This window comes from Hemiscyllium ocellatum, chromosome 23 (assembly GCF_020745735.1).
Source record: "Hemiscyllium ocellatum isolate sHemOce1 chromosome 23, sHemOce1.pat.X.cur, whole genome shotgun sequence".
Lineage (NCBI taxonomy): Eukaryota > Metazoa > Chordata > Chondrichthyes > Orectolobiformes > Hemiscylliidae > Hemiscyllium > Hemiscyllium ocellatum.
Window position 1 is genome coordinate 17,790,889 of NC_083423.1, and position 144,179 is coordinate 17,935,067.

At 42.3% G+C, this 144,179-nt stretch overlaps 6 protein-coding genes across 15 annotated transcripts in view; 1 reads left to right on the forward strand and 5 right to left on the reverse strand.

Moving 5' to 3' along the window:
• Positions 1-11,631, reverse strand: part of cax1 (cation/H+ exchanger protein 1) — a 58,495-nt gene extending 46,864 nt beyond the window's left edge. For all 3 annotated transcript variants that reach the window (XM_060843117.1, XM_060843115.1, XM_060843114.1), the window contains exon 1: positions 11,527-11,631. In XM_060843117.1, the coding sequence (XP_060699100.1) occupies positions 11,527-11,590 (64 nt within the window). In that variant the 5' untranslated portion in view covers positions 11,591-11,631. The remainder of the gene's footprint in view (positions 1-11,526) is intronic.
• Positions 11,632-16,933: 5,302 nt separating this feature from the next.
• tmem209 (transmembrane protein 209) lies at positions 16,934-47,386 on the reverse strand. Its single transcript, XM_060842733.1, has 14 exons — positions 47,114-47,386; positions 46,465-46,523; positions 43,462-43,593; positions 41,714-41,955; positions 38,470-38,674; positions 37,102-37,280; positions 35,824-35,895; positions 34,852-34,948; positions 34,041-34,166; positions 32,445-32,542; positions 26,320-26,434; positions 25,693-25,790; positions 21,535-21,608; positions 16,934-19,651 (listed from the first exon to the last, which is right to left on the reverse strand). Exons 1-14 carry the CDS (start codon positions 47,302-47,304, stop codon positions 19,597-19,599), a joined length of 1,743 nt encoding a protein of 580 aa, XP_060698716.1. The 5' UTR covers positions 47,305-47,386; the 3' UTR covers positions 16,934-19,596.
• A 3,924-nt stretch (positions 47,387-51,310) lies between these two features.
• On the forward strand, positions 51,311-63,292 carry LOC132826860 (carboxypeptidase A1-like). Its single transcript, XM_060843118.1, has 11 exons — positions 51,311-51,375; positions 52,186-52,267; positions 52,977-53,111; positions 54,065-54,163; positions 54,941-55,042; positions 55,683-55,784; positions 57,322-57,432; positions 58,399-58,489; positions 60,362-60,561; positions 62,253-62,337; positions 63,108-63,292. Exons 1-11 carry the CDS (start codon positions 51,311-51,313, stop codon positions 63,290-63,292), a joined length of 1,257 nt encoding a protein of 418 aa, XP_060699101.1.
• A 3,162-nt stretch (positions 63,293-66,454) lies between these two features.
• LOC132826861 (small lysine-rich protein 1) lies at positions 66,455-73,594 on the reverse strand. The gene is made up of 5 exons (XM_060843119.1): positions 73,525-73,594; positions 68,934-69,011; positions 67,136-67,200; positions 66,637-66,697; positions 66,455-66,576 (listed from the first exon to the last, which is right to left on the reverse strand). The coding sequence occupies exons 3-5, from the start codon at positions 67,136-67,138 to the stop codon at positions 66,455-66,457; spliced, it is 186 nt and encodes a 61-aa protein (XP_060699102.1). The 5' UTR covers positions 67,139-67,200; positions 68,934-69,011; positions 73,525-73,594.
• Positions 73,595-77,103: 3,509 nt separating this feature from the next.
• LOC132826576 (striatin-interacting protein 2-like) lies at positions 77,104-118,007 on the reverse strand. Its single transcript, XM_060842533.1, has 21 exons — positions 117,936-118,007; positions 114,450-114,519; positions 111,749-111,823; positions 110,285-110,419; positions 109,374-109,494; positions 108,703-108,771; positions 107,984-108,090; positions 103,333-103,460; positions 99,195-99,377; positions 98,736-98,944; positions 98,171-98,236; positions 97,167-97,230; positions 94,985-95,056; positions 94,169-94,243; positions 93,027-93,124; positions 92,378-92,504; positions 90,121-90,221; positions 88,443-88,509; positions 78,798-78,902; positions 77,901-78,105; positions 77,104-77,437 (listed from the first exon to the last, which is right to left on the reverse strand). Exons 1-21 carry the CDS (start codon positions 118,005-118,007, stop codon positions 77,181-77,183), a joined length of 2,406 nt encoding a protein of 801 aa, XP_060698516.1. The 3' UTR covers positions 77,104-77,180.
• Positions 118,008-127,497: 9,490 nt separating this feature from the next.
• The window catches only part of ahcyl2b (adenosylhomocysteinase like 2b), a 95,388-nt gene continuing 78,706 nt past the window's right edge, over positions 127,498-144,179 (reverse strand). For 4 of the 8 annotated variants that reach the window (XM_060842736.1, XM_060842741.1, XM_060842738.1 and 1 more), the window contains 8 exons: positions 144,091-144,179; positions 142,131-142,201; positions 141,623-141,717; positions 139,910-140,008; positions 138,574-138,642; positions 135,217-135,295; positions 134,397-134,517; positions 127,498-129,354 (listed from right to left, as the gene is read on the reverse strand). In XM_060842736.1, coding sequence (XP_060698719.1) covers positions 129,348-129,354; positions 134,397-134,517; positions 135,217-135,295; positions 138,574-138,642; positions 139,910-140,008; positions 141,623-141,717; positions 142,131-142,201; positions 144,091-144,179 — 630 coding nt within the window. In that variant the 3' untranslated portion in view covers positions 127,498-129,347. Of the gene's footprint in view, positions 129,355-134,392; positions 134,518-135,216; positions 135,296-138,573; positions 138,643-139,909; positions 140,009-141,622; positions 141,718-142,130; positions 142,202-144,090 lie in introns of those variants that run through there. The other 4 variants (XM_060842740.1, XM_060842742.1, XM_060842739.1 and 1 more) reach the window with 1 other exon arrangement.

Sequence of the window (144,179 nt, forward strand, 5' to 3'; positions counted from 1 at the left end):
AAAACTAGACTGCATAGGTGTAGGGCAAGGGGAAGATACAGAGACCTAAGGGACAACTTTTTCATGCAGAGGGTGGTGTGTGAGGGGAATGGGCTGCCAGAAGTGGTGGAGGCTAGTACAATTGCAAGATTTAAAACACATCTGGATGGGCATACAAATAGGAAGGGTTGAGGGATATGGGCCAGGTGCTGGCAGGTGGGACTAGCTTAGGTTGGGATATCTGGTCAGCATCGATGAGTTGTTCCAAAGTATCTGTTTCCATGTTGTACATCTGACCATGAACAGAAACACCATTCAGAACTCAAATGCTCAATTGAGGTCAATGCCAAAAAAAGGACAGGGAATGGAAACACTGGATCCGATTAATTATAACAGGGCTGGAAAGACTAGGTGCAGGGAGTCCTCGATTAAGAAGGTCAGTCTCAGAGTGTGGGGTAAGTCAGATCAGGGGTGGAGATGAGAAAAACATTTTTCTTCACTCCGTGTCAACCTGTGGAATTCACATCCACAGAGAGCAGTGGAGGCTGGTCTCAGTACATTCAGGATAGGTTGATAAATAAACATAAACAAGACATCAAGTCAAGTGGAGAGAAAGCAGGAATATGGTGTTGAGATAGCAGATTAACCATGATCATAAAAATGGTGGAGAAGGCTCAAAGGGCTGAATAGCCTACTGTTCACTTTGAGAATGTCAGTGGGGATAAGGAACTGTTCATGCAATTCATAAATTTTGTATTACCTATACATCACAGAAGTCTGCAATAGCATTCTGCTTAAAATCAACTCACACAAATACTCTGAAGGGCAGACAAACATCTTAAAATAGAGTTTTAGGTTTTGCTCAGTATTTTCAATTTGACTTGTCTGGAAGCTATTTGAGTTCGGCTGTCAAAGTTTAGTTGTACATTTAGGTGATTTTCAACATTGTTGAATGATTCCTGGCATCCTGTTAGATCTAACCTCAAAATACTACTTTCATTTGATATCAGGAAAGAATAATAAACAGCTGAACATAAAATTGCAGTGGGCCTCAACAACATCCCTGGTGTAAAATTGAAAGTGTCCCAAGTCAGATTGTTCTAACACAGCTATAACATTGTATCTACATTAATATGGAAGGTCGTCTGGTTATATCCTCTCCTCCAAAATAAAACAGGAGAAATCCAATCCAATCGTAATGCCTCAGTCTCTCACTTTCTTTCAAGTGACAGATGACTGTTGGCAACAGTGCTATCAAGCAACACTTAATCATTTTGAATTCTGCCAGGACCACTAATTCCAGACTTCAAAAACAGACAATGGAGGGTTTATACCATCAACAGCGCAGCATCAATGAGCTGAGAAGCACTGCAGACATTGAGGATCATAGGGAAAGTGCTCCACTGGTTGGAATCATGCAAGAGGAAAAAAAAGTCATGGTCATTGGAAGTCAATTATCTCATTCCCAGGATACCACTCGCTGTAGTGTCCTTGGCTTAACCATCTTCAGCTGCTTTGAAGCCTTTCCATCAGGAAGTCAGCAGTGGGAATGTTTGTAGTGTACAGTTTTATCTGCAACTCCTCAGGTAATAATGCATTTTTTTTGGCCAAATGTACCAAGACCAGAACATCTGAGCTTAGGAATTACAATTAACCACAAATTCAACTGGACCAACCACAGAAGTACTTTGGCTCTAAGAGAAGGTCAGAGTGAAAATTCTACAGCAGTTTACCTCAAGTTCCCAAAGCCAGATCAGACTGTGCTGGAAAACTCTCTACTTGCACAGCCAAATGCTGCTTCAAAAGTCAGTCAACCTGCTTGATCAGCATCCACCTAATTACCTTAAGACTTCCTCAACCATTAAACACAAACTGCATTGTAGCAGCTCAGTAATTTCCAAGGCTCTTTCTGGGTGGTAGAAGGTGTTGAAAACAAGTGTAGCAAACACATGGGAACACACTAGTACTGAGTGGTTGTGTGCCAGATTGGATTTAATATTATTCCTTCATCATAGCTGAGTCAATATTCTAGAATTCTCTCCCCTAAAGCACAACAGAGCACAGATAGCACTCAAATTTCATTAGTTCAAGAGGTGGTACACTACCAGCTTTGAAACAAGCAGCAAGAATGAGTGATACAAGGATGGAGTTTTGCCAATTATTTCTACATCTTCCAAACAAAGTGATAAATAAAATCAAGTAATGATGCTTCAAACTGATGGTTGTAACCTTCCACAAAGTACCTGAAAGTTGCTAAACTGTTCCTGTACTTGGTACCAAGCAGTACCCAAAGGCACAACACACTTGCTGTCATCAGAAACCTCTATACTTGTAAAATCAGCATCAAGCCATTCTTCCACATCCAAAGTGTTTTGTTCCTGAACTCCTGTGAATTATGCTCTGGCAAGTTTCGTGTGATTTTTAACCTAGCTTTAAAAGGCATCTGCAAGTTTTGCCCAGAGATGTTGAACTTTGTTGTTACTTATGGCATAGTTGCCAAATTTCACATATTCAGATGACTTACTGTCATTTCAACAATATCAAAGTTCAAATTACTCTTCAAAGAACTTGACTTTGGGAGAACCAGTTTTATAGGTATACTGATTTCCAAATGTACAGCCAGCCAATTTGGTGTACAACATATCAGTCTACTGCATTACAAAAACAAATGCCATCTGTGTCCGCTAACTTCAAACATCTATGTCACCCAACTCAGCAAAACCATAATACTGATCATTTCAGGCTCTTCACTTCAAGGGAAGGAAAGAAAGAAAACAAGAGAGAAAGACTTAAGTTGAGTTTCCAAAGTTTCAACAGTAATTTGTATAACATTAGTGTTCCAGCACTAGAGAAATCTGCAATGGGAGGAAGGGATGTGAAAACATCTTTCAACAGTTTAACTTTGATCTAAGAGTTTGATACATGTTCACTTATTAAACAATTCTCGTTCATTTATACAGTCAACTGCACAACATGTCCTAATGGGGGTCTTCCAGTGTAATGGTAGCGTCCCTATCTCTGGACCAGAAACGCCTCCATGTTCAATTCCCATCTTTCACTGAGGAGAGTCAAAACAGGTACACAGTGATTAAAAATTGCAGCCTCTCTGTTGGTGACTACCAACAATTCACTACAGGGTCTCAATCTTCCACCAGCTAATTGCAGTCTAATGGTTACAAAATGGGATAAATAGGGAAACTATGAACAGTACCATTTTTGAATTTATTTTTATGCTGGTTACTGAAACCCAGGGTTTTGAAAGCAAAAACAAAAGTTTTTTTTTAAAAACCAAACATGTTTAAAAAACACATTTAACTGAAGGATCAACTTAAAAAAAGGTGTACTTCCCTTTGTTCAGGATTTCAAAACTGTTGGAATGTCATGGGATAGTGACTAATATCTTAAGCCATCTTATACTTGCCTTCCTAGCTCAGTGTCTGCTGCTGCAGAAACACCAAATCTCATTCCTTTCTCAAGCACTATTCCAATTGATAATAGTAGCCCTGCAGGCTGCCAGCAGCCAATAAAAACCCAATTGGAGGTCTTAACAGCAGTTGTGACAAAACTGCAAACAGGCAGAGACAGTTGACAAAAAAATCCTAGCCCACATGGCAAAACACGCATTCTCAAAACATCTTGCTATTCTTAGTAGTTTAATGAAGGGAGTTGCTCAACCACTTCAGATGGAGTTAAAATGCAAATTTAAAAGGATTAGAGAATTGCACATTCAACAGACTGAAGGTAGCAATTTTCTTTGCCAAATAAAAAGACAGTGAATCAAGTAGGTCAGTACAACAATCAGCTTCCAAAACATCTTTATTGATGTTCTTCACTCTCCAGTCCTCAAACTTAATCTGTATTCACAGTTCCAGTCTCAACTGGTAACCCTGGAGGTCAGTTCAGTTTTCTCAATTGCGAAACAGTTACAAAGGTCAGCTCTTCGTCCATAGCCCAGACACCAACCATAGGCCAATTAGTTCATTATTCACTCCTTCAATCGAATCAGCCAAAAAGGAGCTAGCAGGTTATTATGTTCAGAAGGGACTGCAGCAACCTTTGATTAGGCCAAAAGATCAATGTCCTCTCCAGAGGACAGCATAAAAGACATTCCCGCTTCAGCATTTCTTTTTAACAAAAAGATAAGGACCCAAGGGGAAGGATGCAAGAATAGAATTCAAGACAATGGACTGTGAAGCTTTTGATCAGAACGATAAGCAGTGAGGTGGTATTGGAAGTTTTAGTGGATTAAAAAATGAAATCTCCTGTCCAGGTGAATTACATCTCAAGTTGCTGTGTAAGAGGAGGGAGGAAATTGCAGGGGCTCGGATTCAAATTTTTAATTTTCTGTAGTCATGGGGCTGGGGGTGGGGGTGGGGGGGGGGGGGGGGGGGGGTAACAGGACAGCTTATGTAGTTCCACTTTCCGAGTAGAGTGGTAGAGATAGATTGGGGAATCAAGTTTTCCTATAACTCTGATCTATTACATAAAATTAATCTCCGTTTTGAGGGGCAAGGTTTGATCAGGGATCATCAGCATGCTTTAACATAGGGAGCACATGCCTAATAAGTCTGATGGAATTTAAGGGAGGTGACCAGATGTGTTGGTCAGGGTAGCATGGTCGATGTAAAAGCCTTTTACAAGGTCCCAAATTGGAAACAGATGAAAGCATCATGGGATGCAGGGTAATTTGGCAAGATGAATCCAAGATTAGCTCAGCCACAGGAGACGGAGGGTGGCAGTAGAAGGCTGTGTGTTACTGGAACTCAGTGTGCAATGTTGTATTACAGGGATCAGAGCTGGAGTCATAATTATAACTCCTAGCACGTGAATGAGAATGTGGGATGGATAAGTGCATGCAGCAACCACCATGTTTAAATGTTAGTGGCAGTTATTGCTACTGGGTTAGTCAAGACTTCAATGAATTTATGAAAGAATAAAATGGGTGACATAGTGGCTCAGCTGTTAGCACTGCTGCCTCAGTGTCAGGGAGCCAGGTTCAATCCCAGCGTCCAGTGACTGTCTGTGCAAATTCCACCATTCTCCCCATGTCAGTGTTTCTTCTCATGGTCCAAAGATGTGCAGGTGTACTGGACATGTCATAATACTTAACAGATTGATTGTAAAACATTAAAGTACAAATTTAAAGAAAAGGATGGCATGGTGGCTCAGTGGTTAGCACTACTACCTCAGTGCCAGGGACCAGAGTTTGATTCCAGCCTCGAGAGAATGGTCTGTGTGGAGTTTACACATCCTCCCAGCATTTACATGAGTTTCTGCCAGGTGCTCTGCCTTGCTCCCACAGTCTAAAGATGTGCAGGTTGGGTGGACTGGCCATGCTAAATTGCCCATAATGTCCAAGGACATGCAGGCCAAGTGGAGTAGCCATAGGAAATGCAGGGTTACAGGCAGGGTAGGGAGATGCATCATAGTGGGATATTCTTCGCAAGATCATGTAGATCGGGGGGGGGGGGGCGCTAAATGGCCTGCTTCTACACTAGGGATTCTATGAAATTTGTGGGTGACACAAAGATTGGCCAGGTTGATGACAGAAAGAAGGTATTAGTTACAGGAGGATATAAATCGATTGGACAGATCAATAGCATGGAATTTGAGGTGGTGATGGCCTAGTGTTATTGCCACTGAACTGTTAATCTAAACACCCAGTTAATATTCTGAGGACCAGGGTTCAAATCCCATCAAAATAGTTGGTAGAATTTAAATTTAATAAAAATCTGGCATTAAAAAAGTCTTAGCGAGTTGAGAAAATTTGTAGCTCAGGTTGAGGTTTTGGATGTAGGTTTGCTCGCTGAGCTGAAAGGTTCATTTCCAGACATTTCATAATCTTTCTAGGTAAGATCTTCAGTGGGCTTCATGCAAAGCAATGCTGAAAATTCCAGCTTTCTATTTATATGTTTGGGTTATTTTCGGTTGGTGATGTCATCTCCCGTGGTGAAGTCACTTCCTGTTCCTTTTCTCAGGTGGCGGTGGATGGGGTCTAACTTGATGTGTTTGTTGAGTGTCTTCCAGTTGGAATGCCAAGCTTCGAGGAGTTCTTGTGCATGTCTTTGTTTGGCTTGTCCTAGGATGGATGTATTGTCCCAGTCGAAATGGTGTCCTTCCTCATCCATATGTGAGGATACTAGTGAGAAAGGGTCATTAAGAGTCTCATGTTGACCATGAATACATTGCCAATTGCTGGAAAAACCCATCTGGTTTACTCAGGTCCTTCAGGGAGAGAAATCGCCATCCCTACCTAGTGTGGCCTACATGTGACTCTGGACCCACAGCAATATGGTTGACTTTTAACCGTCCTGAGCAATTAGGGATAGGCAATAGCCATCAACATCCTCATGCTGCGGATGAATTTAAAAATTTAACTCTGACAAAATACAGTAAAGCACTTTGGAAGGAGCAAAACAAGGAAGTACTCAATGAATGGCAAGATACTAAGATGCACAGAGGGCTCTGGGTATTTGCTTGGTGGCTGGACAGGTTAAGAGGGTAGTTAAGGAGGCATGCTGGATGCTTGCCTGTAATCAGTTGTGGCATAGATCACAAGAGCAAGTGGTCATGTTGGAGCTGTACAGAATTTGGGTTCGGCCGCAACTGGAGTACTGTGTACAGTTCCGGAGACCACACTATAGGCAATCTGTGATTGCACGGAGGGGGTGCAAAGGAGATTCATCAGGATATCGTCTGGGATGTCACATTTCACTAAGAGGCTGGTGCTTTTTGGAGCAGAGAAGGTTGAGGGAGGGACCTGATGGAGATGTACAAGAGGGGCATGAAGAGGTGAACAGAAAGCAGCCGTTTCCCTATATGCAGTGGTCTATGATACCACTCCCTGGAAGGATAGTTGAGGTGGGAAGCCTCACAGCCTTTAAAATTTCCCACACTATTCTCCCAATGCAGAAAAGTGGGACTTGTGCAGTTTGTATATTTTTGGCAATGTAGACTTAATGGGCCAAAAGGCCTCTGTACTATAGGATTCTGTAACTCAGACATGAATAACTCAAGCCAGGAACAGGCTTAAATATAGACATATTGCTGTTACTCTGTTACCAAGTATCATGAGAGACATTTGTCCTCGTGACAATGCTGCTGGAATCCTTGGAAATCTATTTTCTCCTTTAATTACCAATTCCTGTCCCATGAGATCTGCAAAAATAGTTTCTCTTGACTCTACATAAACTCAGCCCTCTTGTTATTCTTAACAGAATCCTAAAAATTATATGTCCCACAGTATTAAAAAAACCCGTCAGTTAAGCCTCAGTCCACAGCATTGCGAAATATGGAGGAGGTGACTGTGGCTCATTAGTTCGTGAACCTAAAAAGGTATTTTACAAAATATCCAGTTGCTGACTCAAAGTCCTCTCTAATGCAAGCCCATGTGAAATATTGATCATTACCTGCTATAGCTCAGTGTTCTTGCCTCAGTCAGAATTCTGGAGAACTCAAAACCCTCTCCATGCACTTGAGCACAAAATTCAGTTTGACATTCTCCAGGAATACACTGCCAGGAGGTACCAGTTTTCTGGCTGCCAACAATGGAACAAATGGAATTAACCCTCATATCTCCTGACCAATATTTATCTTCAATAATCCATGTAAATTCTGGTCATTATAACACTGTAGGTTGTTGAAGCATGCTATGTGCAAATGGTTGCCATATTTCCTACTGTGTAGGTGTGACAACATTCCAAAAGTACTGTAAGAGGTGCCAAAAGCAAGGTTTTTTAAGATTAGATTAGATTCCTATTAGATGGAACGTTTTTAAATTGCAAATTATCTACACCTCATGAACTCCTGAACAAGTAAGAAAATGTAAACTATTCTGCCAGAATTATAGTTCTCCACTTAAATATTTATTTTTCTTCCAATCACTGAAGAGGTTATTCCACTTTCAGGACCCCCCTCCTTCCCTATTCCAGGCCTCTGAAAAAACTGCGTGCAACTCATTTGTCTGCTAGACTTCAAAATCTCCCTCTATTTTTCATTTAATATAATGGTTTCTCAAAACATCTACCATTAAAATTACTTGGAATTTCTGAAACCCCTTCACTGTACCATGGACTTGTTCTTTGATTAATTTTTTTTAATCTTAAATATATAGTCAAAGCTACTTCACATAATAAATTTCAGTTTAAAAACACATACTTGTGGCAGTTCATTATAATCTTTATAGTTACAGAGAGGCTGAATTGTTTCCTGTGCTGTTTAGTTCTCATTCTAAATTTCTGTATCTTATGAAGATCAAAAAAGATCATATTTAAAAGCAAATATCTCTGCTCAACTACAAACATCTCACTGCTTCCTGTTCCCATTCACAAAAACAATTTGTAAGCAAAACAAATGTTATCCCCAAGTTCCACAAACAAATCACAAAATTTATTCAGAGGCAGCAATGATACCGACTTCCAAAATAAACACTACCAACTGAGCCCTTCCTTTCACAAAACGTGCTTATAGCATCTTTAATAAAACATTGCACAAAATCTAAAAAAAGGTTCACGTGACTGAAACCCCAAAAGAAGAAGTCAGCTTTGAGGAACAAAGGAACTGAGAAAATGGTGGGCACAGGGGTTTGAGGGAGTGGTTCCAGCACTCCAGACCTAGGCAGCTGAAGATTTGGTCATGAAGAAAGGTGAAGGCAGTCAGAGACATGCAAGAGGCCAATTATCACTAGATTTAGAGGCCACAGATCCAAGACCATGTATCACATTTGAATACATAGGTGAGTACTTCAAATTTGAAGAGTTGATGGACCAAGAATTGGCATAAGGAGAGGGGCAACTTTCTGCCCACAAAATACGTAGCCCACAAAATCAGCAAGTAGTAATATGGAAGGAAGGATCAAAGTCTAACATCACTGCAGGAACAATGGTAAGATTTCAGTGGAATGAAAAACAAAGTGTTCTTGGTTCATTTGTCTTTGTCAGGTCTCTTCACAATGCAAGATTGGGAATTCTGCATGCATGGCTGTAACATGATACAATTTATACAGCACAAAGCAAAATACTGGCAGTAGGAGAATCAGTCAAGAACAAGCATTTAAAAACATTTTGCATAATACAGATTGAATCAAGCAGCACAGGACTGTACTGAAAACAGCTGAAAGTTACCCTGAAATTGCCACACCTTAAAAAAAGGTTGTTTGTAAATATGTAAAAGTGAAAATTAGTACAGCTCAAATAAAAGCAAAACACAGAAGATGGAGATCTGAAATAAAAACCAAGTGCTAGGTAGTGACAATTAGGTCATGCTTGACACGCCTCATTGAATTTTTTTTTGAAAATGTGACACAGGAATGTTTATGATATTGTTTATCACATCTTCTGGAAATCAATAAAGTCCAGCATATGAGACTCTAGGTAGAAACCAACAGAACTGAGGCAAATTACTGAAGAGGCCTTGAAATTGGTTGAGTGGCAGGTAACAGAAAGTAGCGTTAAGGGTAGCTACTCAAACAGGCAGGACGTAACCAGTGAATCCCACAAGAATCTGTGTTACAGCTTCAATTATTCACATTAACAACTTGGATGAAAGTCATCTATCCAAACTTGCTAATGGTAAAAATTAGGCAGCAGTGTAGACAGTGCAGAAGACAGCATAAAATTAAAAAGGGATATTGATAGACTAAGTGAATTGACAACAAAAAAGTGTGGCAGATTGAGTTCAATGTAAGAAAATATGAGATTACCTATTTGGGACTAAAAAATGATTAATCAGCGAATTTTCTAAATATTATGAAGTTAAACAGCAGATGTTCAAAGAGATTAAGGTTCAAGTGCACAGATCTTTAAAACGTCACAAATAGGTGGAGAAAGTGATCAAGAAAACTAACAATGCTGCCTTTATATCTAGAAGACTAGAGTACAAGGATGCAAAAGTTATCCTGCAGTTATACAAAACCCTGATTAGTCCCCACTTGGAGTATGACGAGCAGATCCGGAACCACACTGGAGGGGAGAAATGGCGGGGTTGATAGTGTAGACTTACACCAATGATATCTGGATTTCAGGGGTTAAATTTGAGGAGTGACTATTCAAAAAGCAATCCTGTTTTATCTAAAATTTAGGAGGTTAAGGATGATCTGATCAAAAAGTCTTCAAGACATGAACAGAAAAAAAACAGGGTTGATAAAGATGCACTAGTTCCACTTGGTGGGGATATTAGAACCAGAAGCATAATCTTAGAGCCAGACCATTTAGGATAAATGTCAGGAAGTACTTCTATAGACAAAAGGGTGGTAGATGTTTGGAACTCTTCCACAAACAGTGGATACTGGATCAGCCTTTTTTTAAAAAAAAAAGTGGAGATAGATTAATTTAGTTAGGCAAAAATCATGAGATATAGACCAAATGCAGATACATGGAATCAGGCCACAGATCAGCCATAACTTATTAAAAGTCAGAACAGGTTCAAGGGGCTGAATGGTTTACTCTTGCTCCTGTAGAAATTTCAGGTCTGGTAGTAGGTGAAGAAAGACAATCGAACTTTCAAGTCTAACCTGACAAGCTGTTTAGAAATTCAGAGCAGAAAAATGTGTTGCTGGAAAAGCACAGGTCAGGCAGCATCCAAGGAGGAGAATCAATGTTTCGGGCAGAAGGGCTTACACCAGCAACACATTTTTCAGCTCTGATCTCCAGTCCTCACTTTCTCTTTAGAAATTCAGAAGTGTCAGATCACCCATGCTTTACCAGAGAGTAGGACCAAAATAAAAACAAAATCTATCCAAGTTTCAGAATGACTTTTGAATAAAAGATTCAAACTAGCTTCAAAACCAAAGTAATACAGATTAACACTGAATATTAACTAACATTGTATAATTCCATAATATTGCAAATTACAAGAAAAGAAACAGTTCAGCTCATGATAGCTACTTGAAAGAAGCATCCAATTAATTCTACATATTTGCTTTTCCCCCCTAATAGCCCCAAAACAGTTAGTTATCCAGTTCCTTTTTGAAAACCATTATTTAATCTGTTTCAGCCATGCTTTCAGACAAGTTTACCCCACATCACAACAGCTTTGGATCATCCCTACCCAATTCCTTTTATTTTTTACAAATAACATTGTACCCTCTCTGGTTACAGTTCATGAAATTGAGAATCTCATTCATAGAATCATAGAAACTTCCAGCACTGAAGATAAACATCTCAGCCCATTGGCTTGTGCTGACTCTTTGAAAAGACTACACAGGTTTTGCACGCCTTGCCCACTTTGAGCAGATTTTGCAGGTTTATGGGCACAAACACCTTCACAAAAAAAATCACAGCTTTTTTTCCAGGCAAAATTAAAACCTCAAGACCTCGAAGGACTGAGTTAAATGTCTCCATAGCAATTTTTTAAAAAAGAAATACGAGAAAACGAGCTGATAGATGCACAGACAAGTTGTTCAGACAGCAGCCTGGGAAGCCGGCTGGTCTGCATGGGGAGGGTGAGCAGCAGCTGTCAGCGCCCACACAACCGTGACCAACCGCCACCGCCACCGCCTGAAGGCAGCGAGTTAAGCTGGTGACACTATAATTAAATGCGGCTCCTTACTCAATGCGTCCTGGGTGCTTCGTCTCCGAAAGCCCAGCTCCGGCTCTTGCTCAATCTCCGACATGACTGGACGGAAACTGCCGCAAGTCCCAGAGAAAAGAAACCGACCCCCACCACCTGCTGGTCACGCCCCCCTCCCCCTACATTTATAAGAACGGCGCATGTGCCTCCACGGCCGCCTCTGCGCAATACCTTCTGGGAGCTGTAGTTCCATGCCGGCCGCCACGAGGCTTTCTGGGAGTTGTAGTCTCTCCGAATCCTTCCTCCTGTTCCGGAGGGAGCATGAAAGACTACAACCATAGAAATGATGCAGGGCAGAAGGGGGCCATTCGGCCTATCTCGTTCATGCCGACCCAAAGAAACCCCGATGCCCCTTCTCATCCCATTTTCCTTCAAAAGGCCCATTGCCTTCAGTTTACAGCACTTAAGGTGCAGACAGATCTGACCCAGTTGCTGATTCTTTGATTTCAATCTGGAAGTATTTTTTGTTGTGCTTCAACTTTATTGAAACGCCCAATTAAAAAAAACAAAAGAAAAGACTAGTTGGGCAAGCTTTTTTGTTACAATCAATGAAAAAAGACATTTGGAAAACTCCAAATCTGAAATTAAAATAGAAGAGTGATGGAAATTCACAACAGGTGGATTAGGTTTGGAAGAGTAAAGGAGATGATTCCAACTGCATGCATTATTTTAACGCATGCATGCGGAAAAGAATGACTACACAGAGGGTTCTGAAAAATCCTAAATATCCAGATTCTTCCTGCTGACTTATTGACTGTAAATTTTAGTTAAGCAATGTCTGCAATCATAACGGGAAAGGCTTCATCTAGTTTAAAAGGATACCATTCAATCCATCGTGCTGTTTGAAAGTCTATTCAATTAGTTCTAATTCTCTGATCATTGACCATAGTCTTGCACAATGTTTCCTCTCCAGCTATGTATCCAATTTCCTTTTTGTAAATTCCTGTTGGTCCAGGTTTTGCCATCAGCGAACTCATGCCAGTGTCTAAACTCGCAGAAAGCTGTCAGCATAATCTGGTAATTTATGTGGCACATATTTCTTCCATTCCCTTTGTCAAAAAATCTAGCACTAAGAGATTCTCCCACCGTATTCCCGTAGTAGTCAGTGAGCAAGCTACACAGCCAATTAGATTTGAGTATTGGGTAGCACTTATTTTTAGTTTTTTAGATAAAATCAATTAGATCAGAAACATTTTATTGACATTAAATACGTTATTTGATATTATGCAAATTAATATTATGGTTGGCCATTAATCAGAACGAACAAGAGCGATTAGCAGTCATTTGTGGATACCCAATTAGTTAAGTCTTCATCCAACTGACTGTAACCTTCCAGGTTTTGCAGTGAGACTGTCAATTAAATTAATTTTGCATTGATTGCAGTTTCAGCATACTTCAACTGCACACAATTACTGAAATGAGCCTGTGCTTTGATCTTTTTTCCATGCCTCTGCATATTTCAGGAGTTGGCTATCAGTTTCATTGGAGCAAATGTTCACGTTATCACTGTAAAATCTGTCCCATTGTATCTTTTCAGGTTGCTCATTCTGAATTATAGCAATTCTCTACCAGAAGCAGCAACATTGATACCAAACACTTTTCAAACTGGCAGGCAGTAACTAGTACGTTGCCACAGGGACCAGTGCTAGGACCCCAGGTATTCACAATACTGTATATATTAATGATTTGGATGAGGGAACAAAATGTAACATCTCAAAAGTTTGCAGATGATACCAGGTTGGGTGGGAGAGTGAACTGTGACAAGGATGCAGAGGACCTTCAGCATGATTTGGACAGGTTGAGTAAGTGGACAAATCAATGGCAGATGCAGTATGATTTTGATAAGTGCAAGGTTATCCACTTTGGAAGCAAAAGCAAGAAGACAGATTACTACTGCAATGGCTGTAAATTGGGAGAGGGGAGTGTGCAACCTGGGTTTCCTTGTGCACCAGTCTGTTGAAGGTAAGCATGCAGCTGCAGCAAGTGGTAAGGAAGACAAATGGTATGTTGGCCTTCATTGAGAGAAAGTATAGGAGCAGGGATGTGTTGTTGCAGGTATACAGGGCCTTGGTGAGGCCACACCTACAATATTGTGTGCAGTTTTAATCTCCTTTTCTGAGAAAGGATGCTCTCAAGAGAGAGAGTGAGTGCAGCGAAGGTTTACCAGGCTGATTCCAGGGATGGCAGGACTGACGTATGAAGAGAGATTGACTAGGTTATGAAAATGGAGTTCAGACAAGTGGGAAAGGGATCTCATTATAAAATTCGAACTGTAGACAGGGTAGATGCAGACAGGATGTTCCTGATGGTGGGTGCATTCAAAACCAGGGGTCACAGTCTGAGGATTTGGGGTGGACTATAGGATGGAAATGAGAGACATTTCTTCACCCAAGAGTGGTAAGCCTGTGGAATTCATTACCACAGGTAGTTGATGCCAAAACATTGAATGTATTCAAGAGGCTGCTAGATATAGCACTTGGGGCGAATGGGGTCAAAGGTTAAGGGGAGAAAGTAAGGTTAGGCTATTGAGTTGGACAATCAACCACAATCATGATGAATGGCAGAGCAGGCTCAAAGGGCCAAATCACCTCCTCCTGCTCCTATCTTCTATGTAAATACTTTAATTGTATTGAATTATAATCCTCAGAATATCAATGTCAAGATTCTTGTCTTTAATTCCATACTCTTGCAGAGCCATCTCATTTCCTGATCCCACAACTTCCTACAATCATAGACTGTAGTAGACTCACCAACTTTAAGGACATTTAAATGGTTATTGGATAGGCAAATGGATGAGAATGGATTAGTGTATGTTAAATGGGCAGATTAGTTCCAAAGGTTGATGCAACATCGAGGGCCAAAGGGCTTGTACTGCACTGTAATGTTCTATATTCATGTCTCACCCCCCTCATTCCACTATTAACCAGCATTACCTGCCCTGACTGCCAAATTCTCACCAGCATCTCTACCTTCCCAGATTTTACCTTCAGAAATATCCTAAAGATTTTCCTTATCAACTATATTTTGTTGCCACCTAACACTTTTTCTTCTCCACACAATTTAGTCATTCAGTGAAAACTATGCCACAAACTGGTTAGTTCAGTTGGTTAAATGGCTGGTTTGCAATGCAGTGATGCCAATAGCCTGGGTTCAATTCTTGCACTGATTTAAATTACCATGAAGGAATCTCCTTCTCACCCTTTGCCTTAGGTGTGGTGAACCTCAGATTAAATCACCACCAGTTGTCTCTCTAGTGACAGAGCAACCCTATGGTCTGTTAAGACAATGACAACTTCAACTTTTAGTTGCACCCTGATTTCCCTATAGCCATTTGGTATTGCTTGCGTACTTTAATGAGTGGTCATAGAACAGTACAGCACAGACACAGGCCCTTTGGCCCATGCTGTTATGCAAACATGACACCAAATTAAACTAATCCCCTCTACCTGCCAAATTCCTTCATTCCTTGCATGTTCATGTGCTTTTCTAAAATGGTCCTAATGTATCTGCCTCCACTACCACCTCACTCCAGATTCCTACCACTCACTTTCCCCTCACATCTCCTTTGAACTTGCCCCCTTCACCTCATTTCAACTCTGGGAAAAAAAAATTCTGACTGTCAATCCTATCTGTGCATCACATAATTTTAGAAACTTTTGTCAAATCTCCCCTCAACCTCTGCTACTCCAGAGAAAATAATCCAAGTTCTACTAGCCTCTTCTTGTAGTTCATATCCTCCAATGCAGACAGCATTCTGGTAAACCTATTCTGCACCCTCTCCAAAGCCTCCACATCCTTCCTGTATCATCATGACCAGAACTAAACACAATACTCTAAGTGCAGCCTAACCAGTCTTATAAATCTACATGACATCCTGACTCTTAGGCTCAATTCCCCTACTAATAAAAGCAAGCATGCCAAACACCTTCTTTATTACCCTATCCAACTGTCAGAGAGCTATGGATTTAAACATAAAGATCCCTCTGTGCATCAATGCTGTTCAGGGTCCTGCTATTAACTGTATACTTTTCCATAACATTTGATCTCCTAAAGTGCAGTACCTCACATTTACCCAGATTAAACTCCATCTGCCATTTCCCAGCCAATACGCGGTATCCTTTGATAAGCTTCTACTTTCAACAACTTCACTGATCTTTGTATCCTCTGCATACTAACTCACCCATCTACATTTTCATCCAAGTAATTTATATATTTTCCAAACAGCAGATGTCAAAGTACCCATCCCTGGGGAATGCCACTGGTCATGGACCTCCACCTAGAAAAACACACTTGCATCACTGCCCTCTGCTTCTAAGGGGGCAAGCCAATTCTGAATCCAAACAGCCAAGTCACTCTATATCCAATACATCTTAATATTCTAGATGAGCCTCCACCGAGGTACCTTGTCAAAAGCCTTACTAAAATCCATGTAGACCACATTCGTTATTCTACCCTCTTTAATCACCTTCATCACCTCCTCAAAAAAAAATTCGGTCAAGTACGACATGACCTGCCCCGCTCAAAGCTATGCTGAGTGGGTCTAATTAGTCTATGCTTTTCCAAGTGTGCATAAATCCTATCCATAAGAATTCTCTCCAATATCATCCCAAACATCAGACTCACCAGTCTAGTTTACTTGATTATCCCCATTTCCCTTTTTGAACAGGACATTAGCTGCTATTCATCAGGGTGCAGTCTTTTAGTGGCTTCTCCCAGCCCAGATCTTTTCCAACTCCCATACTAGTAATTTTGTTGGTTTAAGGTTAAGCCTTCTGAGCCTATTTTCTCTCTCTGGGGAAAAAGTGTCACTTTCGTTCTGTTGCTGGCACTTCCACTTCCCAGTCTGTGGCTTGTAGGTTGAAGACCTACTACAGCTGGAATGTGTCACATAAGTTGATAATTAGTATAATATTTAGAGTGCGAAAGAATAAGGTGTTGTTTTCTGCTTGCTCAGATGCACAAGATACCCCGAAAACAACAAGTCCACATTATGCCTTGCCCAATGTTTCTCATCACAACCAATAGTGATTCTCAGCAATGGACAACATAACTGCCGCTGATGTTTCACACTACTAGTGTTGGGTTTCAGTAAATCAAACATATTAACATTTTACTCTTAAATACTGGAACTATCAATGCCTAAACATTACAGAATGATATGTCAATGATGTCATAACATTGCAGAAAAATAATATTTTTAAATTTGTGCACTATCCAGTTATTGGATCTTTCCCTTGCCCCTACTGGAGCTGAAGAACAAAGTGAAACTGCATTTTGTGAGTACTGATTGGTTGTAACTGCAATGACAAGATTGTTTCAAGATCTGTTATTACATGGTAAATAGCAGAGCTGAATTTCCGTTTATTTGTCAATGATTGGCCAGAGTCCAATGAGAATGTTGGCTGTAGAATGTCGTGTTGTAAATCCAGCACTCCATAGTGAACAAGGTGAGCTGTTGCCATTCTTAATTTCCAACAGTCCTCCAATAGTTTCATCCACGCCAGTTTAATGATGCAACCTTTAGTACTGGCAAATCATTAGTTACTGCTGTTTGATCTTCTGTTTATATTTTAACTCTTCTGTCTCATGCTGCTGTCTGCTATATGAAGACAGTCCTTTGCCATGTACAGTTCAGGGCCGGCTTCAATGAAACACATAAGTAGAAGAAACTGATGAGACCAGAACACATGAATATCTGTAAATTATTGCAATTCTTTGGGATAGTTACAAGAATAAGTAGAAATCATGACAATGCCATTACATTACAAATTTCCAAAATTAGTATCTGCAGTGTCCCAAGATCAATAGATCCCACATTTCAATACCACTTTCACATCCCTTCAGAAAAATAGAGACAGCAATCTCCAAGACAAATGCCCATCAGTATCAAATCTAACATTGTTACATTATTCAGCCAAGCTTAGCAACTTCATTAGATGCAGTTACATTCCTGGTAGTGCCCCTCAGAATCTCCTTGATCAGATATGACTAGGATAAATGTAAAGTTCCACTTCACTGCTCAGTCACAACATCAGCAGAGTGCCCGCTATCACACCAGAGATATTTTTCCCATATTCCACACCAGCCACTTCCATTGCCACTCTGAATGAGTGACAATTGCTCTTTAATATCCCTCCCAGAGGGCACCAACTGAATTTCACAGACATCAGTCAGTATTTCATTCAAATAGCTATTCACCCAAAGGACTGCAGAACACTCAATAGTGGGCACTGAGAAGCAGTTACAGGAGGACCAATCCCATTCATGCTTAATCACTTGCAACAGAGGGTCCTGGCTGTTTAGAAAGGAAATCAGGATATGAGTCTAGCCAGAGTTTCAGGAGTGAATGAAGACTTTTTCTTTTTTTTTTGGGGGGGGGGGGGGGGGGGGATGTTGTCGTTGACCAAACCAGATAGTTCGAAAGGCCTCAGCTTTGCCCATAACAGCCAAAGGACTACAATTAGCAATCTCTGTCATTTAGTGTGGGGAACCTCACTATCTGTTCCACTCGCTTCTCCTCTTCCTTCCTTGCCTTTTGTCAACAGTATGAAAAAATTTTATTCCACTCTCCTTCCATTCCAAAAAGATACACTGGACTCATAACTTTAACACTTTCTCTCCTCACAGATACTGCCAGACCTGCTGTGTTTCTTCAGCAATTTGTTTTTATTTTATATCTCCAATATGCACACTACTTTGCTTTCACAAGCCAACCCAGTGCTTCAGTTAGTGCTGCTCAAAATGGAGAGGAGCATAGAGTACAAGTTTTCTTTAAATAGAGCAACTCACTTTCATGCAAACCTTGAACTGAATGTCAAGGCAGACCTGGTTTTGGTATTTATCATGGAAAAGATATCTAACATCTATTAGGATCTCTGACGTATGACAGTCAGTTGAACTTGCTCAATAATATTACAAAATTGTAGTCACCACTGAAGGAGAGCAAGCGGCTTGAGGGGAAGAGCACAATTCCGATATGCAGGTCCAGTACTTTCTAGATTTGTTTCAGAGTAAAGTGCCTTTCCATTGTGGGGATTGATAGAGGTCTTCAGCAACATCAGATGAACCACTCCTTGAACTGGGAAGGACAAATTATGTGCTGGCAACTTAGATCTACTGGGAGGTAGACTGAAGCAGCCCACATTAAATACATAGGACCTTTAGAGTAGCTTACATTTATCACAACGATTTGAACTGATGACAGAGCTGAGACTGCATCCAGTATTTGCCTTTACCCATCAGCTCCCAGTAAAACTGGTGAGTCTCTTGCTTTCACTAACATTTATGCAGGCATTTATAAAGTGAAACAGAATATGTTTTGACAACCTACCCCACCAACTCAAGCAATTTGCACAATACTTGCATCCAGGCTGTTCAGTATATAAAAATATGAATAAAAGTTTCAGCATGGAGGAGTTAACTTCATTAATATAAAAACAGAGCAAGATCAGACACATGACCTAGGACAGTGGTGCCATTATTCCAGTAGGTTGAGGCATTATTCTGTGCACTTACAGACAAGCAAAGAAAAAACAAGTTCTGTCTCTCCCATCCTCAGATGCTCTGTACAACAATTCCTTTGGCCAAACAGAAATACTACGATGCTGACAGGAGTTGATACTCTTCTTTCATAACAAATACAGCAGTAAAACTACTTCACATAATGCTTTGAAGAGCATGAAAATTACATACATCCACTGGTCATTATAAAAGAGGCCTTTTCCTTTAAACATTAGGAGCGATAAAAGCTTTCGTTTTGAAAAAAAAAAGTCCCTCGGTACTGAAGCAGCTGCACAGCAGCCAGACAAACATTTAGTGAGCACACAACCTCAGGGAGGTTCACAGAAAAATTCTAATGTTGTCTTCAGACTTTCTGGTCCAGCGCCCCACATTTCTGTCAGTTGTCAGTATAAGAAAGGTCAAGAAGAAAGATGATGGGATGCCAGAAGGGGATTGTAGAAGTGAAGTGAGGTGCCAAAATGCTGAATCTGTTCAACTTCTGCACAAATCAAATACATATGTTCAGTTACATCTCCTGGCAATTGTTCCTTACTCTCCAAAAATCCAAAGAACGTTCACTCCAGACAAACCCAGATTCACTCTCCTGTTAATACAAAAACAAAATAAATAACTTACGTATATATTGATCATGCAAATTGCATTATAATATTTGTTCAAAAGGACAATTAATAACCAATTAATTTTTTGATGCAAAGTCCTTTTTAAAAAAAAGGTTTTCTTAGTATTTGGGCAAGTAACTAACGCCAGGATACATTCCCCCATTAATCAACTCCAGAACATGCAGCCCTTATAAAGGAATGCATATAATATTAGCTAGGCTGATAGCTCAATACAGAATTGAGAAAGCAATGCACTAGGAGATAGCATCTAATAAGTGGTTCTGCTTGTGTCCTAACTGACACTCTGCCCACAGCCACAGTTACCAATTTCAAAACGATCTGATCATATCTCATTTACAGATGGTGAGAGCTTGTTGTGCACATATTGACTGCTGCATCTGAAAAGATTGTGAAGTATTTTGTGACAGAGGACGTGAAGGTCACAGTGCATGCCAAACTATTACAGTTCTACTTAGCTGCCAAATCATACTATGAGAAAAACTTGATTCATTTAAAGAGAGAGCAGACTTTGGTTTGAAGAATAAACAATGATTGACTGAACAGAAGTATTTTATCCAAAGAGACTCCAAACCAATTAACCACCCCTGAACACCACCTGGTGGCTAACTAGATAAATGCTCCTCTGTATCTTGTATCAAATACCACACAAACTAAGAAATCCCAGTTTATCTTGGGTTTACGTTAGCTGATCTGGCTGAGTGTCTATGCACAGAATGCTGCAAACAGTTTGGCAGGAAAGGGGACACAATCCTGACTGATCATCAATGATTACCAAGATTGGCAAGTGCCAGTGTATTATTGTCAGCACAGAGCCTCCTAGTTACAATGCCTCCTTCCATTCATCCATACTCACCTGCAAAGTTTAAGGTAACTGCCCTGAATTTAACTGTTTTACTGATAATATTATTCCAAACTCTGAACAAAGTCAGACGGCCTACTGAACGAGGAGAAAAACAGGAGGGAGAAATGAAAAAAATTGAGGAGAAAGTCTCAGTTGAAAAGTGTGGTGCTGGAAAAGCACAGCTGGTCAGACAGTATCCAAGGTGCAGGAGAATCGACGTTTAGAGCATAAGCACCATCAGGAATGAGCATCTGCAGTCCACACTTTCTCCTAGAAGGAAGACTCAGGCAAATAGCTCACATGCATTGAGGTATTGAGAAAAATAAACATCTTTGTGAAGTTTAAAAATAGGTGGATTCAGTAACATTCACCGGGCTATCTCGAAATGTAGGACTGTGGCCTTGCTTGCCAGACTGTCAATATGCTGCATGCAAAGATCTCACAAAACTGGAGAGGCTGACAGGAACTGGAAAGTAAATTTTGCACGGATCTCAGGATCTTTAACACGTACATCTTCCCTGATTTTGTTCACAGAATTGCTGGAAGCTTGGATCAGTCTGAGGAGAATCACTGGATACAATCAAGAGATAGATGAATTTTTAGATTTTAAAGGCATCAGGGAGTACGGGGAGAAAGTGTGAAGGGCATTTTGGTACAGAATCAGCCATGATCATACTGAATGCCGGAGCAGAGGGCTGAATGGCCTACTCCTGCTCCTAGTTTCTAAGCCAATGCTTCTATGAGACAGCTTGATACAGGCAGAGGTAGAAACTACTTGCCTTCATTTCCCTCTTTCAGTGGGTAGTCAGAAATTTTCATTGAGCAATTTGGAAAATCAAGAAAATTAGAATGGAGATTTTAGAGTGGGCTTAAGTCCTGTTACAGCAGAGTTTTTGATAGATTGAAAGTGGCCATCTTTATGAATGCAATATGATAAAGCAGAATTTATCTTAATTACTAAGTGATTTAAGGAGAATTCAAACAAAATCTGAAATAACCACATACCCCAACATTCCTGACTCCTTTGTTTTAATTATGTATAAAAACATCAGAATGGTGTGGAACATGTTGCTCCTGTCCTGCAAAATAAAAGATCATTCCAAGCTTGAACATAAAACTTAATTCTGTTTTTAAATCTGTACATTAACTTTATACTTCAACTGTCCCTCAGGTGGATGCAAAAGATCTCGGGACATTATTTCCGAGAGAAGCAGCAAATTCTACCCCATGTTCCAACCAATACTCATCCCCAAAACATCAAATTAATTGCGTGGTAATTATCACATTGCTATTTGTGGAACCTTATGACACTTATTTTCTATTTTACAAAAATATTATTTCACAGGATGTAGGTGTTACTGTCAAGTTGTTGTTTAACAGAGTATTTCACTCGGTCATTTCAGAGAGCAATTAAGACTTAACTACATTGCTAGGGATCTACTGTCACATATAGTCCAGATGAGGTAAGGATGCCAGATTTCCTTCCCAAAAAGACACGGTGGCCCACTTGCACATCCTTGGTGAAGTGGGAGGGGGAGTTGAAGTGTTCAGCCACAAGGTGGTGGGGTGGTTTAGTACATGTGTCCCAGAGACGTTCTCTGAAATGTTCCTCAAGTTGGTATCCTGTCTCCCCAATTTACAGGAGTCCACATCGAACACAACGGACACAGTAGATGACATATGTGGAGGTACAGATAAACCTCTGTCAGATGTGGAAGGATCCTTTAGGGCCTTAGATGGAGGCGACGGGGGAGGTGTGGGCGTAGGTTTTGCACCTCTTGCGGTAGCAAGGGAAGGTGCCGGGAGTGGAGGGTGGGTTGGTGTGGACCTAACAAGGGAGTCGCAGAGGGAATGGTCTCTGCAGAACACATAGTCCAGTGAGATTGTTAATATATCACCACCTCCACTGTTATAACACTTTAAAATGACTTTTAGGTGCCCAGTGGTTATGAAAAGTGCTGTATAAATACAAAGGATACAAATGCTACAGGAAGGATAGAAAGGGAGGCAAGAGAGGAAGAGGAGTGGCATTTTTGATAAGGGATAGCATTACAGCTGTGCTGAGGGAGGATATTCCCGGAAATACATCCAGGGAAGTTATTTGGGTGGAACTGAGAAATAAGAAAGGGATGATCACCTTATTGGGATTGTATTTATAGACCCCCTAATAGTCAGAGGGAAATTGAGAAAGAAACTTGTAAGATCTCAGCTATCTGTAAGAATAATAGGGTAATTATGGTAAGGGATTTTAACTTTCCAAACATAGACTGGGACTGCCATAGTGTTAAAGGTTTAGATGGAGAGGAATTTGTTAAGTGCGTACAAGAACATTTTCTGAGTCAGTATGTGGATGTACTGACTAGAGAAGGTGCAAAACTTGACCTACTCTTGGGAAATAAGGCAGGGCAGGTGACGGAGGTGTCAGTGGGGGAGCACTTTGGGGCCAGTGACCATAATTCTATTCGTTTTAAAATAGTGATGGAAAGGATAGACCAGATCTAAAAGTTGAAGTTCTAAATTAGAGAAAGGCCAATTTTGACAGTATTAAGCAAGAACTTTCAAAAGCTGATTGGAGGCAGACATTCGCAGGTAAAGGGCTAGAAAATGGGAATCCTTCAGAAATGAGATAACAAGAATCCAGAGAAAGTATATTCCGGTCAGGGTGAAAAGGGAAGGCCGACAGGTATAGGGAATGCTGGATGACTAAAGAAATTGAGGGTTTGGTTAAGAATAAGGAAGCATATGTCAGATATAGACAGGAGAAATTTAGTGAATCTTTAGAAGAGTATAAAGGCAGGAAGAGTATAATTAAGTGGGAAATCAGGAGGGCAAAATGGGGACATGAGTTAGCTTTGGCAAATAGAATTAAGGAGAATCCAAAGGGTTCTTACAAATATATTAAGGACAAAGAGGTAACTAGGGAATGAATAGGGCCGCTCAAACATCAGCAAGGCGGCCTTTGTGTGGAGCCACAGAAAATGTGGGAGATACTAAATGAGTATTTTGCATCAGTATTTACTGTGGAAAAGGATATGGAAGATTTAGACTGTAGGGACATAGATGGTGACATCTTGTAAAATGTCCAGATTACAGAGGAGGAAGTGCTGGATATCTTGAAACGGTTAAAAGTGGATAAATCCTTAGGACCTGATCAGGTGTACCCGAGAACTCTGTAGGAAGGTAGAGAAGTGATTGCTGGGCCTTTTGTTGAGGTATTTGTATTATCGATAGTCACAGGTGAGTGGCCAGAAGACTGGAGGTTGGCAAACATGGTGCCACTGTTTAAGGGGGGGCGGTAAAGACAAGCCAGGGAACAATAGACCACTCTGACCTCAGTGATGGGCAAGTTGTTGGAGGGAATCCTGAGGGACAGGGTGTACATGTATTTGGAAAGGCAAGGACTGATTCGAGATAGTCAGCATGGCTTTGTGTGGGAAATCATGTCTCTCAAACTTGAGTTATTTGAAATAACAAAGAAGATTGATGAGGGCAGAGTAGTAGATGTGATCTATATGGACTTCAGTAAGGTGTTCGACAAGGTTCCCCATAGGAGACTGACTAGCAAGGTTAGATCTCATGGAATACAGGGAGAACTAGCCATTTGGATACATAACTGGCTCAAAAAGGTAGAAGACAGAGGGTGATGGTGGAAGATTGTTTTTCAGACCGAGGCTTGTGACCAGTGGAGTGCCACAAGGATCGGTGTGGGCCCTCTACTTCTTGTCATTTACATAAATGATTTTGATGCGAGCATAAGAGGTACAGTCAGTAAGTTTGCAGATGACACCAAAATTGGAGATGTAGTGGACAGCAAAGAGGGTTACCTCAGATTACAACAGGATCTGGACCAGATGGGCCAATGGGTTGAGAAATGGCAGATGGAGATTAATTCAGATAAGTGAGAGGTACTGCATTTTGGGAAAGCAAATCTTAGCAGGACTTATACACTTTATGGTAAAGTCCTAGGGAGTGTTGCTGAACAAAGAGACCTTGGAGTGCAGGTTCATAGCTCCTTGAAAGTGGAGTCACAGGTAGATAGGATACTGAAGGCATTTAGTATGCTTTCCTTTATTGGTCAGAGTACTGAGTACAGGAGTTGGGAGGTCATGCTGCAGCTGTACAGGACATTTGGTTAGGTCACGCTTGGAATATTGCGTGCAATTCTGGTCTTCTTCCTATCGGAAAGATGTTGTTAAACTTGAAGGGGTTCAGAAAAGATTTACAAGGATGTTGCCAGGGTTGAAGAATTTGAGCTGCAGGGAGAGGCTGAACAGGCTGGGGCTGTTTTCCCTGGAGTGTCGGAGGCTGAGGGGTGACCTTAGAGAGGTTTACAAAATCATGAGGGGCATGGATAGGATGAATAGACAAAGTCTTTACCCTGGGGTCAGGGAGTCCAGAACTAGAGGGCATAGGTTTAGGGTGAGAGGGGAAAGATATAAAAGGGACCTAAGGGGCAGCATTTTCACGCAGAGGGTGATAGATGTATGGAATGAGCTGCCAGAGGATGTGGAGGAGGCTGGTACAATTGCAACATTTAAAAGGCATTTGGATGGGTATATGAATAGGAAGGGTTTGGAGGGATATGGGTTGGGTGCTGGCAGGTGGGACTAGATTGGGATATCTGGTCGGCATGGAAGGTTGGACGGAAGGGTTTGTTTCCATGCTGTACATCTCTGTGACTCTAAGTCTCCCTTTCTAACCTTGAACAACAGCATTTCCACTCTTCCAACAATGCTGAACCAAACTAAGGATCAACTTCGGAGGCTTGAGGTTCAGGAGTGACATGACACCCAAGTAAATGAAGGTTGTTGGGGTTCAAGTCCAGTTACAGCAGGCGAGTTTATAATACATGCCAACACTGCTGAAGTTTCCTCTGGGAACTCTGTGTGGCACTAAGAGGAGCAGAACGTTCCCCTGGTGGTTGCATCAGCATTCAACAGTCACTCATCCGACTGCTGTGTTATCCTTCTTTGCAAACAGAGCTACAGCTCTCTAAAATAATTTTTAAAATCCACGATTGGCAAATGGTGATGACAAAAGGATGATGGGATAAATCACAATTAAATGTCAACTTTTGTTCTTTTCATTGCATCCCCTAGACAGGGTTCAAGAGAAGGAAAGTTTTTTTTCCCAATTCAGGAGGAGACTCAATCTTTTGGGTACCTTTGGCAAATTATACACCTGTCCATGGTAGATGAGCTGGTAGTGAGGAGGATTGATGTTGCTTTGATGTATACAGAACAAATGCTCATTCGTGATATCTGCAAAGAGAATTAGCAACCAGAGAAAATAATTAACCACAAGTGAATAACTGTTTCTTATTACAACATAAAGGTACAAGAAGAAATTATTAATAATTAACTACACATTGCTTAAGGTGGGCTCAAACACAACTGAAGCGAAGATCCATTGTACGGTCTGAGCACTTAATTCAGGCTAGCATCTCCTGCAGTACTGAGGGAGCAGTGCATGGATTGTTGGGGGTGTCATCTTTAAATCTGACTTGGAATAAAAATATTTCCTACACATGCAAATTCTTTTGTGTTGGTCATAGTAAGTTTTCCTGATGCCCTTATCTATATTCCTCCCTCAAAAACAAATCAACTCACCATTCCACCTGATGTCACACTATATGGAAAAACTCTCACATTTGTTAACTGAACAATAGACAGCTTTGCATTATAATAGCATGCTGTTGTCAAGTGGCTTATTTCTGCGCTGTTCTATGCAATTCCATGGAAACAATTCAACTAGCAGCGTTACCAGCATACAGGAATCAGCTACAAGTACCTGGTTTATCTGGAGTTTGAATGAAATGTTGGGAGGTGAATGTTTTCCCATCAGGATACTTGGGATGTGGAGGCAGCCTGGAGTCAAGATAAGTGCAGAACATATGCATTATAATCTGAAAGAAGAAATCAACAAATGTTTGAGAAAGGGCTGCACCATTGTCCCAACGCAGCACAGAGAGCAAGTGCAAGTTAGGTTGAAGCATACTATATGCTGAAACAGTAAAGCTGACGCTCAGCACAAGATTGGATAAACTCGATTCACTAGAGGCAATGAACAGGAGAGCCAAAGACACCAGGAAGATCTTGGGTTTTCAACGTCAGTTCAGTTAGAGTCAACCCTGAATGAAGGCGGAGAGGTCAGTCAGGGTTGCAGCCAATTAGTTCCCAGAGAACCCAGCTAGCCGTGCTTGTGACAGTAAGAATTATAAAGTCCAGGGATTCATTCCTTCTTCAGAACAACTTCCTGTGTTGTCACATTGCCCCCCTCTATTCCCCCAGTCCTGTAAATTATTCCACCAAGTATTTATCCAAATAATTTTGAAAGGGACTACTGAATCAGCTTTAAATTTCCATTCAGGCAGTGCATTCTTGATTAATAGGGGGACAATTTCAACCTAATGTGTTGGATGATCAAATGTAACACCAACTTTACATCCTACCCACTGACAACATGACTGTAGGAGAGTTGAGCTCTGTTGAAGTGCAGGAATAGAGCTACGAGTAATTCCAGTCCCTGTTTCTTGACAAGCCAGTAAGTTTAACATATCCTGCCAAGGTTCAAGCACATTGTTCATCTTCCACTATTAAAATAAAAAGCGCAAGTTTGTGCCTTGGAGACAGCTTGAATAAAATTTAATGAACCCAGTGTTTACTATTTATAATAAGATGACCAGTATATATGATGTGGTCATTGTCTACAGGAATAGTGCCAGAAGACTGGAGGATAGCAAATGTTCCCTTGTTTAAGAAGGGAAGTAGAGACAACCCAGGAAATTATAGATCGGTGAGCCTTACTTTGGTTGTGGGTAAAGTGTTGGAAAGGGTTAGAAGAGGTAGGATTTATAATCATTTAGCAAGGAATAAGTTGATTAGGGATAATCAAGTTTTGTGAAGAGTAGGTCGTGCCTCACAAACTTTATTGAGTTCTTTGGGAAGGTGACCAAACAAGTGGACGAAGGTAAAGCAGTTGATGTGGTGTATGTGGATTTCAGTAAGGCATTTGATAAGGTTCCTCATGGTAGGCAATTGCATAAAAGAAGGCAGCATAGGATTGAGGGGGATTTAGCAGTTTGGAGCAGAAATTGACTAGCTGAAAGAAAATAGAGGGCGGTGGCTGATGGGAAATATTCATTTTGGAGTTCAGTTACTAGTGGGTACCACAAGGATCTGTTTTGGGTCCACTTCTGTTTGTCATTTTTATAAATGCCTTGGATGAGGGTATAGAAGGATGGGTTAGTAAATTTGCAGATGACACCAAGGTCAGTGGAGTTGTACACAGTGATGTAGGCTACAAAGTGACATAGATAAGATGCAGAGTTGGGCCAAGAGGTAGTAAATGGACTTTAATACAGCCAAGTGTGAGGTAATTCACTTTGGAAGGAATAACAGGAATGCAGAGTACAGGGTTAATGGTAAGATTCCTGGTAGTGTAGATGAGCAGAGAGATCTGTGTCCGGGTACATAGATCCTTGAAAGTTGCCACCCAGGTTGAAAAGGGTTGTTAAGGTGGCATATGGTGTATTAGCTTTTATTGGTAGAGAGATTGAGTTTCGGAACTATGAGATCATGCTGTAGCTGTACAAAACACTGGTGTGGCCACATTTGGAGTATTGCGTATAGTTCTGGTCACCAGATTATAGGAAGGATGTGGAAGTTTTGGAATGGGTTCAGAGGAGATTTACTATGATGTTGCCTGGTATGGAAGGAAGTTGAAAAGTGTGGTGCTGGAAAAACACAGCAGGCCAGGGAGCATCTGAGGAGCAAGAGAATCAACATTTCGGGTATAACCCCTTCTTCAGGAATGAGGCTGGTGTGCCAAGCGGGCTGATATAAAAGGTAGGGGCGGGGCGGGGGGGGGGGGGGGTGCTGGGAATACGATAGGTGGAAGGAGGTGAGGGTGACAGGTCGGAGAGGGATTGGGGGCGGAGAGGTTGGGAAGATGATTGCAGGTCAAGAGGGCGGTGCTGAATCCGGGGGCTGGGACTGAAATAACGTTTTTTTTTGGGGGGGGGGGGGGTGCGGAATGAGGAAGCTGCAGAAATCTACATTCATCCCGTGTGGTTGGAGGGTTCCTAGGCAGAAGATGAGGCGCTCTTCCTCCAGCCATCGTGTGGTCAGGGTCTGGTGATGGAGGCAGCCACGGACCTGCATGTCCTTGACAGAGTGGGAGGGGGAGTTGAAGTGTTCAGCCACGGGGCGGTTGGGTTGGTTGGTGCGGGTGTCCCAGAGGTGTTTCCCGAAAGGTTCCACAAGTAGGCGGCCTGTCTCCCCAATGTAGAGGAGACCACATCGGGTGCAGCGGATACAGTAAATGATGTGTGGAGGTGCAGGTGAATTTGCGACGGATATGGAAGGATCCACTGGGGCCTTGGAAAGAGGTGAGGACGTAGGTGTGGGTGCAAGTTTTGCACTTCTTGTAGGTGCAGGGGGAAGGTGCTGGGAGTGGAGGTTGGGTTGGTGGGGGGGGTGTGGACCTGACGAGTCGCGGAGGGAGTGGTCTCTTTGGAACACTGATAGGGGTGGGGAGGGAAATATATCCCTGGTGGTGGGGTCTGTTTGGAGGTGGCGGAAATGACGGAGGATGATACAATGTATCCGGAGGTTACTGGGGTGTTGGGTGAGGACCAGTGGGGTTCTGTCCTGGTGGTGATTGGAAGGGCGGGGTTCAAAGGCAGAGGTACGGCGGACAGCATCATCGACCACGTCGGAGGGGAAATTGCCGTCTTTGAAGGAGAAGGCTATCTCGGTTGTTCGGTAGTGGAATTGGTCCTCCTGGGAGCAGATGCGTTGAAGGCAAAGGAATTGGGAATATGGGATGGCGATTTTACAGGGGGCAGGGTGGGAAGAGGTGTAATCTAGGTAGCTGTGTGAGTCAGTCGATTTGTAGTAAATGTCTGTTTTACAGACACATTTACTGTATCCGCTGCACCCGATGTGGTCTCCTCTACATTGGAGAGGAGCCGCCTACTTGCGGAACGTTTCAGGGAACACCTCTGGGACACCTGCACCAATCAACCCAACCGCCCCGTGGCTGAACACTTTAGCTTCCCCTCCCACTCCCAAGGACATGCAGGTCCTTGGCCTCCTCCATCACCAGACCCTGACCACACGATTCCTGGAGGAAGAGCGCCTCATCTTCTGCCTAGGAACCCCCTCCAACCACACGGGATGAACATAGATTTCTCCAGCTTCCTCATTTCCCCTCCCCCCACCTTATCTCAGTCCCAACCCTCCGATTTAGCACCGCCCTCTTGACGTGCAATCTTCTTCCCGACCTCTCCGCCCCTACCCCCTCTCTGGCCTCTCGCCCTCATCTCCTTCCAGCTATCGTATTCCCAGCGCCCCTCCCCTCTACCTTTTACCTCAGCCCGCTTGGCACACCAGCCTCATTCCTGAAGAAGGGCTTACGCCCGAAACGTCGATTCTTCTGCTCCTCGGATGCTGCCTAGCCTGCTGTGTTTTTCCAGCACCACATTTTTCAACTCTGGTCTCCAGCATCTGCAGTCCTCACTTTCTCCTGGTATGGAGGGAAGGTCTTACAAGGAAAGGCTGAGGAACTTGAGGCTATTTTTGTTAGAGAGAAGGTGGTTGAGAGGTGACTTATTTGAGACATCAAAGATAATCAGAGGGTTAGATAGGATGGATATTGAGAGCCTTTTCCTGGGAGGGCAATGGCTAGAATGAGGGGACATAGTTTTAAATTGAGGGGTGATAGATATAGGACAGAGGTCAGAAGTAGTTTCATTACTCAGACTGGTAGGGGCCTGCAACAGTATTGGACTCACCAACTTTAAGGACATTTAAATGGTCATTGGATAGGCATACAGACGAGAATAGAATAGTGTAGATTAGAGAGGCTTCAGATTGGTTCCACAGGTTGGCACGACATTGATGGCCAAAGGGCCTGGACTGCACTGTAATGTTCTATGTTCTATAAAGTAACTCATTAATTCCCATCACCCACCCCTTCACCGTTGCCCTCTGATTTCTGCCATCAACCTTTTTTTTTTAAAAAAGAAAAACAGCTATTGAAATCTCTGAAGATTCCAAAAGCCTCCAAATCTGTCATTTAATCATCTCAGCTTCAAGGGGTCAAGCCTGGCTTCAACTACACTGGTGATTAGCTAAAATTGCTAGCAAAACTTAGCAGATCTGACAGCATCTGTAGGAAGAAAAAGCACAGCAGGTCAGGCAGCATCTGAGCATCAGGAATGAAGGGCTTTTGCCCAAAACGTCGATTTTCCTGCTCCTCGGATGCTGCCTGACCTGCTGTGCTTTTCCAGCATCACTCTGATCTAAACTCTGGCTTCCAGCATCTGCAGTCCTCACTTTTGCTCTCTGCGGGAAGAAAACTGAGTTAATGTTTTGAGTCCAGCTAGTTCTGAAGAGTCACCAGATTTGTTGAACTGTTAACTCTGCTTTCTTCCCACAAATACTGCCAGACCCGCTGAGTTTTTCCAGTAATTCATATTTTTGTTTCAGATCTCCAGTATTGCAGTTGCGTTATCTTTTAATGATTCTGGGAAATATCAGTGCTAAACTCCCATACGTTATCCATTCCATCCTGGCAGGATTCAAACGAACAGGAAACAAGAGTGGAAATACTGACTGATATTCTCATCCCCACCATTCTTGGACCTGGTCTTAAATGCCAACTACAGACCGGCAACTATTTACCTTGGTTCAGCTATTATATCATTGATATTATATAATTGATCCTTATCTAAGGAAATAGAGAGAGATAAACTGAGAACTAGGGAGAATTAATTAACTCAGATTGAATTGGAAAATCTGTTCTTCAGGGTGCAAAAAGTTTGCTCTGGACACAACTGGGCTTGAACTGGTGACTTTGTTTATTCATTTGGGTCAGGTCAGCAACATTAAACCTTCACATGGATTTGCAACACTGTCGCATAGACTTGGGTTAGAGTTAGCTCTCTCTACAAGCCAGAAGGTGGAGTACTCAAGATTGAGTGCAAAGACCCAAATACAAAAATGCCAGTCAGCACTTCAGTACCACTAATAAAGGAATGCTGCAGTGTCAAAAGTTCCTTTGGATCAGACTTAGAAATTCTCCACCTTCTCATGTGACATTCCCTCAAAGCGCAGCACAAGTGTTTTCCGGGGGTTACTTCACCAACATTAACAGAATTAAACCAGTCATTATTTCTTAGGTATTTTTGATAGCTTGTATGTAATAGGCTGCTGCACCTCACCAGTGACTACATTTCACTGGTTCAAAGTCATGCCTGACTGTTGAGATCACAAAGGATACTACAAAAATGCAAGCTATTTATTAACAAATCCACTAGAGGAAAAAACATGCAGTGAACTCCATTGTAAAAAGCATCAAGAGTTTAGTTTGCAAATTCCTCCAGTTTATACCTAGTACCACACCATTTGTTCTTCTACCTCTTGTCCCTTCCTTCATTCAAGCATTGGCAACTTGGCCTAATTCACTGAAATTCCTGTTGTAAATTTCTTCACTTCATTTTCTCTTGCCTTCTTTTTAAACGCTATGAAAATCCATCCTTCATGATCCTTCTTCTAATCTCAAGACAGTGAAGATTCCTTAGAATGCAAGATGTTACTATTTTGCTATCTTATTGTACACATATTCAGTGGACGGCTCAATGAGTATAGTATAATGTACATTAAAAGATGTCACCAATTCAATCACAAGCCCTAAACCCTCCCAATCCAAATAAATCAGCCACCAGGGGAGCAGGCCTTTGTTAAGAAGCAGAGAGGAGGAAACTAATCAAAAAAGGTATCAATTCTTGCTCACGTACCCACGGGTGGCTCTGTTACACTAATTAACAAACCCACATAGGGAAATTCTGTGATGAAAGATGATAAATATGCACAAGAAAAGCATTGCCCTCTTCTTGCTTTGGTACTCACCGCACAGTCAGTGGGAAGGTCTGTGTCCCATTTCCGAGACTTGTACTCTCCTCCTCCATTCCAACGGAAGGAGCTCATACAACCACCATGGGCAAGCTCTGCAACAAACCAAGCCATTTAAATGGGACTCTAAGATTCAATAGAGATGACTAATGACCAAAGTAGCATGGCTAGAGACATTTCAGACATTTTAAACTCCCTGCCCTCTACAACATTTCCCCAAACATCTGCACTGGGGATAGCAGTGTTAGACCCAAGGAATAGGTTCCCAGATGTCAATATTGGGCCCCTTACCTTTCTTGACATTCATTAATGATTCAGATTTGCCTCTGGAGCATCGGAGGCTGAGGGGTGACCTTAAAGAGGTTTATAAAATTATGAGGGGCATGGGTAGGGTAAATAGGCAAAGTCTTTTCCCTAGGGTCGGGGAGCCCAGAGCTAGAGGGCATTGGTTTAGGGTGAGAGGGGAAAGATATAAAAGAGACCTAAGGGGCAACTCTTTCACACAGAGTGGTACGGGCATGGAATGAGCTGCCAGAGGAAGTGGTGGAGGCTGGTACAATTGCAATATTTAAGAGGCATCTGGATGGGTATATGAATAGGAAGTGTTTGGAGGGATATGGCCGGGTGCTGGCGGGTGGGACTAGATTGGGTTGGGATATCTGGTCGGCATGGATGGGTTGGACTGCGAGGTCTGTTTCCATGCTGTACATCTCTATGACTATGACTCTATGTGCAGAGGTCAATTTCAAAAGTTTGTAGATGATACAAAAGCATCTTAAATAGCAAGGATGACAGTGTAGAACTCCAAAATGTGGGTACATGGGTAACAAATGAAGCTCAATACAAAGAAGTGTGAGGTGATGCATTTGGATAAATATGAAATAGGGTTTATAATACTCAATGGGTGTAGAGCAGAGGAACTTGGTTGTATGTTTGCAAAGATAACAAGGTGATAGGACTGGTGGAGAGCAGTTAAAATACATAGTATCCTGTGCTTAATTGACAGGGGCAGAGAGTTCAAGAACAAAGAAATTATATTGAAGCTACAAGAGACTGGTAAGACCAAAGGTGAAACATTGTAGTTAGCCTCCTAGAGCTGGACAATGTATAGAGTGTATTTTAGTGTGCAGAAGGGAATTACAAAAATGCTTTCAAGAGTGACAAAGTCCAGTTGAGAATAGATTGGAGGTGTCAGGACTGTTCTGCTTGGTCAGAAGGCAACAAAGACATTGATAGCTGTTTTCTTGATCATGGAGTTTTGGATCAAATAGATAGAAACAGTTCCTACTCATAAAACAAGACAGCACAGATTTGCAAACATCACAAACATGCTCAGAGGAAATGTTTTTTTCACACAATGAATGGTTCAGGATTACACTGCCTAGGTGGTGGTGGGGAACAGAGGAAATTGAGACATTCCTTAAAGCATAGAATGATTACTTACATCAAAACAACAGCAAGGAGGAAAGGCTGGCAAATGACATCAAATCATAATGCTCACTGGAGACACATTGCAGACATAATTGACCTCCTTTTGCAATATAACAATTCTGTAACTGAACTATGAAGAACAGTTCAAATAGAAATGCTCACCTTTGATCCTCTCCACCAGGTACTCTTGATTTGAAGTGATGTCCAAGTACTGGACAACTATATTTAGTGTTGGAATCTGGGGAGCTCTGACCAAAGCTGCTTGCCTTAGGCTGCTGATACTGGTCTCTGAGGAAAGGTAAAATGATAATCTAGTCAACCATTAGGGTTTATTTCAGATACAACTCAAAATTCTCAAAGCCAGAGGCTCCTGTAATACTGTTTTTGATTGTTCTATAGGGAATTCAATGGGCAGGTGCTGAACAAAGACCAAAACAACACCCCCCACATTTTATCCCATTCCATCACAACCAAAAAAAGCGATGCTACATGGAGGCATTTATGTAGTTACACACTGTAACAATCTGGCAAATGCATGGAGTAATCTAATCAGAATTTTCACGTTTCCTCAAACCCCACAGGTCACTGAATTTTTGCAGTCTTCAAGTAAAACGTGAGGTCTGCAGATGCTGGAGATCAGAGCTGAAAATGTGTTGCTGGTTAAAGCACAGCAGGTCAGGCAGCATCCAAGGAACAGGAAATTCAACGTTTCGGGCCAGAGCCCTTCATCAGGAATCAGGCTCTGGCCCGAAACGTCGAATTTCCTGTTCCTTGGATGCTGCCTGACCTGCTGTGCTTTAACCAGCAACACATTTTCAGTTTTGCAGTCTTCAGTCCATCTGGGCCGACATCAGCAAACTTATCTAGACCAGGAAAGTTTCATGGGATCTCTTTGATTGGTGTGGTTCAATTAATTGCCACTTAAAGATGGCAAGCTTTGGGGGGCACTTACATCCTTATAGAACATGCATACCTCCTACTTGCAGCTCGGGACACCCCAATCTCCTCAGTTGTGTGTTCACACCGTCAATCTCACTGACCAAACGATTCAAAATTGTCTCATTGATCCACTACATATGGACAAAACATAAGAGGGCACAATAAGTCCAAGTCATATCAAATAAAAGGAAGCCATGCAAACATCTCTGCAGTGTTAATCAAATGTGGAGCAATTTGCCCCATGTTACCATCAAAACAAAGTTTACACGAGACACATGTTTGGGAAACAGAATATACAGAGATATGGAGCAAAAGCAGCAAACTAGGATGAAGAGGTTCAAATGACCAATGGCAACAAAATGGACGTGTAAATGTTCCCTTATCTTGTACAGGTGACCCTTTCCTGTTCTCATACAGAGTTACACAAAAAGCCAACTTTCATCACCTGGGACTACTTCTGATAATTTGCTGAGTGCAGGAATCAGCTAAGAAAAATTCCATGTGAATACACCAAATATATCCAGACCTGTAACTCGAGCTGGAACCCATGCACTCCTGAAAGTTTTTAAGGAAGTAGCCCTGCCAACATTTAATATTTATTAACATAGAAATGTTATGAAGGTAATAAGGAAAGTCTTGGTTAAATACACAATTTTTTTGGGTGTATTAATTGAGAAGTGTTCTAGAAAAACAGAAATCAGTACATTGAAATAAACATGGTTCAGACAACAGCTTCCTCAACCCTATATTCATCTCCACATCAAAATTATATCCTCCTCCGCAGACATTGTCAAAGTACTCAACTTGGGATATTCCAATTTCTCAATCTTGACAGCCAGAGAAATCGGAAGAGGTACCTTTAAACTGGAGTGAAAAGGGTTCGGACTAGACCCCACAACTAGAAGATTGGGCCAAACTAGGTCCTTTCACTTGAATCTGATGGCTGTTGATGCTGAAAGAGGGCCATAAGTTCCAAATAAGCAAACAGCCCTGAACAGTTACTTACATTCCTCAGGTTGGCTGTCCAAGAATCGAGGAGGTCCAACTGCTGTCGACTCATATTCAGCCTAATCCACACCTATAAAGTAGAGGAATAGCATTCAAATCATGGTCAATCCCACAACTCAACAAATTTCCACTCCCTTCTTGTCTCCATGATTGATCCTAGTTGGGTGCCAGCAGCTTCCAAGAGTGCCTTTTCTAAAATGCAGTCTTGTCCAGAGGTAGACATAGATTTTCAGGCACTTGGAGAAAAGTAGCGCCATTACAACCAAGCCCCATCCCTATGAGGCACCCAAACAACCAGACCCTCCTACTGGGGCTGCTGTTGTGGCATTCCCTCACACAGACTGGGATTGATTGTGGGGCATCTCTTCCACCAGTCCAGCCATCCATTGGGTGGTGGGCTGTAAACCCCACTTTTGGCAGATTATTCTGTTCAGCACCTTTCACTCTCCTGCCTACCTTCTTTCCCACTCAGAACAAGGCTGAGAAGAACAGCTTTTCTTTTAAACTGGACAAGGATATCAAGGGAAATGGAGCCAAGGCAAGTCAAAGATGTTGAGGCACATGTCTACTCCATAGATAGCTTGCCATCTCTACCCATTCAGTCACAGAGTTATGGACTCCTTTTACATATATGGAAATTAAAGAGCACGACAAGACATAATGATCTTTAAATGAACCTTCACGTCGTGAAATATTGGCCAGAGGAAGGCAAAGTAGATTTACTATTTCATTATTGCCAGAAGAGAAAATTGTCCCTCTTCTTAAATTGTAATTGTTGGCTGAAATTTAAGTTGAATTGGAACATCTGGAGAAAAACACTTCTAAGCAATCTTCCTAATATCTCCACAAGGATTGCTCGGACCCAGTGGCCTGTTTGCTCACTGTAGTTTCAATGTAACATGAAAGCAGAAAAAACTACTGCCAAAAAGCCTGAGAATACAGTACAGAGTGTCAGCTTTCAAAGCACACCACATACCTAACCGAACAGTAGACTGAGTACATCATACTTGTAGCATGCTGAATGAGTGTGACTGAACAGATTTAATGTCCAAGTTACACATTTTACGTGGACACTGCTGCACAGGGATACTGACCACATGCTGCAATTGCAGAACAACTGGCCTGAATGCCAACATGTTCAGCTGCAGCCAAAAAAAAGTAAAGTCCAATATTAAGAAAGGATCACACGCTCCTCAGTAAGAGCAAGATCATTGTTAAGGACATGCCATCGGGCGAGACTGAAGTTAAGCACAAACATCTAGAAATTATGACACACCTCTTCTGCAAGTAGTTTGGAACCCAGATCAGTGTCATCCTTGTGGGCAGATGGGGCCTGGGAACGGCTGGCGAGTTGGTATTGGAACTTGCGTAGTGACTGTGCATAGTCACCTGTGGTTCGGCTGTAGTTCCAAAAGGAGGTAGGACTGCTGCTACTGGATGTACATTCTGGTGTTCCTGTGCATGTATGAAATAAGTGCAAATAGATTTGAAAGAGAGCTAGAAACTTAATCATCCAATTTACCAAAATAATCGCTCTGAACTTTGAATTCAAAGAACTGTACAATCTTATAATTTAAGGTTAACATTTTTAGAAATTAGGGTGTGTCTAGACTGTGAAAGTGGAATGGACCTCAGCTCAAATTGGTTGAGGTCAAATAATGCCTCATCTTGTGTCTTGAGCCCCTGCAACCACACAGGATTAATGTGGATTTCACCAGTTTCCTTATTTCCTCTCTCCCCACTTTATCCCAGTCTCAATCCACCAACCAGGTACCACCCTCTTGACCTGTCCATCGTCTTTCACATCTAGCTCCACCCTCCTCTCTGACCCATCACCTTCTCCCACACCTTCATCTACCTATCACATTCCCAGCTACCTTCCCCCCCAGCCACACACTCCTCCCATTTATCTCTCAGCCCCTCGGCCAACCTGCCTCATGTCTGATGAAGAGCTTATGCCCGAAACATCGATTTTCCTCCTCCTCAGATGCTGCCTGACATGTTGTGCTTTCCAGCACCACGCTAGACTCTGATCTCCAGCATTTGCAGTCCTCACTTTCTCTCAGTAATTATGCATGCGAGTGTCTGAATTAGTGCACTAAAGCAATTACATGTGTCAGCTATGTGTCTTCTGTGGAAGTACTGTACTCCCATTCCTGAAGGCCTTTCCCCTTGGTTTTCCTAATTCCCTCAACGTTTTCTTGCTCATCTAATGCCCACACAGCTGAAAAAATTAAATAATACACTTTGCATTGCAAAATTCGTATATTCAGTAATGAGGCCACTTTAAAAAACAAAACAACGTCAAAAAAGATACAAAAAATTTGAGAGTCTTTCCACTTACCTCCAGCTCACCAAACCTCCCTCTCAACAGTGACTTGAGGGTGAGGCAATACAACAGGCCACTCCAAACTAACATTAAAGTATATCATTAGACTCCACTGCAGACCCAATGTGAAAAAAACAATTACTTTGACAAAACAAACTAAACATCAACACAGGCCCTATGAAATTACCAACATGAAACTTTTAAGGGGGACTTAACTGTACACATCAGGCTGTGGCCTCTGGATTCCTCCCTACTTGGTATAATTAAAATTCTGTGCTGTAAAGTAATTTAAGAACAGATTAAGCCTCAACTAACCCAACTGACTGCGACCATGTTTCTCCTCTTCAGAGCGAAGGAATTTCTCCAGAGACTTCATATCAGTCAGACATTCATCTCGAGTGAGGGGTGCACTGTACACAGAAGGAGCAGATCGATATCGAGCTCTCAGGCTGGAGCTGTCTGCATTCCCAATGTTGTTACTGTACAAAGACGTATTCTGGACAGGACTGAAGGGAGATCCCTGTGGGAAACAAGAAAGGTTAACGTTTCCAGGAGGTCAGCTAACAAAATCCCATTGTCACCATGCCCTCTCTAACTTAGCTTTAAACACACCATCCTATACACTTTTCTTCCAATTGATGACGATCACTGACCCACGTGCATCCTCAACCTGTCAAACAAAGGATCAGCACTAGACTATTCTTTCCTTGGGCTTCAAAGCTGAGAAACACAACAATCGTGAAGAATTCAGTTTCTGAAAGCTGATCGTTGCATCTTCTGAATATATCCTGATCTACAACCACAGAAGTTTGTTTTGTCTCATTCCAGTCTTGACTATACTTTGGTGAAGGTTTACAATATCATGATTTGGAAATCTGAATTTTAAAGCGGGGTAAAATAGATTTTTGTTTTCAGTTTTGTGAACGTGATTAGTTTCTTTTAACAAAGATTTGGATATCATTTCGAAAGGCAAGTTCAAATAATTCCCAAGTGAACATATATGACCTAAGCTAAAACGCTAAATAAACTGCCTGAGGAGTTAGTCGATGAAATGTTCACAAAAAAAAAGGACCAACCAGGGACCAAAATTAGGGGCAAATATCTGTCCCTTAATTGATACATTATCAGATTGCTGTATTTGGCAGCAAATATTAAAAGGTTTCCAACTTCCTTCAAACTACTTACTTATTTGAACAGCGATTACTCTTCAAAGTTTTTGATTGTCTGTAAATCACAGATTCCCCATGATCAAGTGTTACATAAATGCGAGGCCATCCTGCTTATCTCGTCATATTTTTCTCAACTTTAGTGGCCGAGCTGAGGTCCTTTGTCCCTCACTTGGACTCCTCAAACCAATTTCTATTTATTAACATCCCTGCTTGGCAGAGAACCGTAGAAATAAAACTAAAGAAAGCAATTGTTGCCTTAAGTCAAAAGGGTCAATAAGAAGAGGCCATAATGTTAAGGCGAAGGTCAGGTGGTTTACAGGGGATTTGAGGTGAAGTTTTTAGCCCAGAAGGTGATGGTGGCAGTAGGACTTGGAATGCCCAGCGGGGGGTGGCATTCAGGTGGGTATTCTTAACCTCAAAACTACTTGGATAAGCACTTATCATACCATTCAAGGCTATGGGCCTAGTGCTGGAAAGTAGGATTAGTGTAGATTTAGTGCAGTTTTGACAGTACAGACCTCATGGGCCAATGGGCCTCTTCTCTATTGTGTAACTCTATATGGAACTAAAGACAACACTACAATCTAAGCTGTCACATTCTTCTTGGTAATTTCAAACAGAAAACACACTATTCCAGTTTTACTTTTGCATTAAAAAATTGTCAGGGGTTCATATCAGCACAATGTTTGAAAGCAAAACAAAAACCCCTCCAATATATTCACTGTCCTGTGATAAGTTAATTCAATTATGATGGATATATAGGCAGTTCTCCTATAACACTGTAGTTGCATTCCAGTGAAACCTCGCTTAATAGAAATAATGAAGTCGATGGGAAAAGTTGGGTTAGGGGCAGACCACCAAAAAAAAAATCACTATCGTTAAAACAAAAAAAAATCACCCAAAAGTCTCATGCAAAATATACTACAGCCTGAGTGAAGGCTGAAATCATGTTTATGAACAAAAGTAAATTTAGCACAATATGTTTGGAAAATGTAAGAAAGCTGTTCTCTGTACAGCACCTCTATAGGTAGATGACATCAGCACGTGTGCAGAACAGCACGAAGTCTGACACTGATGTCGCGCATGCATGGCTACTGGCATGTGCGCAGGACTGTAAGAACACAGACATAAGCAATGCACTGGAAAGCTCATGAACTGATCCCTGCTGGAATCGTGCTATTGCCAAAGGTAAGCATTCTCCAAATTACAGTTGCCTAATTCTTCAGCGACATTATAGCCAAGCATGCGTTTCAACAGGATTATCATCCCAGAACTACCTGTACAGGATTAGCTTGCATCTGATGCTAGATTTCCTGGTTCTTGATACTACTCAATTTGAATCAGATCTGCAGTATAAAAAGGGGCTTGTTCTGAGAGTGACTGAAAAAAAGAGAGCTGGCTGTTTCACAGTTATAACCAGGTTATGTTTTAACGTCCATCTGTCTTTCAAATGGGAACATTATCTGCAAATGGATTTGCAGGTTTAAAACAAGGGCCAATCAACAGGAGACAGAGACCCAGCCACATGCTTCTCCATTAACGCGGACTCGGTGAAGGCCACAGAGAAGATCAGCCAATTCCAAAACCTGTGACCCTCTTAGTTTTTGAGAATATAAACTCACCAAGTCAATACAAGCTATTCTAGCCAGGACTCCCTTTGAAAATGCTGGGAACCTGGAAACTAAGCAGCAGATGGTAGTGTTATTAATAGAATTAGAATACCAGGAAAAACAGAAAGAGTGGGCAAATTACTAAGGAGAACATCTGTCAGCGAAGGTCAGGGTAGAAGAACATCATGTTCACCTGCTGTGAGAATAAAGCCAGCATGACCGAAGAATGGAAACACTCAATCATTGTGGTTACTGTACCTCATGCATTCACTGTCAAACATCAGAGATATAAAACAGCACATTCATTTTCATGTCTCTTTTGGGTGGGATGTGCTACTCACTGGTCAGTAAATGTGAAATGAAGTTGGATTGAGCAGGGTAGTTCAGTTGCAAAGAGAACAAAATTTCCTCAATGTCGACTTCAGCTCATAGGGCAGCATGCGTACCCCCAATGCTGAAGACTGGGTGTTCAAGTTACCGCTCAAGGACTTTCAAATGAGACGTTATTCGAAGACCCACTTTGATCAACATGCGGGTATAAAAGATGCTAAGGCACTGGAGGAGGAAGAGCTGAGAGCTCTCCCAGAGACCTGGTCAATATTTGTATTTTGTGACAAAAGATCTGATTATCACCACAATAATGAATACCGGAGCTTGCTGTGTGTTATTTGGCATCTGTTTCCCCCAACAGTTATAATCTAATCAAAGCAATTTAGAAGAGAGCAATTAAAGTTTAATACTGCGGATCATGGTTAGATTCCAAACTCCTTTCAAGTATACCGTATTGAAGCTGCTACTAGATGAGTACATCACTGAGGATGGAAAGGATCCACTGCCTGGCGGGGAAGGCGTTGGCCCACTCTGACTAAACCCTGTTACACAGCCAGGGCTGTACTTTGGGCAGGAGCCAAGTGGGCGTTGAGGGCTATAAGATAGTACGCTTTGTCCCTGCCCAGTGCCTGGTGAGGAGCTCTTGGGAGTGGATGGGGTGGCTGGTTTCTGCTGCGGAGTTGTCAGTATTGCTGAGGAGAGAAAGAGACAGGTTAATTACTCGAGCATCAAGCCTAGCTTGCCTCCCATTTTCAACTGTCCAGAAATTTGGAAGTAATCCAAAACACTACCTGTCTGTATGCATACCTTCCCCCATCCACCCATTATTCTGTTCACTATTGTTGCTCTTAGCTCAGCAATGCCGCAATTTAAAAATTCTTGCCCTGTTTACAGAACCTCTGTAGCCTGGTGCCTATCCATGACTTTCTGCATCCCACCAAGATATCTGCAGCAAAGCAGGAATGCACATTGACAATTATACCTTTAATATCTGGCCCTGAATCCTGCAATTTCCTACCTACATCACTTTTAAATCATCCTTAAAGAGCTACCTAATATCACCTTATATGGCTTGGTGTCAAATATAGTTTATTAAGAATTCCTGGAGGCACTGTGGATTATTTAACCACTATGAAAGTGCTATACAAATGCAAGCAGCTGTTGTTGCCTCCCTGTTGAGACTTTTCTCATCTCCAACCTATGGATTGTATCTCAGAAGCTTCCTCATTTATTTCAATGCTCACGAGAGACAACCTTCATGATCTTCTTCACTCTTATAGCCTCAGTGTTTTGAACTCGTTCCCCTTTTTTCAGACATGGATTCTTCAGCCCCTCCAAACCTTCCTCTCAGCCTCATTAATATTCCTTTACTCCTTGACCTCAATATGTAGAACGGAGAATTTAAAAGCAAGGAGCCAACTGTTAATTTGGTGCGAAGTTGCACCGTAAGTGTTGTGTATAATTTTGTCCAGCTGACAGCAGGCTGAAAATAAAAGCAGAAAAGGGACATGACAGACCGTAGGTTCATTTGGATGTGACAAGATTTCAGGACTAAGGGGCATTATTTTTAAAGTGCGAGCAGAAATATTTAAAAAAGACATGGGGGGTAATTTTGATTTTAGTTTTCCAGAGACTGGCTCATGTGTGGAATGAGTTTCCAGAGGAAGTGGTGGGTGCGGATGCAGCTACAAAGTTTAAAAGACATGAATAAATGTTTGAAGGGAAATGAGCCAAGCACAGACAGGCGGCACTAGTTTAAGTTTGGGATTACGGTCGGCACGCACTGGTTGGACCAAACAATCCGTTTCCGTGCTATATGATTCTGATTCCAAGATTAGAAGTGTCCACCAGCTCATATCTCAAACCACTGGCACTCCTTTGGAACAAAGTCGTCACACCTCAAATCTCTTCTGATCTCCTTCCACTGGGTTAAATAATGAGTTTAAAAAGATCAAAATATGAGGACAGAGGTTTTTGAGGGGTGTGTTGAAGTTGAAGAGGAGTCCCACATCCCGTAAGCCCTAAATCAGCATTGCAGGTCTCCACCCACCAAAACGTAAGATGTTTACTACAGAATTGTGCACAGAGCCCATTTTCGCCAGTTGCCTTGCTCAAACAGCAAAAGTGCTGTGAAACATCGAGCTGTCATTGCAGGTTCTCTCTTCCCCTACAATTCACTGAAACGGTGCCCAACCTACCTGGGTTCATCATTCCAAGCAGGGTTTGCTGCTGTGGGGTCATCACAAGGTTAGCTGGCACCACAGCACTCCTGAAGTAACACCAGAAATCAAATAAAGCATTCAGGCAAAATAAGGTGACCAGCACAAGCTCTAAATTGAGAAAGAAAAATTGGAAAGTCACAAGACATGCAATGAAGAGGCTAAACTACATTCAGGCTACACGATGCCACATTGGCTCCCAAGATAATAAAACGCCTTTTTTTAGCTGAAATACAAAATGGAGGCAATGATCTATCAGTAGGCTATGAATCTAGATTCACTGCTAATGTTTTGGGCACCCAGTTTTGAATCATAGAGTCATAGAGATGTACAGCATGGAAACAGACCCTTCGGTCCAACCTGTCTATGCTGATCAGATATCCCAACCCAATCTAGTCCCACCTGCCAGCACCGAGCCCATATCCCTCCAAACCCTTCCTATTCATATACCCATCCAAATGCCTCTTAAATGTTGTAATTGTATCAGCCTCCACCACATCCTCTGGCAACTCATTCCATACATGTACCACCCTCTGCTTGAAAACGTTGCCCCTTAGGTATCTTTTATATCTTTCCCTCTCACCCTAAACCAACGCCCTCTAGTTCTGGACTCCCCGACCCCAGGGAAAAGACTTTGTCTATTTATCCTATCCATGCCTCTCAATTTTGTAAACCTCTATAAGGTCACCCCTCAGCCTCAGACGCTCCAGGGAAAACAGCCCCAGCCTGTTCAGCCTCTCCCTGTAGCTCAGATCCTCCAAGCCTGGCAACATCCTTGTAAATCTTTTCTGAACCCTTTCAAGTTTCACAACATCTTTTCGATAGGAAGGAGACCAGAATTGCATGCAACATCCCAACAGTGGCTTAACCAATGTCCTGTACAGCTGCAACATGACCTCCCAACTCCTGTACTCAATACTCTGGCCAATAAAGGAACGCATACCAAACGCCTTCTTCACGATCCTATCTACCTGCGACTCCACTTTCAAGGAGCTATGAACCTGCACTCCAAGGTCTCTTTGTTCTGCAACACTCCCCATGACCATACCATTAAGTGTATAAGTCCTGCTAAGATTTGCTTTCCCAAAATGCAGTACCTCACATTTATCTGAATTAAACTCCATCTGCCACTTCTCAGCCATTGGCCCATCTGATCCAGATCCTGTTGTAAGCTGTCCACTATACCTCCATTTTTGGCGTCATCTGCAAACTTACTAACTGTACCTCTTATGCTCACATCCAAATCATTTATGTGAATGACAAAAAGGAGAGGACCCAGCACCGATCCTTGTGGCACTCCACTGGTCTCAGGGCTCCAGTGTGAAAAACAACCCTCCACCACCACCCTCTGTCTTCTACCTTTGAGCCAGTTCTGTATCCAAATGGATAGTTCTCCATGCATTCCACAAGATCTAACCTTGCTAACCAGTCTCCCATGGGGAACCTTATCGAACACCTTACTGAAGTCCATATAGATCACATCTACTGCTCTGCCTTCATCAATCTTGTTACTTCTTCAAAAAACAAAATCAAGTTTGTGAGACATGATTTCCCACGCACAAAGCCATGTTGACTATCTCGAATCAGTCCTTGCCTTTCCAAATACACGTGCATCCTGTCTTTCAGGATTCCCTCCAACAATTTGCCCACCACCGAGGTCAGGCTCACCGGTCTATAGTTCCCTGGCTTGTCTTTACTGCCCTTCTTCAACAATGGCACCATGTTTGCCAACCTCCAGTCTTCCGGCACCTCACCTGTGACTATCGATGATACAAATATCTCAGCAAGAGGCCCAGCAATCACTTCTCTAGCTTCCCACAGAGTTCTCGGATATACCTGATCAGGTCCTGGGGATTTATCCACCTTTAACCGTTTCAAGACATCCAGCACTTCCTCCTCTGTAATCCTGACATTTTACAAGGTGTCACCATCTATTCCCCTACAGTCTATATTTTCCATATCTTTTTCCACAGTAAATACTGATACAAAATATTCATTTAGTATTTCCCCCATTTTCTGTGGCTCCACACAAAGGCCACCTTGCTGATCTTTGAGGGGCCCTATTCTCTCCCTAGTTCCCCTTTTGTCATTAATATATTTGTAAAAACCCTAAAATTCTGCCATAGCAGATGATGGAATTTAAATTCAATTAAAACAACAGGAATTAAGAATCTGTTAATCATGAAATTGCCAACTGTTGGCTCACTAATGTTCTTCAGGAAGGGAAATCTGCCATTCTCACCTGGTCTGGCCTTCACATGACTCCAAACCTACAGCAATGCAACCCACTCAACTGCCCTGTGAAATGGCCTAGTAAGCCACTCAGTGCAAGGGCAGCTAGGGGCAGGCTGGCCAGCCAACGATACCCCGCAAGTAAATATTAAAAATTCAAAAACGGAATTCAGATTGAGTGCAGAATAGGGTACTTTCAGTGAAAATACAGCTCAGAACAGAAAAAAAGCAGCATGTCTACTCAGAGCCACTAACCAGAGGCTAGTGGTCTATATGAACAGAGCAGTAAGGACATGGAACATCAATGCAGAAATAGTTGGGGAACCACAACCCAAAATACCTTTCAAAAAGAAATAAACAATTACCTGAAAATTAAGTATTTGGTGTGGAATGAAAATGCATGCACAGCTTTATCAAAAGGTACCATTCCATGTGCCAAAAGTCTTTTCGGTGCAATAAATGCTAAAATATTCAGAGCCAGTGCTGAGATGAAGGGCCACATGGCCTCCTTCTGCAATTTATTTTTTTAAAAATATCTATTTATCTCATCAACCTATTTATAGAAGTTATTACAGACCTCTGGAGCAGGTGAGACTTGAACCTGAGCCTCCTTGCTAAGAGGTAGGGACACTATCTCTTCACCACTAGAGCCCTGCTAACCAACCAATGAATTTGAACAGTGCCAACTCAGAGCAGCTATACTGACAATTTGTTGGAGATAACATATCATCAAATAGGGTAGTTACTCACCAATGTACCATAGGGGCCAGTAGCTGATGTTGTAGAATTTGCACAGCAACTTGCCGGTCCTGCAGAATTAGATATTTTTTAAACAATGATAAACATTCACACCTCACTTTAAAGTAACACGTACAAGTAGCTGCAAGTCAAACAAAACAACTCAGACTGAAGTCCTCTGACAGAGTAAAGAATCCAGGGTCACTTAGCAGGATTACAAATTAAAGTCAACACACAGCCACAGAAGGGAATGTTAGGGCAAGTGACCAAAATCTGGGTTTAAAAGAGTGCCTGAAAGGGGTTGGGCAAGGTAACAAAGCAGAAAAGTATAATTCCAGAGTTTTGACACTCAACAGGAGGTATGCCCCAAATGGAGGAGCAATGAAAATCAAAAGTGTACAAGTCAGGGTTACAAATGTAAAGCTACATCACTTAAAACAGATCTGGTTACTGCTTTTTTCTGAGAGGTTGCCGTCCATAAATAGACTAGTGTTTCCCACATTAAGACGGTTCAAAACTAGATCAAAATGCCTGTGAAGCACATTTGGCTGTTCCCTGGTTATGAAAGGCGCCATAGTTTAAGCAGAGTGAGAGTTCTAAGTTATTAAATGTTCCCGACAGGAGAGAAAAATAAAACAGAAATCGAGGAAAACCCACTGACATTTCCATGTAGACCATTCCAGCGAGTCCTACGTTGAGCAAGCCCCAGAGCAGCATCACCTTCCGGGCTTGTGCCTCCTTCCTCATCTGGATAGTGCGGTCTATGAGGGCAGTGCCAGAGACCCCGTTCCCCACTGCGTTCATTCCTGTCGGCAGTTTAACCGGAATAAACCGTGCTTTCCAATCCCACATCAACACCACAAAGGCGCACGGTGAGCAACTAAAAACACTCCACCATTACTCACTCACTCACTCCACGTTCCCTCCACCGGCTCGACCGCCACCGGAAACTAAATTACACACTTCCGTTCACCAACACCGAGACCTGACGTCAGGCAAAACGTGTTGAACAAACGCGGGAAGTTTACCACGTGCTTCCCTGACCCTTGACCATCCCCTGGACACACCCACTGCCCCATGACCCATCCATGGACCCATCTTCTGACCCTTGCACACACCCACTGTCCCATGGCCCACCTATGGACACATCCTCTGACCCTTGCACACACCCACTGCCCCATGACACACCCATGGACCCATCCTCTGACCCTTGCACACACCTACTGCCCCATGACCCATCCATGGACCCATCTTCTGATCCTTGCACACACCCACTGCCCCATGACACACCCATGGACCCATCCTCTGACCCTTGCACACACCCACTGCCCCATGGCCCACCTATGGACCCCCCCCCCGACCCTTGCACACACCCACCGTCCCATGACCCACCCATGGACCCATCTTCTGACCCTTGCACACACCCACTGCTCCATGACCCACCCATGGACCCATCCTCTGACCCTTGCACACACCTACTGCCCCAGGACCCATCCATGGACCCATCTTCTGACCCTTGCACACACCCACTGCCCCATGACACACCCATGGACCCACCCTCTGGCCCTTGCACACACTCACTGCCCCATGACACACCCATGGACCCATCTTCTGACCCTTGGACACACCCATGGACCCATCTTCTGACCCTTGCACACACCCACTGCCCCATGGCCCAACCATGGACCCACCCTCTGGCCCTTGCACACACCCACTGTCCCATGACCCACCCATGGACCCATCTTCTGACCCTTGCACACACCCACTGCCCCATGACCCACCCATGGACCCATCCTCTGACCCTTGCACACACCCATTGCCCCATGACCCACCCATGGACCCATCTTCTGACCCTTGCACACACCCACTGCCCCATGGCCCACCTATGGACCCTACCCCCCTGCCCCATGACCCACCCATGGACCCATCCTCTGACCCTTGCACACACCCACTGCCCCATGACCCACCCACGGACCCATCTTCTGACCCTTGCACACACCCACTGCCCCATGGCCCACCTATGGACCCTACCCCCCTGCCCCATGACCCACCCATGGACCCATCCTCTGACCCTTGCACACACCCACTGCCCCATGACCCACCCACAGACCCATCTTCTGACCCTTGCACACACCCACTGCCCCATGGCCCACCTATGGACCCTACCCCCCTGCCCCATGACCCACCCATGGACCCATCCTCTGACCCTTGCACACACCCACTGCCCCATGACCCACCCACGGACCCATCTTCTGACCCTTGCACACACCTACTGCCCCATGACCCACCAATGATCCACCCTCTGACTCTTGAACCACCCCCCACAGCACCTTAGACCCACTTCCTGTCACTTGAACAACATCCCCTCAGACTCACCACAGCATCATGGACCCACCTACTTTCTATTGAACCACCACCACCACTGTTCCCTGGATGCCCCCCAGAGCACAGTGGACCCACCCCCTGACCCTTGAACCACTCCCCTTTCCCATGCCCTTTCAACCACCCCCATAGGACCTTTGACCCACCCCCTGCCCCTTGAACCAACTCCCACAGCCCCTTTAACAGCTCCCCACCCCCCCTCCAAAGCACCTTGGACCCATCCCTTGTCCCTTGATCCACCCCACTGCAACAGTTCAGAATTACAACCCAGCAAACAACTCCTATTGCTTAACAAACAGGTCTGGAACTCAGATGATTTGAGACCAGGAATTGTGTTCTGAATGGGTTATCTGCATCTGTAGTGTTCAGCAACTGTCGTCCACTGTAAGGAATTTGTTTCTTTAGAATTAGCTTTTCCATGAGCATACTAATACAGTTGGTGTCTGTGGAATAAAGTATGACTGATCTGGAAACTTAATGCATCCCAAGTGCTTTTCTTGCATTACATTTGGAAAATCATAGTCAATATGCCCACCATCTAACACATAGGCCATTAGGTCCTGCCAATCTATCAGATTTTAGTTTGTTGAGCTTTTTTAACACTTTTTCTTAGTTCAAATCTTATCATGGCCTTGATTCAATAACAAGAGCCCAATAAAAGAGAAATTGGCCAGGTACCTCAACAAGTAGTCCTGAGAAAAATTAGGTCAATGGGGTTTAAGAGAGAAACCGTGGATCAAACATGAAACCGAGGAAGGTGACCTTGGTTGTCTAGGATTAATCGTAGGAACATTGTGAACAGGAGGAGCCATTCAGAGTGATGCCATCACTGACTGAGGTTACCATGAAAGAAAAACCAAAGAACTGCAGATGCTGGAAAGCAGAAACAAAATCAGAAACTGCTGGAAAAACTTAGGTATGGCAGCACTTGTGGAGAGAAAGCAGAGTGAACATTTTGAGTTCAGTGAATCTTTTTCCTATCCACAGAAGCGAAACAATGTGGCGCTGGAAAAGCACAGCCAGTCAGGCAGCATCTGAGGAGCAGGAGAGTTGTCGGAACGTCAACTCCCCTGCTCCTCGGATGCTGCCTGACCGGCTGTGCTTTTCCAGCACCACACATTTTGACTCTTATATCCAGTATTTGCAGTCCTCACTTTGTCCTATTCACAGATGCTGCCAGACTGGCTGAGTTTTTATTTTCAGCAATTTCTGATTTTGTTATCATAAAGAACTAGCCTTCTCAACTCCACCCCTCACAGGAGGCATGGTGATTTTCAAGTTAAATCACCCACAAGTCATATCTCTCTCAACAGAGGGTAACACTATGGTCTGATAGGACTATGGTGACTTTGCCCTATACCATTTAGCTGATCAGTACCTCAATTCTAGTTACCTACCTTTGCTCCACAACCTCTAACAATAAAAACCTATCAATTTCTGTTTTAAGCACTTCAACTTACCTGGAACACACAACTTTTTAAGGGATAGAGTTCAAGGTTATTAGCTTTTTGATTACTCTTTGCACCAGTGCACTAGACCTTAGTGATTAATGTACATGGAGACCTGAATACATTTGTTGTTAAATTGCACATTGATCCCAGTCTCTCTAATGAAGAAGATCTTATAATTTGCCTTTCTTGGATCTAAAATAACGAGTGCAAAATGTCCCATCTTGAACCCCACCTGTTGTAGTTTTGTACACCTGCTTTGTTTGTTGATGTTGCTTTGTAACCCACCTGCCATCTACACTATTTTTACAATGGGACATAACCGTGAGGAAGTGATGCTTCACTTACACAGAACCTTGGTCAGACCTTATCTGGATTAATTGCATTCAATTTTGGACACTGCATATCAAGAAGGATAAATTGGCCTTGGAGGGAGTGCAATGGAAATTCAGCAAACTAACTCTGTAGCTGAAGGGATTACAAGGACAAGATGTTTTAACTTGATTTGTTTTTGTTGAGCATATGAGTTTGAGGAGTCTTATTGCAAGTCAGCTGAAGCAAATCAAGGTAAAATGCTAAAGGAATTCTGTGCAGGAGCTATTGAGAAACTATATCCTCTCCTCTCCAACTATTGTTGCAAAAGTTTCAATAACACATCAGCTTACTCAACTACCTGTTCGTTTCCTCTCAGTGTCACTATCCCTAACCCCAAAGCTAAACATCAGAAAGAACATGGTGTGGAATGATTTGGTTGATTTTGGAAATCACCAATATGCAGCTTTTTCATTCTTCAATTTATTTGTACATTGCCAAGTTATGAAGAAGTATGTGTTTTTATCCACAACCATCAGGAGTTTTCTGGAAAAACAAACAAGGTTTTGATATAAACAGTTGCAATTTGCGTGGGAAATATTCCACTATTCTACAGATTAATCGTGGTCATCAATCTTTGGTCCAAGTCATCCACTTGGCACCTCTCACTCTTTAAATAGGTCCCAGCATGTTTTAGCTTTCCACAAGGCTTCACCATGAGAACACTTTTGATTTTCTCAGCTCTGCTGGTGGCCATTTGCGCTCAGAGCAGGTTTGAAGGGTGAGTTACTGCCTTGTGACCAGATTCCTCAAGTTAATTTGATCGATTACACAGAAAGATTGAGCCTCACCCTTTATTGAGTTTGCAGATTGTGAGCGGAGAGGCATGCAACTGGTTATTTATGTGTCCTCAAGCTTGGGATTGGGTTGAGAAGGGTCCGGGGACCCCCAATAGATCTGCGTGTGGGCAAAGATTTGATTTGCTTGTGATTCCTCCCTTACCTAAATAAGTGAGATTCGCATATGGATTGTTTGCATGGAGTATTTTGATGGCTAATCACAGTCTGAAATGGGTTAACGTACTCCCGGTTAATACAAAAGTGGTTGCAGAATTGGTTCTAATGGTAATGATACTTATAGCAGTCAAGTGTTCTGTTCAATTCCAATTGTGTTACCTGTAGATATTGTTGCTAATATTAAAAGGGCAGCACTGTTAGTGAATAAACTAACAGAAGTCTCACTAATACATAGTAAATGAAAGCTTGATCTGGAGCTATTCCTAGATTGACTATACACCTTATGGTATGAAACCCAAAAATTGCCCAAATTGACATGGTGAAAATCACTTCTCTCTCTCTTCAAGGGACTGTCTATGACATGAATTTGTGAATATCTGTACTCCTATTCCTCACACGTGAGGTTCAACAAGGCAAAATGGTTTGTAATTTGCTTTGTGACATTTTGAGGTTATGCTATGCAAGTTCATAGTAATTAACACAATGCCCATTAAGGAAACACTGATACTGACCAAAATAAAATGAAAAGAACTGTGGTTGCTGAATCTGATACTGACCACGTGCTCTGTTTACAGGGATCAGGTCCTCCGAATTACACCCAGAGATGAAAAACAGGTGAGCCTTGTGATGTCCTTGGAGGATCAGGAGCATCTTCAGGTGAGTTAAGACCAAAACTGAATCTCTCCAGAGCAAACTACAAACACAAATGAACACCATCAATAGACAGTTGATAGTGCACTGGTCTACAGTTGGCACCATCAGTGTGATATTTCAGTGGTAATCTTTTCTTTTAACTGCCTTTCAAACCAGGCAGATCGGTTCTGTAACTAGTTATGAGCTGCCAAAACATAGGGAAATTCTAATAGGTTGTAAACTTCGGGCTGGAAATAAAAATAAGGCTCTTACCCCATGACTTTCCATTATAACAACAATAATTTATATTTATATAGTTCCTTTAAAGTGAAGGAACAACTGAAGGTTTCACAGATGCATTATCAAGAGAAGTATGACATCAGACTGAATTTTCTCAGCCTTTGAACAATGTAAGCATCGGCAAGAACTTTGAGAAAAATGGTGTGAGAACATTATTGAGAAGATTCCTGATGCTGAGAGCAAAAAGTCTCAGTTTTTAGCCACATTTTGAACAGGGTGATGAGATTCTATTAGTGAATGACAAGGACCTAGCCAACGTATCATACACAGGACTAGTGGCATTGTGTCAAAGCATACATCATTTTATCAAAATCCTGTTTTTAACGACAACCCCAGACACAGCATTTGTTAACTGGTTGTTTCAAGGAAATTCTGTCATGTACTACAAATAAATATTCTATATAATTGTTATCCTCTCCCTCTACAACTCCAGCTTGATATCTGGCATCGTCCTGTCAAGTCTGACCTCTTTATAGATGTCCATGTTCCAGAGAACAGTCTTCAGTCCTTCAAAGTGTTTCTGGAATACAATGGTATTCAGTACTCAGTGATGATTGAAGACCTGCAGGTATGTCACTAAAGCAAAACTAAACCAGGTTAAGGAATTATATTTTAGCCTAGAGAAATTTAGCCAAATTTTCGATACATTATTTTTTTCTGATGGTCCTGCTGGACTTGTCTGTGCAAATGGTTGTGTGTGAGACCAATGTTTGGAGAGCTATGTGTGTTTCAGAATATATGTAAGTGTATGCAACATTCTGTTGGTGTGACTGCATGCACTTGTGTGTGAACATAGAGTTTTTGTGGGTGATGTAAGTGGGGCAGTGCATGTGCGTGTATTTGGAATTAGTGTGTGTGTGTGTGTGTGTGTGTGTGTGTGTGTGTGTGTGTGTGTGTGTGTGTGTGTGTGTGTGATGTGTTTGACTGAGGGGGCATATCAGGCTGTGTGAGTTTGTAGTAGTGTGTATTTGAGGGTTTCGGAGGGAAAGTGAGGACTGCAGTTGCTGGAGATCAGAGCTGAAAAATGTGTTGCTGGAAAAGCTTAGCAGGTCAGGCAGCATCCAAGGAGCAGGAGAATTGACGTTTCGGGCATAAGCCCTTCTTCAGGAATTGTTTTGAGGGTTTCGGCCTATAATGTTTATTAGAATTTAGAAGAATGAGAAGAGACCTAATTGTGGTATGGAGGATACTAATGGGGATTGTTAAAGTAGACATAGAGAGAATGTTTTCTCTTGTTCTAGATTTAAAACAGAGGTCTGGGGAAATTATTTCTCTCAAGGGTCATGGATCTGTGGAATTCACTACCCCTGAGAGTGATGGATACTGGAACATTGAATAAATTTAAGGAGGAGGGAAACAGATTTGTAATTAGTAACTTGTATCGGGAGTGGGATTGAGACTGAAATGAAATCACCCTGTGGAACGGTGGATCAGGTTCGAGGGCTGAATTGCCTACTCCTGCTCCAAGTTCTTATGTGCTGAGTGTTAAAGGTTTTGTATAAAGCTGCATCTTACCTTCAGGTGATGATTGACAATGAGAAAGCTGAACTGGAGCAGATGACCACGATGGAACGCTCCACCCACTCCTTCAACTATGGCAAATACCACACTCTGGATGAGGTATGCACTCAGGGGCTGTAATGGGAAGAAGTTACATTATATTTGTGTGCTGTGCTCTGACAGCACAGTCACAGAGGAGTCGGGGATGGTCAGTAAAACTATAATTAGTAGTTATCATCCTGGCATCAGCTGGGTTCTGTCCCTCTCAGTGAATAAGCCCGTATATCTGCTTTGCAGAAACTGTTGGTAAGAGCATCAGATAGGTCAGGAATAATGAGAAGGAAAGAACTGTCTCTCCGTCACCTCTGTCTACTGACCTTTCACAGCATTACTTCCAGCAAAATACCATACAACCCACCTAATCATCACCTCAGCCATTTATCTTAATTGGTATGACAGATCTGAAATAAGGGCTTTCGTGACATCTGGTAGTGTCCCTACCTCTGAGCCAAGAGGGCTAAGTTCACATTCCACCTGGCTCCAGCAGTGTGTAATAACATCTCTGAACAGATTGATTGGGAAATATCTGGCAGATTGGAACTACTTAGATTGGTTAATGAGAATGTTCAGAACTAGTTACATTGGGTAGTGATTATAACCATGACTTGGAGGGTCTTATGGCACAGTGGTAGTGTCTCTACCTCTGAGCTAGGAAGTCTAGGTTCCAGTCCCATTTACTCTAAAGGTATGTCATTAACATCCCAGGTCAGGTTTGATTAAAAAAAAATCATGCCTGGAGTTTTTATTGAACACTTGTCCGATTATACAAGCTCTCTTCTCCTGTTCTTCTACACATTAGTCTGCATTATTTTTATTGACCTGTAATTTTTAACCCAGATCTATAGTTGGATGGACAGTCTTGCTAATGAATATCCAGGACTGGTACAGAAGCAGCAAATTGGGACTTCATTCGAAGGTCGCCCACTCTACGTGTTAAAGGTATGGCAATGACTGAGGGCCAATTGCACATTGTCCTCTCGCTGCTTCAAAGCATTGGGGTGAATTGTGACCATCACTTCAGGCCAAACTCTGGGTCAATGTCCCACAATCCGGGTTAACCAGCAGCATCTCAAAGGCCTGAATGTCTGAGTTTGAACAGTTCTCACAGAGAGAAGAAGGGACTTCTCCCTCTGGCACAATTTAATCCCAGTTCCTTGATCCTCAATGTATGATGTCAGCAGACAAAAACATTTTGAACAAGTCAGATAAGGGCTGTAAGACTGCCAACTCCTGGATAAATTCCTGGTGATTTTATCTCTCCATCCAGTTAAACTATCATTTGTTAACCCTTCACCAATATTGTGTGTGGCACATTGAGAATCTGCTGGTAAATCCACCATGATTAAAGGATGTGTTTCCTTGGGAACAATGTTTTCTCATTGCTGGGGAAATTTGACCAGGGAGGATCATGTGCCTGTACAGAAGTTGTCCCTTTTGGTGCATTTGAGTGAATGAGTGGGAAAACAGGTAGTGCTCTCAGCTTCCTCTCTGCTTCCCCCCAGATGATGCTACAGACCTCCCAATTCCTAAGAGACGGGGTTGCATTCTCTGTGTAACCATCTCCCATTCATTTTGACAGTTCAGCACTGGTGGGACTGGACGCCCAGCGATATGGATTGACAGTGGGATCCATGCCCGTGAGTGGGTCTCACCCGCCAGTGCAATCTGGATGGCGAAGAAGGTAAACTGATAGACTTACACTGGATAGGGATGGAATAAATCTGAGTCACACAGACTAGGAATGTTCTAGGATCCATCACCGCTTTGTGCTCAATTAGCTGACCTTGAATGTGAATGATGGTAGGGGGGAGGATTCAGAAAGGGATGAACGTCAGAGTTGGCGTCAAGACCCTGAGTCTGGGAGATTGTTTGAGAGAGTGGGGTGGGGGGGAGGTGTCAGGATTTGGTCTTAGGACCCTAGCAAATGGATTCTGAAACTTGTGTGACATTTAAATGAGCACTTGAAAAGCCATAGCATATAAGGATACAGGCCAAGTGCTGAAAAGACAGGACTAGCCTCGATAGATAATTGATGACCTGCACAGACACAATGGGCCAAAGGGCCTCTTTCCATGCTGTAAAAACGCTGTGACTTCATGACTCTGCGACTGACTGATCCTGATGACAAGGTAGTTGATTCCCTACTCTTTTTCTGCTTCTTGTTCCATCTCTCACTATTTCCCATTATTAATGATTTTCCATCTCACATCTTTCTCTTAGTTTTATTCTCTCACTATTTTACCTCTTTGTATCTTATTCTGTTTCATTCTCTTTCGCTTTACTCTCTGTTTCACTTATCAGCTTTGTCTTGTTCTCTCTCATTTTCCAACTCCAAATTATCCGCCCCGATCAAACTTCAATTTCTCTGCTCTTTCTTTCCATTACCTTTACCTCTCTTTATTATCAGTTTCGCACACTTTATATGCTTCTCCCTTCTACATGTGCTCTTACTCTCCTTGCATCACTCGAACACTAGGTAAAAACAATGACTGCAGATGTTGGAAACCAGATTCTGGATTAGTGGTGCTGGAAAAGCACAGCAGTTCAGGCAGCATCCGAGGAGCAGTAAAATCGATGTTTTGGACAATATTCCTGATGAAGGGCTTTTGCCCGAAATGTCGATTTTACTGTTCCTCGGATGCTGTCTGAACTGCTGTGCTTTTCCAGCACCACTAATCCAGAATCACTCAAAAGGCAGCATCCTTGTGCTGGATGGCAGTGGGTTTCGTCAGGGTGGGAGGTGTTCCTGCAGCCTTAGAGTTTTACACACAGGGAAGAAGATGGCCTGGGGGTAATATTGCTACACTGTAAATCCAGAGAGCCAGGTGGTATTCTAGGACATGGGTTCAAATCCAACCATGGTAGATAATCTGGAATTAAGACTCTAATGATGACCAAGAATACCCTAATTTCCTTTGGGGAAGGAAATCTGCCATCCTGACTTGGTCTGGCCTACATGTGACTCCAGGCCCACAACAATATGGTTGACTCTTAACTGTCCTCTGGGCAATTAGGGAGGGGCAATAAATACTGACCTAGCCAGCAACTCCCTCATCCCATGAATGAATAAAAGAAAGTCAACACACCATGTTAGATATTTGGATAAAATGGAGCTACTGACACTTATTGAAATTTAACCTAGTCCCAGGCGACCCTGAGGAAAACAGTAGATATCAAACATTATCTGTTACATGACAAAGTCTCTCTTTCACTGACAGATCAGTGGTGACTATGGCCAGGAGCCCTTTATCACATCCTTGCTAAGGAAAATGGACATCTATATGGAGATTGTGGTGAATCCAGATGGTTATGCTTACACCCACACCATGGTTAGTTCCTCAGATTTTTCCTGCTTGACTGAGCCACTCAGTGATATCTCTAACCTCTTGGATTAGGCTGTGTGAATATTCACCTTCCTTTTAGCCCTGTAAGTAAGCAGCCCTTTAAGAGATGGCCTGCTCATGGCTAAGTAACATGTTATGTTGTCAGTGATGTACACAAACTGAATGCTCCACAAATACAGGTGATCTGGTCACATATCACACTACAGTTGTGGGAACTTGCTGTGGGTGAATTGACTGCTGTGTCTCCCTCACGTCAAAACCACGTTTTAAAAAGTACTAAATTGGTTGTAAAATGCTTTGAGACATCCTGAGGAATTGAAGGGTGCTTTAAAATGCAAGTTCCTCCTTTTTCTCCAGATCTTACAAGAACATTGTAATGCTCTGATCTCATGAGGACACTACAACAACTGATATTTATATTGCATCCTCAATCCCAAAGTGTTTCATAGGAGCGTTATTAAACAATATATGACACCAGTGCTTCAGGACTTATTGGTCAGATGACCTAAATCTTGATCAAAGACATGGGATTTAAGGAGTATTTGACAGGAGGGAAGACTTAGGGGAGAGGTTTAGGGAGGCAATTTCAGAGTTTGTTGCCTGAGTTGCTGAAGTTGCAGCCACCAATCAGCAGTAACTAAAATCAGGGATGCTTAAGTGGCCAGAAGCAAAGCAGGACAGATATCTAGAGAGTTGGGAGGGTTGGAGAAATTTAAAGAGTTAGGAACATAATTGGATGGAGTTGAAATCAAGGATGACAATGTGAAAATCAAGACACTAGGACAGCGAGCGTGGGTGAATTGGATTTAATATGAATTGAGACAATGGCAGCAGAAGTTTGGATCATCACAAGATTACAAAGAGTAGAATGTCCGTGATGAGCCAAGAAGCCATTGGAATAGCCAAATCTGAAAAAAACGCTAGCATTCTGACAACATGACCTTTCTCCAGAACAGATTGTGGCGTAAGACCAGATCCACAGGCCCTGGAAGAAAATGTTTTGGGGTTGATGCCAACAGGAACTTTGATGCTGGGTTTGGAGGTATGTGATATACGCTTTCTTCCTCCATTAGCTCCATAAATCTCTTTCTCCAACATCTCTAGATGGCACTGTGGCTCACTGGTTAGCACTGCTGCCTCAAAGCGTCAGGGACTTGGGTTTGATTCCACTTTTGCAAAGTTGGGTAGAGTACTTGTAAACTGGGAGGCAGAAAGTTAGAATTTGGTGTTTGTAAAGTGCTGGGGGCAAAGGATCGCATGTTCCCTTTAAAAGATCAAATGCTTTCTCTGTGATTAGAGATTTAAAATGGATGTCTGTGAGCAGCAGCTTGAAAGTTTGCAATAACACAGAGAACATTCGAATTGAAACATTTGTATTGAAAAGCTGTACAGTTAGCAGGCCAAGCAACAATTTTAATAAGACAACAGGCTTTTGAAGTTGGCCAAACAATTTGAATCAGGTAATTAGATACCAAGAACCTATCAAATTTAAGTCAAATGGTTTTGACATAATAGGACCTTTGTAAGAAGTATTGATATGTCATCACGGGTATAAAAGAATGGGCAGATGCCATCCACCAGAGCTAACGGCCCTCAGCACTCAAGACAGAATAGCTGGCACTCACAGCCTCCTCTCTGTCTTCAAGAAAGCAGCATCTAAGTAACAACAGGACCAACGCACAACTAGTTCATATTCCTGACAGAAGAATAGATGGAGAAGGCACAGAACATTCTGGAAGGCATGTAACCTACCTGTACTTTCGAGAGACCTAATTTTTTTTATATATGAGTGGGAACTATATTTATTGGAACAGCATACCATTAGAATCTGGTATTATTTGGGAATACTTAGCAGTCAGAAGAGATTTATTCATTTTGTTAATAGTTTAGTTAATTTGTTCATTGTTAGAGTTAGATAAGTAAATTGTCACTTGTTGATTTTAAAGTGAATGTCAAGGATTTATTTTATTTAACCACCGGAAGTTGCTGAAAAGCAGGTTATACCATTTTTCATACTCCTTTTACAAATTATGGGGCAAGGTGCCCCTCTTTGAGTGCTTCAGTTTTAATTCTCAAAAAGGGGCTCAGCCCCAGCTTTATAACGCCACCCTCAGAGCGCTGTCTGTGTGGAGTTTGCTTGGGTATTCCAGTTTCCTTCCATGGTCCAAAGATGTGCAGATTAGGTGGTTTGGCCATGGTAAATTGCCCATAGAGTCCAGAGATGTCCGTAGGAAATGTAGGGTTAGAGAGATAAGGTAAGGGGTCCATCTCTGGAGGGTTGGTGTGCATTTGATGGACTGAATGGCTTGCTTCCACACTGTAGGGATTCCATGACATGTCTCCCCATTTGATAAGCAGTATGCTATCTTGAAGATATGCTTAAAGAAAAAAAAAACCTCTGAGAAAAATTTGTAATATGGTAATATTCCACTCAAGGCTGGGTCTGAGGTTATCAGATCGTGAGTGCCAGAGAGCTATTTGACCACCAGAGGTGTCACTGTTCAGTCTGATCTTGCCCTCACCTGACAGCCACACATAATGATTATGCATTGGCTGGAGAAAGGACGGACTGAGAGAGATGTAACGTTCAAGGGATAAGGCCCCAGGAATCAGAGTTTGGGTGAAGCCTCCTGTTCCTGAAAGTACAGAGGCTGAGATCAGGTTAACTGGAGGAAGGTCACGTGGGTTTCAAAATTCCACAGCAGTACCATGGCTGGAAGATCGCAGATCTCAGGGGCTGAAAAGATCAGCCTTAGTTACTTACACCTCTGTGGCTCAATAACAGATCAGTATCATGGTGGCAAGATAGTGGCAGGTACCAATGTCTGAAAACTAGTGGCAGAGGTGCAGATGAGAGCAATACAAAGGAAGCTGTTCATATAAAGATTAATGATGGTTGCTGTTCACTTGACAGGTCCAGGAACCAGTAACAAATCATGCCTGGAGACGTACCATGGACCCTACCCTAACTCTGAACTTGAGGTTGCAGCTATTGTGAATTTTGTGCAGAGTCACAGAAACATCAAGAGCTTCATCAGTATTCACAGTTACTCCCAGCTCATCATGTACCCCTTTGGCTACAAGTGTGTGCCCCCTGCTGATTACCAGGAGCTGGTAATTTAAACCTTTGTTTCCATTCTCTTTTCGATGAAGGGTCAATGGGCTTGAAATGTTTTCTCTCTACACATGCTACCAGAGCTGTCTAGTTTCTCAAACACCTAGTCTTTTGTTTCACCTGGTCCAGGTTGCTACTCACTAGAGTGCTGGTAGGAGTGTTGCTTTTCAAATGAGATGTTGAGGCCTTGGAACATTCTGTGGTGCTTTTTGAAGGAGAGTAAGAAATTCTTTTGGTATAAAAGAATAAAATGTTGGAAAGACTCAACAGGTCAGGCCCCATCTACGGAGACAAAAGCAAAGTTAACATTTCAGAGATCTGATGTGAGGCCATTGACCCAAATGGGAGGAGCAAGTGAGGACTGCAGATGCTGGAGATCAGAGCTGAAAATGTGTTGCTGGAAAAGCACAGCAGGTCAGGCAGCATCCAAGGAACAGGAGAATCGACGTTTCGGGCTGAGTAAGGGCTTTTGCCCGAAATGTCGATTCTCCCGTTCCTTGGATGCTGCCTGACCTGCTGCGCTTTTCCAGCAACACATTTTCAGCATTGACCCAAATGCCAAATTTGATCCCAGATCCACATTGCTCTTTGGGCGGTTGGGGATTTGCTGTATGCAAATTGGCTGCTGTGTTCTCTCCAATAATGACTGCATTTCAAAGAATAATTAATCTGCTGTAAAGTGCTTTGGGATTCCTTATGATCATGAAAGGTGCTATATAAATGTAATTCATTAATTTCTCTTTTGCAATTTAATCTTTTACAATTTAGTAACAGGAACGGTTTATACATAATCTTAGGCAAGTTATGAAATAGCTGGGGCTTAGCTGGCTCAGTTGACTGGGCACTGGTTTGCATTTGATGCCAACAGTATGGGTTCAATTCCCGCACTGCTTGAGGTTACCATGAAGGACTCTCCTGCTTAACCTCCCAGGTGACCCTCAGGTCAGCCCTATTGTCTTCTGGAACTATGGTGACTTGCCTTTACTAAATGGTGAGGTAGATCTCATGATACAGTGGGCTGCACGTGGCTGAGTAATGGCCGAGTATGATATCATATAGCTATGTTATTTGTCTAATAATCTAGAGGCTTGAGTTCAAATCTCTTCATTGCCAGTGGGGAACTTCAAGTCAAATAAATAAATCTGGAGTAAAATTAAAAAGCAAGTATTAGCAATAGTTAGCGACAAAAAAAAACTGCAGATACTGAAATCCAAGGTAGACAAGCAGGAGGCTGGAAGAACACAGCAAGCCAGGCAGCATCAGGAGGTGGAGAAGTCAACATTTCGGGTGTGACCCTTCTTCAGGACTGACTACAAAATTACCCAATCAAGAACAAACCCATCTGGTTCACTTATATTCCTCAGGAAATGTACTCAGTGTCTCCAGGCCCACAGCAATGTGGATGACATTATGAAATGGCCCAAAGAACCACTCAATTTGGATGGGAAATAAATTCTGATCTTGCCTGCGACACACAGTAGTTTATGAGTGATCAATAATGAAAATACATCCCAATAAATGGTGGACAAATCATGGGAGGAGATGAATGGTTGAGTGGGTCCCATGTCACATGGGTTGATTGACGTTTTCTAACTCCATTCCCATTTTCTATGGTTGGTGTTCCAGAGCAGATTAAGGGATGTGGGTAATGTGACCAGCTGAATCTGCTGACTCTATTTTCTCCCTGCAGGATGCACTTGCTAAGTCTGCTGTCAGCTCTTTAACCTCACTGTATGGAACACGTTATAAGTTCGGGTCTATCTGCGAAGCAATATGTAAGTACAATAACAGTACTCCATAACAGTCACATGCAGCCTTTTCTTTAGGGTCAGCCTTGGCTGTATTTGACCCTGAACTAAAATGTTAAGGGTCCAAGTCCCAGGGGACTAAGCACATAGTTTAGACTAACACACCAGTGCAGGGCTGAGGGAATGTTGCAGGTACCAACTTTCAGCTGAGGCCCAGCAAATCCCTTCACCTGGCATAAAGGATTTCATAGCAGTATTTTGAAAGACAAGGAGCCTTTTTGTCCTGGACAATAGCTATTCCTGAATCAACAACAACAGAACAAAATATCTGTAGGAGCAAAATACTGCAGATGCTGGAATCAGTATTGAAAACAAAAAATGCTGGAGATCACAGTGGTTCTGAAAGCAACCATATAAAGAGAGAGAGAGAGAGAGAGAGAGCGCAAGTTACTGATGAAGAGTTATCTGGACATGAAATGTTAGCTTGCTCTCTCTCTACCAATGCTGCCTGATCCACTGTGATTGCCAGTATGTTTGTCTTCAAAACAAAATATCTGGTTGTTTATCATTGCTGTTTGTGGCAGAATTGAAATTACCTGCTGCCTTTCCTACTTTATAACAGTCACTACCTTCAAAAAAATCACTTAGTTGGCTATAAAATGTCTTGGGATCTCCTGAGATTGTGAATGATGCTACATAATTGCAAATTCAACTTTCTTTGAGATGAGATGCATAAACAGATTATAAAACACACCGAGACTGAATTGTTTCTCTCACTATCTCTGTTTCGATTTCAGACCAGGCTAGTGGAGGCAGCATTGACTGGACATATGACCAGGGCATCAAGTATTCCTTTGCCTTTGAACTCCGTGACACAGGTCGCTATGGTTTCTTGCTACCATCCAGTCAGATTCTCCCAACCGCTGAGGAGACTTGGTTGGCGATTAAGACAATCATGAGTTATGTTAGTGACAACTCATGATCTTTATATCAAATGGTGGCACCAAAGAACCCAGGATGGGACAGAGCTGAGATTATGGATAGATTTCGATGATCATTCACTCTGTCAAACATTGTAATTTGAAACCACCTCCAGCCTCTGTCTTACTTGCATTTCTGACGCAGTGTTAGTAAATGAATGAGTAACAAAACCCCACAAATAAAAAAAAATAAAAATCAGAAAGGGACAATTATGGCTGATATCTGGAATTCAATCCTTCCAATCAGTGTTGAAAATTTTCTTATTGCAAAAAAAGACAAATAAATACAACACTGTCCTGAGTACAGAGGAATGTGATACTGTGCCTACCTCATTTTATTGGGTGGTAATTGTAAAAGGGAGTATAAAGAAACACAGGATGGTAAGAGCTAACTCTCACTAAACAACCTTCTGCCAAACTACTGGTGAATCTTTCCCACTATGAATTAAACTTGGCAAGTCCTTCACAAATTATTAAAAACTCTTCCCCGAACACAGATAATCCCTCTCCAATGGTTAAAAATAAAGTTAACTCATCCTTCTGTAACAACTCTCGCACTCTCAGAAAACCACAAAGCACATCAGAACTAATGAAATACTCTTCCAGCTCCAGTCTCAAAACATGAGAATGGTCCAAACCAATATCTGTCGCAGTACTGAGTGAGTGCGATACTATTTGAGGCCGTATCATTCAGATTCCTGACTTCCAAGGTGGCTATGGAAAGTCTGTACTCAATGAAGAGTAGGGAAGTTAGATTAGATTAGATTACTTACAGTGTGGAAACAGGCCCTTCGGCCCAACAAGTCCACACCGACCCGCCAAAGCGCAACCCACCCATACCCTTACATTTACCCCTTACCTAACACTACAGACAATTTAGCATCGCCAATTCACCTGACCCGCACATCTTTGGACTGTGGGAGGAAACCGGAGCACCCGGAGGAAACCCACGCAGACATGGGGAGAATGTGCAAACTCCACACAGTCTGTCGCCTGAGTCGGCAAGTTCTCCTGGTGTCCTGGTAAATTTTAATCTCTAAATCAAATTAGGTTATTTGGCCTTTGATGCACATAGCTTAGCTGTGGTGGTTCAAAGATATTTAATTGGTGTTGCAATATTTTGGGAAGTTCTGAGATTGATGAAGCAGCTAAATTGCACAATGACTATCATAAGGTCAGAAGTTGGAATGTTCACCAATGATTTGCACGATGTTCATCACCATTTCCAACTCCTCAGATACTAAAGCAGTCCATGTTCAAATACATCACAATCTGGACAATATCCAGGTGGTGCTGACAAATGCAACTAACACTCGCACCATACAAATACCAGGAAATGACCATCTCCAAAAAGGGACAATCTAACCTTGACATTCAATGGTGTTACCATCATTGAATTCCCCACTATCAATATCCTGGAAGTTACCATTGACCAGAGACTCAGTAGGAAGCTTTACATAAACACAGTAGCTTCAAGCAGGTCAGAGGCTAGGAATACTATGGTGACTAACTGACCACTTGACTCTCCAAAGCCTGTCTAAAGACACAAATTAGGAGTGAGATGGAATACTCCCACTTGCCTGGATGGATGCAGTTCCAACAACACCCAAGAAGCTTGATACCGTCAAGGGCGAAACAGCCCGCTCAATTAACACCACATCCACTAACATTCACTCCCTCCACTCACACTCAGTCACATCATAAGACCATAAGACCCAAAGACATAGGAGTGGAAGTAAGGTCATTCGCCCCATCGAGTCCACTCCGCCATTCAATCATGGCTGATGGGCATTTCAACTCCACTTACCCACACTCTCCCTGCCTAATGGAAACAAGTTCCCAGCATCCTCCCTTTCGAAGCCATACATTATCTTGTAAGTTTCTATTAGATCTCCCATCAGTATACTATCTACAAGGCATAACAGAAATTCACCGAAGATCCTTAGACAGCACCTTCCAAACCCATGACCACTTCCATCTAGAAGGACAAGTAACAGATACATAGGAACACCACCACTTGCAATTTCCCTCCAAGCCACTCATCATCCTGACTTGGAAATATATTGCCATTCCTTTACTGTCACTGGGTCAAAATCCTGGAATTACCTCTCTCGGGGTGTTAAGGGTTAATGCAGCAATTTACTGTGGCTCACCACTACTTTCTCAAGGGAAACAAGGGGCGGGCTGCAAATGCTGGCCGGCCAGCAATACCTACATCCCATGCAACTCCTTTCTTACAAAGTGCAGCTGCTGTTATTTTAAGCATCAATGTGGCAGTTGATATATATATATATATATATATATATATATATGTAAAACAAAAAGCCAGTTAATTGACTTTGTGAGTATTACTTAAGTGGTAAATGTTATTGATGCCACTTGTGGAGCAGCTCTGTGCTTCAAATAATGTCATGGGAGCATTTATGTTAAGTTAAACTGCTGGACTGGGCCTCAGTTTAACCCAGAGGCAAAAATTCTGAAATTTAAATGTTTCATATGAAAGGCGGTATTTCTGAAAGTACTGCAATCCCTCAATACTACAATGCATAAGCCTAAACGTCTCTAAGAAAGTCTGTTTCTCAACCTATCTCTAGTCTTTTAAGATCCTCCTTGAACTCCACCTCTTTGAACAAGTTTTTATGTACCCGTCCTTTATCTCAAACTTCACATTTTGCTGATTATACTTCTTGTGTAATTTTCCTGAATTAACTAAATAAATTGAAATTGCTGCTGCTGGTAGCAGACAGAAAATTTTGGCACGATGATTGCCCTTAAATTAGGAAAGATACTAAATGCATCCCTAAGTCAATGAGTAACTGCTGTTTAATGGCATTCCAACAGTTTAGCACAGCCCCGTTTACATCCCTTTATACTGGTTTACTGACAAAATGCAATCACTTTTCTGTTCCTTTTTTTTAAACACCCTACCTATTACAACCCTTCCTTCCTCTTTGGCTTTGACCAGCTTACCAAAATATCAGGTAGCACCCAGGGCCAGTGGGTCTGTCCCTACCCTGCCTTGAGTTGAGCCAGTTGGAGTGAAGTGTTCCCTCAAAGTTCAGCCCAGACTGAGAAAGAATTTTTGTTCCCATTTGTAACATATTAAAACATTCAATATCTCCTTCTTTCTGTTTTTTTTTCATCTTTTTATTTATTTAGCCAATTCACTTTCGTCCTTTCTTTCTCTGACCGCCAGACCAGGAGAAGCCTCGGAAGATCAGGCTGTCAGGGGCATTGTGAGAGATGTAGTACAGATTATACATGGCTGCTGGGCTCATAATATCAACTTCAGTTTCGGATTTGGAACCTTTATCCTTCTTGTCCTTTTTCTTCTTCTTCTTGCTGCCCTTTTCCTTCTTGGCCTTGGCACTGTGGGCCTTTCCTTTTCCCTTTTTGCTTTTGCTGGGCTGCAACAGAAGTGGACAACCTCAGTTTCATTCCAAGCAAGTGGACACTCACTGTGGAGAGTGCCCACAGGTGAGTGCACCCACACCCAACAGAAACTGGCAGGGCCATGGCACCATACCAGCATCCTTACCTGCTCCTGCCCACCCCATCCCCACCCAGTTAAGCAACCCAGGCAAGGGTAGCACAAGATGCTGTAGAAGCCTATTGTTCAATTCCACTGGGAAATTTGGAAGAAAGAGATAGGAGAAGGAAGTTGTCAATTAATCAATATCCCGCCAGTTAATCAAAGAGAAGGCAGACTTTGGTTCAGTTGACCCTTGTTGTCCCATATAGAGACAGGGATTAGTGATACAATAGAAAAGTAACTGATGGGGGGGAGTTTGTCTCCATCAAAGCATAAACACCTTTAAAACAGAAAAGATGAATGAATACTGTACCATTGCAAAATTGCGTAGATGTCAAAGAGAGTATCTTCTTAGTGTTGTTCAAAGGCAGCCATATCCTAGAAGAAAAAAAGTGGACAGGGACAGTATCCACCCACACAGGTAAAAACTGAATATACCCATCAATGACATTACATCAACAGCTTTATTTCCTGGTCCACCACCTCTACCTCGAGCTTCTTCTGTTAAAACCCTCCACTGTGACAACTTTGGACTCTATTTCTCCAGTGGTCTCCAGGAGGACCTCCTGTTCCCCACCCACCTTGAGCTTCAGCTCATTTCAAAGGCTGTATCCAGTACCATCACATCTATCCAGTACACTGCCCTCACTGGGGTACATCAACACCTCTGAAAACCTCATATTTTAAATAGTTCCCATTCACCAAAAACTTAACTGGACTAGACATGTGCAGTGATTACAAAAGCAGATCCTAAGCTGGGCGTTCTGTGGCCAATTACTCACCTCTGGATTCCCAAAGCCTGCCTATTATCTACAAGGCACATTTCAGGAGTGGGATGGAACACTCTCCACTTACCTGGAGAGTGCAGTTCCAACAACACTCAGGTAACTCAACACCAGGACAAAGCACCCCCCTTGATTGGGATCCTACCTTCAACATTCACTTCATCCACCATTAATGCATGGTAGCAGCAGTATGCACCATCTACAAGATGCGCTGCAGAAATTTACAAAGGCTTCACTAACAGCACTGTCCAAACCTGCCAGCTGTCAGGCATAACACATGCATGGATCTAAAAATTAGCTAGACCATTCTGCAGAGATGGTAGTCAGCGTTTCTATACACAAAGACTTGTAGAGGTTTGGATCTGTCTCCCACAAATGCTATGGATGCTGCTTCAGTTGTTAGTTTTAAATCTGAGATAGATTTTTACTTGTTAAGCAAAGGTATTAAGGGACATGGACCAAAGGCAGGTGTATGGAGTTAGGTCACAGATCAGCCATGATCTCACTGAATGGTGGAACAAGCTAGAGGGAATGAATAGCCTCTACACCTGTCCCTCTGCAACACCACCACCTGCAAGTTCCCTAAACCACAAACTATCCTGATTGGCAATAGTATTGCCCTTTGCTGTTCAAACTCCTGGAATTTCCTGCAGGACAACAGCAACTGTGTCTACCCCTCTGGAACTGCAGCAGTTCGTGGTAGTACCTTCTCTGGGGCAGTTAAAGATGACTAATAAACTGGCCCAGCCAGTGACTCCACATCCCACAAATGATTAAAAATAACTCCACGTTTATGCTCATCAACCCATCATCTAATCCTTCTCTCCCTTTCTCCTTAACATGTTTATGTAGCTACTCCTTGAAATCCATCTGGCCATAACTACATCTGTCGTACTAAACTCTTGAATTTTAATGAATTTGCCAATGACTATCTTATAGCTGAAAATGTGTTGCTGGTTAAAGCACAGCAGGTTAGCCAGCATCCAAGGAACAGGAAATTCGACGTTTCGGGTATAAGCCCTTCATTCAACGTCGAATTTCCTGTTCCTTGGATGCTGGCTAACCTGCTGTGCTTTAACCAGCAACACATTTTCAGCTGTGATCTCCAGCATCTGCAGACCTCATTTTTTACCCAATGACTGTCTTATATCCATGTTCCCTACTTTAAATCCCGTAGGCAAGAGAGGGAGACTTCCCTTGCTAACCTGCCCCATACATTTCCAATATTGTCAGCGCCTGTACTTGTCATTTCTTTGAACATTGACACTCTAGATCATGGAGTTCTGTTTACCTCAGGGAACAATTGCCTGGGCATAAGCCACTTACTGAAAGTGCCTCACGGGGCGGTGATGGTGGTGTCCAGGGTTCCGTCTCCGACGAGCCGCTCACTGAACTGGGTTGAACCTGCAGCAGGGAAGAAGCGCAGGTCACTGCAGGGTCCTCACAGACAAGGAGCAAGCCCCAGCAGCGAAGGGGCTTTGCTACCCCTCTCCCTCTGTGTGTCCCTGACGCCGGAGCTGATCACTCAACCGCAGGAGTCTCAATCAAGAACCGCAGGAACAAGCTGTCCCTGTGCAGCCAGCTTTAAGCTGATTGTTGACAGCCCGTCTCCTTAGAAACCCTTTCAGGAAGGCGCTACATTCACAGATTTTCTCTGACAATTGTTTGAAGTCAATACAACTGGGTACCTTGGGGGTTAAATGCTTCCAAGGGAGGCAAAAAGGCGCTATAAAATGCAAGTTGTTGCATCTGAGATTTAAGCAGCTCCACTGGTGCCCTCAGTCTCGGGAAGAGAGTCATAGTGGATTCGAAAGTTTTTTTTTCTCTCCACAGATGCTACCAGAATCTGCTAAGTTTCCCCGACACTTTATGCTTTTATTTCAGATTTTCAGCATCCGCGGTCCTTTGTTGTCTGTTTAACGGCGCCAGCAGGATCTCTGGAAATGCCCAGCTGGGCATAATATGCCATGTCTTGAATCAAGGCAGTTGTTTATGCCCTGTGCTGCTGGGCCTGCGATAGATTTCGCTATGAAAGCTGAAAAGATACGACTAATTAACAGGCCGAGGTCAGGGGTGTTGGGGAGTAAGTCACTCAGACAGTCCATCCCATAAGGGTCAGGGTGCCTAACACAGAATGACATCAGGCCTAATAGTACAGGGCCAGCTCGTAATGGCATGTCTCTTGTCCAGGTAAACCTTCTCTTGACCCAATTACTTCCTCAGCCTGATCCTCCTGTTAGAAGGAAGTTATGAGTGGGGAGGTTTCCTGGGAAACTCTGTTTGTTTCCCTTAGCATTACCCAAAGGGTGCAAAAACACCTACTTCACTAAGATATACATTACTGTATGTGAAGCATCTTTGAGGTCCTATTTCTCTGATTTAAATGCAAGTGTTAGGATAAGCCATAACTATTGAGAGTCTGTGCCTTATTCTTAATCGTTAACTCATTGATTAATTAATTCTTTAAGGCAAAACATGTAACATGGACGATTAAGGGTGCAGTTTGTTCATGTGAATCAAGGCGTTGATCAGTGAAAACATTCTGGATACAATAAACAAGATCTCACACTATTCTGCAATGATTTATCAATATAACATAAAGTTATGGGCCAAATACTGGAAAATTAGATTAGATGATTGTTTTTGACCAATGCAAACTCAAAGGATTGAGAGGCTTTCTTCTGTACTGTATTTATGACAATATATGGCCCAGACGATCTCCTAGTCAATGGAATTCAGCAATGACAATGTTATTCTGTTGCTTGAATGTTCCTTGCCACTTACCAGCCCGAGTCTGAATTTGTCCAGGTCTTCCTGCATACTTCCTTGCAGTATCTGAGGAGCTGTAAATATTGCTTAACTCTGTAGTATCATCAGCAACTATATCTACAACTACACTGTTGGTTAGACCAAGTTTGTTTCTGGTTAGCGGTATTTTCTTGGTATTTGACAGTGGGGTATTCAATGATGGTATAGCAGCTTAATGTCAGGGGGACAGGGTTAAAGCATTCTCTTTTTGAAAATGGTCATTGTTTGAGCTCTTACATGGTAGGAATGTCACATGCCACTTAGCAGTCCAAGCTTAAACCTTATACAAAATTTGGGCATGTGGGCACAGACTCCCTCATGATCTGAGCAACGTGAATGGAATTGAACATCACTTTCTACTTCAAACCTAAACACTGACACCCTAGGATATTGCACTGAAGAACTTAGGCTGTGATGCCCTAGGTTAGATTAACCTCTAACACACACAATGATCTATCTTTGTTATTGGTATGATTCCGACCAGTGATGAATTTTGCTTCAAACTCCTTCAATTTTACTTGGGCTTCTTGATGCCATACTCAAGTAAATGTTGCCTTGATGTCACTTGCACATCACCTCTGATAGTAGCTAGTTTTGAAAAGATTTGTAGCTCAGTTTGAGGTTTTGGATGTAGGTTTGAGCTGAAAGGTTCATTTCCAGACATTTCCAGAACTCGATGTAACTACTTGGCATCATGGTAGCCCACAAACCCACCAACCCACTAAAAGAGCAGCTTAATGAACTTGAAAGACCCTATACAGACAATGAGCAAAACTAACGTCATTTACAAAATACCCTGCAAGGACTGTAACAAACACTACATTGGACAAACAGGCAGAAAAACTAGCCATCAGGATACATGAACACCAACTAGCCACAAAAAGACGTGACCCTCTCTCACCAGTATCCTCACATATGGATGGAGGAAGGACACCACTTCAATTGGGACAATACATCCATCCTAGGACAAGCCAAACAAAGACATGCAAGAGAATTCCTAGAAGCATGGCATTCTAATCGGAACTCCATCAACAAACACATCGAGTTAGACCCCATCTACCATCTCTTGAGAAAAAGAACAGGAAGTGAATTCACCACAGGAAATAACATCATCAACCCAAAGAAACCCAAACATAAATAGAAAGCAGGAATTTTCAGCATTGCTTTGCATGAGGTCCACTGAATCTGTTACCTAGTAAGGAACGAAACATCTGGAAATGAACCTTTCAGCTCAGCGAGCAAACCTACTTCCAAAATCTCTAATAGAATGTCCTAGTTTGGACTAAGGCTGTAATGAGGTCTGAACAGAGTGATAGGAATCGAATAAAGACAGTGCTGTGAAAGTGCTAAATTTTGCTTTTATTTGATGCTGATGAGAGTAAGCTTTGTTGAAAGCACAGCTGTTAACATCTTTCATCACTTTATTTAAGGATTATTCCTTCAATAAGTGGGGAAAAAAAAACAGAAATGAAGCTGTTTGCAGAGCTTTGCCTCGATATTACCAGAAACATTCAAAAGAAAAATTAGTTTTAAGGAATGAGAGATGCAGTAATCTAACTTGTAAACTCTCTTGACATTTATATCAAGTTGGTTTGTAATCCTGTACTCACAGCCTTTTAAATTAATTCCCAACAAACAGGGGGAGGTGGGGCGGGGGGCTGTTTGGTTGTCCTTGCTGATAAAAAACAGCTGATTGCTAAGTTTTATAGTTGTTATAGTAAACCAAAGGTATTCCATTTGTGTTCAAGTCTCTCGTCGTTTTTTTTTCTCTTTTTGCTAAAAGTAGTTTGTTAGGTGCATTATTATATATATGTTGACATAAAATAAAGAGTAAAGAGCAGAGATACTAAAGTTATTTAATCACAACATTGAACAAAATATTAGTAGAAATGGCAGGCTCAGTGACGTGCTGCTGCTGCAATGTATTGGACACCAAGCTAATCCAGAGTGGACACGTTTGCAGTGCGTGTTTGCAGGTCAAGTGACTTCTGATCTGAGTTGCAGACATTGCACATTTGGGGTTGGGGGATGCGGACTGAAGGGAGAAAATCACTGGTCTGGGTTGTAAAGTAGAAATGTGGAGATAAATAAGTAGGTGTATGTTTTTTTTTACCTTAAGTAATAAAATGCTAACACAGAGCTTCATTCTTACAATACCTGTTCAGCTAGGATAAGTCAAGCTAACAAGAACACCTGACAGTTTTGCATCATTTTACCACAAATACAATGGACTGAATAAATTCCTTCCATAAAGTAAATTTTATTAAGCTTGTACAGGTACACAATCCTTTATCTGAAATCCTTGAGACCAGTTTTTTTTTGGATTTCAGAGTTTTTCAGTTTTCGGAATAAATGACATTTTCACAGTAAGATAAAAAAAATCTTACTGAACAGCAGACCCACGTGTAACTATTCTGAGCGCTGAGACCCGGGTTCAATTCCCGACTCAGGCGACAGACTGTGTGGAGTTTGCACGTTCTCCCCGTGTCTGCGTGAGTTTCCTCTGGGTGCTCCGGTTTCGTCCCACAGCCCAAAGATGTGCGGATCAGGTGAATTGGCCATGCTAAATTGCCCGTAGTGTTAGGTAAGGGGTAAATGTAGGGGTATGGGTGGGTTGCGCTTCGGTGGGTCGGTGTGGACTCGTTGGGCCAAAGGGCCTGTTTCCACACTGTAAGTAATCTAATCTAAAACATAACTGATGCCTGCCAGCACTGGGCTATGCTGCCATGTCACATCTGAGTGATGTGGGTCGAGTGGGTGTGGTGTTGGGTCACCCGTTCGCACGCCAAACAACCTTGTTAATACAGAAAAAAAAACTTTGCGAAAAGAACTTTGGATTTCAGAGCTTTTCAGATTTTGGATAAAGGATTGTGTACCTGTATTTGTGCTGACAGACCTATAGATCTTTCAATCCCAAAATGATGGCAATTCTTGGAATTTGTTGTTCCATAAAACTGGAAGCATGGATTTTAAACAAATCAGGATTATTTTTGTCACCTCACCACACCCTTATTATGTGGCTATTTGCATATTCATTTTCCATCTCATTGATTTTCACTTGTTTACAGACGGAATGACCCAATAAATGTCTGGACAATCTATAACTTACCACTGCCCAGCCAACCGGACGATCTTTTTTAGCTCCAGAATAGCTGTTTGTAAGGTAGATCCTTCAGCTCATGTCTGCTATGACATCATGAATAGGGATGGTGCATTGTGGGAAGCATGACATCGCAGGATGAGGAGTAGCATGGGTTTAAAACAAAGAGAGCAAAGAGTTTTCTGACAAGAGCTCTTTATGATTATCAAAGGATTTAATGTGAAACATTCTCTGCATGTCAACACTTTGTGGGGTTAAGTCTTAAACCAGAGTGCAATGAGGATGTCAAACTCTCCAACACAGAGTGCAATTGAAAACAGTAGTTATGTTTAAGGGGTAGCTAGATTAACACTTGCGGGAGAAATGAATCCAAGGTGAAGGAGCAGCATAGCCACCTACATGGACTAGTTGTTACTTGTTTCATAATATTAAGGACTGTGCGTGTTTTGGGTTGTACAATCATTTACTCAAAACCTATCTTCTCCACTCCAATACGTTTCTAATGCTTAACTCCACAATTTACACATGGTAGTCTGAATATTAATCAAAGTTTAACCTTCACAATTCACTAGTTAGGCCCCAGCTTAACAACATTATCCATTTCGGAGTGTTACCTAATAGGAAAGATGTCAAAGTGAGGATGCAGAAGATTAACTAGAATGGTAGCAGGGATGAAAGAAATCATTTATGATGAGAAAGTTAAGATGTTGGAATAGTTTTCCTTCGTGAAGATTGAAAAATGGAGATTTAACAGTGGTGTTCAACATCAAGGGTTTTGATAGACTGCTGTCACTGAGTTTGGGATTAAAATGGTGTTGTGTGCAATTGTCTATGGGATGGTCAGTTCCTAGATTATGACAGATTTAAGATAAATGTCAGATAGGTCAATGTCAGGAAGAATTTTTCAAAGTGGCAGGACATGATGATCTGGGTCTCAGTGTACACAGGTTGGTGGAAACAGATTCAATTTTAAAGAACTTGAATAATTGTTTAGGATGACAGACTTACAAAACAATGGGGGTGGGGGGGGGAAGGCAGCATGATCAATTTGATAGTTCATTCAGATACTGGAAGCAGAGAAAATGGGCCAAACCATCTCCTTGAGTACGTAAGGCTGCCCATCAATCTTTGAGCAGCATTCGGAGATATTTTTTCCACCAAAAAAAAAGGAAGTGATGGCAGAATGAACCAGTTGATCAATTCTGTCCAGTGACTGGGAATGATTTTATACCCAAGTTATATTATGTAACTATCCTCCATTCATGGCATTGTGGTGGAGAGATAATACTGTTTTGAGGGGCTTGGACAAAGTGTATGGAAAGGGCCTATTAACCTTAGTAGAGAGGTTAGTGACTGGCGGGGAGGGGGATGCTGGATGAAGTGTGTTTTTCTCTCTCTCCACAGATGCTGTTAAATCTATAGAGTCAATGTTTTGAGTCCAATATGACTCAATTCAGTATCTATGGAGAAAGAAACAATCAATCAGTCCTGAGTATCTTAGTACAGAGGAACCTCGATTATCCAGACGAGATGGGTGGGCAGTATTTTGTACAGATAATTTATTATTTGGTTAATCGATTTAATGCCTTTCCTTTGGGGCTCAGAGTTTTCTATTAAGTTTGCTCCCCGTTCAGAAGACAAGCAGCAGCACAGCACATGCGAGCCCTTGCCTGCCTCCAACACCGCCCAAACCCCATCTAACACTGCCCCCAACCCCTATCCAACTCCACCCCCTGTGTGACCCCTGTCAGCCCCCTCCCCAGGGCAGCCGGATTGGCCAACAAGTCTGCTGCTGCTCCTACACACACACACACACACACACACACACCCCTTTTTACTGCAACTTGTTGCCAGGTTCAACCTCTGCCCTGCGCAGGACAATGTTGGAGAGATTATCTGGGGAAGGAGGGTTTAGGATACATGCCTATGTAGAAATCCAGGGAAAGTGTGGACAGAGAGACAGAGAGACGTCAGTCATTTAGGGAGGGTGCCTGTGCTGCCATCAGTCCAAGACTGTTCTTGGAAGCACTTTTAATCACTGTAAACAATATTGATCGTGTCTTTTGGATACACATCTTTGATGTAATGAACCTCGAGATCTCCTTTGGATAATCGGTATTCGGATAATTGAGGTTGCTCTGTTTTTATTTCACGTCCCCAGCATTTGTAATACTTTGCTGTTATTTGAAGATTAGAGGCAAGATATGGAACCATTTTTCTCCCAGATGATGGTAGGAGTCTGGAACTCATGACCCGAAAGGGTAGTGGAGACAGAAACTCTTAATTAAAAAGAGCAGCTTGACATGCATGTCAAGTGCCATTAACTGGAAGAGCTAGAAAGTCAGATTAGGTTGGTTGATTAATTTTTGGTTGTTGCAGATACAACTGCTGCAAACGTTCCATGATTCTACACTGCAGTTTCAAATATGCAAAAACTGGAAGAAACAAAATTCAGACTCGATTGATGTAGATTCTGCAGACTGTTTGCTGTTTAAACAGACTTATTGCTGAATAATTACATTGCTCGCTCTGAAATAGAAAGTTGACCGAGAGTTGGTGCAATAGTGTCAGCCTTGGCTCAGAGGTACCACCCTTGCTAGAAGGCTACGGGTTCAAGTCCCAACCAGGGACTTCAACACAATCTTGGCTGCCAATAGTGCAGTACTGAGGCAGAGCAGCAATCCTTTGGATGGGACATTGAACCAAAGCCCTGAAGGTCATTCCAGGTTGTTAGTTAACACATTGCTCCAGCTAAGCTGCAAAAAAGTCACAATTCTGCCAGGGCCCTGGACACAAACAATGCCACATTAACAGGTTATGGGACAGACTGGTTATGTATTTAAATAAAACAGGGAAACTCAAAAAAAACCTTATTCATAGGAGACCATTAGCACTGCCCAGCTAAGATTCCCAGGCATCATCTAAAAGTATTTCAGCATCAGGAACTTTACTGTCTCTCACAGTTCCATCATCTCCTCTGACCCATCCTGGCCAGCACTGCTGGGTGGCACAGTTTTAATGAGCAGCAGGATACCCCTCAAGAAGACAGGAGCACAAAGCTCTGCATTAAACTCATCCAAGACTCTGATCCACAGAGCTTTACAGCACAACTATCGTCCAATGCACTGTGTTAGCTCCTTGCCAGGCCACAGTGCACGTCGATTGTAAATCACTTTGAAATAAACACCATTAATAGAATTGGTTGGGGATGGGGGGAGTGGGTAGGACGGTGGTGCAACATTGTTTTGACCCCTCCACATCAAGTGTACCAGTGAATGTGAACCCAGTTCCCCTTCTGTGCAAACTCAAGCCTTCAACAGTAAAAACACACATCAAGATCCACTCAGTACTCAATCTGTCAAGTCAAGTGGGTAGGAAGACGGTCTCCTCTGAATGATGCCTATCCCCTGGTTCAGTTGGACATAAGAGTTCAACCTCAGCCCAAGATATGGGCATTTACTCAGTCACACCAGGCTCTTTGGGTGGCAATACGCAGGGCCTGATGGGGATGTTGGGGGATAATTGAAGCTGTAAAATCACTCCTCCCATGCAATGAAGTTAAAAACCAAACACCAATTGACTGCTGAGATGGATTTTTCATTGAAAGAAGTCTTTTGAAGACAGACCATCATAGATGCATCTCCTTAGGAAATTAGCTGTTCTTATTAAGCTAGAGGATGTAGAAGATCCTCCCAGCGGATGGGCTGGGCAAAAACTTCCCTCTCCAACCAGAGTTCATAGCTGTAGTGGAAATCCTCCGGCAGTGAGACATGATGGCCCAGGACACTCTGAAGGCAGTTGTCCACTGGAGCAAATTCCAGGTCATTGTGGTGCAAACTATAGCGCCGGTTGTTGAACATCTCAATATTGATTCTCAGTGCACATTCCTCTGCCTGGAAGTCCCAGGGTCGAGCATCAATATCTGCAGGAAGACAGACAGACGTCACAACTTACTGGGCTTGGAAATACTCGAGATCCCAGAATTCTGTGAATGATGTCAGAATTGAGCACGCATAATTATTAAAAGAAAAAAGAACAGCTCTCTAAATGACAGTGCCAGTAAAAAGAGTGCTGCACTGTCAGAGGTGCCACTAAGCTGAGGACCTCTCTCTGCTGGACTTTATAGAACCCATAACCACAATTGGAAAAGCAGCATGCGAGCTGTCCGATAAACCTGACCAATATTTATCCCTCAACCAGCATTACTAAACCAAGTAATCAGAGCTATTTAGTGTGATCTTACAGTGTGCAAATTGACTGCTCTCTCTCCTTAGTTACACAGGTAAGTGCCTTGCCAGAAGCCTCAATGTCCCACATCACTACTGGGCCAGTCTATCGTGTACAATGTTGATCTAGGTTAACTACCCAAATGGTCTTCACCATACCATTGCCGTATGCCCAGTCATCATTGAGGCGGTGCCGCACTTTGTGATAGATGGCTGACATGATCTTCATATTGCTCTTCCTCCACTGACGGCCCAGGTACTTGGTTTGGAATTTGAGCAGTTTCAGTGCATAGAGCTGCAGCATTGCCTGTTTCGTCCTGAGCACCCGCTTCAAAATTGGTGCTGATTTGAAAACTACAAGCATCTAGAGATAAAGCAGAAGAGGTAGGCAATCCAGGGATGAACCAGTGAACATTCTGTACTAAAAGAATTAACAGGGTTAGTGTCATTCGCAACCATGGGATTTCACAATAGACATTTTAGGGTCTTGTGTGAAGGTGTATGTGTCATCGGGGCTTCCCTGCACCAGGTCTGAAGGGCGACAATGAGATTAGGCATTAAGCACACATTTAGCATTGTACATAGGAACCTCGATTATCCAGAATTTGATTATCCAAATATTGGATTATCTGGCAATGTTTGGCTAAACAATGCTTTCCGGCATTCAATTATCCGGAATTCAATTAACCAAACGAAATACTCCCTGCTCGTGTCCTTCAGATAATTGAGGTTTCTCTGTATAGACAATGGGCTGGCATTGGCATGACTGGCTCATTTTCCACAAATGACAGATCTATAATGTGAACCAACTATTTATTTATTTCAGTGATCTTAAGTAGAGATAATACATATACAAAGGCCAGACGGTCTGACCCAGGACTGTTCTATGGTGACGGGGTGAGGTGATGGGGCTGGGGAGGGTGCAGCACGACTGAAAAAAAATTGCACTTAAGTTTAAGCTCAAGTTTCATGGTGGATGTGCCATCGTTACTGGGATCCCTGATGCTGCTTGTGGTAACCTACAAACCCACAAAACAAATTAATCTTCAGTCTCACCATGATACGCGAGTGTTTCCATTTGGTCAGCTTGTTTAGGATACGCAGCAGGTTGATACAGGAGAAAAGATTCCTCCAGCAGAACTGAGTATGGTCACCAGCTTCCTGGAGGCAATACAAATAATAAATCACCTTGATATAGCCCCTTTAACATATTAAAATTGTAATGATATCAGATTGGAAATATAGAATAATTTAGAAAAATTAGAATAAGTAATTCGGTAGGACACACATGAATACTAAAAACATTTAAAAACAAAACTCCATGTAGAGCAATGAGTGAAATACTCCATTGCATCTTGCAGGAAAAGCTAGAAAAGTTCATTTTCAAATTCAGATAGGCTTAGAAAGAGACATGGCACCATCACACCTAGGCACAAAAATAAGACGTGGATTGGATTGGCTCAGGTATGGAGGGTCTTAGGGCCTGTTCCTGGGCTGTAACTTTTCTTTGTTCTTTGTGCTATGTTAACTACAGCAGAAATATTTGAACTATCCTACTGATAGATAGGATTCAAAAGGTCCTCATCACATGAACACCATGAGACACCTGAACTAAACCACATTCATGTCAAAAACAGAAACATTTTTAAAAATGTTTCTCAAGATTGAAAGCATATGGGAGAGATGAAAGAAATCTCCAATACGAGAGTTATAAAACATCACTGTAGTGATTATAAGCCAAGTAGACCGCACACAATATGCATTCCCTGACTGGACCAGATTAACACCCCAATCAGGGAGTCTTGTCTGACAGATATAAACAGAAGCATCACATACAACATGGGTGCTGGGGAAAATAAGCACTACCGCAGTTAGACGGTAGTGTGGGGGTTAAAAAAAAAGATAAACAGAAGAAGTGTCACCCGGTATGGAGGAGGGAGGGCAGGCCTGAAGACCTCCTCGTGGATCTGCTCCTGGGCCTGGCTAAACTGGCCATAAACAGGTCCAGGCAGCGGGCCGTGGAGGGGGTCGTTAGGGCCGACTGCCTGCCCATCTTCCGCAGTTACGTTAGAGCCTGGGTGTCCTTGGAGAAGGAGCATGCGGTCTCCACCAACACCCTGGAGCTGTTCAGGGAAAGGTGGGTGCCGCAGGGAGTGGAGTGTATTATTTCCCCCTCCAACTCTATTTTGATTTAATTCCTGCCCTCCCCTTCACTGTTTGATCACACAGCATTGCCCTTTTGTGAAGGGCAGTGCTTGTCACTGGCCACCCGGGTGTTTTCCTTTCTTCCTGGTGGTGGAAATTGAATAAAGATTCGCGCACCTTGTGTCTCACACCTCACACACACAACATGGGTGCTGGGGAAAAATAAGCACTACTGCAGTTAGGCAGTAGTGTGGGGGTTTAAGAAAAAAGAAAGAAAATGAAAAAAAAGAGGAGAATCACATGGGTGCGGGAGAAAAATAAGCACAGAAAAGAAAAATAAAATCAAACAGAAGTGTCACCTGGTACCACAGTTAGGTGGTAGTGTGGGGAAAAGAAAAAAAAATGAAACACGAGTGTCAGGCATCATGAAAAACATTTTTTAAAAATATAGAGAGAAGTGTCAGAGGTTCTGTTCACTGACAGCTGGATGAGAATCAAGGACTCTTTACATGTACATAAAGGGATACGTGATGAGGGGATATCAGTCGCTGTGGAGTTATTTCAGTGGCGACAAGAGAAAAGCATGCTCCTGAACAAATTTGCTTGTAACAGTAGTCTGAGTGGGGGTAAGCATTTCATGCTGTTATTTAGGAAGCTCGACTCGTTCAATTCTGCAGACTAAGGGCCTGGTATATGGAAAGAATGTGTTATATTTTCCAAGCAAATGACATTGGGGCAGATGAAAAGTCATTTGTAATTCTGACACCTTGTGGACCTGCAGCCTTTTTAGTTATTTGGAGGCTAACTTTCTTGGAGGCACCAGATACTAAAAGCTTTCAAGTTGACAGATTTAGTTAAGGCATATCATGACCCCAAGCCTCCTCTAATTCTGAGTCGTGATTGGTTTTACTCGGCAATTCAGCAACCGGGGAATCTGTATCAGGATTTGTGACTCAGTGAAGACAACTGGCAAAGGGACGTGACTTTGGTTTAACCGTTATTGAAATGATGAGAGACTGTTTGGTTTTTGGAACTAATGATATAACCATATAAAAACGCCTACTAGCTGAAGCCCAACTGGACTTGCCGGAAAATGCAGGAAGTGGAGCATGAGTTATAGAGTATTCTATTGTAAGTGGATACTTTCGCCAGTCCGACTGAACCTGGGGAAGCCACTTGAGGAAAAGCAATTGCATAGCCTCACTCAGGACATATCCTGAACAGAGGGACTCTAGGTCAGCCCACAGCAAAACTCCAAACAAAGACAAGCCTTGGCCAAAGGGTTAAAATTTTCCCCAGGATTTAGGATGGCAAGCTGTTGTAGTTGCTGTCGGTATGCGGTATTGAGACAGCAAAAGAATCCCACCAGACCTAAATTGAATAAGAGAACTCATAGACCAGCATTCAAGAGAGTGCACACCCTGGAAAGTCTACCTATACCTGGTTTGGAACAGTTAGATTGGTTTTAGTTTGAATGTTATGAAACAATCAAAATAAATGTCTGGTTAAATGTTCACACAGGTCTCATGGTGGTCAATAACAACATAGCTGTACCAGTGATCACAGAACCAGTCCTGAACAAGATTTGCTCTGGATTCCAAACCTTAAAGTTTGTGCAAGACCTCAGCTAGACTGAGAACCTATATCAGGGAACCTTTACAGATTAAGGGAACAACTTCGATTCCGTCTCTCATGAGAAGCAGCTGGTTCAATTACCACGGATTGTAGTAAAAGGCTTGGGTGCAAGCTCACTGGGACGACATTAATTGAGAAAGGTTCATCCGGATTGGTTCAATGTTTTGAGTTGAAACGGCTGCCAAAGCCCTAATTAAATGTCCAGACATTTTTCGGGAAGGTCTAGGGCTTATCAAAGGAGCCAAGGCCACCTTGCATGTTGACCAGGAAGCAATTCCATGATTCTGCAAGGCCCGCCCAGTGCTATTTGCCCTACGGGCAAAAGTAGAGCTAGAAATCAGGAGGCTAGAAAATGAAGGAATCGTCAAACCAGTACAGTTTCCAGAATGGGCAACACCAATTGTACTGGCTGTGAAGCCCAATGGGTTGGTTTGCCTTTGTAGGCATTTTAAACAAATGGAAAACTGCTTTTTGCAGTGAGATAAATAACCAATCCATCACAGAGAGGATTTATACAAAAAGCTGGTATGGGGATGGGGTGGGGAGGTGATGGGGTTGTACTTCATGATGCTGGACAGGAGCCATGCGTACTAGCAATTGTGGTTAGATGAGGATTCCCAGAAGTACACTACAATTAATATCCATAAGGGTTTTACAAACATATAGACTGCCACCTGGGCTATCGTCAGCCCATGCAATTTTTCAGTGGGTGGTGGAGAACATTTTACAAGGTCTACCCCAGGTTGCCGCTGAAAATGTGTTGCTGGTTAAAGCGCAGCAGGTTAGGCAGCATCCAAGGATCAGGAAATTCGACGCTTCGGGCCAGAGCCCTTCATCAGGAATGAGGAGAGTGTGCCAAGCAGGCTAAGATAAAAGATAGGGAGGAGGGACTTGGGGGAGGGGCGATAGAGATGTGATAGGTGGAAGGAGGTCAAGGTGAGGGTGATAGGCTGGAGTGGGGTGGGGGCGGAGAGGCCAGCAAGAAGATTGCAGGATAGGAGGGCAGTGCTGAGTTGAGGGAACCGACTGAGTCAAGGTGGGGGGAGGGGAAATGAGGAAACTGGAGAAATCTGAGTTCATTCCTTGTGGTTGGAGGGTTCCCAGGCGGAAGATGAGGCGCTCCTCCTCCAGCCGTCGTGTTGTTATGTTCTGCCGGTGGAGGAGTCCAAGGACCTGCATGTCTTCGGTGGAGTGGGAGGGAGAGTTAGTGTTGAGCCACGGGGTGGTTGGGTTGGTTGGTCCGGGCATCCCAGAGGTGTTCTCTGAAGCGTTCCGCAAGTAAGCGGCCTGTCTCCCCAATATAGAGGAGGCCACATCGGGTGCAGCGGATGCAATAGATGATGTGTGTGGAGGTACAGGTGAAGTTGTGGCGGATATGGAAGGATCCCTTGGGGCCTTGGAGGGAAGTGAGGGAGGAGGTGTGGGCGCAAGTTTTACATTTCCTGCGGTTGCAGGGGAAGGTGCCGGGAGTGGAGGTTGGGTTGGTGGGGGGTGTGGACCTGACGAGGGAGTCACGAAGGGAGTGGTCTTTGCAGAACGCTGATAGGGGAGGGGAGGGAAATATACCCCTGGTGGTGGGGTCCGTTTGGAGGTGGCGGAAATGACGGCGGATGATATGTTGTATACGGAGGTTGGTGGGGTGGTAGGTGAGAACCAGTGAGGTTCTGTCTTGGTGGCGGTTGGAGGAGCGGGGCTCAAGGGCGGAGGAGCGGGAAGTGGAGGAGATGCGGTGGAGGGCATCGTCGATCACGTCTGGGGGGAATCTGCGGTCCTTGAAGAAGGAGGCCATCTGGGCTGTGCGGTGTTGGAACTGGTCCTCCTGGGAGCAGATGCGGCGGAGACGAAGGAATTGGGAATATGGGATGGAGTTTTTACTGGGGGCAGGGTGGGAGGAGGTGTAGTCCAGGTAGCTGTGGGAGTCAGTCGGTTTATAGTAGATGTCTGTGTTGAGTCGGTCGCCCGAGATAGAAATGGAAAGGTCTAGGAAGGGGAGGGAGGAGTCTGAGACAGTCCAGGTGAATTTGAGGTCGGGATGGAAGGTGTTGGTAAAGTTGATGAACTGTTCAACCTCCTCGTGGGAGCACGAGGCAGCGCCGATACAGTCATCGATGTAGCGGAGGAAAAGGTGGGGGGTGGTGCCAGTGTAGTTGCGGAAGATGGACTGTTCCACATATCCTACGAAGAGACAGGCATAGCTGGGGCCCATGCGGGTGCCCATGGCAACTCCTTTAGTTTGGAGGAAGTGGGAGGATTGAAAAGAGAAGTTATTCAGGGTGAGGACCAGTTCAGTCAGTCAAAGGAGGGTGTCAGGTTGCCGTTCATCTAGGTGATGTGATAATAACAGGGAGCACTTAGAATTTATTCCCATATGTATTTTTACAGGAAATATACAATGAAAAGTGTTCTAAGTTGTCCCTCCATGGCGCCTACATTACTGACAAACGACATGATACAACCACAATTTACAGATATAAGACAAAGTTCATAAAAGTTCGTTTAATGGCTCCTGGTGTCAAAGAAATCCAAACAGGAGGTGACAGACACAGCTGGAACGAGAACATCTGCGCTGAGAGCAAAACAACAGGACGAAAACTGAAATGCTGGGACACCACCCCACTGGGCCGAAAGCAGCAGTCTTTCTTCGGAGACTAAGAACGCCATTTAAAAAACACTGGGCCATTGGATCATTGGGGCCAGGGCAAGACACCCCCCCCCCCCCCCCCCCGCACCCATAAAGATGGCTAAAACGACATGCCAAGAAGTGGTAACACCGAGCTGGAAGCTCGCCAAAGATTAAGATTGAGCCGGACCGCCATCGGGATCACAAAACAGGACAAACCACTCCATCAGAGACCACTTCGCAGGCCTCCGGGAAAGACTTCAAGCTGGAAGTGACTGCCGTTTGCAAGAGGCTGGGAGGCCAAGGGCAAATGCAGATGCAGTGACTGCCTCCCACTGGAGTTACACCATCAGTGGTACCGCCATTGGCAGAGTTTATAATGGTGTTAGATATTCTGGACACACTTCCAGTCACAGCGGACAATTTCATACTTTGGACCCAGGAAGATCCAGTTCTGGCAAAACTGAAACAACTGGTGGTGATGAGGGAGAAACCAAAAGGCCATCACATCCAGAATTCAAATCTTCTTGGACCCGGAGAGACTTGGTCACAGGACAGAAAGGTACATTATTATGGGGAGCAAGAGTGATTGTCTCAAACAAAGGTTACTGTCAGGTACTGGCTGAACTCCACCAGGGGTTTCCAAAATGAACATTTTAGTGAGACGTTAGGTCTGGTGACCAGGATTGATGTGGACATAGCTGTATTAGTGGGGCAGTGCCCAGAGTGTCAACAAGGTCAAACATTGTTGCCAGCAGCTCCCCCACATATTTGTGGGAACGGCAGGGTAAATCTTGAACTCAGTCCTCCTATGGGCTAAATGTTCTTTGTCATTGGGGGTGCCCAATCAAAATGGCTGCACGTGCATAGAATTCATTCATCATGCATCTTTCACAATACACGAACTCCCAGAAGTATAGTCACAGATAATGGGCCATTGTTTACCAGTAGAGAATTGAGTATTTCCTAAAGTCAAATGGTATGCATCATGTACCAGGAGTTCCATACCATCCAACGGTCTGGCAGAAAGAGCAGTCCACTCTAAACTATCCTGGTTCCCGTTTGATTATAGTATCCTCCCACATGCAACTACGGGATTGTTTCAGCAGAGAGAGCTTGCGTGAGAAGGAGCGAGAGAGAAAACCTATGCCAGACTCCACTGAATAATAGAGACAGTTTACTTCAGGAGGTGAAGTTTGGTGCAGGAGCCACAGGAATGGATAAGAGGCATAGTTAATGCAAGCTCAGGTCCAGTGACGTATAAAGTTTGGGTAGGCGTTTTAGTCCTGAACTAGCATGTGAACCATATGAATACTGCAAACTCACAAAATGGTGCGAGAGCAAAATATGCCCAACTCCTCAACAGGCTTTCCAAATGGTCTGGAACCCAAGGATTCTCCGTCTCCATCAAGTGATGAAGGTAACTCAGAATCTGAGACAGACAGGACAGATGTCACCACCTTGGCGCCTTTTGCTGCCTGAAGAGGAGAATTAATATCTTCTGAGTCGCTCTAGGAGCATGAAGCGAGCTACAATTCGTTTTGCTATATCCTGAAAATTGTGTTCCTCTGTAATCCCACGCTATAGAAAATCATGCGATGGTACACTACCATAGAAAATTGTGCTGTAGAAGATTGCTCATAGAAAATCACTACATCCATTTAGTAGAACGTTCACGTCATCCAAGCAACGTCCACGATTCATCAATCGCGTTATAGCCAGTTTATGCTGACGAAACATGCTTACAGCAGAATGACCTGTGCTGTGCTTTACACCGACCACCCTCCCCCACCCCACAATGGGGCAATCAGAAGAACCTGACCCAGGAGGAGCTACTATTAAAAAAAAAGGACAGCCTTATGTTCTCTGACTCAGAGGGGGCTAGATATAGTGATTGTAACGAACTTAGCCAGCTGGACCTCATAGAATACGAGTTCCCTGATTGGATCAGATTAAAAGGCAGGGACCCTGGCTGACAGATATAAACAGGAGTGTCCCTCCAACTCTATTTTGATTTAGTCCCTGCTCTCCCCTTCGCTGTTTGATCACACAGCATTACCCATTAATGTGAAGGGCACTGCTTGTCACAGGCAACTCAGGAGTTTCCTTTCTTCCTGGTGGTGGAAACCAAATAAAGATTTGTGCACCTTGTGTCTTTCACTGTGTCTCACACCTGCACGCACACAACATGGGTGCTGGGGAATAATTAAGCACTACAACAGTTAGGTGGTCGTGTGGGGGTAAAACAAAGAACAGGAGAAAAAAAAATAAACAGGAGTGTCAGAGGTTCTGAATCCGAAAGCTGGCTCAGAGAACTAGATCAAGGATACTTCACATTGAAATAAAGGGTGACTTGGTTATGGGCCTCTGTGGAATTATTTCAAATCCCAAACAAACATTAGATAAAACCTCACAACTCCATAAAGAAATATTCACCAAATAATTAAGGAGCAATGGTAAGGATCCAACATCACCTAAAAGTAGAAGGAATCCAGAAGCATTAGGAACTTTCAGGTAATAATTCTCAAAAGATATTTTGTCCCACCAGGAGCTTGGGTTTGAAGGTAAAATATTACTGTAAATGTTGATGCATATTCTATTACAATATTTTACGCATACTTAGGTACTTCTGAATAATTAGAAATATCAAACTGGGCCCCTGGGGGGGTGGCAGGGTGGGGATGTTGGTGAAGAATCCCGAACAAATGCCGGTTTACTTACTATCACTCCCAGTTGCTGGGGAGCTTTGATGAGATAGTGCTGAGTGTAGTAATTTAATTAAGTAGAATTTAAGTTACCTTGTTATAACATGGTTTAATTTTATTTCATTTATTTATTTACTTTTCACCTTTCTTCTTGGTTACTTATTGAATTGTAGTTTTTAAATCGAGTTTTTTTTGTGTTTCAGTCATCTATGGAGTAATAGTTTGTTTTCTATTATTGCTACTTTGTTATAAAGTTGTCATACTATTTTGTACTGGTTTTGTAATGTTGTAAAAAACCTAAATGTATTTTAAATAAAATATTTATTAAAAATAATTAAACTGCATTCTATTTTATATATTTTTGTCATAGCCGTTTACTTATCCATTAAAGTCCATTGCTTGTTAATTTCTCATTGCCAAAATTATAAAATTTGTAAATCGTCTCATTTGACATTTTCTGTCACGACTGAAATGAATCCTCCTCTTGTACATTCAGCCTGGGCAAGTATATTTTGAAGAGAGAAATCCAAGGCCTTTAAAATATCTGGAACATTTATATTATAGCTCAGGCTTATTAAAATTAAACAGGCCATTTGGAGGAATGTAACATTCTTGGGCAGTTTCTTCCACCGTGAAATGATGTTAATCCTACAGGTGTAAGAATAAACAGGACTCAGTGGACAGAGTTTATCAGGGATATGAATTATTCCTAATCTAAATCACTTCAAAACATCCTAAAGCATTTAAAAGAGGAATTGGGACAAAGACCAAACTGTTCGGGGACAGGTGACTAAAAGCTAGGTAAGTTTTAAGGAAACACAAAATGGGAGGGTTGGAATATTTCCAGGATTGAGGGAATTCTGGAGCTGGGGGTCTAGATAGCTGAAGGCAATAGAAATGGATGATGTACAAGAGGCTGAAGTTGAAAGGACGCAAAGATTTTTGAGGGCAGTCAGGTGAGAGAAACTTTTAGTAATGTTGTTGGGAAAGGTCTGAACAGGATCAAGTGAAGTTTAAGTTCAAGGTTTTGTTGGATCAGGAGCCATCGTCAGTCATTGTGTTTAGGGGTGTTAGGTCTGTTGGGACATTGGATATGTATTGTGATGAACCATTCTCTGGTTTCTTTAAATAGTGTCCACCAGATGAAGCACGCTTTTTAACATCTGAACGTAAAACTGACGTAAAAATGAGATGAACTGGACTCAATGATCTGCTTCAGAGGCGAAGATGGTACTCACTGGGGACAACCCAGTTGTGGTACAAATGATTAATGCTGGAACAAAGTAAGAGAATTGATTTTACCTTGCATTTTTGTTAAATAGTTTTGTCCTCTATCCTGAAGGTGCTGATTGCTGTTGACATATAGCCCCCCCTGGCTATAGCACTGGCATTCCCTAGTATTCACACATCTTATCCTCACTCAGCATCTACAGACCTGCTCTTACCAACAGGAATCAGGGAGTGGTCAAATTTTGCCTTCTCTGCCCAGGAGTGGGAAGTTAATCAGCCCAGGTGGAGCTTAAATCAGAGTGCTGTTAACTCAATATAATCCAGTATCACAAGACAGAATCAGATTGCTGCCAAATCTATACTTACCAGAACTTCGGTGGTGAGTTCTGGCAACTCATGGATCACGCAGTGAGGGTAGTCTAGGACTGAGATACTGTGCACACAAAAAAAAAACATTTAAGGGAGTGTCCTCAAACATTATTGCTCAACCACTTACGAAATGATCTTAGTGGCCTCACACCATTTATACCCAGTCCTCACTGAGCTCTTGGAAAGGTGCCAACTCTGCCACCTCCCCCAACCCCCCCTCCCCTTTCCCCAGTGTCCCTACCTCCCCAATCTGAAGAGAGAAGTATTGTGAGCAGGATCAATACTAGCAATGCACAGTGCTTCCTCTCACACTGTACCCTTCCTCCATAAAATATCACCCAGAATCATTTAACACCCACAGAGGCCATTCATATCTTCATATCTGTGATGGTTTCTTGACAGACTTACCCAACTTGAGTCAGTTCAATGTTCTTTTCCTCCTCTTTTTTTATTTATGGACAGATTCAACTCCCTTTTGCAAGATTCTGTTGCATCTGCTTCCTGACTTTCTGAGTAAAGAATACCTCACCTTCTCTCACATTACCCGGCTTTCTTGTCCATTATTTTAAATCTTTGTTTTTTAGCTTCTGGCCCTTTTACAAGTGAAATTAATTTCTTGCTTTCTATTCCACCAAAAACTACTACTAGTTTTAAATATGTCCTGATTGGTCCCTAATCCTCTCTGCCCTAAAGAGGTCAGTCCCAACCTCTCTGGTCTCTCTGCTTTACTGAAATCCCCCATCGCTGGTACCATTCGAGTAAACTTTCTCTGAACCCTTTCCAAAGCTAGGACATTCTCCCCAAAGCTTGGTTTCCAGAATAGATATCATGTTCCAGTGAGGGCCTAGCCAGTGACTTATAATAGTTTAGGATAACTTCCTCACTTCTGTACACTGTACTCTTATCTGTGAAGCAAAGAATTTCATATTTTGAAGAAAAACAAAGCATTAGCTTTCAAAAGTAGTTTTTAAAAATGTATGTTGTCATTCATGAATGTTTGATTTGTTATAGATCATGGAGGACCTACGTTTATTCCTTGATCTATTTAAAGGTATCCACATTCAGTCATGAAGCTACTGTGAGTAATGCTAGCCAAACCTAACCCAAGCACCATCATAGCTCCTGATCCCTATATAGTTAGTGGAAGCACTGCCAGCAGACAAAAGGAGCACGGGAGAGGTTTAGATTCAGTTAGGAGGTTCCTGAAGGCTACCCATAATGGGAATGAAAGGGATGTTAAAGAGAAAGACTGGCACCTTTGAAATAGAACACCAGCTTGTGTTAACTCTGGAGGAGCAGTTTGGGTACAACCCAGTTTTAATTTCCCTCATTGTCTCAACTAATGAGCAAGTCAAAAAGATATCCAGGCTAAATGGATTTGGCTTTTACCAGTTCAGATGTCCCTCCCCCTTTTGAGGTGGCACAGTTCCTTCAATTAGCACCTCAAAAGGTACTGCCATTCCGCAGGGTAGACGACTCTGAGCAATGAGCGTCAGTGGTCATTCGATCATTGGAAGCATCAGACTCAAACCTGACGTCTGTCTTCCCCAAGTATCTCCATATCTGGATTTAGTCACAGGAGTATTTAGTCATAGGGTAATGTTAGGTTGAAATGCATTTTCCATCGACTGGATTTGCAATCACACAGATTGATTTCAGAGTTCCCTCTACTTACCTGTTCTTGGCAGTGACGTACGACATGATGCTCTGATTGAAGAACTTCAGAATCAGTGGGATGCAGTTGGCAAATACCAAATGCTGGGAAACATACTCAAACTAAGGGGAAAGCAAAAGATGACAGTAAGACAGGGATCATCTCCTGTTCAAATCTTAAAAATCATACGCTGGGGCCATGGAACTGTCTCTACTTGGTCCAGTATTCCTGCTTCTCATGTAGTAATCATCTGTACCACCTCTAGAACCATCTTTTCATTTCTTACTGACTTTGCCGTGCCACATCATCCCTTTTATAATTTAATCAAGTGCCTTCCACCCCATCACAAGATCTTCCCTTTTGATTATTTCCTTTCACTGGTGCTGCGTGAACTCAAAACTCTTATATCTCAAATAACTTCTAGTTCTGATAAAAAGTCATTGTCAAGTGCTAACAGGGTTTCTGTTTCCACAAACGCTGCCTAGTTCTGGAGTATTTTCCTGCTGTTTTCCTGTATTTTCTTTAAGAATTTGAGGACCAGTGAATAGGATTGATGACTAATTGCTCATGAGGCCAAAAGGAGAAGTAGGGCAGAATGGTGGCTCAGAGGTTAGTACTGCTGCCTTGCAGCACCAGGGATCCAAGTTCGATTCCAGACTCAGGCAAACTCCAAATAGGTTTCCTCCGGATGGTCCAGTTTCCCCTCTCAATCGAAAGATGTGAAGGTTAGGTGGAGTAGCCATGGGATACATAGGGTTAGAGGGATAGAGTATGGGGTGGGTCTGGGTTGGATACTCTGAGGGTCAGTATGGACTCGATGAGCCAAATGGCCTGCTTCCACACTGTAGGGATTCTATGATGGATTTTACTATTACTTTGATAAATGGAGGTTAAATAGGAAGTCATGCATAGTTTGTTGAAAATTCAAAAAAAAGTGATTTCATGAGAATCATTGATAGTTGCGATTGCTGTACATTTTTTTTACAGCTCTTAGACCGGATATTATTTTAAAGGTTTGTAATGTCTGAGAAATGCTTCTGAGGAGGGATTTGGTTTTAGAACATCTGATCAGAAACCTGTGGCCAAGTGACAGGTAGAGGAGGGTGAAGGAAAGCTTGAGTATTAAGAACCAAGGCCTCATTGGAAATTGTGAATTGACCACAAGCCCTCACTTCACAACAAAAACATAAGTCAGCATAATCTGCCTTTGGGACATCACAAGTCAGCATAATCTGCCTTTGGGACATCACAAGTCAGCATAATCTGCCTTTGGGACATCACAAGTGCTAGATAAAAGAAATGCGAGACAATGGTCACCGACTGAGACACTGTGGACATGGCTATCCAAAAGAAAATCTCTGAAACACTGCTCATCTGTCCCTAGATGACCAACTTCTACTGTCTCTGTGGCAGCAGAAGGTGTAAAGGGGTTGGGCAACGTCACGTTTAATGTTGCTCGTCAGGCTGCTATATATGAGGAGAGTGAGTCACGGGCTGGAATGGAATCCAGAGGTCCAGGCAGTTTATATATAGAATAATGGATATTTGTAAGTGAGTTTGAGGCTGAAACATAATCCAGGAGTTAGATGCAGAACTGTAATTTGGAATGAGTCATGGTTAACAGTACAGCTTTAAAAACAAAATTCCACTGACTAAGGTCTGTTAGTTATTTTGTTGTCCGTCTCTAGAATCAAATTAATTTGCCGGTACTTTAGGAGAGAAAAAAAACCAGAATAATGAATGTTTCAGACACTTTTGGAAATACTCACAGACTCTGCCTGCTGCTCCTTAGTTGACCACCAGGAGGCTCAAGACACCCAATCTGATTTAAATTGGAGCACTAAGGTAATTTAGCTCAGAATTGGGAACTGCACAGAATTAGGAAAGTCACCCCTACCCCAATCACACACACAGAATGCACCACCCCACAGCTTCCCCCTGAAGTGGGCTGCACGGTGGCACAGTGCCTGAGACCCGGGTTCAATTCCCGACTCAGGCGACTGACTGTGTGGAGTTTGCACGTTCTCCCCGTGTCTGCGTGGGGGTTTCCTCCGGGTGCTCCGGTTTCCTCCCACAGTCCAAAGATGTGCGGGTCAGGTGAATTGGCTATGCTAGATTGCCCATAGTGTTAGGTAAGGGGTAAATGTAAGGGTATGGGTGGGTTGCGCTTCGGCGGGTTGGTGTGGACTTGTTGGGCCGAAGGGCCTGTTTCCACACTGTAAGTAATCGAATCTAAAAAAAAACTCAACCACCCCCTGCAAGCTCTGGCACTGCTTACCTGGTAGATATGATTGAGTTTGAGATGCTTGAGTAACAGCAGCATGAGTGCCGAAATCGCTTTAACAATGATTTCCTTATGTCTGTTGACATCAATCCCCAACTTCATGCTTTGTAACACTGTATTGCTGCACAAAAAGCAACAAAGGGCAGAATCTATTTCACTGAAATATTAAATACTCTTATTACTTCTTTATGAACCAACTTAAGAATAAAGATGCAAATGGTCAATGCCTACGAGAATCTGTAGCACTGGGAAAGAACATCCAGTTTTGATTCCAATTTGCATTTGCCCAGGTCAGTGACATTTGACTTGTTTTCTGGAGCTCAGGGGAAATAACATCAGTCAAAGTCCCTCCTCTGCTCTGACTGTTTAGTCTCAGTTTAGGTAAGACGACTAATCACAGATCCAAAGGCCATATCTCACCAACAGTGAGTACAATAAATGCACAGAATGATCTGATGTTGGAAGACAGAACTTGATCTGATGTGGGTGAACAGTTCTTGAAGTTGTTGGGGAACACACCACCACACATTTAAAAAGATGGTGCGAGTTAAAAATCATTGTTTTTTATAGATAACATTCCAAATGAGGACAGACAGACAGATGGAGAAAGGAAAAGCAAATTATTTATCTGAACAAAACTTACGGCATCTCCTCAGGCAGAAGATCAGCCAAGATATTGATGGAGTCAGTCTTTGCCTTGGATGTGGGAGCAGCAGCCAGCTGGATCTTCAGCAGTGCTATCTGTAGAGAAAAATAACCCAGCAGCCCATCAAATATTGTTAGCTAAGAAAGCAAGAAATTGTCTTTATATAGATTCTTTCTCAGCTTATCCCAAACTCACCGTACAGATAATGAGGCACTTCTGAATGGGAAAATCACCGTTAGGACACACAGCAGCTAACATGCTTACAGCAAATTCCTACAAACAGTAATGTGGCAATCACAGTTTGGTTTAAATGATGCTAATTGAGGGATAAATATTGGCTTGGAATTTGGGAAGAAAAATCCTTACTCTTCCAAAAAAAAAGAGAGGGGTATCGGGGCTACTTTATGTTCACCTGAGTTTGAAGACTCATTCAAAAGATGACACCACTGACCATGCAGCATACCCTCAAATACTGGAGTGTTGGGCTCTCTAGAATAAGGTTTGATATCACAACCTGCAGACCCTAAGGTTGACAGCATTGATAACCAAGTTATACGGACATCTGAACAGGTGCAAATCTATCCTGGGAAACAAATCTGTCTCCAGGAAGTTTACAGCTTTTCAACTGGGGGGGGGGGGGGGGGGGGGAGGAAACAAGTTAATGAGTTGGAAGCTGAATTAGGTAATAGTAGGGAAACAACCAAAACAAGTTAATAATCTGCAGTAGCTGCAAGAGCTCATCTGGTACAGTCAGCATAAGACATACAAAGGACATTGGCTCGTTTTCTAGTCTATTCTCGGGAATGTGGCTGACGAAAGAGTAGAAAGAGCACAGGAGATTCCAGCTGTTGATCCAGTGGAAAGGAAAAGCACAGAGAAACAGCAAAACAAGAAAGAGTGTAAATTTTACAGGGCAACATGGCAAAGGACGATTCCAGGTTTGATTCTCAGACTGAGTGCACCAGAGCAGTGCCTCTTGGTGTGAGGATGTGCTGGCTCCTGTCAATCTGTCCTCTTTGATCAATGTGTTCTGGGGAGGCCTAGGAAATTGAGAAAACTGACAGAATGGGACTGATGGGGACACTGGTCATGGACCCAGGCACTGTTGAGGACACAAGCTGTAAAAAGTCGATACTCACCATATACTGAGGTAGGTTGTGTAACATTGCCTGATATAGGATCTCAACTGGGCTCTGCTCCACCTCCTCGGCTCCCTGTGTTTAAGGAAATGGTAGACTTGCAACTTTTTGCTTTATGTTACTAGGTTCAGCCTGTTATTGAATTCAAGCGTTACCTTTGATGCCTGACTTCAACATTAATTAGGTGGGATGATTTCCCACAAGTTGCTAGAAGGGCAGTAAATTACCAGGGAGTTGAAGTAGGTTTCCCTACTCTATACTCACAGCAATGGGGGAAAGATATATACCCTTGTAGCTTTCCTCCCACAGATTCTTCCCAGCTGGTGTCTTGGACTGGACTCAACCTTGCCCTGGAGACCTTCTGCAAAATGTCTTGATTCTTTCTTTCAAGAGGTGAGTCATTTAGGCTCTAGCATGCATAATTAATCTCCCAACACGGGCTACCTCACACAACATATTCCCAAGCAACATTAAGTCAAAATTAGGAACAAAAAGAAGTATTAAAAAGCAAAGATACTTAACAAAAGGAATGTACTCTAACAAAAGGGAGATTTAGAATGAACTACTGTGCAAGGTAACCAGAATTAGACAATGGAGGGGAAAGAAAGAGAATGACTGGACATTGGCAGGCCAGTCAGAGCTTTCAAGGGATATTTTCATAACGTGAACATTAATAGACATGAAGTCATTTCCCCCACTTGCTCTTCTTCTCTACGAAGAGACTGCTCAGAGAAGGAGTGTGATTGTCTAAGAGTCCTCTGGCTTTCCTGATGTATTCTGTGTACCACAAGGTGAATTTGTGCTACAAGCCCTTACCAGTGACACTGGACATTTCTGCAGTTCTTCCTCCCTCTTGGCTTGTACTTCCGAGATGGAGACATACTTGTGCTGATGTAGAAATCAGAAAATCAAATTTGTTTGGTTTGCTTAGTCAAGTCTAGCTCCTTAAGAACCCATTAAAATGTCTGCTCTCCTCCTCAGGCCAAGCTAGTCAGTTGCAGTAGATTATTGACATGGAGGGTTAAAGCACTGCTCACGCCTGGCCTAACCCTTCCAATAGCGCAGCTGACAGAAAGGCAGCATCAGACTCAGTAAAAATTCTGCGGCGTAAAATGACACATGAAGTCTGATCCAGTTAGAATCTCACAGCACAGAGACCGATCATTTAGTTCAACTTTACAAAACTGAAAGAATACATTTTGATTTCAATCATTCCAAAAAGCAAAGAAGAAAATAACTTCACAGTGAATCTGGTCTCTGAAGAGTTTCAGACTTTCTCTGCTGTTTGTACAAGATAAATTGACTAGTACAGTTGCTGAGAGTCTTTAACTAGCAGCAGTTATATATAGCGTCACTCATTCATTCATACACACAGGAGCTCCCAAAGCTTTTCTCAGCTATTTAATTTCATTTAATTACTTTTTGAAGTTTAGTTGCCCGTAGAGGCTAAATTGGCAGCTAAACTTGCATCTAGAAACCTCAAATTGAAAATGAATAGTTAAACTTCTTCATAATGGAATCTTGTGTCTGAGAACTACCAGCAGACTGATTTGTTATTTCTAGTACACTGGATTTACAAATAGAGTCCTTGCTTATATAGAGAATTTCCTTTTCTAAAAAGGTAAAAACAAAAGAGGCCTCAAGTATTGAACTGCCAACATGCATCTTTGCAACAAAAGATGTCAGAGGTTATTAAGCCCACATCTTGCTGTGGGACTGAAAGATAGGACTGAGACAGCAAGTGCACACAAGAAAGAAAACACAAGGAAAAGGAGAAAAAAAAAAGTTCACTCAGCAATTTTCTGGTACAGATCTGCATGTTGTGCTTAGTGAGTAATCTTCTACAGTTCCCAGCCCGTACACCATACTGGACCTAAAAATAGGATGGTTGCAATGTGGCAACTTGTCTTAGACAAAACACAGACTGAGAGAAACATCTAATCAGTACTAGCGAGCGAGCGAGAGAGAGAAAGAAAGAAAGAACTGTTTGATTTCCCTCTAATGTACACACACAAAAAAACAAAAATCACCCTAATATAACAAAGGCAGGTAATACTGGTTCATCCTTTCAGAGGAAAATACAGCACATTGATCCAAGTTTTTTCCTCCACTATCAAACCTGAAGGATCAGCTCACTGATGGATTCCTCACTTTTTGCCGCCTGGGGTGTTCTCTTCCGAGTTTTTCAGTCACCACATCGTTTTGAAAATGAATACCTCACTCATTTGCTTCAATGCAGAATTTCTCCTTGCCTTTGGTAACTCACTGTGGGAGTGTCAGCCCATGATAGATTTCACCCCAAGTTATATGCAACATCCCCACCAATACAAATGCCCACTCACTGCTGATGTCTGCAATTGCACTGCTGTGAATGTCTGGATTTCGGTCTGTATAGGAACTCCAGGTATCAAGGAATATAACAAGAGCTGAAGTAGTGTGTTCAACCCTTTTAGCTTGATCAATATTCACAGGTGAACTCCTACCACAACGCACTTTCTCACACTATTCCTAGATCTTTTTACTCCTTAGTATCCACAATTTATGCATATTTTATCTAGAATATACATAATAGTCGTGATGTCAGTGATAAAAATAATGGATAGGGTTTGTTATAAGGCATCTTCTCCTTTAGATTACCTCCAGTAAACAATTGTTTAATCAGTTTTTAGTTTTTCTCAACAGGATTTTTCTCTTGCTTGTTCTCTTACAAGGATCTTAATTTTCATAGATGAGACAGTGAATGAAAAGAACCAGGTTAAGTCTGTGGGTGTAGAGCCCTTTATCAAGGCAGGAACCAGAGATTGTTACAGTTCTAAGTAAGTGTGTCCTTCAAATGGTGACCTTTCTCAGTCAGATACAAAGAGACACGGTGTCTGTATTTTATTTTAAAGGAAACATTTTGCTTTGTCAAAATATTTGCTTATGCATTTTTGTTTTTAAGAAATAATAAAAACCGTGCATGATCCAGAAGAAATATACCCAGCATCTCCTCTCCTACCTGTTTCAGTATTTTCACACTATTGTGAATGGGCTTGGGCAAACCCACCAGGGTTTCAGTGTCACTGGAAAGAGAAAGCATAAGAACATTTTAAATCCACAGGTGAGCCACACTTAAAGACTGGTGGAGTTCACTATAGTCATTGTGAGTACACAGAATATTTGGAAGTGTAATATAGAGAGCAGAGTTGGGAGAGGTTATACACAAGGTAGAATCACAATCACAAAAGTGATACTACAGTAACTGGCAATTTGGCCCAACCTACACATGCTTGCTCTTCAATTGGAGCACACTAACCTAACATCCCCATCATTTTTCTCAACCTGTTTACATTTGTCTCAGTAAATCCAAGTCAAGATGTTTAATATCTACAGATAAATATTTGATAACTTCACTCTAGTTGTTTTCCTGCTGATCCTCGCCTGCATCTCTGAGCCACACATCTTCAAGTCTCTATTTGATCCTCCTTAACCCTTCTGAGTTTCAGTTTATAAAATTTACTAATTTCTCAAGTGTTTATTCATAACTATAAACTTGCATTCATTCCTGCTTTCATTCTAAAGAATCTTTCCAACACGACTTCTATGGAGATATCGTTTTCCCAAGATCAGAATTTTCTGAACCCATGACATTGACAGACTTCACTTCAGATACGTTTCTATTCAATAACCCTTTAATACTATAAAAAAGTGCAATTTTAAATGGTCTTTCTGCCTGCAATCTTCATGTTTCAGCAGCCACTGCATGGAGACAGGCAGCAAGAAGGGAGTGTACACACAGTGAGAAGCAGCAGGAAATACGGACATGTTTCATTTCATTGTAACTAGCCCCACTGTCACTGTTGAGTTGACAGACAAAAGTCTAGCATTTTATATATAATATATATAGCTACAGATACAAGCACATACATATCAGATAAATATGACAATACACAGGTGTAAATACAGATACATACATATGCAAGCTCACTTCTCAGAGAATTAAAGCTCTACTTTCCTACTCACTTTCCCAATGTGAATCCAATGAATTTGCACCGACTGACTTCCAGAAAATCTTCGATGTCCTTCTCTCTGCAGAAGTAAAAGCAAAACTGAAGACAAGATTAACTTTGGAGGCAAGAAGGCTTTGAGTTGGCAACATGCAGCAGATTAAACAACTGGGGCACATACAAATGAAAACAAATCAAACATTTATGAGCAGAGGTGCCGTGAGGATATTTCAGTGTGCATTTGTATGTTGTTGAGGGGGTTTTGGGTAGTCACTGAACAGAAGTTCAATGGAGTCTCCGAGGGAAGAGAGAGACAAGTATAACGTAGGTAGGGTTATACTCAGCAATCCGGATGCTTATAGTTTGCTAGATGTGGTGCTACATACAAGAGATTAGCTTTTTTTCTGTGGGACATGTACCTCCAGGGAACAACCGACAATAAGATGGTGGTGGTGGGGGTGGGGGTGGGGAGCATGGAGGTGGTTGTGGTGGTGGAGGAGGAGCCCGTCACAAGAAATCACTAGGCCAAACAAAAACAAAAACAAAAACATTCTCCAAAGCCAAAAGCAATTTATACTGACCTGACTTTAGTGGCCCAGGGCAGGCACCGTGGGAAGAAGAGTCTCTCTGGCACCAGTCCAGGGGAGGGGAGGTCCTGAATCAGTGCCTCCCTCTCCAGTGCATCCAATTCTCCCTCAATCGCACCATCACCATCATCTGCTTCCTCCTCCTCCTCCCGAGCCTCATCTCTCTCACAGTAGATATCCAGGCTGTCCTGCTTCACCAGAACCTGCCAGTGACATCAGACAGTTAACATACTGACTGATGTCCATCAGAGAGTATCTCCTCCCCATCCAGCCAGGTTTACTTTCAAAACTGAGCTTGTTCGAGGGGATATGGGACCAAGGCAGGCAGACAAGCTGAATTAAGGTTAAGATCAACCATAATCTAGGGCAGGGCAGGGCAAAGAGGTTGATTGGCTTCTTCCTAGTTTTCACAAAGAGCAGGGGGGTATCAGCAGCTGTGAAGATGGATCTTACCCTCCGGCCCCTGCGACCTCGCTTCTGTTGCTGCTCTAGGATGTCCATGGCTGTTGCTGGTGGAGAGGTGGCTCGCAGAGTCCGTGTCACCTGAATACTGTTCTCCAACAATGGAGGAAGTCCCAGCTTCACTCGCTTTTCCACTTTCAACTCTTGGAGTTTCTCAAACCCTCCAAAACAGAACTGAGAACAAAGGAAAGTAATTAATCAAATGAGCTCATCCATTCAATGGTACCAAGTACAAGCAGAACACTGAGGAACTGAAAGGTAAATGCAACAAAGGACCTTTTTAATTAATGACCAAAAAATTGGCAAATGCACCAAAGGCCTTGTAGAGAACGGAGATGAAATTTAATAAAGGCCAGCTGGATGAAAGTCTTCAGTCATGTGGAGTGGCAAGGAGAGATGAGATTATCTTTACTGCTGAGGAAGGGAAGATGTTAGAAGTGATTAAAATTGTACGATTTGATTGATTAAATAATTTTCACTGGGAAGGAGAGGTCAGTAATCAGAAGGTAGATTTAAAATAATTGACAAAGAGCACCAGAGAGGTGATGAGACTTTTTATTTCGGGAAGCAAGTTTTTTTTTGTGAATTGGAACATGCTTGCAGAAATGCTGAAGGCAGAGATGTAATAACTTTCAGATGGTAATTGAATAGATACTTTAAGGGCAGCACAGTGGCTCAGTGGTTAGCACTGTTGCCTCACAGCGCCAGGAACCCAGGTTCAATTCCTGCCTTGGGCAACTGTCTTTGTGCAGTTTGCACATTCTTCCTGGGTGCTCCGGTTTCCTCCCACAGTCCAAAGATGTGCAGGTCAGGTGAATTGGCCTTGCTAAATTGTCCATAGTGTGAAGTACATTAGACAGAGGGGAATGGGTCTGGGTGGGCTCCCCTTCAGAGGGTCGGTGTGGACTTGTTGGGCTGAAGGGCCTGTTTCCACACTGTAGGAAATCTAATCTAATCAAATAGAAGACTTTGTAGAGCTTTGGGAAACTTGTTTAATACTAGCTCTATCCACACAAGCTTAGGCTGAATAGCTGAAAATCAAATATTCCTATTCAGCACACAGAGACACGAGTGACTTGTTTATTCATCTACGACTCTCCTGAAGATTACTCTGGCAATGTACATTAATACCTAGAATTGAATAGTTAACGCATTTGTCCCGAGTATATACAAGCTCAAAGGCACAGTTTGCCTGTGGAATTTCTCTGCCCCATCAAGAACTCTTTCAAATATCCTATGCAGCCAACGACAGCAAAATGCAAATACTGGATTGGTCAATGGAGATGAAGGAGGATTTGGTCAAGGAAAAGGAGGCATACGTCAAGTTGAGACAGTTGGGATCGAGTGAGGGGTATGAGGGCAGTTGGAGTATATTCAAGGGAAATCAGGATGGCAAGTAGGGTTGAAAGAGAATCCAAAGGGATTCTACAAATGTATTAAGGGCAAACTGGTAACTAAGGAGAAAGTAGGACCCCTTAAGGATCAACAAGGCCGTCTAGGTGTAGAACAACAGGAAGTGGGTGAGATATTAAACGAGTATTTCACATCAATATTTACTGTAGAGAAGGATATGGAAACTAGAGAACTTGGAGAAATAAATAGTAATATTTTGAAAAGCTTGAATTAGTAATATCTTGAAATCCATATTACAGGAGGTGGTGGTGGATGTCTTTAAACACAAAGGTGGATAAATCCCCAGGACCTGATCAGGTGTAACCCAGAATTTTGTGGGAATCTAGGGAGGAGATTGCTGGTCCCCTTGCTGTGACATTTGTATCATTGATAGCAACGAGTGAGGTGCTGGAAGACTGGAGGTTGGCTAATGTGGTGCCATCATATAAGACAAGTGGTAAGAAAAGCCAGGGGACTATAGACCAGGGAACTTAATGTTAATGGTGGGTAAGCTGTTGGAAAGGATTCTGAGGGACATGCATTTGGAAAGGCAAGGACTCATTAGGGATAGCCAACATGGTTTTGAGAGTGGGAAATTGGGTCTTGATTGAGTTTTTTGAAGAAGTGAGAAAGAAGATTGATGAAGGCAGTTGTTTATATGGACTTCAGCAAGTCATTCAATAAGATTCTGCATGGTAGACTGGTTAGCAAAGTTAGATCACATGGATCCAAGGAAGAGCTAGCCAATTGGATACAAAATTGATTTGAAGGTGATGGATATTTGTTTTTCAAACTGGAGTCCTGTGATCAGCATTGTGCCACAAGGATCAATTATTGGGTCCACTGCATTTTGCCATTTATATAAATGATTTGAATGTGAACATAGGAGGTATGCTTAGTCAGCTTGCAGATGACATCAAAATTAGTGGCATAGTAGACAGTCAAAAGAAAGTTCTAAGAGTAAAACGGACCTTCATTGGATGGGCCAAAGGGCCAAAAAGTGGCAGACGGAGTTTAATTTAATAATTGTGAGGTATTGCATTTTGGTAAGGGAAACCAGGGCAGGACTTCAGCAGTTAATGGGAGTGCCCTGGGGAGTGTTGCTGAAGACAGACCTAAGAGGCGCAGATACATTGTTTTTTAAAAATGGAGACACAGTGAAATGAAAAAGGTGCTTGGCACGCTTGCCTTTATTGGTCAGAGTATTGGAGTTGGCATGTCATGTTGTGACTGCACAGGACATTGGTTAGGCCACTTTTAGGATACTGTGTTCAATCCTGGTCTCCCTGCGAGAGGGAGATGTTGCGAAACTTGAAAGGTTTCAGAAAAAAGTTACAAGGAGGGAGAGGCTGAATAGGCTGGAGCATTGAAGGCTGAGGGGTGACCTTATAGAGGTTTATAAAATCATGAAGGACATAGACAGGGTAAATAGACAATGTCTTTTTCCTCAGTGTAGGGGAGTCCAAAACTAGAAGGCATGGCTTTAAGGTGAGAGGGGAAAAGATTTAAGAGAGATCTGAGGGGCAACATTTTCACAGAGAGGGTGGTACACATATGGAACGAGCTGCCAGAGGATGTGACAGAGACAGGTACAATTGCAACATTTAAAAGGCATCCGGATGGATATATGAATAGGAAAGATTTAAAGGGATGTGGGCCAAATGCTGGCTAACAGAACTAGATCAGTTAAAGACATCTGGTCTGCATGGTTGAGTTGGACTGAAGGGTCTGTTTCCGTGCTGTATATCTCTTTGATGCCAAGCTCTACCTGGTAAGTTTTGATGCCTGTAGCAGCGTGACATCAAGTTCTGTGGTGCCCATGTTAAGGGCACCAATGTAATATAGGGCCCCATCTACAAAACACATTGAAATACTGAGGAAATTTTGATGGGACAAAATTAGCACTTAGACTGGCATCAAGCAGGTCAATAATGCCTCCTCACAGGAAGGGGAAAAACACTGTGAAGATCCCAGCTCAGGAGCAGGACAAGCAAGGGGTTTTAATAGCCTGCAGGGATTGAAAGGAGTACTACTAATTCATACAGCATCTGAAATTCCAGTTCCAGACTGGCCTGTGCCGGTAACTACTACTTTTGGTGATATTGGTTATGTTGGAAACGTGACCTCAGTGCTCCTACGAAGATGGAAAAAAAAACTAGCTATGGTTCCTTTGCCTCATGGCTAGCCTAACTCCAATGAAGTTCAGGAAAGACAAGATCAGGTGTAGACTCAGTTATGATGCTCTCCAGAAATGGAGGAGCCAGAACAGCCCCTGGTCCAAGGTATCAGTCTATTGCAGCTATGGATCCAAACCTTAGTGAGGAGCAGCATCTGCAGGAGATGGGTGTAAGTACGTGTGGGAGAATAGTTGTCTGCAGCACGTACCATCCACAAGATGTATTACAGCAATTCAAGGGGGTTTCTTCAGCAGCTCCTAAACCCAGCATTTCCATCAATTTAAATAAGGGCATCCCTGGAAACACCACTATCACCATCATATGCATCATATAAACCTGGCCATAAATTCAGATGTTTCTTCCCAAAACTCCCTTCCTGAGTGAGTGTACCAATTCCACACTGATTGCATTAGTTCAAGGCAACACATCACCGCGTTCTTGAGAGTGAGAAATTAAGGTTTGATTTAAAATTCTGGCCTTACCAGCAAAGCTCATACCCTGAGAATAAAATTTAGAGGGAGTTAAAAATATAATATAATGGAAAATACAAAAAGACCTACCAGAATAGTTTTCCAAAGGAGCAGCAACACCTTCTTAACAGGGCAATGTGGAGTGTATCCATTACAGTATTTATTAATGAGAGAGAATAGGAGAACTGCAAACGGCTCACCATTATGGACTGGGGAACCTAAGGAATAGGATGCAAATAATCAACAGAGGACACACATTAACTACTTGAGAAATAGTGCAGTCTGGATGAGTTTGGAGTAATCCAACTGCAAACTTTATTCACACAACTTCAGTAACAACTCTGTTTTAGTTGCAAGCAGGGTGGAGAAGGAGACAGAGACAAACAGAGACAGAGTGCAAGAGAGAGAGAGAGACAAAGAGAGAGAGAGAGAGAGAGAGAGAGACAGACACAGAGACAGAGACACAGAGACAGAGACAAAGAAAGAAAAAGAACCTTTGCATCTTCTTACAAAACAGTTGCTGCTGGAATAGGCAGCTGAAGAAATGGCCTGGGCTGTAAGGGGGGGGGGGGGGGGTGGGCAGTGGGTGGCGGGCAGGGTATCAACTCACCAACCTGGAATGGCTGCTGGATCACAATAAGGATATGACTGGGCTCAGCTACAGTTGAATATCTTGCCAATAATAAACATGCTGTGGTGTGGCTCAGAACATGTCAGTTAAATTTTCACATCCCAAATTGGTCAATCTTCATGTGGGAGTCCAGACAGACAGCAACAGCGGGTATTCAACTACCGGCTCCATTACAGTTAGAGCCTCCTCATTCTAACCTGATGCTCAGCAAAAGTGATTGGAAGCAATCAAGATCATGGGATTTGCTGAATATTACCATCCCTACCAGGTACATGAAAACAAAATGTATTCACGTTTGCAATTAAAAAAAACACTACAGTTGCCAAGTTTTTGTTTTAAAGTCAACAGTTGGCATTTAACAGATCACATTTAAAGGAATGTATTTAAAACCACACTGGAGCATATACAAAGTATTTGGAGCAGAGAAACAGACTGGAGGGTCCAATTGGTCAATGCTCGCTTTTACCCACATGAACCTCCTCCTCCTCCTCTTCAGTGCAACCCACTAGCATATATCAATTCCTTTCTCCCTCAAGTTCTCCATAAAAATATCAGTGTTGCTTAACTACTTCAGATGGTGATAAGTTCGACAGTATTTTAGAAAGTTACTTGCTGATGATATTCGTCACTTGGAATATTGTGTACAGTTCTGGTCACCCCATTACAGGAAGGATGTAGAAGCATTGGAAAAGACGCAGAGGAGATTTACCGGGATGTTGCCTGGTCTGGAGAGAAGGTCTTATGAGGAAAGGCTGAGGGACTTGGGCCTGTTGTCACTGGAGAGAAGGCTAAGAGGGGATTTAATAGAGACATACAAGATGATCAGAGGATTAGATAGAGTGGACAGAGAGAGTCTTTTTCCTAGGATGATGACGACATCGGCTTGCACGAGGGGGCATAACTGCAAATGGAGGGATGATAGATGGAAGACAGATATCAGAGGCAGGTTCTTTACTCAGAGTGGTAAGGGCATGGAATGCCCTGCCTGCCAATCTAATTAACTCAGCCACATTAGGGGCATTTAAACAGTCCTTCGATAAGCATATGGATGATGATGGGATAGTGTGGAGGGGATGGGCTTAGATTAGTTCCCAGGTCGACACAACATCGAGGGCCAAAGGGCCTGTTCTGCACTATATTGTTCTATGTTTGGATCCTGTCTTTACATATCCTTACAGTTATCTGCAGAGTGAAAAGTTATAAACATACACTTCCCAACTCAATAGCAGAGCAGTTTTAATCAGTACACTTTTTTTCTTTGTAAATAAACCTGCTCAGAGATATCATGATACGTCTCAAAAGCAAGTGGACTTGAACTCCAACCTTCTGTCCCAGAGACCACTTCACCAAAAAGAAAAAAAAATTTGTATGCGTCTCTTCATAAATGCTCAAGTGAAATTAAAAACATCATTCACTTGGATATTAATAAACTCGACTGACACACAATTAACAAGTGCTGCATTGTTAAACACCGAGTAAAGATGTTTTGCATGAATTCCTTATTAGGTATCTCAGTGACAATTTACACACCCTAGTTTTGGTCTCAACACTGTGCCCTGGTTATGTCTTCCCAAATTCTGTACACAAATTTCTGGGTCAATACTTCTGAGATTACAACTTTTATCAGATAAAATCCAGGGCATTACTTGTTTTATAACTGATGGAGTTGGACTCGTTCCCTGCAGTGAGCACTTTGCATTTATTTTTAAACAGTTAACAGTTTCTCATCTCTTTGTCTTCCCCTCCACTTTTCACCCCAACAAACCCACGTAGTTGTAAAACATCAAGTAAGACAGCAAATATGGATGCTTGAAATTTTTTAAAAATCAGAAAATTAAAGCACATTTGTTCAGTCAGTGCCCAAGTGAAGTGAAAGGTCAGATTACAGAGGTTTTGGATTCTTGCCCCTTGGTCAGAACACACAAGTGAGACAAGACTACCATACCATTAGTAACCCATCCTTTGTCTTGATACGGACTGACCCGCTGCACATTTGCAGCAGTCTCCGATTTTAAACAAATGCCAGGCAATGGTCACCTCCATCTAATAAGTAAGAATATAAGACCATAAGACATAGGAGTGGAAGTAAGGCCATTTGGCCCATCGAATCCACTCTGCCATTCAATCATTGGCTGATGGGCATTTCAACTCCACTTACCCGCATTCTCCCTGTAGCCCTTAATTCCTTGTGACATCAAGAATTTGTCAATCTCTCCCTTGAAGACATTTAGTGTACCAACCTCCACTGCACTCTGCAGCAATGAATTCCACAGGCCCACCACTCTCTGGCTGAAGAAATGTCTCCGCATTTCTGTTCTGAATTTACCCCCTCTAATTCTAACGCTGTGTCCACGGGTCCTAGTCTCCTCGCCTAATGGAAACAATTTCCTAAAGTCCACCCTTTTCAACCCACATATTATCTTGTAAGTTTCTATTAGATCTCCCATAAATCTTCTAAACTCCAATGAATACAATCCCAGGATCCTCAGCCGTTCCTCGTATGTTAGACCTACCATTCCAGGGATCATCCGTGTGAATCTGCTGGACATGCTCCAGTACCAGTATGTCCTTCCGGAGGTGTGGGGACACAGTACTCCAAATGGGACCTAACCAGAGCTTTATAAAGTCTCAGTAGTACAATGGTGCTTTTATATTCCAACCCCCTTGAGATAAATGGCAACATTGCATTCGTTTTCTTAATCACGGACTCAACCTGCATGTTTACCTTTAGAGACTCCTCGACTAGCACTCCCAGATCGCTCTGTACTTTGGCTTTACGAATTTTCTCACCGTTTAGAAAGTAGTCCATGCTTGTATTCTTTTTTCCGAAGTGCAAGACCTCGCATTTTGCACACATGGAATTCAATCAGCCATTTCCTGGACCACTCTCCCAAACTGTCTAGATCCTTCTGCAGCCTCCCCACTTCCTCAGTATTACCTGCCTGTCCACCTAACTTCGTATCATCAGCAAATTTTGCTAGAATTCCCCCAGAGCCTTCATCCAGATCATTAATATATAATGTGAACAGCTGCGGCCCCAACACTGAACCCTGCGGGACACCGCTTGTCACCGGCTGCCATTCCAAAAAAGTACCTTTTATCCCAACTCTCTGCCTTCTGTCAGACAGCCAATCCTCAACTAATTCCCTTGACATTCTGTGGCATGACTATTCCAACCATCAACATCCTACGGGTTACTACTTACCAGAAATTAGATCAAGCCATATAAATACAGTGGCTACACCAACAAGTGGTCCAGGGGCTGGAATTCTGAGGTGATTAAATCACCTTCTGACTCCCCAAAGCTTAGCCAGCATTTACCCGATATGTGTCAGGAGAATAATGGAATATGCTCCACTAGACCGGACGAATGCAGTTCCAAAAACATTCAAAAACACCATCCAGATATGGTACTACATCCGGAATGGTACTACATGCTCATTCCTGAAGGGCTCATGCCCGAAACATTGATTCTCCTACTTCTTGGATGCTGCCTTACCTGCTGCGCTTTTCCAGCAACACATTTTCAGCTCTGATCTCCAGCGTCTGCAGTCCTCACTTTATCCTACGGTACTACATCCACCAACTTAACATTCAAACTCACCCCCACCAATAACAGTGTTTGCAAGATGCACCAAAGCAACTGACCAAGGGTCCTTTGACTGCACCTTCCAAACCCACAAGCTCAACCACATCATAAATATAATGGCAGCAAAGTCATGAAAACAGCATCACCTGCAAATTCCACTCCAAGCCACTAACTATCCTGACTTGGAAAGTATATTATTCTTCTTTCACTACAGCTGAATTAAGATCCTTTTTAACTGTAATGTGGGTGTTGCCACTCCTAGTGGACCACAGCAATTCAAGTGGTGGCAGCTCACCACCACCTTCTCAAGGCCACTGAGGGATGGGCAAGAATTGTCGGCCGCACCAATGATACTAATATCCGATAAGATAAAAAACAAAGTCTGTCTAGAAGGGTGAACGCTGTAGGATTAGATAGAGAATCAGATTAATAGATCAATTCCCAACAGACGGGGAAGTAATCATACTCACTTAGTTCAAAGTTTGTGAGAAGACTCCCAGCTCGGCGAACAAAATACTCACTTAGTTCAGTCCGGAGTCCGTTTCTGGCTGAGCTCCACTCGGGTTTGTCATCCTCACCCTCACATCGTATGATCTCCACCATCAGGTACATAATATTGAGCAGCACCCTGGAATATTGGCCATGCACAAGTGTCAGGGCCTTGATAAAACTGCTGTCATACAAACACCCAACAGTGGAGCACTGAGTCACTCTAGGATGATAACTGCTGAAAGCTTATCCCAAAAGTCAGCAGGAAAATATAGAATTAAGGCTCTTCCTTACTTGAATGGGCCTCAGTGGTCAGTGTGCAAGTATGGTAACCAGAATGCATCAACCAGAGCAGGTGATTTGACCCTGGTCAGTTCACAAGAATGCTATTAAAACTGGTCACTGGATCTGCCACTCAACAATACCATTGCCCATTTTCAGGTTGCTATCCAGACAATACTACTGGAAACTGGACAGGTATGGATACCTGAATTGGGTGAGTTAAATAGTCTGGCAACATCAGCTCATGGCACACATGTTGGATGTGAGCAAAGTACCAGGTGGTGCCTTACAGCACAGTATGAGCTAATACCTTCAGAACAGGCAATGGAGTAGAGACAAAAAACACAAATAGCCAACAGTTAGAACATGTTTCCGTGGAACACAGACGGTCAGACGTATTTTATGATTCAGGTCGCCACATCTTGTAGGAGGACTGATGTAGTTAGGAACGGATATACAATCCTCTCACCTCAGTTCAGTGCTATCTGCTAGGGAGATGGCTGGTTTTCTCAGAGAACTGCTGCATGTCTGGCTGTTACTGCATATAAACAGAAGTATATTTTCATCTATATGCATACTTCCATTAACAAGGTGACAGTCATAAACTCTATGATGTATACAGAATAGAACTAATTCTCTGATGTTGCCCACTGGCTCAGTTTGACATTATACAACAGCACAATTCAAGTTGCCAAATGCAAGCTAGAGTTTGTATTTGATCACAACTGCAATAGTTCACAGAGATATAAGGAGGACGCCAATGGGCCTATCTAACATGTTCTTCTTTGATTCTCCCTATCAAGGCACCTAACTTTATGAATGAATCCAAAGTTTATGCCTTCCCTGCTCTGTCCAGGGATTACTCTGGGTCCTGACCACTCCTAGTCTGATGAAATACTCTCTAACATCAGTCCTGAACTGGCCTTTCACCAACCGCTACTCACACCCCTCTTCACAAATTTGAGGAGATCCTAGTCTCTTAGGGTAGGACGTCCTCTGTTAGGCTTGTCAAGATGTATCCCAGCCTACGGTTTTACTGGACCCCATCCAGTGGGCTTATGAGCTTAATTTAACTTAATGCTGAAAAGTGACCTACTGACAGATTGTCACAACCACCAACGGGTTGTCTCCTTCACTCACTCGATCTCCATGTTGAGCAGCTCCACCAATGCCCCAAATGTGCCCATTTCATAGAGAAGGAAGACATTGTATCGAGCCCAATGTATTACTTCAGTTTCTGTGTAGCAGTCATCAAACACACCTGAGGAAAAATTAAAGCAGAAGAATCAAGTATAGCAAGTAGGAGGAAAAGACACTGTTTTAGTTTTGTTTCTTGTGGGTAAGACAACCTCATATCTCTTATAATATTTTAAAAAGCATGTGCCTTGCCCTTTACAATGTGCATACATTTGCATTATCTTGTGTCGTATCCGAAGAGAGACATTTTGAGAATGGCCCAGCCGGTACTTTCTGGATAGCTATGCACAGCCTACTGGGAACACTGGAAAAGTGTGCAGTTTACTGATCAGAAATGGAAGTCATGTCAGTCCTATTGGTATGGGTCAATGTCAAATGTTTTCAAATCATGCTCTTGAACTTGACACTGAAGGAACTCAACTTGCCAATGAAGTGGGGTAGGGGAGCATGAAGAACACAAATTTTTGCAGACATAATCTGAGGTGGATTTAATTTAGAGACTACTGCACATGGCTCATGTCTTATCATCTATATGTATGTATATGAAGTGTGACTAGTTAGGGTGTTAAACATCCTTGTGCTTCAGGTCTATGTTTTGTACAGGTTAACATTGGTTTAAATCATGATGTTGCTTGAAGTTTCCACTGGATTTACACAACATATAAATTACCAGAAGAAGTAAGCTCCTCAAGTCTGCTCCACCATACAATAATATCATGGCTAATTGGATTGAGGCTACAACTCCAAATTTCTGTCTACACCCAACATTGTTGACTCAGCTGTTCACAGAATAGTAATAGCTGCAGGAGTTAATTTGGAAAGGAAATGAGTAATACTGTCCCATCATCAATTACCTTGGGCTAGATAAAGTATAGCTCTGGCAAATTTAAGTCTCTTCTCCTTATTGATCACTTCCAATCCATCCAGCAACCTCATCAAGTAGGATTTATGCTCATTTTCTTCCAATTCTACCCATTTCTTGCCCCTTCCTGGAAAAGGAAAAAAGGGTATTAAATTATAGTGATGCCATCATTCCTATTCCTCGTCAATCCAAAATTCCATCAAGGTAAACAAGCCTTTCTGGGTCCCCAAAGGTTTTCAGACCAATTCAATCCATTCCCTGGGAAACAATGTGACCACTAATTTTCAGAATTTGAGACAGACTACATACAAAAAAGAAGCAAAAAGAAATATGAATGAGGGAGAAACTTGCTCTGTTAAACATATTCCTTTCACTCCACAAAAATGTTATATGTATTATGTAACTGGAATCTGCTACCTGTGGTCTTTCTCCGCAGTCACTCGGATGATGTTAATTAGCCTGTAGTGAACTGGGTTTTTGGGCAGTGTGTGGGTGTTTATCAAACACATTGAGAATAACAGAAATTAATCAGATGAATGCAGTGGAACAGGGAGCATTGCTGTGGTTGGAGCTAATCTTATTGAACTTGAGGTTCAGTAACCAGTGATGCAGTCAATGGCACAACCTATTGTGAGTTATAGTATAAACTTCCATGTATCACAATGTGCACACTACGGACTAAGTGGCCTAAAATGATAACATTGTAGAAAGGATGCACAGAAAAAGGTAACTTAATCAAATGATGTAAAACAGAAATGACAGGAATTAGGAAAACAAATAGAATTACTGAAGGACTCAGTCCATCGGTCCTCAAAATCTCTAAAATGGTTCAGCTCATAGAATAATGCAGCACATGAGGTGATCATTTGGTCTGTCAAATTCTATACAAGTTGTTTGTAAGAGGTATCCAATATTCTCATTCTCCTTTGCTCATCACATATCAAGTATTATTACCTTTCAAATATTTATTGAATTCCCTCTCAAAAGTTATTATCAAATCTGTTTTGATCGCTTTTTCAGGTTATTTCATACAGAAACAACTTGCTAGGCAAATAATTTCTCACTCTGGCTCTTTTGACAATCAACTTAAGTCTGCGTCCTCTTGTTGCCATCATTTCTCCAATGGAGGTAATTTCTCATCTATTCTACCAAAACATTCATGACATAGATGTGCACACCAATGAACTATTTGTTTAATCTTTCCTGATCTTTGAAGGTCAAACCTAATTTATCTCCTACCTCTCCAAGAAACTGAAGTCCCTTATTCCTGTTAGCATTCTAGTTATCATCATTCATTATTAAAAGGCGCTTACAGGTAAATTTATCTCCAAACTTCAGCTTCTTCACTCCAATCCTGGAAAATTGTCCTGCCCCAAAATCCTGCTCAAACAAATCTGGCAATTACACCAAAGGTTTTATGAGGACCCCGTTTCTACCCCGTGCAATTGTCCATTACCATGTATTGCAAAATCCTCTTCAAAGCAATCCCTGTTAGCAGCAAATTCAGGCTCTTCAGTGTAACTGTACAGCTCTGCAGAAAGAGAAAAAAGGTAAGATTGTTCAAGGTAAGTGTCCTTCCTTAACGGGAGACAAACTTGCATTGGCACACATTTAGTAAAGGTTATTCCTGGGATGACGGAATTCTCTCACAAGGAAAGTTCAGAAGGATGGGCCTATACTCAATCAAGTTTAGAAGAATGACACATGATCTTTTTTAAAAATTAATTACGTAATACTACTTTTAAAATGTATTAAAATATACATTTATAAAGATTCTGAGAAAGCTTGACAGGGTAGATGCTGGAAGAACGGTTTCTCCTGCATGAGAGTTTATAACAATAGGAAACAATTTAAAAACAAAGGGCATCTCATTTAAGAAACCGATGAGAAGTTTCTTCTCATGGGGTCATTAGTTTTTGGAATACACTTCACAGAAAGCAGTGGGGGTTTGGTCATTGAATATGCAGGCTATGTTAGACAAATTTTTGATCAACAAAATAGCACAGGAATCATAGAACAGACAGGAAAGTAAAGGCCACAATCAGGTCAACCATGATCTTATTGAATGGCTGAGCAAGCTCAATGGGCTGAATGGCCTACTTTTGTTTCCATGTCTTCTGATGTTAATATCATGCAGTGCGCCTGTAAGGTTCCTCCACATTGCCTACCTCTCTGTGTTGACAAAGGAACCCATTTAATACTGAATTCTTTTTGCTAAGTTATAGCCTTTCTTTGTAAAGTTTTGCAAACTTTGACTTTCAGAAATTTTCCACATCAGCTTCTCCAGTATGTGTTTAAATGTGGATTTTCTCTATATTCAATTAGTTTTCAGCATTTACTTTTCCAGGATTCATCACTGTTACTCCATTTAACTACTTCCTTCTTCCATCTGGCCCCTTTCTTTTATCTGATTGTGATTGTAGTTGTGTATTGGACTAGTAATTGAGAGACTTTGATCAATAATCCAGAGAGACTGATACAGACATAGGAAAAATAAAGAATTTGCATTTACTTTAAAATATCTTGGAAATTATTAATAGTTTCTGTAAAAATAGACACAAAACTGTCCAGTTGTCCTAAAAATGAAGCCCTTACTCAATGTAGACCTATATGGGATTCCAGTCTTATACCAACATTCTTAAATTTCCCTTTAAAGCAAGCGTTGAATTGCAACACATTTCTACAAACAGAAACAGAAGCTGAAGGAGACTTGGGATAGGCAAGAAATACCAACCTTTCATTTCAAGACCCATTTCCTTAAAATCATTAGGACCTCCTCGGAGAAGATTCAATCCCAGTGTTTGGAACTCACGAAAATTGAGACTAAAATGCTTATCTTTCTCCATATCCTCTCAGCTCATTGTATGCTCCAAACTTGCACCATTCTACAGATCTTCCCCCAACTTCTGAGATCTTGTGCTCCTAATGAATACCCAAAACAATCACCCTGCACCTTAAAAAGTCCCCTTAGTTAACCTCTGATGAAAACCTCATCTTAAATCAAGCATTTAGAGTTTACTCACTTAAACCCATAGCCACCTGTTTCCTTACTTCAGTCCTGTTTCTGTCCTTCATTTGACAATATTGAGGGTGACTATGGCTTGCTGTTTCTGCTAGATCTCATTTTTTTTCCCCAAACATCACACTATTCAATGGGGGTGGACTGAGGTGTGCAGGTGTGGCATAAACCTTATAAACTTCCACACTACTTCTCATTGTAGTCCACAGATCTCTTGCAACAGTGTCTCTTCCCACACTTTGTCTACAGTTTGTTACAAACTTTCTTACTCAGCCCCTCCTGTTTCTAAATTACACGTACCCTCTCAGCAATATCACTGACAGGCATGAATGCAGCCTTTATAGAAATGTAGTCCAGCAACAGGAACAGGCCCTTCAGCCCACCATCTGTGCTGACCATGATGCCATTCTAAAACAATCCTACCTGCCTGCATGATAGCTCTCCATCAAGAGAATGTTACACTGTTGAAAGTGGTGTCTTTTAGAGGAAACATTAAACCCTCACATGCAAGAATTAAAAACAGAAATTCTACAATCCTAGTCAATGCTAGACCCTCTGGAATTAAGTCCTTATTTTCTGTCTCTCCTCCTTTAGATAGTTCTTTCAAACTTCCCTCTTCAACAAAGCTTTTGGTCAACTGTCTTAATATTTTCATACATGATTCGATGTCAGAGAGCTCCTGAAGCTGATTGTGAGTACAGCCACATCAAAACAGCAACAGAAATGTAAGTTTATCTTGTCATTTATCACATTGTTGTTTGTGGCACCTTGACGTGTGAACATTATTAAACAGCAAATGTGATAGCCAATGATTTTTTTCAAAAGTCTTTAATTGACTGAAGTGTTTGGAATGCCTGGGGAAATGAAAAACATCGAAAAGTCACAAATTCTCCCTTTCTCACAACCAGGTGGTACACAAATTCATGTTAGTTTTTCTTCCCATCCAGCACATTCATTGTTGCCAACTGCATCAGCTGATGGTCACATCAATGAAAACATCTCCAAATCAGCAACACTAAAGAAATACAAAACTTATTACAACTGCTGATACGAAATAACTTACCAAAAACTAAATTCAGTTCTGTAACTGAAGCAGAAGACTAAAATATACAGAGTAGCAAGGGACAAGTCATCTCACCTGACAGTTCTGCAACAATGCTGTCGGAATCTCCATATTCAAATTCTAGGTTGGGGAGATCCAATGAACCCTAAAAATTGGAAAGAGGAGCATTTCTGTTGGTTTCAATCCTAATGTCACCACCACACCTTACGGCTTTAAAGTATCAACCAATGCATTTGACACAATTTTAATTCAGGGAGGGAAGGACTGAAAGTAGAAACAATTTAGTCCCTCAAGCCCATTTGCCCCCCTGCTCCCCCTCCTCCACCTCATCTCCCCCGTTCTGGGATCTGCACAGGAGGAACTCTTGAAACATACCAGTAACCTGATTATGTATGATTCATTCTAATAAGTCTTTGATATTTCTAGAGGAAGGCTCTGGAAAATTCCTTCCTGAGCCTCAAGTATGCAAGTCAAGGACGACTGCAGATCATCTATCTAACCTTGATGTTTTCTGTTATTCACTTTGGGATGTTGCTGTTGCTGTCTGGCCATCATTTATCGCCCATCCTGAGTTGCCCTTGAGAAAGTGGTGGTGTGCTGCCTGTTTGAACTGCTGCAGTCCACATGCTGTACACGTGGTTAACCCAAAATATCCCAAGGAAGAGAATTCCAGGATTTGACCCAGTGACAGTGAAGGTACAGCGATATATTTCCAAGTCAGGATGGGGAGAGGTTTGGAGGGGAACTGGCAGGTGTTCTCATGTATCTGCTGCCCTTTTTGTTTGAGTTGGAAGTGATCATGGGTTTGGAAGGTACAGTCTAAGGATCTTTCATGAATTTCTGCAGTGCATCTTGTGGATAGTACACACTGCTGTTACTGAGCATTAGTGGAGATGATACCAGTCAAGCGGGCTGCTTTGGCCTGGATGGAGTCAAGCTTCTTGAATGTTGTTGGAGCTGCATCCATTCCAGGCAACTGGGAAGTATTCCATCACACTACTGACTTGTGCCTTCGAGATGATGGACACACTTTGGAGAGTCAGGAGGGGAATTACTCACCACACTGAATCTGCTTTTGGAGCCACTGTATTTGTGGTGAGTCCAGTTGAGTTTCTGTTCAATATTAACCCCCAGGATGTTGGTAGTGGGGGATTTAGCGATAGAAATACCACTGAATGTCAAGGGATGTTGGTCAAATGATTTCTTATTGGAGATGGTCATTGTCTGGCATTTGTGTAGCACAAATATTACATGCCACTTGTCAGCCCAAGTCTGGATATTATCCGGATCATATTGCATTTGAAACAAGTGCAACATTGTTCAGTATCTGAGGAGTCACAATCGTGCTGAACATTGTACTATCATCGGTGAACATCCCCACTTCCGACCTCATAATGGAGGAAAGGTCATTGATGAAACAGTGAAGAAGGTTGGGCATAGGACATTATCCCAAGGAACTCCTGCAGAGGTGTCCTAGAGCCGAAATGACCAAGCTCCGACAACTGCAACTATCTTCCTATGTGCCAGGTATGATTCCAACCAGCAGCAAGTTTGCCCCTACTACCCATCCAGTTTTACTTGGGCTCCTGGATGCCACACTATCGAAAGCAGCTTTAATGTCAAGGGCTGTCACTCTCATTTCCCCTCTGGAATTCAGCTCTTTTGTCCATGTCTGAACCTAGGTTGTAATGGGGTCAGGAGCTGAGTGGCCCTGGCAGAACCAAACTGGGCATCACTGAGCAGGTTATTGCTAACAGGTGCTGCTTGATAGCATGGGTGAAGACACCTTTAATCACTTCACTCATGATACAGAGTAATTTGACAGGTAGTAATTGCTTTTTTATGTACAGGACATACCTGGGAACTTTTTCACATTGTCAGATAGTAGCCAGTGTTGTAACTGTACAGGAACTTCTTGGCTAGTGAAGCAGCAATTCTGGAGGACAAGTCCTCAATAATATTGCTGGAATGTTGTCAGGATCCACAGCCTTTGCAGTATCCAGTGCCTCTAACCATTTCTTGATATCACATGGAGTGAATCAAATCAGCTACATTACATAGCCTGCTTTTCTTGTTTATCAATTTCATGTCAATTGAAATTTAAAAGCTGCCAGAAATTAACCACCACCCAAAGTGACATTTCACCATGCAATGATGCCAAGATCCCTCAGCAGGTATCATTTCAGAGACTGGTAGTACCATGGAGAATAAGCTAGATCAATAGATTTTTGTTGGATGAGGGTATTAAGGATTATGGAACATTGGTGAGTAATGAGAATGAGATAAAGATAATCCTTGATCTAGTTAAATGGCAAAACAAAGACTCCAACTATGTGACCTCCCGTTCCTATGGCATTTAAGCAATGACATGAGCACACTGCACTGAGGCACAGATTTTAAGGGCTGACAATGAGTTGGGAAATAAGCACAATGTCAACTTTATTTTCTTCAGGAAGTTGACCTTCCAATTCCAAGAACCATACTACAATCTTCATGGCAACACAGGTAGATGCTTGTTGTCCACTTCCTAGCAGCCCCTAATCCCCTTTAAAGGGGCAAATCAGAAGTGACAATAATGCGACTCTTGCAAATGCAAACATTCACTCACCACAGGTATCCTCTAGAGTAAACACAGTGAAGCAATCCATCCAGAGATCATGCCCTTTAAAAGCACGTACTCCAATATACAATCATTCCATGAAATGGTAGATCATTTCAGACTGGCACACAGCAGAGATGTCAACTGAATATGACATGGCTCGAGAGATACAAACTGGTACCCATATTCACCCAAACATATCAGATAATATGTTTCTATCAAGCAACACCTCATCTTTCTCCTGCACAATGATGCTCACTGTGATGATAACAAGTAACAGCTTCCCATCGAATTGGGACAGAGATGGAAAATGTGAAGAGAAATGAGGAGTGGAAAACAAGATGAAAAAAGGCAATACATAGGAGGGAGAAAATAGTGGGAGAATTCGTGGGGACAAGGTAGGCAGAAGAGTGCGAGACACACCACTCTTTCAACCCCGTTGTGAGAGAGTTGGACAAACAGAAAAGGGAAACAGGAGAGAGAAAAAGAAGCAAAAACGGAAATTACTGGAAAACCTCAGCAGGTCTGGCAGCCTCCGTGGCAAGAAAGCAGAGTTAACGTCCCTTCACACTTCGTTGACACTTCAAAAGTCCTGTAGAGTATTTATTGGACGGTTGCTTGTGAAAGCGCTGCGTGCTGCCCTTCTTGGTAGAGAGTTTTGAAAAGTTGGCCCAACCTGGTTTTGTTGTTGAACAGAAAACTTCAGCAGCTCGCTGACTAGTTTTATGGGTCACTTCGGGACTGGAGGTCTCGCTTATTACCATCGCCGAGTGCCACTTGCTCCAGTTGGCGTGCGGAGCAGGATCCGAGGGACTGACCGGGAAGTAGCGGCACCTGCTCTCCCCCCTCACTGACTGGCTGCCTCTGACATTCCCCTCTCCCTCCAATACCGCTCGGTTATTATTAGACACTGTCACCTGCTGTTGTCTATCTGTGGGACCACGGCCGAAACTGATGCTCACCTCCGATTCTCTCCGCTGATGTCGGCAAAGCTCCTTAAGACGCGGTGCTGAGCTCCCGCCCGCTGCCTCCATCCTCACGCGGACCGAACTCTGTTACATTCTGTAACCAAGCGCCGGCGTTCCAGACCCCGCCCACTCGCTCTTCATTGGGCCCAGCTGTTCTGGAGGCGGGGCCCGCCGGCAGACTCGCCCTGTGATTGGAAAAACGTGACGTCAATCCGCGACGTCGCGCGGCCGCAGGACTCCTCCCTCCCGAACACGAGGTGACCATTCGGCCCTCCCTGACCGTGCCAGCTCTCTGCAAGAGCAACTTCACTCATCCCCACTGTTAACAGAACTGAGAGGATCTGGCCTCGTCTGTGGTCGGAGAAAGAGAATGAACAATTAGCATCCTACTTCTTCCCAGTAGTCACATTGGATTTGTGATGCCAAGACAGTCAAGGCTATGGGTCAAGCGCTGGTAAGTAGGCTTAGTGTAGTTACAAGAATTAGGGACTAGAGTCGGCTGTTTGGCCCCTTGAGCCTGCTACACCATTCAATAAGATTATGGCTGATCCTACGTTCCTCATGGAGTAAGTGAGCACTGCAGATGCTGGAGATCAGAGTCAAAAGTTATGGCGCTGGAAAAACACAGCTGGTCAGGCAGCATCTGAGGAGCAGGAGAGTCGACATTTCAAGCTAAAGCTCTTCCTTGAATGGGCCAAGAATTGGCCTATGGAGTTTAATGTAAATAAATGTGAGATGTTGCATTTTGGTAAGGCCAAGGAGGACAGGGACGGGAGGACAGGTAATGGCAGGGCCTTGGGGAATACTGCCTAGCAAAGAGAACAGTAGTACATAGTTCCTTGAAAGTGGAGTTGCAGGTAGAGAAGGTGATGAAGAAAGTGTTTGACATGCTAGCATTCATTGTTTATAACATTGAGTAAAGGAGTTGAGATGTCATATTGCAGCTGTACAGGACATTATAGAGAAGCATAAAGATGTACAGCATGGAAACAGACCCTTTGGTCCAACTTATCCATGCCGACCAGATATCCTAACCTAGTCCCATTTGCCAGCACTTGGCCCATAACCCACTAAACCCTTCCTATTCCGATACTCATTCATTTAAATCTTGTAATTGTACCAGTCTCCACCATTTGCTCTGGCAGCTTATTCCATATATGCACCACCCTCTGCGTTAAAATTTCCCCTTAGGTCCCTTTTAAATCTTTCCGCTCTCACCCTAAACCTATGCCCTGTAGTTTTGGATTTCCCCCCACCCAAAGGAAAAGACCTTGTCTATTCACTCTATCCATGCCCTTTATGATTTTATAAACCTCTATAAAGTCACCTCTCAGCTTCTGACACTCCAGGGAAAACAGCCCACACCTTTTCAGCCTCTCCCTATAGCTTAAACCCTCCAACCCTGGCAACATCTTTGTTAATCTTTTCTGAACTTTTTCAAGTTTCACAATAGCCTTCCGATAGGAGGGAAACGAGAATTGCACACAATATTCCAAAAGTGGCCTAACCAACATACTGTACAGCTGCAACATGACCTCCCAACTCCTATGCCTGATGCTCTGACCAATAAAGGAAAGCATACCAAACACCTTCTTCACAATCCTATCTACCTGCGACTCCACTTTCTGCAAATCTGTTCCAAATCCCCTACCATTTGCCCATAGCCCTCTAAGTCTTTATTTAAAAAGCTAAATTCCAAATCGTTTTTGAGAATAACTGCTTGATCTGCATCCAGCTGCCGTTCAGCCTCTTCCAGATGCTCAGAACTTACTGAGTGAAATAATCTTCACATTTTCACCCTGCATTATTTGCCAATTACCCGAAAGTGGTTACTAAAAATTGTGATAATGTTAATAATATCTCTCTGTAAATTAATTATTCTGGAAACAAATCTGTACCTGAACTAAATCACTACTTAGCCTTTTCAGCTCCAAGGAGAATCACCTGAGCTTCTGCTACCCCTCCACAAAAGAGAACCCACCTTAACTTTAATTCTGATGAGGCCTGTTTTGGAACATTACATACAATTCTGGTCATCCTTCTATAGGAAGGATGTTGTTAAATTTGAGAGAGTGCAGAAAAGATATACAAGGATGCTGCCAGGACTGGAGGGTTTGAGCTACAGGGAGACATTGAATAGGCTGGGACATTTTTCCTCTGGAGTATTGGAGACTGAGGGCTGACCTAATATAGTTTTATAAAATCATAAGGGGCATGGATAGGGTGAATAGCCAAAGTTTTTTTCCTAGGGAAGGAGAATCCAAAGCAAGAGGACATAGGTTTAAGGTGAGAGGGGAAAGATTTAAAAAGGATGTACATGAGTCCTTTTTCATGTACTCAGTGATACGTGTATGGAATGAATTACTAAAGGAAGTGGTGGAGGCAGATACAATTACAACATTTAAAAGGCATCTGGATGGGTATATGAGGAAGAAACAGCGTTGAGAGTGTGGTGCTGGAAAAGCACAGCAGCTCAGGCAGCATCCAAAGAGCAGGAGAATCAATGTTTTGGGCATAAACCCTTCATCAGTCCTCACTTTCTCCTATATGAGGTGGAAGCATTTAGAGGGATATGGGCCAAATGCTGACAAATGTGACTACATCAGATTGGAACATCTGATTGGTGTGGACTGAAGGGTCTGATTCCGTGCTGTATGACTCTATGACTCTAACTACTTCAAAACAAGGGCCAACATTCCACTAGCCTTCTGGATTACCTGCTAGGTCTGTGTACTAGCTTTCCGTGCTTCATGTACAAGTACTCCCAAGTTTGATGGTTGTTTTTGACCAGGACAGACTTGATTGGCTGAAGGGCCTTTTTCTGTACTGTGGACTTTCATGAAGCTGATCTGATGCACAGATATGAATTAAAAAAAAGTAGAATACTGTGGATGCTGGAAATCTGAAGTAAAAAAGAAAATGCTGGGGAAACGCAGCAGAGCTGTCAGCATCCGTGGAAAGAGAAAGAGTTAATTGAACTTCAGTTCAGATGAAGAGTCGCAACAGACTCAAAATGTTAACTCTATTTCTCTGCTGATACTACCACCCTTGCGGAGTGTCCCCAGCACTTCTGTTTTAATTTCAGGTTACCAGTAACCCCAGTAGTTTGCTTTTGGTTTAGCCAATCCTAGTCTCCAACTCTGTATGTTTCCCCTTCAGTTTCTTCTCCAATTTCCTTTTGAGAATTACACTTGAATCTGCCTCCAGCCTTCTTTCATACTGCTTCATGGGAAAATGAAAAAAAATCATTTCACTGTTGATTCTTTTAGCAAATATCTTCTATTAGTATCCTCTTGTTTTCAATTCTTCTTATGTAAAACTTCTTCCTACTATTGTCTACATTCCTTATGATTTTACAACTTCAGGATTAGTGCAATGATGGTGACATGTTAATGGTTCATTGAGGGCTTGCAAATTGCTGTGGAAATATGCATTTCTGCACATGTTGTGTCCTGGAACTATTGATAGTAATGGTAGAAGATGCAATATTCTTTCTCACATAGCACTAGGGATCACTTTTGCTCTTGCAACCTACAACTGGTATGTTTTTAAAGGATTTGCAGGTTGATGCTCAATCTGTTTGTGAACATTAACAATGTATTTTTCTTGGCCATCAATTCTGACCGTGGGTGTTCAGTCTGGACTTCTCGCTCCAGTTATCGACAATGCCAGACATACTCTGGGATTTGCACACACAGCTCAAAAGTAACTGTTTGATTCCTTTTGTGCTTGTTGTTGTCATCTCTGTAGGAAATGTTTAGCCAAACAAAGTACATTGTTTTTCTGTCATTAGGAATATTATGATCCATTTGAAACACAGGGGCAGTGGCAAGTGCTTACCTACAGAAAGTTGCACTTCCTCATGTAACAATAAGCTATTACTTACTTACAGTGTGGAAACAGGCCCTTCGGCCCAACAAGTCCACACCGACCCTCCGAAGAGCAACCCACCGAGACCCATTCCCCTACATTTACCCCTTTTACCTAACACTATGGGCAATTTCGCATGGCCAATTCACCTAACCTGCACATTTCGCATGGCCAATTCACCTAACCTGCACATTTCGCATGGCCAATTCACCTAACCGGTGCACCGCACAGACAGGGGGAGAATGTGCAAATTCCATACAGACAGTTGCCTGAGGCAGGAATTGAACCCAGGTCTCTGGCGCTGTGAGGCAGCAGTGCTAACCACTGTGCCACCGTGCTGCCCCTGAATGTTCAATTGTAAACATCATGGCCAAGCTTAGTCCTGCTTTCACTAACATTCACACCTTTCTTGAATAAAACTGCATCTGTTAAAAATTGGAAAATGAAGACAGAAATGTTGAGAATACTCGGGTGTGAGCAGTTTCTGAGGAGACAGGAGTCAAACAACATTTCAATCCAAACACTTCAGCAGGACAGCCCAAGCAATTATCCCCATCCTCTCCAACCAGACAGCCTTTAACTCTCCAAAATTTAGAGATGCTGAGGGCAGTTATATTCTGTTTTGATATAAATAAGTTAATTCAGTATGTAATTTTGGGTTCATTTCAGATCTTCGCTCATAAATGTCATAGATCAGATTTGTTTTTATTCATTCAGGGAATGTGGCTTAATTATTGCCTTTGAGAAGGTGACAGTGAACTGTGTTCTTGAACCACTGCAGTGGTTAATAACCCCACAATGCTGTTGGAGAAGGAATTCTAGGATTTTCACCTGATGGCACTGAAGAAACAGTGATAAATTTCCAAGTCAGGATGTTGACTGGCTTGGAAAGGAACTTGCAGGAGGTGTTCTACTATGTACCTGCTGCCTTTGTCCTTATTGTTAGCTGTAGGTTTAGAAGATACTTTCTAAAAAGCTTTAAGGAAGTGCAACTTGTAGATGGTACATTCTGTCACTACTGTATATCATTGTATCAGGGTGAATATTTAAGAATGTAGTGCCAATCAACCATGTTGCTTTATCCTGGATGTTGTAAAACTTCGAGTGTTGTTGAAAGTGCAACGTTTAGATAAGTGGGGAGTATTCCGTCACTTTCCTGACTTGTGCTTTGTAGAGTGCCTTGTAAATGGTGGATGGACTCTGGGGAGTCGGGAGATGAGCTTCTTGCTGCAATTCTGAACCTCTATCCTGCTTTTCTAACCGCAGTATTTACATGACTGGTCCAATTCAGTTTCTGGCCAATGATAACCCACAGGACAGATGCCTCATTATAGGAAGGATGTGGATGGTTCAGAGAAGGTGTAGAGGAGATTTACCAAGATGCAGCCTTGACTGGAGGAGAGGTCGTATGAGGAAAGGTTGAGGGAGCTAGAGCTTTTCTCAGGGGGAGTGAAGAAGGATGAGAGGTGACTTGATAGAGGTGTACAAATGATATGTGGCATAGATAGAGTGGATAGCCAGAGACTTTTTCCCAGGGCACAGATGGCTATCATGAGGGGGCATAACTTTAGGGCAGTTGGAGGAAGGTTTAGGTGAGATATCAGAGGTCGGTTCTTCACACAGAGTGATAGGTGCGTGGAATGCATTGCCAGAAGTGGTAGGAGAGTCAGATACATTAAAGACATTTAAACAACTCTTGGATAGGCACATGGATGATAGTAAAACGTATGGTATGTGAGTTAGTTTGATTTTAGAGTAGGATAAATGGTCGGCATAACATAAAGGGCTGAAGGGCCTGTACTATGTTGTACTACTCTGTTCTATATTGATAGGTTCAGCCACAACAATGTCATTAAATCTAATAGGGGCAATGGTTAGATTCTCTCTTGTTAGAAATAATCATTGCCTGGCACTTGTGGGCATGAATGTTAGTTGACACTTTTCAGCCCAAATATGGATATTATCCAGTTCTTGCTGCAGTTGGTCATGGACTACTGAAGGGTCAACAAATGGAGACTGGATTTGAAATGTGAACTCAGTTTTTCTCTCATCAGATGCGGTCATATCTATTGTGTTTCTCCAGCACTTAAGTTATTGCTCAGGAAGTGCTGTTTGATTGCATTATTGAGGACTCTTCGTATCACTTTACTAATGATCAACAGTAGACTGATGGGGCAGTAATTGGCTGGATTGGATTTATCCTCACTTTTCTGTATACAGGGTAGTACTTAGACTGCGTAATTTCCCACATTTTCAAGTTAATGCAAGTTATGGTTCTACTGGAATAGCTTCACTAAAGATGCAGCAATTTCTGTAGCATATATCTTGTGGTACTGGATTAATGGTGCTGGAAGAGCACAGCAGTTCAGTCAGCATCCGAGGAGCCGTAAAATCGACATTTTGGGCAAAAGCCCTTCATCAGGAATAAAGGCAGAGAGCCTGAAGGATGGAGGGATAAGCTAGAGGAGGGTGGGGGTGGGGAGAAAGTAGCATAGAGTACAATAGGTGAGTGGGGGAGGGGATGAAGGTGATAGGTCAGGGAGGAGGGTGGAGTGGATAGGTGGAAAAGAAGATCGGCTTTTGCCCAAAACGTCGATTTTACTGCTCCTTGGATGCTGCCTGAACTGCTGTGCTCTTCCAGCACCACTAATCCAGAATCTGGTTTCCAGCATCTGCAGTCATTGTTTTTACCTATCTTGTGGTACTGGTGGAATATTGTCAGAGCCCACTGATTTTGCAGTAACATGTGCCTTCAACTATTGCTTTATATCATGTGGGAATAAAACTAGCATTTGTGAAGCTTGAAGCCTCTGAAAGAGGCTGAGATGGATCAATCTGCTCAGCCTTTCTGGCTTGAGATTGTTGCAAATACAGTACTACAGGCTTATCTTTTACATTAATGTACAGGGTTTCCCCCATTATTGAAGAACCACCTCCTGAAGCGAGTTGCAGCACAGCAGACCTTAGATGTTATCTATTGGCTGTGGAATCACTTAGCTGTTTATCACATGCTCCTTATGCTGTTTGGCATGCAAAATCTTGTGTTGTAGCCCCATAGGTTCACACCTAATTTTTAGCAGCCTAATGCTGCTCTTCACCTACCTTTCTGCACTCTTCATTAAACCAGAGTTGATCAGTTGGCTTCACGGTAGTAATAGATTGGAAATATGCTGGTTCATGAAGTTGCAGACTGCATTGTTGTACAATTCTGCTGCTGCTGATGGCCCACAGCAGCTCATGAATACCTAGTCAGGGGTGGCTAGATCTATTTGAAATCCCTCAAATTAGCACAATGGTAGTACCACACACAATGTGAACTGTGGTGTCTTTCCGATAGATACTGCCATGGCCAGATACATCTATGGCAGATTGGAGAGCCTGAGGTCAAAAATGTTTTTCCCCTCATTTGATCCTTCACCACCCACTACAGAACTAGTCTAGCAGTTAAGTCCTTCAGCTTAGTCAGTCATAGTGGTGCCAAGCAACTGTTATGGATGGTTAGGATACCCTACCCAAAATACATTTGGTGCCCTTGCAATCCTGTTTTCTCCAAGCGATATTCAAGATGGAAGAGTACTGACATCGCCAAAGTTGGAGATGGTACCTAGTAGTCAGGAGATTTCCATGACCACATTTACTCTTTTAAACTGTCCCAATCAAACAATTGCAGGGCAGGGTTTTTATTCCTTGCCTGCAACCCTCAAGCAAAAAGCAGAATCAAACATCAACAGTTTATTCAACTTTGATTTGAGCGCTTGAAGGAGCTTGCTGTTTGAAACATACAACTTAAATTCTGAATACATCTTTGTGCTTTCATCAGTTACAATTGTGGAATGAGCTGTGGCTTTTTAAAATAGGAAGGAACATGACCAGCCAACTTCCAGTCAGGGCTTTTGAATTACTAGATCAATATGAAGAATATTTTGTTTTTTCTCAAAAGGATATGAAGAGACAAAACCATGGGATCTTTTGGATTAGTATGCTTAACTTTTCCCTCTTCACTCAAGCTTCTTTTCTAGCTCATCTTTCCTTAGCGTCTATATCTGGCCATTAGGCATGTTATGAATTAACTTGTCACTTATTTCTACATAGCAGGGGGTCAAAGATAGAAGGCAAAGGTATCGCAACTTGATGATTATAATTAATTGGAAATTAGCACAAGTAAGAACAACTGCAGACTGAGATACAGTCAAGGAAGTATGTTTTCAAGAGGTATTGTAAAAGGACAGAAGCAAGGTAGTGGTAGTTAAGGATATGTTATAAGAATAGGGACCAAAGTGACAAAACAATTTGAACTAAAGATGATGTGGATAGGGTTGTAAAGGTAACCAAATTTGGAGGAGTAAAGGGAAATTTGCATGGAGGGTTGGAGCATATTTCAGAGAGTAGAATTTCAAGGACCTTATGGTGGTTCAGTGGTTAGCACTGCTGCCTTCCAGTGCCAGGGACCCTGGTTTAATTCCACCCTTGGGAGTTTGCACATTCTCCCAGTGTCTGTGCGGGTTTCCTCCCACAATCCAAAGACGTGCAGGTTAGATGAACTGGCCATACACAATTGCTCATAATGTTCAGGATGTATAGGCTAGGTGCATTAGTCAGGGGTAAATGTAGTAGACAGGAATGGGTCTGGGTAGGTTACTCTTCGGATGGTTGGTGTGGATGTGTTTGGCGGAAGGGCCTGTTTCCGCACTGTAGGAATTCTAAGACATTGAGAGATTTGTAAACAAGGCCAGAAATTTTGTAATCAATGCCAGTAGGGAAGAAATGGGGAGGCAACGAAGGTGAAAAGAAAGGGGACTTAATGTGGAATACATTGTGGATCAGGTTGTAAGTTTGCTCGCTCAGCTGGTAGATTTGTTCTCAGATGTTGTGTCACCATGTTAGGTAGCATCATCAGTGCGCCTCTTATGAAGTGCTCGTGTTGTCCCACTTGCTATTCACATGTCTCAGTCTGTTGAGGTGGGTGATATCACTTCTGGTTCTTTTTCCGAGAGGTTGGTAAATGGGGTCCAAATTGATGTTTGTTAACGGAACTCCAGTTTGAATGCCAGGCCTCTAGGAATTCCTGTGCATGTCTTTGCTTGGCCTGCCCCACAATAGATGTATTGTCCCAGTCAAACTGATGTCCCTTTTCCTGTGTATGCACGTACTAATGATAGTTGGTCATGTCTTTTGGTGGAGAGTTGGTGCTCATGTATCCTATCACTAGTTTCCTGCCTGTCTGTCCAATGCAATGTTGTTGCAGTCTTTGCAGGGTATGTTTTCCAAATCATTTCCAAAATTGCAAATACATTGTGATTACAGGAGTTTTGGACATAGAAGCCAAATGAAAATGATAGCAAGATTCAGCATTTTGGTGTATGATAACCATAGATTGCAAATTAAACCTTCTTTATAACTAAGTCACACATTAATTCACACATTATCAAACTTGTTCTCAAAAGAGTTTAGATAGCTTCTAAGTCAGCATTAGGGATGGAGAAAGATGCTTCCCACACTGCAAACCTATAACCTTGGTGTGCTTGTGACCAATCAGGAAGAATGTCTTTGAGTTGGTCTGTCTCACTCTCCAAATGCAAACACAGGGAATGAAAGCTAGAAAAATAACTTAAGCAATGTTGAAAATTAAAATATGCCTCATTGAAAAAATGAATCAGGTGCAACAGAAAAATCAAAATCAAAATACTTTGAATTTTATCAAGACTTTATTTGGGTTTAATGATTACAGATTCATTATTGCTCATCTACTACAATACTTGACCATTAATACAGTACTTAAAATAGTTACCTCAACTTTGAAACTGTTTGTGCAGATAAACAGATGATTTATTTTCTTTTAAAAGTTGATTTTTCTGCTCTCCTGAGCAGATTGCTGGTGTCCTCTTCCCCTCAAACTTTTATTTGTTACTTTTGATAATTATTACATTCACTGCCACCCCTTCTCCACGATCATAAAAATTAAAAATAAGTCACTAAAACTGGCTGAGATTCAGATATAGCCATTAGTTTTGAAGAAAATAAACCCACAAATATAGCAGCTTGCAGAAATGCATAGGGTCAAGATATTTGTTGAGATCCTAAAACAGATGTGACCAAATGTTTAAATAAGACAGCACTTGCTTAACATACATAATATATTTCTGACAAATAATTATACTGGTAGCCATTGATAGGGCAAGTGATTTGTCATTAGAGTACAAAATATGAAAATTTAATGGGGACAGGAATGGCGCAATGTATACAGCTTGATCTGACAGCTGACAGAGGGTCAGTGGACCAATCGGTGTTTTAAAATCTGTAGGTTTATGGTTAAAATCATGTAACATTTTGCCATTTACTGCCAGGACGAATTCGCTGCAGTACACCTTCAGACAAAAATTCCGAAATCAATGCAAATGTTAGATTGGGCTAAGGGCAAATCACAAGTCCTAACCATCAGCTATAAGTTTGTAACAGCTAGTACCATTTGAAGCTTCCAAGGATGATGGGAAAAAATAGAGTAATAAATTAAATCAAAAACACACTGGCATCAAACACCACAATTGTGTTTCAACAATGTAAATCCACTGGTATGCTAACAAATGCAGCTTTTCTTTATAAAACAGCCAATAATTCCACTCTTTCATTTAAGAGCTGCTGAGCCAAAATGCAATTTTATTCTACTTGTACTTTGAATCAATCACAAAATAACTAGACAGCTCACTTTTTTTTTAAATTCAAAAAAGAAATACCAAAAGGTGGATGAAGGGTCTGCAGATTGCCTGTGCAACATTTGGTGACCCAGTCAGTCCCACACATTGTTCTAGGCTTCACATGCTCCAATGACTCAAAGCTCGTGCCCTAGGTGAGGCAGAAGCAGCTCACATTTACAACAGGTGACACCAACTATCAAACACTGTCAGGGACTTGAGCCAAGAACAGCAGCTCTGTAAAGAAGAAATTTTAAGTGCTACACTACCTGACCTGTCAGACAGTTCCTAGTCTGCTAGACCTGACTCCTTAAAAAAGATTCGGAAACAGAACATAAGTGACGAGTTATAGTTTGAGTGCTCCAGCTCATTCTGCTGGACCTTTCTTTCCAAAAAAAAATCTCCTCAGAGGAAGTCTATAATGATATTCAAAATATGAAGCAATTAACCATTTCTTTGCCTTACTGTTTTATTCAACAAAAAAACAAACTAAAGAAAAAAAAAGACTGGAATATGTGCACCTTAAATCTTTTAAAACAGCTGACGGTTTGATTTTTCATTTTGCATTGTTTCATTTCCGCAGTTAATAGCTAGGATGTTACCAATTCACTATTTTAAATTTTAAAAGACTACAGCAATAGAAGAAAAATAATCACATTAAGCGGAAACACTGTCATCTTCTAGTGCAGTAAAACCGTCTGGTGGGATTATACACATTCTATTTAAATAAATAAATGACTATATACCTAAAACTACTTAATCAAGGCCAGCTCTAAATCAGAGGTTTTGATCCTGTACAGTAGTGATGAAAGACTCCTCCTTTTGTTTGTTGTTATAGTTTTTGCATTTAATACCTAGGACAAAAGAAATGCACAAAGTATCAGCAAATGCTTCGCTTGGCTAGTGTCAGGTAAAAGACAGGAGTCACTTCTACACAAAGTTCTTCACCTGACATTTATTCTCTGCAGAATTTCTTGAGTTACAGTTTGAATAGTTCCTTGCCCCATTCTTCACAGCCCTATCTGTAGATGCAAAAAGCGCAGCTATGTTGGGTTCCAGAGCACTGGTGCTGCCCATTCAAGAGTAGTTTTTCTTTGTATTGTTATGAACTGCAAGTGTTTGCTAGGGAACCACAGGAGACTGATCAATCCTGTATCTGTGTGTTTATGTCGCAGAAGGAGTTTTACACAAAGTTAAACCTGGCCAAAGAATATTTGATGCTGGGTCAGGTGCAAAAATAATCAATTTTTCGCATCAGAGAGTGGCGGGAGCTGGGTGGGAGTGAAGGCAGAGTGCAAAACCAGTCGGGAAGGTAAGCGATTTGTTATTTAAAGAACTTACCTCGACGCCAATGGTCTTTTCGCATCAGAGAGTGGCTGCATCTGGGCGGAAGTGAAGGCAGAGCGTAAAGCCAGTCGGGAAGGTAAATGATTGTTATTTGAGCGGGTGTGTTCTAGACCCCAGGTCCTACAAAGTAGGGCCTCTCTCCCACCTCCTCCTCTAACCTAAATTAAAAGTCCACAGACTTGCCCCAAAAAGAGGGTCAAAGGAAGTTCCTGTGGATTGAAGACTGAGGCTTTAGCTCAGGAGTCTTTGACAAGGACGTTGAGTGAAGTGATTACGCCACAGTTGAAGAGGGTGAAGACATGACTGCCAAGCTGGTTCAGTGTGCTATGTGCTTGATGTGGGAGGTCAACAACTTTGGTGTGTCTGGCTCGTATAAGTGTGGAAAGTGTGTGCACGTTCAGCTACTGACAAAGCATATTTCAGCACTGATGAAAGAACTCGAGGACCTTAGGCTCATCAGGAGAACGAGATCTTTCTGGACAAGACCTTCAGTGAGGTTATTACACCAATCGTACCAGAAGAGAGCAATGAGGAAGGCAGAGGGGAGACAGGTGCAAGACACCCCAGGGGAAGTACCTGTCAGGAACAAGTTGATTCTTTTGGAAACAGTAGAGACAGATCACACTGCCAGTCCGTGAGGCGGCCAGGTCTGTCAATCAAAAGTTGGCACGGTGGCAGAGCGGAAGAGTCAGACATCACACAGAGCCATGGTAATAGGGGACTACATCGTGAGAGAAACTGATCGGGGTTTTTGTGGTAGCAGACGGGACTTAAGGATGGTGTGTTGCCTTCCTGGTGCCAGGGTTAAAGACATCACAGACAGTGTGCAGGAAATCCTCAAGGACGAAGGTGAAGAGCCAGAGGTGGTGGTACATGTCGGCACAAATGATGTCGGGAAGAAGAGGAGGGACATGCTACAGCGGGACTTCGGAGAACTAGGAAGAAGGCTGAAAAGCAGGACGTCCAAGGTGGTTATCTCCGGTTTGCTTCCAGTTCCTCGGGCTGGTGAGGCCAGAAACAGGGAGATAATGGACTTGAACGTGTGGCTGGGGAACTGGTGCAGGAAACAAGGATCTAAATTCTTGGATCACTGGGGTATGTTTTGTGGTAAGCAAGAGAGACGGTTTGCACCTTAATAGGTTAGGGACCAGCATTCTGGCAGGCAGGTTTGCTACTGCAAAACCGCTACGTTTAAACAAAGTAGCGGGGGGGGGGGGGGGGGGGGGGGGGGGGGGAACAAACTGGATGTTTAAGAAGGAAATTGGAGGGAAAGTTACAACAAGGGAAGTCAAGAAAGACAACTGTATCAATGAGGCAGAAAACTCAGAAAGGGACCATGCTGTAAGGTTGAGTGAAATTGGAGTTGATGGGAAGGGTGAGGGCAGTAACAAATTAAAAATACTATACATGAATGCACGAAGCATTAGAAAGAAGATGGATCAGCTTGAGGCTCTTTTGGAAATTGGCAGATACGATATTGTGGGGATAACTGAGACGTGGCTTCAAGTGGACAGGGCCTGGGAAATTAATATTCAAGGCTACACGTGCTATCGTAAGGACAGACTGACGGGCAGAGGGGGTGGGGTGGCCATGTTGGTAAGGGATGATATTCAGTCCCTTGCGCAGGGGGGACCTAGAATCAGGGGGATGTAGAGTCAATGTGGATAGAGCGGAGAAATACTAAGGGTAAAAAGATCCTCTTGGGATCTATCTACAGGCCCCCAAACAGTAGTCTGAATGTCGGATGTAAGTTGAATCAGGAGCTGAAATTGGCCTGTCACAAAGATGTTACTACAGTTGTTATGGGGCATTTCAACATGCAGGTAGACTGGGAGAATCAGGATGGTATTGGACCTCAAGAAAGAGATTTTGTGGAGTGCCTCAGAGATGGATTCTTAGAACAGCTGGTGCTGGAGCCTACCAGGGAGAAGGCAATTCTGGGTCTGGTATTGTGCAATGAACCAGAATTGGTCAGGGACCTCAAAGTGAAGGAGCCATTGGGAAATAGTGACCATAATATAATAAGCTTCAATCTGCAATTTGAGAGGGAGGGGGTACAATCAGAAGTGACAATATTTCTGTTGAATAAAGGGAACTATGGAGCTATGAGGGAGGAGCTGGCCAAAGTTCAATGGTGCAATACCTTAGCAGGGATGACAGTGGAGGAACAATGGCGGATATTTCTGTGTATAATGCAGAAGTTGCAGGATCAGTTCATTCCAAAAAGGAAGAAAGATCCAAGGAGGAAGCATGGGTGGCCGTGGCTGACAAGGGAAGTTAAGAAACATATAAAGTGAAAAGAGAAAAAGAAGAACATAGCAGAGATAAGTGGGAAAACGGAGGGCTGGGAAGCTTTTAAAGAACAACAGAGGATTACTAAGGAGGAAATACGCAGAGAAAAAATGAGGTACGAAGGTAAACTGGCCAATAATATAAAGGAGGATAGTAAAAGTGCTTTTAGGTATGTGAAAGGCAAAAAAATGGTCAAGTCTAAAATTGGGCCCTTGAAGACAGAAACAGGGGAATATATTACAGGGAACAAAGAAATGGTAGAAGAATTGAATTGGTAGTTCAGACCTGTGTACACTGGGGAAGACACAAGCAATTTCCCTGAGGTAACAGTGGCTGAAGGACCTGAACTTAAGGGAATTTATATTTGCCAGGAATTGGTGTTGGAAAGACTGTTAGGTCTGAAGGTTGATAAGTCTCCAGGGCCTGATGGTCTACATCCCAGGGTACTGAAGGAGGTGGCTCGAGATATCATGGATGCATTGGTGATTATTTTCCAGAGTTCGATAGATTTGGGATCAGTTCCTGCGGATTGGAGGGTGGCTAGTGTTGTACCACTTTTTAAGAAAGGTGGGAGAGAGAAAACAGGAAATTATAGACCAGTTAGTCTGACCTCAGTGGTGGGAAAGATGCTGGAGTCTATTATAAAGGATGAAATTACGACACATCTGGATAGTAGTAACAGGATAGGTCAGAGTCAGCATGGATTTATGAAGGGGAAATCATGCTTGACTAATCTTCTGGATTTTTTTAAGGATGTAACTCTGAAAATGGTCGAAGGAGATCCAGTAGATGTAGTGTACCTGGACTTTCAGAAAGCTTTTGATAAAGTCCCACATAGGAGGGTAGTGAGCAAAATTAGGGCGCATGGTATTGAGGGCAAAGTACTAACTTGGATTGAAAGTTGGTTGGCTGATAGGAAACAAAGAGTAGTGATAAACGGCTCCATTTCAGAATGGCAGGCAGTGACCAGTGGGGTAACGCAGGGATCAGTACTGGGACCGCAGCATTTTACAATATATGTTAATGATACAGAAGATGGTATTAGCAATAACATTAGCAAATTTGCTGATGATACTAAGCTGGGTGGCAGGGTGAAATGTGAGGAGAATGTTAGAAAATTACAGGGTGACCTGGATAGGTTAGGTGAGTGGTCAGATGCATGGCAGATGCAGTTTAATGTGGATAAATGTATGGTTATCCACTTTGGTGGCAAGAACAAGAAGGCAGATTACTACCTAAATGGAATTACTTTAGGTAAAGGGGCAGTACAGAGAGATCAGAGTGTTCTTGTACACCAGCCAATGAAGGTGGCCCTCATAACAAGAGGGATTGAGTATAGAAGCAAAGAGGTTCTTCTGCAGCTGTACAGGGCCCTGATGAGACCACACCTGGAGTACTGTGTGCAGTCCTGGTCTCCAAATTTGAGGAAAGACATTCTGGCTATTGAGGGAGTGCAGCATAGGTTCATGAGGTCAATTCCTGGAATGGCGGGATTACCTTACACTGAAAGACTGGAGCAACTGGGCTTGTATGCCCTTGAGTTTAGAAGACTGAGAGGGGATCTGATTGAGACATATAAGATTATTAAAGGATTGGACACTCTGGAGGCAGGAAACATGTTTCCGCTGATGGGTGAGTGCCGAACCAGAGGACACAGCTTAAAAATACGGGATAGACCAGTTAGAACAGAGATGAGGAGAAATTTCTTCACCCAGAGAGTGGTGGCTCTGTGGAATGCTCTGCCCCAGAGGGCAGTGGAGACCCAGTCTCTGGATTCATTTAAGAAAGAGTGGGATAGAGCTCTCAAGGATTGTGGAATCAAGGGTTATGGAGATAAGGCAGGAACAGGATACTGATTAAGGATGATGAGCCATAATCATATTGAATGGCGGTGCAGGCTCGAAGGGCAGAATGGCCTACTCCTGCACCTCTTGTCTATTTCACACCTCGATAAATACAAAAATGCAATCATTTGAGAGGCCATAGTTTAAGATTTGTAAATAGATAAATTCATAATGGCCATGATAATTTCAAAACTGGGATCCTCAAACAGTTTAAAGCAGAGGTGCTTTTCACTCTTTTAGATGTTTGCATTTTTGTTCCTCTCAAGGACTGTATAAAGAATCGGTTTCATCTATAGTTCCCATCAGAATGCCCAATCTTTTACCCATCATTACATTCAAATCTGCTACCTATCAATAGCTGAACTTATCATGCCCCAAAATGGTCAATTTAGTAACTTTTGTTTGCTTCTTACCGATAATAATTTGGCTTGAAAGGGCCATTCTTGTTCAATCCCAGGTATTTTGCCTGTTCATCTGACAATTCTGTCAGATGAGCATCAAATGTGGGCAGGTGAAGACTTGCTACATATTCATCTGAAAAACATGAGTTAACAATAGATTCAGAAGTTTTAATAATTGACTTTAGCCCAGTAAAGACCCAGTCCACAAAGCTTTTTGTTGAATTCTTCTGGTCGGCCTGCGAAATAACAGTTCACAAATCACCACAGGACAAACTCCTGAAAAAGTGTGTTTGTCTTTTGTGCCATTTTAGACATTCATCTGTCTCTGGTATTGTGAGACCACCTGTCTTGTGCCCTCTCTCTCATCACGTGTGCGCACACATGCACATTTGTCAAGTAGTTTCAAATAAGGCTAAATTAAGTAAAAATACAATTTCACATGGACAGCTAAGCTGCAAGTAGTATCCCTCCTGCTCTCCCACCTGGCCATGTGAGAAAATGAAGAATTGAAAATTGATTATTTTTTCCTTATGGTCAATAAATGAGAACATGCTGTGTAGAAATTTCAGAATGAATCATAACCGTTTCGCTCAATTAAAAATAAGTTCTCTTTCTTTCATTTCTCTTTGGTCAATTTATTTAAATGTATAAGTCAAATTCTATCAAACTACCACATCCACATGAATTTGATTTGCTCCACATATGGGTGGATGCTGACAATGATCACTCATTCAAAGCTCTGAAATTTTGAATTCAATCCCAAGATCTGCCGCTCTGGGTCACCTTCAGAGCATGTACTGCAGCAAATGTATGTATGTGTTGTGGAACTTACCCATTTTCTTAGGCAGCAAGTAAACATCTTGCTTGTACCGTCCTTCTGGGGCATTGTACAGCTCTATCATTGCCAGTGCCTATGGATAACAAACCAAGTTCTTAACTTCTACATTTTGTACAAACAGTGAAAGTAATAAGTAAAACAAAATGGCTTGCAGCCCAAACTATTTGGCTTCAAACAGTCATAGTTGCCCACAATGCTTGGACTCAGTACCACTTTGGCTGACTAGGGTGCATGAGTGATTTTGAGACAGGCATGTGATACTGGGCAAGAACAGGATGACCCTCAGCCACAGTTCATTCCTCTCCCTCCCATCATGTTCCAGAAGACTGTTCATTAACTAGCTTCACATAAACATGGGTGAGGTAACAGACGGCTGTCATTCTCAAAAAAAAAATGTTCTTTAGCAAGACTCAGTTCTTTCAGGATAGGAAAAAGTTGGGTTGAAAATTAGTTACAATTGGTGATAGTTCATGTTAAAAAAGTGGGAAATCAAAGCAAATGTATCAACAATTGTTCAAAAATTAAAAGGTTGGGAGAAACATTCCAACGTGCGTTAAACTGGGGCAGAGGTTTTCATTCAATTGCCAATTAACAATTAAAGTCTCAAGGGGTTTCTAGCAACTCTTCCCATGATGCTGCTGGAGGTCTTTGTTATATACGCTGAGATAATACTTGTTCCTTATGAATAATACCTGTGTGTTTTGTGTTAATCAGGAAGCCCTTAAATGTGTTATCTTGGGAAATAAGAACTCAGTTCTCAGAAGTAAATATTTAGTCATTCTTAACAATCATTTTCCCCAATTAAAATAGAGTCCACAAGCATTGCACGAAATAGTGCAACATTAAAGGAAACCTAGAAGGGAAAATGTTTATTTATGTCTATCTCTCCACTACTGAAGGTCCCAACTTAGGCTCAAGTACAGTTGTCAACTTTCCTCTTAACCCTGCAACCAAGTAACAAAGGCACATGAAAGTGCATTTTTCTGCAGTGGCGCACTAGAAGGTCAAGAGTGGAAACTCCTGCCAAGATTTTCTTTTCTTTAGCTCCGGGACTTTGAAGCCACCTCTCTATACGCCATCCCAGACAAGATCAACTAATAAAACAGAAAATGTCAATTGCACAAATGCTACAGAAAGCTCAAAATAGCTAGTGCACCTCCTATTGTACCTTTGGTTGAAGTGCCCCATTTTGTTCCAGCTTGATACAATACGGTTTGATTACCAGTACAGTGGGTGGAAGCAGTATACATCAAGAATAACACTGTGAATAATGTGGTGCTGTGTCACTGAAAGTATACATTTAAACAAAACTGATCAGCCAAACAGAACCAAATTGTTTTACAGTTGTTGGCCCAAATCTGGGCAATCTTGGCAGCCTGCACTTCACACTGACAATTAAACTCAGTGTTTGATAGAGAGATCGGAGTCACCTGTTCTAGTGAATTGTAAAGACCCCAAATTACAACCTTTATTTATAATGCACCTCTTAAATCATAAAGCATCTCATCTTTCTTTAGAGGAGATTATAAAACTCAAAAAAACAGCAACAAAAACAATGCTGTAGAAAGAAAGCAGATTTGGCAGCTTTCTGTAGAGAGCAAAACTGAGAGCAAATGTTGAGTCCAGTGATGCTCCATCAGAATTGACAATAGGTAGGGAAAGATGTTATTTATGCTGACACTCAGGTGGGGGAAAGAGGAGTTTTCTAAGAGCCGATATTGGAGGCAGTTGTTTGGGACCAGAAGAAATGGAATAGCAGTAGGTTGTTCAGGTGTTCGAGCCTAGTCCACCATTCAACAGGATCATGGTTGATACAACATTCCTGACATCCACTTTCTTGCGTTTTCCCATAAATCTCGATTCCTTCACCGATCAAGAATCCATACATTTATCTCAGCCTTAAATATACACAAGGACTCTGGAACTCCTTGCCCCAGAGTGATGTGGGGGCAAAGATTCAACCCTCAGAAGAAACTCCTTCACATCTCAGTCTTAAATTGTCACCTCTTTATTCTGAGAGTATGCAGTCTGATCATCAACTCTCCCATGAGGGGAAACATCCTCTCAGCATTTACCCTGGCAAGCCCCTTGAGGAAGAGGCTGGAAGAACACTTAGCCAGGCAGCATCAGGAGGTGAAGTCAATGTTTCAGGTGTAACCCTTCTTCAGAGCTAGGGGTGGGTGTAAAGCAGGAGACGGGCAGCTTACAGCCTGAAGGACTCGACATCGATTTCTCCAATTTCAAGTCACATCCCTTCCCATCACCCAACTGCCTTCCCAACCCCTCCCTTTTATTCCTCTCATCGATCATTCCTTCTAACCACCTACTAGATTCATTCCTCCTATTGACCAACCAGGATGTACCATCTAACTGTTTAACCTATCCCTACCTCTCACACTGCCTCTGCCAGCCCCTTTATTTGCAGCTCCCCTTACACCCACCCCCAGTCCTGAAGAGGAGTTACACCCGAAATGTTGACTTCACCATCTCCTGATGCTGCCTGGCTTGCTGTGTTCTTCCAGCCTCCTGCTCGTCTATCTTGGATTCCAGCATCTGCAGGTTTTTTTTGTCTCAAAGCACGTTAAGAATCCTGTTTCAACAAGATCACCTCATTCTTCTAAACTCCAGCGAGTACAGTCGCAATTGGTTTAGCTTTGCTATAACAGAGAAGGAAGCTGCGGGCTGAGGACAAAACAAAGTTAGAAATGGCCACGATTGATATGATGGGAATTGCCACATGACATGGTAAGATCAAGTTAGAGACAAATGCCTCTTGAATTCATGCAGAAGAAATTCATTTGCTGAAAGTGTTCCATGTCAGTCTCACAGCACACATCTCCATTCCAAGGTTACCAAGTCAGGAACATAAAAACATATTTCTGGTTTGGGTCCGGTCCATTCCTCCTGCCGGCAGTGTGGCGGTTTCAGTGGTGGTAGCATGATGGTTCTGATTTGTTGCTTGTGGCTCAGGCAGCAATGTGGCAGTTTTGGGTAGTAACTAAATTGACAATGGCTTGAACGACAAATTCAGCACTGGTGGCTTGGTGGCTCCAGTCTATTCGTCTTTGCCACTGCAGTGAGGGTGTCAGCTTCGGCGGTGTTAGCTTGGTGGGTCCGGTCCGGAAATCCTTACTTTGACAATCTCAGCAGCGGTGTTCCATAGCTACTTCATAAACCCAGATTGCCATGGAGGGAACAAAAGATGAATTTTGTCCTAACTTTGTCTCAATTATTTCTTTTTATAATTTCTGTAACTAAAATTGTGCCAAATTGTGGCGACTGATACACATCTCACTTATTTTCATAAATACAAGTGACAATAAATTGCTATACTATTCAGTTATCCCTTACCTGTGTGGTAGCAGTAATTGACAGCACGAAGGTAGGGACAGTAGAGCAGCTCAAGTTCAGCAGTCGTCCCTAGATAAAACAAAAAATAGGACTCAGTTATTCAACTCCAGATCTTTAACCCTGAAACAAATCTGAACGCAGGGTAATCTCAAGAGCTAAGCTTCAACTGCCCAGTGATGTTATTTTTATTAAAATTCTCAATTTTCATAACCAGCTCTTGCCTAAAAGCACAGCTTTTTAAAAAATAATCAGAAGTTGGGTACATATTAACGAGAGCATTTTGTCCACCACCTATACTATTCATTTAGTAAGAGCACAGAGACTCCATTACAGTTGTAATGAAGGTAACTCTTAAAGAGGACCACGCTGATTTCCTTGCCCTACCAATCCCTCACTAATTCTATTCTTATCTATCAAATTAAAATCAAGACTTTCAATCTCCTGTTGCTTCTATACCTCCTCTGATGTCTTTTGTGAGTCTATCCTGAAACCCTCCTTTACTCATATTCATGCTGTTCATCAGCAACTTATTTGAAAAAGAAAATACAGCTTTAGTTTCCACATGTATGCTGACAGCACCCAGCTCCACCTCACCATCTGCACTCAGGACTCTTTTCACCCGTACTAAATTGTCAGATTGTCTGACATCCAGGACTGGACAATAATTCCCATAACCAAACATTAAGATCAAAGCCATTATTTTTGGAGCCAATAAAAACACAGTTCCTTAGCTACTAACCCCATGTACCCTGGCAACTGTGTGAGGGTAAACCACACTATTTGCAACCTTTTGTCATATCTGAACAGATGATGAGTTACTGAGTACACATTTGAGCCATTACCAAAACTATCTATTTCTACCTTTGTAACACCCACCACAACTGTTCTCGCTAACCTACACTATCTCATCAAGTTTAAAATTCAAATTCAGGTTTACAAGTGCCTCCATGGTCTCACTCCTCCCTATCTTTGTAGGCACTTTTACTTATCTATTTCTAACCTCTTAAAGGTTCCCAGAATTTAATTGCTCCATCATTGTTGGCCCAGTCTGCGGTTGCTTAAGCTGTGGAATTCCCTCCTTTAGATCTCTTTCCTTCTTAAGAACTCTACTTTTGGTCAACGTTTTAATTACCTGTCTGAATATTACTCAATGTGGCTCAATATCTAGCTTTATTTAATAAGGCTTTGGGATTTTTTTTAACCACACTCAAGGTGGTTTATAAGTAAATAGTTGGTGTCATAACCTCCAGAAAATTGGCACAGAAATGATGGGACAGGTATTTACAAATTACATAGATCAATGGTAAACTGAACATTTTTACAAATACAAAAATACCTCAGCCAGCAACACAATCCTTTTTCCATCTGGCCAAATGACATGATCGACTTGTGACCTAACACGCTCCCATGTGAGCTCTGGAGTTCGAAGGCTTGCCTTAAAAAACAAAATACGTGGCATTACTAAGGTGCAGTGCATACCAGTTCTTGCTTTTGAAAATGCATATTGGGCAGTTACATCCTCATCACTCTGGGTATTCATACTGACCAATTACTTGATCTGCCCTAACAGCATTGCATACACTGATCGCATGATGGACTGCAGTAATTTAAGAAGGCAGCACTCCACCACCTTTTCAAGGCCAAGAAGGGATGAATAACAAACGTTGCCTAGCCATTAATGCCCACAACGAGTGAAAGGCTCAAAGAAAAATTGGCATTCATAAAATTATTGAAATAGTGGGTGGCCTTTCTGATGAGAGGGCAATGGTTTGCTGTTGGGCCAGCATTTATTGCCCATCCCTAACTGCCCTTGAGAAGTGGGAATGAGCTGCTCTTTTGAACCACATGATGTAGCTAGACAGTGATGTCAATAAATTAGTTTGCTTATTTTGATCCAGCACCAATGAAGGAACAGGAAAACAGTTTGAGGTCAGGATGCGGCATGGCTTAGACAGAAACTTGCATGTTGTGGTGCTTGCATGTATCTACTGCCATTTTCCTTCTGGTGTGGAGGTTGTGATTTGGAAGGTACTTTGGCAATTTACCTAGACCCTTCTACAGTACATCTTGCAGATGGTACACACAGCTGTAACTGTGCATCAGTAGTGAAACAAGTGAATGTTGAACATGGTGTAAGAGTTGCCAATTGTTGACTACTGTATCTTGGATGATGACAACTTGTCTGAGTGTTGGGATGGCACTGTGGCTCAGTGATTAGCGGTGCTGCCTTACAGCACCAGGAACCCAGGTTTGATTCAAGCCACGGGCAACTGTCTCTGTGGAGTTTGCACATTCTCCCCGTGTCTGTGTGTGTTTCCTCCAGTGCTCCGGTTTCCTCCCGCAGTCCAAAGATGTGCAGGTTAGGTGGATTGGCCATGCTAAATTGCCCATAGTGTTCAGGGATGTGTAGGTTAGGTGTATGGGTCTTGTGGTGGGGGGGAATGCTCTTCAGAGAGTTGGTGTGGACTTGTTGGGCCAAGTGGCCTGTTTACACATACTGTAGGGATTCTGCTGTTTGGGTTGCACTCACAGGCAAGTGGAGAGTATTCCATGACACTCCTACCTTTTGCAGCATCGCTGATAGACAGACATTTGGGTGGAAGGAGGCAAGGTTCTCACTGCAGAATATCTAATCTTTGCTTGGATCTTGTAGCTACAGCACTTAATGGCTAGTCCAGTTCACTTCTGGTAAATGGTTGTTGACTGTGGAGAATTCAGCAATGGGAACACCACTGAATGCTAAAGACTGATGGTTAGATTCTTCCTTGTTGATGATCATTGACTGGGACTTCTATGGTATGATTTTGTCACTTCCCAGCCTAAGCCTAGATTTGTTCAGATTTTATTGCATATGCAACTAGGCTGCTTCAGTATCTGAGGAGATGCAAATAGTGTTGACCATTTAAGACTGAGGAGAGGAGGAATTTCTTCTCTCGTAGAGTTGAGTGTCTTTAGGTCTCAATATTGGCATGATTAGGTTAGTTATCTCACATCCAGTTACATTCCACACTGAATTTAGTACATTGAATTAAATTATGTAGCTACATACCACATCAATCTCAGTATTGGAATGTCCCATGTTGCAAACGATACAGCCATTCTTCATGCGATCCAGGTGCTCTCTGGTTACAACATTTTTGTTACCTACATTAAAACCGATAGGCATTTAAATTGATACAAAAAAAGTTTAGATATTTTACATTGCTTATGTGCTCTGGTTGCGCAGATTATTCACGGACACTGCAATAGAATAGTGAATAGTCAGAGAAAGCTTTTTTAAGCTGTCCTTGTATCATTTTGAAGCACAGAATTTATGAAATATAGCTGGAGTAAATTTTAATCTCACTGTAAGGTAAAGATTTGCACAAAGAAATACTCATCACTTCTGAAGAAATGAACTATTATCTTCATCTTAAGCATAATTCTAACCAGGATCAATGCACTAAAAATGTTAATACAGCCAAAGTAGAATTTAGTCAATGAATGAAACATTAATTGTTGCTTGAACTTAATTTGCTACAATGAGTCTTATTAAACAACAATTATTAATAATTTACCTGTGCAAGTAATAACAACATCCACCTGCCTAATGACTTCATTCAATTTGACGAGTCTGAATCCATCCATACTGCAAAGGAAAGGTGTAATTGCATCATTTTACACAGCTTTTGAGAGTTACACTGATATGGACAACAGTTCAGAGAAAATCCTGTCCAATTTGATATTTCTGCTTAGAAACATTGCTACAATCAGTCTTTTGCTGAAAACATCAGAATATAGGATTCCATTTATTTTTCTCTTCATTCATGGCATGTGGACATCACTGACTAGGCCAGTATTTACTGCCTAAGATTTAACCAATTGCTGTGGTTCTAGAGTCACATATAGACCAAATCTGATAAGGACAGCAGATTTACTTCTATAAAAAGATAGAAGTGAACCAGACGGGTTTTTCCAATAATCAACAAAAGCCTAGATGTTCTTGCATGTCAATATCCCCTCTCCAACTATAGTGTTAGGGCTATATTTATTGCTTTATGGAGAACTGGACCATTGTAGCAAGAGTTCAACTATATTACAGTATAATACAATGGTGTCAACAAGATGTGCCAAAGCCTACCACAGTTTTTTTTTCTCATGCTAACTTGTGCTTGGGTGCGATTCCACAGGTACTGAAAACTGTTCTGCTGCCTCATCCAAAAGATAATCAAACAGCAAAGATCACTAGCCAGCATTTGGTACATGACTCCCCAACATGCTGACAGGCTTAACCACAACCTATTTTCATTAGGCTGATACAACAAAGGAACTATACTTCAGCAAAGTGAGCTTACATTGCTATGCTGAAAATGGGACTAGATCTATATCGAATATTTGGTTGGCAGGAAAGAGTTGGACATAAGGGTCTGTTTCCATGCTGTAGATTTCTGACTGTATGACAGATAAAGACAGTAGATATCAAGAGGAAAAACCAGAAAACCTCAGCAGCAAGGTTGAATGTGATAGATATTAAAAGAGGCGTACATGGCAGGGAGGACGGTGATAAGGACAAGGGATAGAAGCATTGCATCCAGCAACTAAAAGATTGGCAAGCAATAATGAGGAGGAAACAGAGCCAAACCACTGTTCAAATGTGAAAAGGTCTACATGACAAAATATGGCTAGAGGTCATAGCTAAAGTAAAGTAAAACAAAAACCACGGAAATTTCAAAGTGAACGTAAGATGAAGTCAATTCCCTAGAAGAGAGCAAATCCAACCAACAGTGATACGGGAAAGGATTCAAACGGCAATATCCCAAATAGTCAAATTTCTCAGACCACATCACTTAATTTCAATGTACCTCATTCCCAAGGTTTAGTGTCCCTGGAATCTAACAAATCAAAAAGGTTTCCTTAAAGTTCCATGTTATCTTGATCCTTGCATAATCTCAAACTGATGAAAGGCTGGAAAGAAGCATTAAGCCAATAGCTTTTTTTTTCTTAAAAAATGTAAATAATTTAAATTTAACCATAAGATTTAAATGAGAAATAAAATCTGTATATTTTTATTCAGGTCCTGAGAGAACCCAGTTCTCAGGATACCCTTCAAATAATATCATAAGAACTTATATTCAGGTTAATCACAGTTTTGAGCTATTTAATCATTTGCAATTAAAAATGAGGACAACTCACTAAAATCTGTAAGGCTTTCCAACAAAATCATAATTGTCTCTCATCGTGTCACTACTAAAGACATTATTTGCGGTGAATGCTACTCAGCTTTTTGGTGTCAAGTTATCACCAGCTGCTATCTGTCTATAGACATACACAAATACAGATCAAAATGTTTTCACCATGACAGAATGTATTGTGTCTGAAGAAATCAAATGCAGGATCATCCAGTAGTGAGCAAGAAAATTAAACAATATATCTTTATGTTCTGTAGCTAGTACACAAGATCCATTTCTACAAGTCCTCCATTCTCTCCATTAACAAATATGTACAAACATTTTCAGCATTTTAATTCTGGCTCCTTACCAGGCCTGCAGGGCACAAATTGGATCAATTTCAGTGACATAGACAATCGACCCCATTGCCTTTAAAGCAGCACAACAGCCCTTTCCAAC

Coding starts and splice junctions, on each gene's coding strand:
- LOC132826861 (XM_060843119.1), bottom strand. Junction 66,577..66,636: donor CAAGGCCAAGAAGGAAAAGG/GCAGCAAGAAGA, acceptor CCGAAACTGAAG/TTGATATTATGAGCCCAGCA.
- LOC132826860 (XM_060843118.1), top strand. CDS start 51,311: ATGAGAACACTTTTGATTTTCTCAGCTCTGCTGGTGGCCATTTGCGCT. Junction 54,164..54,940: donor AATACCACACTCTGGATGAG/GTATGCACTCAG, acceptor TTTTTAACCCAG/ATCTATAGTTGGATGGACAG. Junction 57,433..58,398: donor ATGCTTACACCCACACCATG/GTTAGTTCCTCA, acceptor ACCTTTCTCCAG/AACAGATTGTGGCGTAAGAC.
- LOC132826576 (XM_060842533.1), bottom strand. CDS start 118,007: ATGGAGGCAGCGGGCGGGAGCTCAGCACCGCGTCTTAAGGAGCTTTGC. Junction 109,495..110,284: donor TATACTTTATCTAGCCCAAG/GTAATTGATGAT, acceptor ATTTTTCCTCAG/GTGTGTTTGATGACTGCTAC. Junction 94,244..94,984: donor AGAAATGTCCAGTGTCACTG/GTAAGGGCTTGT, acceptor CCTTAAACACAG/GGAGCCGAGGAGGTGGAGCA.
- tmem209 (XM_060842733.1), bottom strand. CDS start 47,304: ATGTGGGATTGGAAAGCACGGTTTATTCCGGTTAAACTGCCGACAGGA. Junction 34,949..35,823: donor GGACAGCCAACCTGAGGAAT/GTAAGTAACTGT, acceptor GTCCATATGTAG/TGGATCAATGAGACAATTTT. Junction 32,543..34,040: donor CCTGGTGGAGAGGATCAAAG/GTGAGCATTTCT, acceptor GGTTTGTTGCAG/AGCTTGCCCATGGTGGTTGT.